The 133506-nt window shown below is 42.2% G+C and overlaps 2 protein-coding genes, 1 long non-coding RNA gene and 1 pseudogene across 4 annotated transcripts; 1 reads left to right on the top strand and 3 right to left on the bottom strand.

Annotated features, from left to right (window-relative positions):
* Window positions 1-5577: 5577 nt before the first annotated feature.
* LOC148123572 (UL16-binding protein 1-like) lies at window positions 5578-19871 on the bottom strand. Of its 2 annotated transcripts, none has more exons than XM_087911898.1 (5): window positions 19574-19871; window positions 11195-11452; window positions 10588-10845; window positions 9910-10019; window positions 5578-8834 (listed from the first exon to the last, which is right to left on the bottom strand). In XM_087911898.1, the coding sequence occupies exons 1-4, from the start codon at window positions 19662-19664 to the stop codon at window positions 9931-9933; spliced, it is 696 nt and encodes a 231-aa protein (XP_087768024.1). In that variant the 5' UTR covers window positions 19665-19871; the 3' UTR covers window positions 5578-8834; window positions 9910-9930. The 2 variants fall into 2 exon arrangements, with proteins under 2 accessions (XP_087768024.1, XP_087768018.1); XM_087911892.1 differs by having other exon boundaries at window positions 9910-10040.
* Window positions 19872-44765: 24894 nt separating this feature from the next.
* LOC148123573 (retinoic acid early-inducible protein 1-epsilon-like) lies at window positions 44766-46177 on the bottom strand (annotated as a pseudogene).
* Window positions 46178-53096: 6919 nt separating this feature from the next.
* Window positions 53097-78447, bottom strand: LOC148123574 (retinoic acid early-inducible protein 1-epsilon-like). The gene is made up of 6 exons (XM_087911906.1): window positions 78297-78447; window positions 77831-77973; window positions 58097-58354; window positions 57555-57830; window positions 56722-56913; window positions 53097-54015 (listed from the first exon to the last, which is right to left on the bottom strand). The coding sequence occupies exons 2-6, from the start codon at window positions 77928-77930 to the stop codon at window positions 53975-53977; spliced, it is 867 nt and encodes a 288-aa protein (XP_087768032.1). The 5' UTR covers window positions 77931-77973; window positions 78297-78447; the 3' UTR covers window positions 53097-53974.
* Window positions 78448-87755: 9308 nt separating this feature from the next.
* LOC148123575 (uncharacterized) lies at window positions 87756-93406 on the top strand. The gene is made up of 2 exons (XR_015739369.1): window positions 87756-88184; window positions 90422-93406. It is a non-coding gene; the product is annotated as an uncharacterized LOC148123575 (long non-coding RNA).
* The last annotated feature ends 40100 nt before the right edge of the window (window positions 93407-133506 follow it).

A 133506-nucleotide genomic window follows, 5' to 3' on the forward strand; every position in this document is an offset into this window, starting at 1 on the left:
TCCCGAAGTTTTGCTGTCAGTTGACATGGGAAGGGAACTTGTCACCTGTGAGCACAGTACTCATGCCATTGTGCCACTTCACACAACGATGTTGGGCATCAAATGCCAGATTCTCCCATGTTAAACTGGTGTGAGAGGTCTTTATGTCTCTGTGTTGCTTTTAATGGTTAATGTATAAAGAATTGCTTTTAGCCTATGGCAAGGGTGATGGGGAAGCTCAACCAAATCACATCTGGTTAGGGTGTGGCCGCCTGGAGCCCAGGTAGAAAAACCGGGAGATACAGGTGTATGCGTGTCTGCTCTTTCTCTCTGTATGGTGCCCACCGGACCTATTGGATTTCGGAACTCCCATTTTTATATTGTAAGTTTTCCCTCTTTAACCATTAATGTATTTCTGTTACTCTTGTGCTAACCTGGTTACTTATTGTAACATCCTAATTCGCCCGCACTTGGCACCTGAACGTGGGTCCACTACAGTTCCTGCTCCCTGCACAATTTGTGCATACCGCGGCTTGGCTTCTGCTCCACGTGCCCCATGTCGTTTTTGCATACAGCTACCGGGGACAGAGAATATCCCCTCGGCTTCCCTCAGTTCTGTGCCACTCGCCCAGCACTCCGCTCCTGGCATCACCGGACCCGGAGCACTTACAGGTGTGGGTGCCCAGTGCCCCTAGCCGAGCTGCAGGCTTTGGGTCCAGCCACACAAGGGCAGAACAGAACTAGGTGGGAAAAGCTAGGCTGTATGCTGGGAGAAAGAGGGCAGAATCGGAGAGAATCCATGGATCCTCCCTCTGATACAGACACTGGGAACATAACTCAGTAAGCCACTGCAATGGGATGATACACAGATTAATTGAGATGAGTTAGTTTAGGATATGAATTAGTCAGAAATACACTTAAGCTATTGGCCATACGGTATTGAAAATAATACAGTTTCTGTGTTTTTTTTTTTCTAGTAGTGCAGTCAGGAAATGAACTGGCAGTCTCTGCCAGCAGTGAGACATTATAAAGCTTGTTTTATTCAGTTCCTGGTGTCTGAGCAGAACATAGTATATGGAATAGTCAACTGGACTGTCAAAACATCAGTACTGGTGCCTGGCAAAATTTCTCAGTGTGTATGGACCTGGCTATGGAAGCATGAAGACTGGAATTCACTTCCCTGATTGCCAGTGGGACACCTGTTCCATGTCCTCAGCAGACTAACCCTACCAAGAACCAGAGTGAGACCCTAGTCTTCTCCTTATCTCCTTGGGGATGATATTTCCTCTTCACACACTTGTAAATGCAAATAATGACAGAGGAGACGATGACAGGGATGGCTTCTGCATTGATGGTAAAGTCTTTGTTACTGAGAAATTGGCTTGTAGATGTAAACTGGGTGGTGTTCATGGGAGATGAAAGCTGGAAGAAAAATCTGAATATAGCTCAAAACACACTCCCCATCAGCACCTTCATTCCCCAGGCAGCCTGGGGTCCGCATGTATAATAACTGTTTATAATTCCTGAGTAGAGGGAGGAGTAGAGCTGTGTTTCATTCACAAAGAAAACAAATGTCTGTGAAACCATCAATCAAAGGGACATATTTACTGTGGTTGGAATAAACAAATTCTTTCAAAGTGATTTGGGGCTGGTAGAAGGGCATCTATAAGTGAGGTAGAAAAGGTTGGAGGTTTGCAGTGATGCATGCAGACTTGGGGCCTAATAACAGGTCTTGTCGTGTCTGGACCTTTGGTTAATAGGAAGTGAGAAACCCTGGGAGGTGATATGGGAAGAGAGATCCTAGTCTTCACCACTTGTTTCCCAGGCAGAAAGACTACCCATAACTCACTCACTCAGTCGGCCAGATCTTCCATTATGAATGTATGCTGACATCTACATAGGGAAACCACCTGATTTTCAAGAGAACTGCCATGTCTTTCCCACCATAAGGATGTTTCTTGTGATAATCCACCTAACTACTTACTTGGCATTGTCATCCAGTGCAGTAAGAATTTCTTGAGGAAACAATAAGAATCACCAATGGTGAGCATTGCTAGATGTTGTGCTAGTTCGGTGTCATTCTCCCATTTGTCTGTGATACCTATGGAGTTATCACGAATCACTGCCCATTTCTTGTTCATTGGATTAAGGCTAAAGAAATATTGTCCATCAATGGTGAAATTCCAGTAGGCATCAATGGGTTGTGCTTCTTTACATTGAGATACCATGTTGATGAGGTGTGAGCACTAGCAAATGACACACAAGTCATCACCTTCTATCCTTTATAGAAGCATCACCTCCTGCAAGGTCAAGGCTTTCTCCATATGTTTTAGGGAACTGTATTCTTTCCTTCCTTGTCAGGGTCTGGTGCTAGCCCAGTCCATAAATTATTTCTCTCAACCAGACCCCAACACAAACTCTCTCTGGACTGGTGTGAAGGCGTAGGAATAAAGACACAACTCACATGGCTTTATTGGGAGGGAGATTCTCACGAGTCCCTCATGAAGTCCTGAGTTCACATCCTGAAGAATTCCTCTCATTTATTCGCCAAACAGCTTTTATACCAAAACAGAAACTGAGCAGGAAAAACATCAGCACTCTGTCTCCTAGGTAATCAGGTGAATGATGTTTTGTCACATCCGCATCTACCTGTCTATTGTGTATGCTAGTTGTCACATAGGCTTGAATTAGCATCTCTATCAGGCATCCTCCAAGTTACAAAGAAAGGAATAACAACATCCTGACCTTTTGTTAGGGAAGTGACAGCCTGTCTGCAGGCCTATGTGACCACCTCAGGTGGACCCTATGGCTTTAGAGCCTGGCTGCCATACCATATAAAAATATGGGCCTACATTGTCTGACTTGTCATTTTTTACCCAAGTACTTCCAGCCTGGCCCAGTATTCAGTTCTTTCATGCACATACAACCACTGCCCCCTTCTCATTTGGGTTCTGCCCTTCCTGGATCTGATTAGTAGCTTCTATCTTTGTCTCCTGTCCAGTACTTACCCCTGGTCAGGACTTCCTCTACTTGCATAGTAAGTAGCTGGTTCCTCAACACTTCTACAGTGTCTTTGAATTTTAGGTACAGATCTACACATTTCTTAGAAACATTTGCCTCCTTTTTTGTTGTTAATATCATACGGATAGAGAGGCTGTTCATCCACTGAGCACTATTCTTTAGACCAGGGCTCTCTAGGTGTGGAACAAGTCTTGACAATGAAGTTACAACTAAGATGTGTGTATCTGTGAGAGAAACATGCAGGAGAGGTACAAAGTGGGAAGAGAAAGCCATAAGAACCATGGTTCTGTGACACCCAGAATCCCTCTGAAAGGCAAAAGAGCAGGAGGAGAAGCCTCTGTTCTAGATATCCACCAGCTTCTGGATCTCATTTCAATGCCATTAGTGACTGTCTGACGATGGTAGGACCCCCAGATGCACACAATGTCATCGGGGGATTTATCTCACAAGTACTTTTAGTGACTTTAATCAAGTGTTTAGGAATAAAATATATCAGATAGCATTTGTGTTCCTGGGACTGAAAATCTACTGAACACACAGAGAGGCATCATAGAACACCTGGCAAATTCAATGTGGATCCTGGGAATTCAGGAAAAGCTTCCTGGAATTTTCCTGTGAATTGGCGTGGGAAGGGAACCTGTCACCTGTGAGCACAGTACTCATGCGTGTACCCACTGTGCCACTTCACACAACAATGTTGGGCATCAGATGCCAGATTCTCCACACCCTCAACTCATTCTCAAGAAGAGATCTCTGTTGTGACCTGCTTGAAACCCCAATCTCTCTGTTCTTCCTCAGACAGTTGTTTCCGAGAACACTTGTGGTCCCTGGTCTCCTAGACATTCACTAATGGCAACAGAAGACACAGTATACTACAACTGTTTTGTTCAGCAGACTACACAATCAAGTAGGCAAGACCTAGTGAGGCATGAGCACATATATTCTCTTGTGTATGTGAACCTGAAATCTAAGATAAGCAATCTTTTATTGCAACTTTTAACAAGTTTTCAATATCATTACACTAAAAAAATACAATGTGATATTAAAAATATACCTTTTCCTTTCTCCCTCTCTAAAACTTCTACTATGAGGTGGACTGCTGCAGGTTTTAGGACATCCTTTCCTGTCCCCTTCAACCAGCTTCCTCTTCCCTTCTTCTTTCTCCCTCTTCTGCCACCTGTTTCTTCTATCTCCATGTTTTTATCCACTCTACTTTCCCCTTCCTCCCACTCTTAAGGCTTGAATTTGTTCTTGAATGTCTAGGATTTTTTCTCACTCAGTACTCCCTTCCTTTAAAGGCCAAATTTTTCTTTACATTGAGAATTAGTATTTTAAAAATCAGAGATTCAATTATTATTTCTCTAGCTTCTGATTTGGTATCGTTTTATTTACTGCTGATGTCAATCTTTGTAAGAAATCTGTGAAGGTTTCTTTTGGACCTTCTATGACTTTAATAAGTGACTCAAACTTATTTCTTACTTCTTCAATTCTTTCCCAAGCATTCAATGCTGCTGCACAGCATAAAGCCAGAGTGTGAGCATCATGTAGAGATTGACTTTCTATAATAATGTAATCTCCTTCTCCAAGAAGTTGATCTTGGTAAATTTCCATACCTCCAGCTCTACTCTGTTGTTCCATGGTATTAGCCTCTTCTTTTCACCAGGTCCTCCATTGTAATTATGGGCCAGACTCCACAAGATGATCATGAATTTAACATCTGCTTCACAAATTGTGAATGCATGCCATATGAGACTATCACTTCCTCGAATCTCCTTAAATCTAACAACAGGAGCCCAATTAGCTCTTACAGAGCCTCAATCATTTGGTAATTCTTGTATGGTTACTGGATATATCACGGTTGTTTGTTTGGAAACCTTAGGCTGTTGCTCTCTAACCTCATAATGCAACCCTGAAACTGGATCTTCATAAACTTCTTCTATCTGCATTTTATTATTTCTATAACCTGTTTTATTAAGTTTTTCTAAGGCCTATATATTGGCAGTCAAACCAAACAACTATTTTTCCCAAACAACTTTTAAGTGATTAACCATGAGATATTAAAGCAAAAACAAGGATTATTAAAATGATAATTTACAGAATGTCAGTCCAGGTTAAGTTGACCATCTTTTCATTTAATTATCCCATTTTAAAATCATGCATTGTGTAATCATACAGAGACCTAATTTCGCTATTGTAATTGTGTTTCCAATCTTTTCATGTTGGAAAAACACTATCTTTTAACTAATTCCTCCTTTTCAGAATTCTCTGCTTTCTCACCAAATCTGCTAATGTTGATGATGAAGAGATAAGGTTCACTGCTGCTGCATAAAACAGTTTGAAAATTGACTGGATTTCATGTCAGCTGTCTAATTTGGCAGCAGCCCAAGAAAGCAGTTGAGGGAAAGTCCATCAGGAAAGAAAAAAAGAAATCCTTGGTGGAAGGGGAATGACTTTGACTCTCAGTAGCTCTGGCATATGAGGGGCCTGCACCTTCGTGAATTCATATCCCAAACATCTGGACACCGGAAGTAATATGAATTCTAATTAGTATTAATAATAAAAACGTAGAGTCAGATACAGGGGTTAATGCTGAAGATCAGAGAAGCAAAGTGACCAGCCACTAGAGAGTTCTTACCTCTACCAATGCTCAGACCAAAGGGGCGATCCTGTCCTTAGGTTGCATCCTCAAAGTGCTAAGACTGTCCCGGATTGCACTGCTCCTCAGACTATACTGAGCTCCTATCTCCTCCCGCCTTCTATTCCTTTCCCTACTCAGCCATGTCACTCTTTTCTCTACTTCCCTAGAGCTGGAATTAAAGGCCTGTGATCCCAAGTTCTGGGGTCAACTTTGTGGGAGCCCTATTTCTCTTTTAGACAGATTCAATCTCGTGTAGCCAAGGGTGGCCTTGAACTAACAGAGATCTGAAGAAGGATGCTTAAAAGAAATCCCACACTTGCTCAGAATTGAGAATAATAGACAGTTATTTATTTAGGAGTACTCTCACAAATCAGAATCGTCAGCTGGAATGGAGAATAGAAACTGAATCCAGAGCTGGAAAAGACAGCACTGCAAGCTTTACATTGGCATACATAGTATGAGTTCACTCCCCAGTGGGCAGGTAACTTGAAGGCTATGGGCTGTAGGATTTTCCTACAGCAGAGATCCCTCTGCCTCTGTCTTTCATCTCCTGGGATTAAAGGTGTGTGCCAATATTCCTTGATCTCTAGTGGCTTAGTTCTGCACTCTGATCTTCAGGCATGCATTATTTGTTAAACAAAATATCAATACACTCAACCACCCTTTAAAACCCCAAAAAGGTATATACTGATTTTGACAAGGCTTTTATAGATTGACAAAGAACAAAGAGAATATTACAATTACTTTACCACAAATGAAATATACATTGTCACAAAGCTTGAGAAATAAAATAAAATATCGACAAGACGATTCTTTGAAAAATTTTAGGTAAAATCATGCAAAAGAAATAGAGGTTAAAATAAAGCCACGTACAGATGAAAAATACACAGAGACTCTGGATACTGTATGTTATTATGTTCTTTCTGAATTGTTTGAATACTGAGGAAGGAGCAACAGCTGCTAAAATATATTTGTTTATAAATGTTGCTGAATTAATCCAAGATAGATATTTTTAAAATATCTTGACTTCAAAATTGAAGTCAAAAGGTATGCTACTTTGGAGAAGAGGATTTGCTTTTGTTTCCACAGGAAATGAAAGGCTGTGGATTCATTGTGAGTTAAGAAAAATCAGGTTTGATCAATGAAGATCACCTGAGAAATCACCCAGATGTCAGAGTTCTACATCCAGAACAGATTCAAGATACTGCCTGAGATGATCAAGCCTCACAGGATACTTCAGGCAGGACTTGATCATAATTCTAAATTTTCTTTAGGTCCCCAGAAGATTATCAGTGCCCCCAGTCAGCAGGAAGTAGCCTAGAAAACTACGCTCACATTCTCAAAAAATAGACTATGGATATTTTCCTTTTTTTAAAAAAAGAAAGAAAGAAGGGAAAGTAGTGTGGGAGAATGGTCTGTATTCTGTCAATTATATTTTAAATAAACACTGATTGGCCAGTAACCAGGCAGGAAGTATAGGGGGGTCAATGAGAACAAGAGAATTCTGGGAAGGAGGAAGCCCATTCCTCTGCAGTCCTGACCTGATCACAGAAGAAGCAAGATGTGAATGCCCCACTGAATAAGGCACTGAGCCACATATCTAACACAGATAAGAATAATGGACTAATAATGGGCTATATAAGTTATAAAAGTTAATAAGAAGCCTGAGCTAATGGGCCAATCAGTTTATAACAAATATAGACCTCAGGGTTATTTCTTTGGGACTTAACAATTGCAGGAATTGGGCAGGACAGAAACCCAGACAACAATGCAGCCATGCACACATTTGTAGAAACATGAACATCTGTAAACCAATCACAAGAAGAAAGTTCATAAACATCTGAGTAGAAAGATGGCATTTTAAAGATGCCAAGTCAGCAATCAGATGGCTTCCAGTAGTGAAAATAAAGAACAGACATTACCAGTGACTTCTAATAAACAACTGGTTCTAAATTTCTCTTTCCTAGAATTAGTTGTTACAGGTTTCTTTTAGTGATGCCTGAGATATCTGAATATGGCCAGTCTACTTAATGCCTCTACAGTTAACAAATTAATTAGGGAGAAATAGTACATCTTACATTAGTAATACTTCAGTAGCATCCCATAAGAGCTCAAAATCCAAGAATCAGTCAGGTGTGGTGCATATACCTTTAAGCACAATGCTGGGGATGTAGGGACAAATGGATCTCTGAGTTCCAGGACAGCCTGGTCTACAGAGTGAGTTTCATTCCATGTTGTGCTATATAGTTAGGTCCTACCTCAAAGAAATATCATTTTCAACAGTGAATTCTCCATACTTTAGGGTTCTTATGTTGTCACTGTGTGTATGTGTCATGTGTGTGTGAATGCTAGTGCATTTGTGCAAAGTACCCCTGTGCAGTCAGAGAAGACTAGTGTGAGTTCACATTACTTCCATTCCAGGTCTGGATGTGCAGAAGAACTTCTCTTAGCACAGTGGAGAGCAGCGCTGACCCAGATCTGCACCAGGAGGATGTGGATCCAGCAGCACCGTCTCTCAGGATCTTCTGCCTTTCACTGTCAGATTGTCACTGCAGGGACAGCCAGCCTGTAGGACTGAGCAGCTTCCAGGTTCTCTATCCCCAGTGTGCAAGGGCCAATTGCTGGACCTAGTGCATGTTACAGAAACTAACATATAAAAGTAATAATATCTTAAAATATTTTCTATTCATTTATGAAGTATTCCTTTGTATCATATATCCTTATATAAAAATAACAGGTACATTTCTTATTTTGTTCTATTAAAGGCTGCATAGTACAGGTTTGGTTATAATAAATATCTATTACAAAATCAATATTGTTAACAGAATTTAACTCCCAACCAAATACCTTAGAGAGGGAGGGGTCTTCCTAGTTTGTCTGACTTAAATACTGATATGATATACAGGATACTCCATTAAGGAGATCTGGTTACCCTGTTTCCTATGCTAGGAATGGGTACATAACCACAGTCTTTTCCGGATCTCTAGTTCAAGTAGTTCCATGTTAACGGTAAATCCCACCAGGGAGCACCATGGAAACAGTACAAGGTGATAAGAAAGGACCTAAGTGACTGCACAGAGTGAAACACCATGAAATGCTGTGTCCACAGCATCCTGATTCATCGGGTGGAGACTGATGGAAAGGGAGAGTGTCTGAACCAGATGAACCCTTATGACCTCTCTGGAGCATCTTCAACCTGTAGAAAGGAAACACGCCTTTTGAAGGGTCTGAGGAGAGCCTGGGTCAGTTCTCCTGGGTGCCCTGTACCAGTCATCACCACCCACAGCCATCCTCACTAATGGTCATTTAGTTCCCTCCTCCATCACCCCTGGGCTCTCCATCCTGGATCCCCTACTGTCTTCCTCCTTCTTTCCCATGTCCCAGAGCCCCAGTCCCTGCTGCAGACCTGGGAGTTCAGAATAAAGTGGTGATGACCAGCTCTGCTTCCTGACTCAGGACCTGATGGGAGGGGCTAGAGGAGTAGGGGGGAACTCTATCCAGCCTTCTTCTCAATAATTTCTCAGCCTTGGCATGACACATGACACATACAGGTATGGATGTGACTCTCCCTGCTCCTTGTTTATCTGCACAGCCTAGATTGAAGAGGTCAACCCCATCAGCAGCTCAGTTTCTCCTGTCTCCATGGGGACACTGCCCCAGGGCTTCTGGAGGCTACTGCTTCTGCTTGATTCAGTTCTATTTAGTATGTTTGAATGTGAGCCTGCATGTCTATATGTGCACTGTGTGAATACCTGGGATCTGTGAAGAAGAAGAAAGGGTAGGTTCTCCTGGACCTAGAGTTGTATAGTCATGAACTACCTTGTGGGTTCTGTAAATAGAACTCCGGTCTGATGTATGATTAGCAAGTGTTTTTTTGCCACTGTGCCATCTCTTTCTTTATATCTTCTTTATCTTTGTCTTTAGAATGGAATGCTCTTCCCTCCACACCCTAACTGGAACTAGCATGTTCTTCAGTGTTCCTGCTGTGTGAACATCTGCATCATGGAACCCTCCTGATTTGGAACCTGCTCTGATCAGACACTTTGCTGTGTTCCCTCCTCATTCACAACTGGTCTGTGACATGATCCCTGTCCTGTGAAGACTGAGCATGCACAAGTTATTACTAGCAGGTGACATGGACACCAGATCTCTTGCTTCCTTTCTCAATAAGATGCTACAGTTGAGGGACATGAGCAGGCCCTCAGGAATGGCTTCTTCCTTACTCCTCACCCACCTGTTTCTTACCCCACTCCCAACATTGCCCTCAGTACCTGTCAATGTAAGTCTTCTCCTTAGAGAAGATTCAGGAGCAAGCACATGAGAATTACCAGCAGGACAGAGATGTTATGCTTGATGGCCATGGACGAAGGCTGAACCACATCTGGAACAACAGTTGTCAAGGCTGAAGTGGAAGCACAGTGGAGTCTTTAACCAGATCTCAAAACTTTAGCTTCTTTTTGCTCAGGCAATTCAGCAGCACACAGAATTTTATCCCTATGGCTATTCAACAATGGTTTAGGTGGGTCCTGATTAGAAAGGGAGGGGATAATGTCCCCTGAGCTCAAAGACTCATGGAACTATGGAAGGGGAAGCAGGATTAGCAGGATTATGATGGGCCTCATCTTTCCTCTGGCAAGAGAGAAGCTCACCTGTGAAGATGGTGCCAGGGAAGAAGAAAGATCAAGTGAGATGAAAAGCAACAGTGAGTCTAGAATGGGGGAAAGGACAGGAAACACAAGGATGCTCAGACTGTAATGGCCAGCTAGAAGCAAAGTAGAGAACATTTAATGAGATAGGAGGAGAGGGTGAGAAATGAAAGGAATGATGGAAAAAAATGGCCATTAACTCAAGAACTCATAGTGATTAAATTATTAAACACACACACACACACACACACACACACACACGTCTCATGTGCAAAGAACTTCTTCCCCTTTTTTGTCAGTTACCTGTAGGCTCCAGCTTTTCTCCCCAGTGCAACTTCAACTCTTTAAGACAGGACCTGCAGTCTCCCTGTGAGGTCATTTTTAAGAAGCTTGGTACATACTTGTTTTCCTCTAACATCTGTTTCATACAGCTGGATCCAGGACCAATTTTTGTCCATTCTCCAGTTTTTGAGTCAGCATGCAACATTTTGAGGTAGAAGTCCCAGGATCCATTGAAATGTCCATCTACTTCATACCAACAACACATCTTGACCTGCAGATCTGTGTCCATTGGAAAGAGATCAGCCTCTGCCCTTGATAAATTCTGTTTGACTACCCAGGATCCTGCCTTCCCATCCCCTGACCTTGCTCTACCCTCCACATGTTAGCCTTGTTGCTGGACCACTTAGGTGGGAGGGACCACCAGTGATTCATTTTTTTTTTTATCCACAAAAACAATGAATGTTCCTAACCTGTCAAAAATCAGGATTTTTTTCCTTCAGGAAGCCATCTAATATGTTCTTTTATTTAGTTTGTAGTAATGGAAATTGAACCTAGGCATCACGCATGCTGGGCAATTACTCTATCACTGAGCTATATCCCCATTCCTATGGGGTTATTTGAAACTTACCTCTGATTGCAGGAGTCTTCAGATTCATGTGAAGTGCTACTTTTTTGAACAAGTCAGCTCCATCTTTCAGAGCATCACCCTGCTTTTCACAGAACTGTGTAGCATTCAACCTGTTCCCCAGAGCACCAACAGGATGGCAGTTGTTGTTAGTGTCGTAGGAAAGAAAAGTCTCTTCATTCAGTTGGCATTGGACATTGTGCCACCATAATCCAGACCCTGACTTGCCAATAGTGAAGCTGTAGCAAAGAGAAACAGCATCTGTGAAGGAAATATACAGTGAGGTTAGGAATGTGGAGCAGGGGCTCAGGGACAGTCTTTGCCTGTGGAACAAGAAAGTCTCTTTGAATAATGTCATTTTAAAAAAAGAAAGAGAGGAAGAACTAAAGGAAAAATTAAGTCTTGAACATCTTTGCTGATTCGCTCAGCTGTTGGTTCAATCCAGCCTAGACTCACCTAAGAAGGGAGTGTGTATTGAGGGACTGTTTATACTGTTAATGATGTAGGAATGGCCAAACACTGTGGGCATTACCATTCCCTGGGCAGGGGGTCTCTGGCTGGATAAGAAATCTAGCTAAGCAGGAGCTAGTGATCCAGACAGCATCCTCCATGGTTCTTGCTGTGCCTCTCTGGCTGTGAAGTGAGATCCTTACTCATAGATAATGCTGTGTGGAATAGCACATGGGACTGTCTCTGAGTATCTGCCCAGACCTCCCTCAGTGACAGACTATGACTTAGAAGTAGTATCTGTAGTGATATTTTATTTGTGTTTTAATAAGTCAAGTTTGCCTAAAGATCAGAAAATAAAGCTAACCACATTTCGTAGTCATACAGTCCAAGAAGCGGTGGCACACACCTTCAATCTCAACAGCTACAATAGTTAGCCACAGTGACTGGGCAGTGGTGGTGGATGTTTTTAATTTCAACACTAGAGAGGAATATAAGACGGGAGGAGACAAGAGCTAAGGGTCTAAGTCTGTTGTGAGTCTACAATTACACTGAGAACAGGATTGCCCAGCCTTCATGCGTGCTCTCTAGTGGCTTGGCTGCTTTGATTTTCTGATCCTCAGCTTGGACCCCAATATTTTTCTCTGGGTTTTTATTATTTGGACAAACAGACCCTGCTGAGATGAGCTGACTATGATGTCTAAAGCTTGCTATGGTTTAAAACCTGTTTGCTTTAGAACTAAGATACAGACTACACATTTGAGTGTTCTCAATTTCTGGGACACAGACATATTTTAAATAAAATATTGAGCCTAAAAATTAAAATGTAAGTTTTCCCCTAAAAAAAGACTCAAAATAAAAAATGACTAAACCCCCACTTCTCTTAAGAAGGGGACAGACTAAGGGCTTAACAGCTGCTCAGAGACTGAAAGTGGTATTTGATAGCAGCAAATGTTATTATACTCTTACTGGTAATGACCTGATATTCACAACTGCATATAAGATGATAAAAAATTGGTATTGACCAATGGTACTAAAAACAGCAGTACTGACCAAAAAATTAAAAAAAAAAAGTTGGTACTGACCAACAATATAAAATTATGATACAAAAAAGACAATTAAAGAGTCAGTATTGACCGATGATACAAAAAATTATGATTTTGACTTGTTGTTATTGGCAATTACTAAAAAGAGGTTGTGACACTGTAAATGTTGGGAGTTGATACATATGCTGAAAATTTTAGATCTAAATGGTGCTCTAAACCGTGGAAGAAACATTTTCAACTCAGGTGATTCTCTTCTCCTTTAAATAGGAGATTATAGCCTTTAAAAGCATAATTATTCATAAAGTATTATGATTTTCTCCTGACAAAAAGGTATGGCTATGATACACAGGACCTAAATGTATATTTCTCTCCACTAATCTCTTTTCTTTACAGAGATCAAGAGTCAATGACAGGTTTAAAGCTTCTTCTCCCCAGATGCCTAAGACAGAATCTTGCATACATCAATGCCTGTTCCAAAGATGGAAAAATTTGGGTAAAGGAAAATGACTTTGCTAAGCCAGGCATGATATATCTGTCCTGTTACAGAAACACAGGGATTATTAAAATTAATAAGAGAAAGTGGAGTGTAGGCCCATATTTCATATAAAATACTTGTAGCCAGGCTCTTTGGCCGTGCTTAATTTCCTAGACAGTTATAATCCTGCCTAACAGGCTGGCTACCTATCAAAGGTCAGGATATGTGGCTCCTCCTCTTTTGTTAATATATAGATTGCCTGGGCAGAGTTGTTGATTCCAAGCTGATGACTTAAGTTACAGGTGTTTTGGTAGTCCTGTGTCTCCCCAAAAGAAAATATTAATGAGTTTCCACCTTGGATTACCTGGGGAATAAAAGGTGTTTAAATAATAAACTCGGACAGATCTTCAAAAATGGATAAAACCTGAGATGCCCTTCCAATAGTACTGTGTAAACTGTGTTTCATTATTTCTCGCAGCTCCATACCGGTCAAGTTAAAAAAAATAGTTTCCATGTTGGGTCCACAGACCCTGGCACTCAATAGAAGATTTTTCCATAGGCAACGTTAAATATCCCCACCCTGTGCCAATATTTTATATGGGAGTCATTGGAAATGATACATAATCAATTTCTAATTGTTTACCAATACATGGATAGCATTTTGCTCTCTGATTTGAATGTAGATACTTTAGAAAGAATGAAAAGGCAAAGAAAATGTTACCTTCTTGGTATTTACAAATGTTCCCTGAAAAATACACACAGGAGAATTCTATTAGGTATCTAGGCTATAAACTAGGTTTACAAGAATTTAGACCCCATAAGGTGCCAGTTTGGAGAGACTGTTTGCAGACTGTTAATGACTTTCAATGATTGCTAGGAGATATTTTCCATCTATGACCCACTATTGGGATAGACCTCATGAACTGACTAATCTGGTCAAAACCTTGATAGTGAAAAAGACTTGAATAGTACCAGGAAATAATCAGCTGAAGCTGAGAGAGAATTGCCTTAGTAGAAGAGAAATTACAAAAGGCAGATGTGGATCATGTGGATTCAAAACTTAACTGAATTCTGTTCGCATTCACCTCTAAACATCCCCCTACATGAATATTAATGAGTTTGAGTTTTTATCAGTTTTCTGTAGTGAACCATGAACTCATCGAACAGCAATCTTTGAAGTTTCCAATACGAAAATAGGGCCTTTCAACAATGATTCCTCCAGGACTATGATAACACCACTAAGCTGAAAGACATCACCTAAGATTGGCTTTGGACTCCAAATGCTCAGAACAATTTAGAGGTGGCTAGCTGGGATGATCCAACCTTACAGACCACTGTAGCCAGGACTTGAGACAAGCCTTGCACTTTCCCATTACACAGAGGCTGGACAAAAAATGGTAAAGCTACCTCTCCCAGGATGTAACAGTTAACATAAATTTTCTTTTCAGTATCCTCTAAAGATACTGTCACCCCCAGACAGCAGTAAGTAAATTTAGGAACATAGTGCCCACATTTCCAAGAGGTAGGTTGGGTGGTTTTTGGTCTTTCATTGGGTTATGGATATTTGTCATTATTTAGGGGGATTGGTAAGAACTTGTTATTGGTAATGGTCAAGAAAAAAGCTTTAAAAAAGGAGGTTAAAGTTAGAGTTCTTGTTTTGAAAAAAAAAAAGTTGAATCTAGGTATGATAGGACAAAAGGGTAGATTATTGAATCTCCTCTGAAAAGGAAAAAGGAAGGATATATGTGTGTGTGTATGTGTGTGTGTGTGTGTATGCATGATTCAACAATCTCCCCCTTTAATTTTTAATGTACTTATTATATATAATAGGATACATATTATGTACTTATGTATTAAATATAAGTCAATGATCTCCCTTTTATCTTATTACATATATATCATAATATGTATGATATAGATAATAAAAATGAGATTATTAAATCTACTTTTAAGGAGCAACTGTTAGTTTTACATTAGAATGGACTTTTGTACATTGATATAAATTTAAGATTAATTTTGTTAGAACATACTATACATACCTTTCTACTTTTGTTCAAGTATTTCATTGATACAACTCATGTAATAATATAATGCAAATTTATAGTCATTGAAAGTTATCATTACCAACTATTTAGGATAGTTAGGAAATGCAGATTAGAAATTAAGTCACCTATTACAAATACACTTGTAATCATATTGTGTATGATTCCAAGGTTAAACTGAGATATACTTTAAATAGACAGGTCATCTTCAAACACTTCAAAGATCTACAGAATATGGTATTCAAGAGATTTTAATAACATAAGTTTTTTTTTTTTAAATGACAGTGAGACAAGTCTGCCACTCGCAGCACCAATCTACTTTAGAGAAGATAGTGGGTATCAAAGAAACTACACATGGAGTTTACTTTTTGTGGCAAAAGTAAGACACTGGGCAAGAAAACTCTACTGCTGCAAGTATTCTGTGCTAACAGGACAAGCAGGACACAGAAAAGAACAACTGCCAAAACTTGTCAAGACAAGGCAGGACAGTCAAAAACCCTACTTCACAGAAAAGTCTTTCAAATATTCTAGGCTGTTAGGCTGAAGATGGATGTCCCAGTGATGCAGAAGAACTTTAAGTGGCAGTCCAGGCATTTAGCTGCTTTTGTCATCTCTCACAATTTTTGGAAGCTGCTTACTTGTACTTCCTCTATACTTAGTTAATATTATCTCCTTCTGGGATCTCTGAGGGAGGTGAAGACTAGATAGTTATGGTTATAGTTATAAATTATAATTTTTCTTGTTTTTTTAAAATTAATTATAACCTTCTTTTATATTTTAGACAAAACGGGGTTTAATAAATAAAGTTTGTTTAAAGATCAGAGTACAAAACTAGCCACACTAGTGAGCCATAGAGGCCAGGTGGTACTGGTGCACACCTTTAATCCCAGCACTAGAGAGGGTTATAAGACAGGAGGAGACTGGAGCTCAGGGATTCCACAGTCAGTCTGCAGTGACACTGAGGACAGGATTATCCAGCAAGGTAGAGGAAAGAACTCTCTAGTGGTTGGTTGCTTTGCTTTTCTGATCTTCAGCTTGAAACCCAATATATGTCTCTAGGATCTTATTATTGTGCTACAGAAGTCAAATAAATCAGTTTCTCCCTTACATTGCTTTTGGTAGAGTGCTTATTACAGAAATAGAATGATATTAGAACAAAACACTGGCAGATCCCTGGGTATAATGTAGTGATTCAGAGATGGCTTCCTGGACCTGGTCAGAGGATCCCCACACTATGGGACAAAGAAAATCTAGGCTGGTTAAATCTGGCAGTAAAAGAGTGGGGATCAAAAATCTCAGAGAAGTTCATGTGCCAGAGTGGATAGAACAGCAAACATTTTTAGGGGAGGTGTGCAGAGTCCATGCTGTCTGTGGATGCTGGAGCATCCCTGCTGAGAAGCACAGTGAGAAGGACCAGGGAGAAGGGCACCAGCATGGCTGGAAGCCCCGAAATGATGATGATAATGGCTCAAGCCTAGGGGTGGTGTTAGGAAACTGTATTTCTAACTTGGAAACCCAGCAGCATGGTACAGAAAAGTTCCATAAGGTAGAATGGTCAGGAGGCAGTAATATCAAGCGCAGTGGTCCATTGATAAGTAGGAGGGACCCACCTTGAAGACTAACTGCTTAAGGGGTCATGACTAACAGAACAGAAAAATCTTAAATATAGGAAATGTTTAGCCAATCTAGATGTGGCTGGATATAAATAAATAAACACACAAAAAAGATGATGAAGAAACTAAAAGCTGCCATATCATAAAACCCCAACTCCTGTGTATATTGTTTAAATTGGGCTAGAGAGATGGTAGAGTGGTTAAGAGTAGTTTTTATTGCAGAAAATTCAGTTTTGAGTCTTAGCAATCACTAAGAATCAAGTGATTCTTAAGTGAAATAAGATCACTTAAGGGAAATAAGTCACTGGGGGAGGGGATTGGCTTCAAAACTCATTCCCATTTCTTCATATCTGGACTTTGCTTGACATTTAAGATAAGCATGGTAATGCATGGCTCTGGTCCCAGTACTCTGGAGACAGAGTAAGGCAGATGGTTATAAGTTTGAGTCCATCCAGTTCTCCACAGTGAGTTCTAAGACAGACAAAAGTATAAAGTGAGGCCTTGTCTCAAAAACCCAAACCAAACTAAAAAAATAAAAAAGTATGCTCTACACTTCCTGTGCCAGCCAGCATGCACCCCAGTTTTCATGCCTCTCTGCTGTGCGGTGATGGACTCTTGACTCTCTGAAATTCTAAGATCCCAAGCCCTTCCTTCTGTGTGTGACCATGGCCTTGGTGTTTACCACAGAACAGGAAAATGATTAATACAGCTACTATATCAATTCTGAAGTCTTCACAGGACAGACGGTCTCTGTCACACCTGCTCTACTCTTGGAGCTTGAAAGCAGCAGAGACGACAAATGCATGGAGAGCAGGGCTGGACCTGCCTCTAGTGTCCTCTGTCCAGGACGGTCTGTCAGTCTGAGGTGTCAGTCCCAGGAAATCTTCCTGGGTGGAGTTCATGGCTGTGTCTAATTGGAGAATTGGTTTGCTTGGGCAGAAGTCAGTCTGCCCCACTGTAGAGGGAAAATACACCCCACTTCCTTGTAATTCCTGGCATGGTTCTGGGCCCTGGGAAAGAGTGGTCTGTGGCCCTGGGCTATCAGAAGACCCATCAGGCCCCAGGCAGACATCATGAGGTGAGCTCTTTCCCACTAGGTTATTAGGTGGACAGATAACAGTCAGATAAAACGTCCAGAAGAGAGACATCGCTGCAGGGATACAACAGACCACTTGTGTGTTCAAAACTGCCTAGCAGGGTGAGACAGATCTCTGGTCTGACAGAACATCTCCAGTTCCCCAGATGACTGTGGAACTCTTACCTCATCCAGAGGAAGAGACTGAGGTTAGCTCTCAAGGAAGCTGCCACCTCTCCCACAGCAAGCACCTGGGGCTTCAAGGAGTGTTCTCTATGGTCATGGAATCTAAGGAGTGCATTGGACAGCAAAGGAGAGATTGAGAGGTCCTAAAGTCAGGACCTCTTCGTGTCATTTCTAGATATCCCAGACATCACAGGGAGCATAGAGCCCTCTGCTGTCTGGGCAGGAGGCAGCTTTGGCAGTGCATTTGATGACGCCCTGTGGGGACCGGCACCAGTACTGGGACACGGATATGCCCTAATCTGGGGTCAGAAAGACAGAGGACAAAGCTGCTGTCTCATTCATCAGCTTGTTTCCTTCTGCTGCTGTCACACTGAATGCAGACCTGAATATTTGATGTGGGACAGATATAGTGAGGGTTGCCAGGTAGAAAATATTTAGTGCCTGCCATTTACAGAGAAAACAAACAAACAAACAAACAAAAACCTGTCCTTCCTAAATGAACATCATTATCTGATGCCATCTCCCCAGGAGGTAGATTATGGGGGCCCAAGAGCAAGGACAGAGGCTTTTCAAACCCACTATTCAGGACCATTGCCAGAGTCCTTAGTGGAAAAGGTATATGAGGCACTGCTTAGCTGAGAGAAGCACCCATCGCCACCTGGTGGAAGAGAAGGAAGAACACTTTCAGGCTGAAGAGAACTTTCCATATCTGAAAGGGTGCCTAGGGATAGCAAAGGAGAGTTGAAACTGAGTTCGGTGGGATAAATCTGCGATTCCAGAATTTGGAAGACAAAAAGAGAGAGAGAGAGAGAGAGAGAGAGAGAGAGAGAGAGAGAGAGAGAGAGAGAGAGAGAGAGAGAGAGAGAGAGAGAGAGAGAGGATTACTGCAGATTCTATAGCCTGTGCTTTCATGTGAAATTCTGTCTTAAAACAAGAGAAAGCGAAGTAAAAGTACGAACGTGTATAGTTGTGGCTGCCTTGTCCTTGGAAACATCTATTACGATCTTCCGAGAATAGCGTGGGAAGGTGGGAAAGAAAGCTCAAACACAAATGGGTCCCGGCAAGGTGGAGGGCTTGAGAGGAATCCCCGGGAAGGCAGTCTTCAGAGCAGAGACTGCCTTAGGTCCAGGGGAGCTGTCTGAGATCGCCTCCCGGAGGGCTCCACACTGGCCACTGGGCTTAAGCTTCAGTGAGTGGTGCTGAGGGCTTCACTAGCAACTCCCCTTTGCTACTCTGTGCTCCTCATTCATGGCAACCCCTTCCGGCCCTGGCTCTGCAGCAGTGACTTTCCCCTAACTTTGTCAATCCAACGAAGAGAAAGCCTGAGGGACACTGTGACGACCAGGGCGCCCAGACTTAATTCCCAGTGATAGCGAAGAGAGAGAAGCCCAGGAGCTTCCCTGAGGAAACTTTGATCTCCCTGCTCCACGCACCTTCCTCCACGCCTCCTTAATGCTCCCCTCCCCCACTCCCATTCATTTAAGTCCCGGTAACTCACCAGGCTGCACAGAAGATCCCAGACGGCTAAGTAGAACGAAAAGGCACAGAATTAGGGAACGATTGCGTCCAGTGACTGCAGCCTTTGCCATGGTTCCTCCTGAGGCCCGGCACGCGACTGGTGTGACTGGAGCTGCGGACAGAATGGGGAGTCCTCAGTACCGCCCCGCAGATGACCTCACGAAGAGATTCGCGAAAGACTGGGCACCTGGACTGAGAATTCAGTCCTTCCTGTGCTCTAGCCATGCCGGTTCCTAGTCCTCATCTTTTCCTAGATCTCTTCTGGGTTTCATCAGGACCCTGTGGCTGGTTCTCCCTCCCAGTAGATCGGGGTACCCATTGCACACAGGCGAACGGAGCGTGCATGTGAATGGAGAGGCGAGGACACTGTGGTCCTGGGCTCCCACTCCTGCTGTCCCTTCACCTCACTCACCCGCAGCTGCACCCTCAGGGACCTTGGGCAACAGAATCAGGAAAAACAGAGACCGAATAAAATCGTGCTTTCAGAAAGTCGTCCCTACAGCTGGTTCTCTGACAAAAGTTATACCTGTATTTACCCGCCCCTGTCCTGCGGTGAGTTTCCACGCCCACAGCGATGGAAGGGCCCTGAATGTTTGTTTTTGGAGTTTCCCCTGCTTCTCTAGATCCACACTCTCACTGTCTCCCTCTAGACCAGCTCTCTGGGTTCCCTGGAACCTCCAGCCTCTTCTTCCTCACTTCCTCTTTCTCAAGTTTCTCCTCCATTCCGGACTTATTCTGGCCCCCACCCCCACCCCAGTCCCTTCCCCATCACCCCCTCAGGGTCTTGGCACCCTCAAGTTCCTGTGCCCCTGCTTGTCACGGTGGCCCCTCCCCCAGCCCCTCTACTCACTCTCCCTTCCCCCTCCATTTCCTTCCTTTCATTCTCTCCCTGTTGGAGACAGCAGCTGTCTTGTGAGGAAGGAAGTCTGAGCTTTCCTCCTTACCTCTGTAACACTGGCACCTAAGACCTTCAGGGCAGTTCTGCAACTAAAATCTCCCAATTAAAAGCAGCTTCTGGGGTCTGGAGAGAGAACTCAGGGGGTGAGAGCACCAGCTGCTCTTTGGGGACCCAGGATGGATCCCCAGCATCCACACAGCAGCTCACAGCCTGGGGAACTGAGATTCCAGGGGATTCCATGTAGGCTCCTGGTCTCCATGGGTGCTGCACACACATGGGCCAGAGAAACACACATGGATAAAGCACTCATACACATGAGATAAAAATGATTTTTCCCATGTTTTAGAAGAGGGTTTTACATAGGAAAAGTCCAACTTTCCTATGGTAGAAAAAATTTGAATTGCCTGTCAATTTTTTTTTTTCTTTTGCAGGTGAACCCTATGCTCCTATGCTGGTAAAGGTGTGTGTGTAGTAGGTGCTATACATACAGGATTGACCTTGGGTGTGGGTTCACAGATTCCATCTATCTTATCCATCTTACTTTAGGACACAATGTCTTTCGCTGGCCTTAGCTCTCTGAGTTGGCTATGGTGTCTGGTCAGTGAATCCCAGAAAGCTCACCTCTCTCCAGACCTGTGTCTAAAATAGCTTTGAATTCGTTCTGCATCCCAGCATCTAAAAGTTAGTTATCTAATGGGGAGTAAGTGCAGGGAGAAACCAAAAAATAAAAGAAAGTGCAGGAGATGGGAGAGAAGGTATAAGGCAGAGATGAAGAAGGACGGCAGAACATGAATATATGAGAAGGGAATGGGAGTTACTGGGAGAGGAGGGCACAGTAGGGCAGGGTGAGGGAGGCTGTAGTGGTGTCTATAGTGCAGTGTGTGTTTCTCATGTCAGTGCTGCCTCCATGCTGTGTTTACTCTATAGAAGGCACTGTCAGTTAAAACACAGAGGAAAAAACTGTAAGAGACAGTGATCAATGTTGTTGGCCTGACTGGCTTAGCAGATGTGGAGAATGGTTGAGTTGCTCTGTGTCTGTGGGAGTGTTTCCAGAGGAGAGTGAATCACAGCAAAACCCTCCATCAGTGGGGTGACCCAGCCCAGGTCACTCACCACAAAGAGGAAGTGTCTCTATTACTGCTACCACCACAGGTGTTCTTTAGTGACAAGGCCATGGCTCTAAGTCAGCAGTTGCCAGCTTTTCCTGTCAGATTGCCAGTGCTGAGGCATCCAGCCTGCTGGACTGAGCAGTACTGAGTTCTCTGCCTCTCCATTGTACCCAGGGCAATCTGTCAGCCCAAGGTGTCACTCTAGGAAACGGCTTCCGAGTGGAGTTCATGGCAGTGTCTAATTGGAAAAGCACCTTGTTTGGGTAGAAGCCAGACTGACCCACCTGCAGCAGGGAAAATACACTCCATTTCATTGTGTCTCCTGACATGGTCCTGGGCCCTGGCATAGAGCAGCCTGTGATCCTGGGCTATCAGAAGGTCCAACAGGCCTCAGGAAGACATGATAAGGTGAGTTCTTTCCCACTAGGTTGTTATGTGAACAGATCACAGTCATATAAAATGTCCAGAAGTGAGACATATCCAGAAGGGACATGGTGGTCATACATGTTGAGAGTTGCCTAGCAGGGAGAGACAAGGAGTCTTGTCTGACAGAACATCTCCAGTTTCCCTGATGGTTGTAGGAATCTTATCCTAGAAGAAGTGAAGGATGTTTCTCCTCTCCCTCAGCCAGCATCTCTGACTCAGGAGCGTCCTCATTCCCAGGTTCTACAGAGCACAATGAGCAAAAACACGAGGAACTCCCATATCCTCTCCTGCTGACCCAGGAGGCACAGCAGCACAGGACCATTCCTGGTTGTTTAGCACACAGCTTTGGCATCACTTGCAGAGAGTGCTCAGAGGAATGGGTACCAATATTGGGACACAGGATGCTACCTGATCTGGGGTCAGATGAGTACAAAGGCCAAATGTGGTCTCCTGTTGTCCCCTAATCTCTTGAGCTGCTTTCACTCTGAAGCTGGGATAGTGTTTGATGTAGATAAGGAGTGGCTTGCCAAACTGTAAATATTATTATGTGCTCTGTAGATAAAAGCTGTGTGATGCCTGCTGAAATGAACCCCATTATCTGCTACTGTCTGCCCAAGAGTTAGCCTGGGGGGTGGGGAGCTGGAAGGCGAAAGCAGAAGCTTGCTTGTGTCCCACATAGCACCACTAGGAGCATCGTATGTGCTTAAACTTTGTCCAGTATCTCCTACTTTAGGTTCTATGGGTGAGAGTGCATGGATTTCTTGGGTGTGTCCTCAGGCAGGGGCATGCAGTGCCAGCTGATTGAGGAGGTGATAATCACATTCCTGGGAGGGGGGGTTGGGGGAAGGGAAGATAAGGATGATGAACTGGGTGCTGGTTCAGTATATGAAGTAGTCAGTGAAGTTGTGTGTGGTGACCTCTGCCCTCAGCTCTGAGAAGGCTGATGGAGGGAAGTGGTGCAAGCTGGCAACCTGGCTTATACAGTGGGAAAAAAAATGAGGAGGAGAAGGAAACTGGGGTGGTGTGACTCCTGTTCCTGGAAACATCTATGGGTTTAGAGATTCAGTGACTTCTGTTTGAGCCGCAGTGAACTTCTGTTTCCTCTACTGCGGTCTCGCCATCCTGTTGTATTTGTTCTGAAACTTCTCAGCTTTTCTGAGCCTCTGAGAGAAAGACTGAAGGGTGAGGTAGAGAGCAAACCCCAGGGTCTGGACTGTACACTCATCCAGAAGGAGCCTGAGGGGATGGGGGATGGGGGTGGAAACCCAGGATCATCAACTCAAATAGGAGCATACTTCCTCCCTGATGCTGTGGCCCTCTGTCCCCTCAAGTCCTGTTGTTGAATCCCTCAAACTCATGGGAGCTTGAGCCAGTGGGAGCAGAACCAGGATGCAATTAATGAGCTTGGTCACTGTGGCCTAGGCCATGGGTTCCTTTCTCTAAACCCAGCCTCAGATGTGAAGGGCACTGTAATAGACGCCAGCTTCCTTTCGATGACATTTATGAAAATTTCAGAATCAGGGCTGTGATCTCAGGCAGTTTGGGGTTTGTCTGTCACACCCCTTCTCTTTTTTCTTAGAGGTTTTGTGGTTACATCAGCTTCCAGAAGAGTCTTCAGGAAGCTCAAGTCCTTTCTCTGACACAGACCATGACCCTCAGGCAGAAGTTGAGCAACCTGGGCTCCAGGGTTCTGGTATCCCCAGACCTCTCACTCCATGGAGTCCCTTCCCACACAAATCCACTGTGGCATTGGAGAACCAAGGCAGCTGAAGCTAACACAGACAAGAATAATGGGCTAATATAAGATGTAAGAAAGAGTTAATAAGAAGGCTGAACTAATAGGCAAATCAGTTTATAATTAATGTTGACCTCTGTGTATTTACTTGGGGCTAAATGGCTATGGGACCATGTGGGACAGATACCCTAATCAACATCCCGATACTCTATTCTCTCCTCCAACACATCCTTACCCTCTCTTGACTTCGGGCAGAGTGTGGTACTTGCTCCTGGCCTATTCTTTATCTTACCTTCATCCCTGTCTTGATCTCCTGCCTAGGGCCTTACCCTGTTAACTCTCTCCTCTTTCTCAAACCTCTGCTCCACCACACCTCCCAGTGCCTTTGGTTCCTTCTGCCCCTCCCTGTTCCCTTGCTACACTCTCTACTCCAACCCCAACAACACCTTTCTCAGCATCTAATGTGATGATGATGATCATGTGGTTTTCCACTTCTGTTTGTTAATACGGTAGATTACATTGATAGAATTTTGAGTGTTGAACTATCTTTGCATCTCTGAGATGAAGCCTACTTAGCCAGGGTGGATTATTATTTTTTATGTGTTCTTGGATTCAGCTTGCCAATATTTTATTGAGTATTTTTGTGTCAATATTCATGAGGGAGATTGGTCTGTAATTTTTCTTTGTTGTATTTTAGTGTGGTTTGGGTATCAGGGTAATTGTGGCCTCATAAAAAAGAATTTGGCAATGTTCCTTCTATTTCTATTGTGTGAAACAATTTAAGGAGTGTTGGCATTAGTTCTTCTTTGAAGTTCTGATAGGATTCTGTGCTGAAACCAACTGTCCCTGGGCTTTTGTTGTTGTTGGGAGGTTTTTAATGACTGCTTCTATTTCCTTAGGGGTTATAAGTCTATTTAAATTGTCTGTCTGTTATTGATTTAATTTTGATATGTGGTACCTCTCAAGAAAATTGTCTGTTTCTTTCACCAGCTGTTTTTGTGAAAGCAGGAACAGTAAATTATGAAGGTAATTTAAAGAAAGCATCCCTGACTTCCAAACATGTACCAATTAAAAATAACAATAATGATAATAATATCATGTGATGATGATGAATGTCTGAGAAAGAATTATGTATATATAGGTGAAGGCTAACGTCACAAAAAATTCCCACGCAAGTTCAGAATTATGAATAATAAAGGGTTGTTTATTTAGGGGAGACCTACAGATCACTGTCCTAGACAACAGTCCTCTGCATGAATAGGAACAGCGTCTAACAGCCTGATGTCAGAGCCAGAAGCAAGAGAGATAGAACAGGCTTTACAGCTGCATTTATAACATAAGAGACCATGCCCAAGTGTGCTGGTATCTTAGATACTATTGGCTGAAGGAGTAGAATGTGCTCCCATAGCACCCCCTTTTGTTTAAATAAGAGAGTTCCAAACCCAATACAAAACTATATACACTAGGAACAGTTATCAAGTATAAGAATAGAATTGAAACCAACATAAACAATATTAGGCAAGCAACGTATATAAAAATGTTTTAGTAAACAGTCTATCCAAAGGAGTCTAAATCTTTTATTGGAAATGACTTGGCTATATAATAAGAACTTGGTAACTATGACTATCTAATCTTCAACCCCTTCCAAGGCTTGAGATGGGAGATAATATTACTTGAGTAATAAGGAAGTGCAATCAATCATGTTCCAAAGTGAGCAATATATGATATAGAAAATTAGCTGTCTGAGCAATCACCCAAAGTCCCATTTGCAATGTTGAAGCAACCACGTTTGGCAATGGCCAAATAGTGTAACTGACAGACCATTTTCAGAGGCGGGAAATTTTTCAGAACTGTCTTACCCTGTCTTGGCAAGATTTGACAGTCTTTTTCCTTATGTCCTGCTTATCTATTTCCAGATACCATGTACTTGGTCAGTGGATGAGGTATGGGCAATTCCTTGCCCAAAGGCCAATTCTGCTAAGAAGAAAACAAACTCTGAGTGGAGTGCTTTCAGCGCTCAACACTCTTGTGGAAATAAATAGGTACTGTCAGGAGCAATCATGTCTCGTGTCAACAGAATCCTAACTTATTTAAATGCCATATTCTACAGATCCTTGATGTGGTTGAAGATTACCTATCTAGACAGAATACTATCTCTACGTATCTAAATATCTAGACAGAATACAATCTCTATGTATCTAAAGAATGTAATTGATCTGACTGTGTGTACACCAAACATAAATAATTATTAACCTATATAACTTAAAGACTAAATCTTCATGTCAAGTATTAAATAATCTGTAAACAAATGTGCAACAAATGAGGACAATGACCTCAAAATGTAAACAATGTATAAGTATCTTGATCAGAGGTAGAATTAATACATAATGCAATATGAAAATATACCCTAAAAGTTGTATCAATATACAAAATGTCCTAAACATAGGTAGAAGCATGCATATATACAATTTGACAGAATATCTTTGCATAGGTGTACAAATATTGAAAACAGAAATAACAAATATAATTTGAACTTGTATCAATATACAAAAAATTATACCAATGTAAATTACCCATGAATAATAGCTCACTGTATTCACTCTATTACCCACTATTATTATCCCTTTTTTTTTTAAAAGACAAACATAGTTTTCACCCCAACCCTCTACCTAATACAAGTAATAATCAACAACCCTTAAATGATGTTCCCAACCCTGAGTACAAACTTTTCTGGGATAGGGGGTGTCATCCTCTAGAATTGCTTCCCACCGTCATAGGATGATGTTTTCTTAATGGGATCCTGCAAAAATAAAGTTACAATTAAGTTTTAAAGTTACTGTCTAATATAGTTAAAAATGATTTCCCAACAGTTGATTCGGTTTTTTTTTTCAAAGTTCTTATTTGGAATTGGTGTGCCATTTCAGCAGCTGGTAGCAAAATAATCCCATCTTATAGTAGCGCTATCAGCATCATGAAGTCATTTCATCCAGGTGGAGTTGTTGCTGTGGGCCCATCTTACTACTGGAAACCTCAAAGATTACTGTAGGAAAAGCATCTGTAGGGAAATCTATCGTTCATCATGAAAAATTTTAACATTATTCATAGAGACATACATTCAATAAAGATACGATATAGACAGAATTGACATGGAGAAACTTAAGTTTTTCCTAAAGTCTTCCTTAAGTCCCAATCCAGATGGCTCCTGAAATGAGACAGAAACTCTGAATGTATCTTTTAATAACAAGCTTGGATTTAGAGTCGTACAAATCTGTTGTCCACCTCCAAAACCACAGAATACAGTTATATGTATGTTTAAATGTATGTGTATCCATCTTAATATATGGAACCTCATAATCCATATTCATTTTTCTAGATGATCCTTTAGTGGATAGTTATTCTTACTTCTATCAGCATTCAAACACCCAGGGTCCCTTGAATCTTTGAAGATGTGTATATTCCTGTAAAGATAAGAACAGTACCCTGTCCTTACACTATACGCTTTCCTTAGCACCTGGTTGTCACCATTGTGGATGAGCTGTCATTTCGCTTTTTCAAGAGGTTTCTCATTTTCTTTTTTTTTCCAAGTTTATTAAATTATAATAGTTTCCATTTCCGCCCCTCCTCCCAAAACCCTCCCACTTCCCCCACTCACTCTCCTCCTCCCTCTCCATCCCTAAGAGTAGTCAGGGTTTCCTGCCCTGTGGGAAGTTCAAGTTCCTCCCCTCTCCCTCCAGGTCCAGGAAAGTGAGTATCCAAACAGACTGGATCCCAAAAATCCAGTATATGCAGAGGAAACAAGTCCCAGTGTCATTGTCAATGGCTTTTCAGAAAGACTTCTGGCCAGCCACATCCAGAGAATCCGGCCACATTCAGAGAATCTGGTTAGATCATGTGCTCGTTCAGTTCCAGTCCAGCTGGCCTTGGTGAACTCTCATTAGATCAGTCCCCTTGTATCAGTGGGTGATGGCACCCATCGCAGTCCTGATTTCTTTTTTCATTTTCTTCATCCTTCTGCTCCTCATTTGGACCGTGGAGGGCTCAGTCCAGTGCTCCAATATGGGTCTCCGTCTGTATCGCCATCCAACGTCGGATGAAGGTTTCCTCTGCTCTTGCCTTCTTTGTTCACGTTCTCCTTCCTTCTGCCTCTCTTTGGACCTAGGGAGCTAGGTCCAGTGTTCCGACGTGGGTCTCCGCCTCCATCGCCAGATGAGGGTTCTATGGTGATATGCAAAATGTTCATCAGTATGGTTGTGGGCCAAGGCCGGTTCAGGCACCCTCTCCTCTGTCCAGAGAACAATCTGGGGATCTCTCCTTGGACCTGGGATCCCCTTTATACTCAAGTCTCTTGTAAACCCTAAAATGACTCCCTTAGTTGAGGTATATACTTCCCTGATCCCATATCTATCCATTCTCCCTCCCCCCCATCCCAGTCCCACGATCTTTCCCCATTCCTCCCCTACTCCCTTCTCTCTAACCCTCTCCCGTTCCCACATCCCCCCACCCCCCCATGCACCCGAGGTTACCTGGCACTCTTGTCTATTTCCAATCTCCAGGAGGATAGCTACATGATTTTCATCAGGTTCACCTTCTTATTTAGCTTCTCTAGGATCACGAATAACAGGCTCAAAGACCTTTAATTATGGTTAGAATCCACTTATGAGTGAATACATACCATATTCCTCTTTTTGGGTCTGGCTTACCTCACTCAGTAAAGCGTTTTCTATGTCCATCCATTTGCATGCAAAATTCAAGATGTCATTGTTTTTTACCGCTGAGTAAAACTCTAATGTATATAGGTTTCACACCTTTTTTAACCATTCTTCTATTGAGGGGCACCTAGGTTGTTTCCAGGTTCTGGCTATTACAAATAGTGCTGCTATGAACATAGTTGAACAAATGCTTTTGTAGTATGTTAGGACATCTCTTGGGTATATTCCCAAGAGTGGAATTGCTGGGTTCTGAGGGAGGTTGACTCCCAGTTTCTTGACAAACCGCCACACTGATTTCCACAGTGGCTGCACAAGTTTGCATTCCCACCAACAATGGATGAGTGTTCCCCTCATTCCACATCCTCTCCAGCATAGGCTATCATTGGTGTTTTTGAGTTTGGCTATTCTGACAGGTGTAAGATGATATCTCAAAGTTGTTTTGATTTGCATTTCCCTGATCGCTAAGGAGGTTGAGCATGACCTTAAGTGCTTTTTAGCCATTCGAAGTTCATCTGTTGTGAATTCTCTGTTCAGTTCAGTACCCTATTTTTTAATTGCGTTAATTAGAGTTTTAGTGTCTAGTTTCTTGAGCTGTTTGTATATTTTGGAGATCAGACCTTTGTCTGTTGAGGGGTTTGTGAAGATCTTCTCCCAGTCAGAAGGTAGCCTTTTTGTCTTACTGACAGTGTCCTTTGTTTTACAGAAGCTTCTCAGTTTCAGTAGGTCCCATTTATTTATTATTTCTCTTATTGTCTGCACTCCTGGGGTTCTGCTTAGGAAGTGGTCTCCTGTGCCTATGTCTTGTAGACTACTTCCTACTTTCTCTTCTATCAGGTTCAAAGTGGTTGGATTAATGTTGATGTCTTTAATCCATTTGGACCTGAGTTTTGTGCATGGTGATAGATATGGATCTATTTTCATTCTTCTAAGGTTGACATCCAGTTATGCCAGCACCATTTGTTAAAGATGCTATCCTTCTTCCATTGTATAGCTTTAGCTCCCTTGTCAAAAATCAGGTGTTCATACATTTGTGGGTTAATACCCGGGTATTCTATTCGATTCCATAGGTCTACTTCTCTGTTGTTATGCCAATACCAAGCTGTTTTCAATACTATTGCTCTGTAATAGAGTTTGAAGTCAGGGATGGTAATGCCTCTAGAAGTTCCTTTATTGTATAAGATTGTTTTGGCTCTCCTGGGTTTTTTGTTTTTCCATAAAAACTTGATTATTGTTCTCTCCAGGTCTGTGAAGAATTTCGCTGGGATTTTGATGGGAATAGAATTGAATCTATAGATTGCTTTTGGTAGAATTGCCATTTTTACTATGTTGATTCTCCCAATCCAAGAGCAGGGGAGGTCTTTCCATTTTCTGGTATCCTCCTCAATTTCTTTCTTCAAGGACTTAAAGTTCTTATCAGATAGGTCTTTCACTTCCTTGGTTAGAGTTACCCCAAGATACTTTATGCTATTTGTGGCTATCATGAAAGGTGATGTTTCTCTGATTTCCCTCTCTGCTTCTTTATCCTTTGTGTATAGGAGGGCTACTGATTTTTTGGAGTTGATCTTGTATCCTGCCACATTACTAAAGGTATTTATCAACTGTAGGAGTTCTTTGGTAGAGTTTTTGGGGTCGCTTATGTACACTATCATATCGTCACAAATAACGAAAGTTTAACTTCATCCTTTCCAATTCATATCCCCTTGATCTTTTTATGTTGTCTTATTGCTATTGCTAGAACTTCAAGCACTATATTGAAGAGGTATGGTGAAAGTGGGCAGCCTTGTCGTGTTTCTGATTTTAGTGGAAAGACTTTGAGTTTCTCTCCATTCAATTTGATGTTAGCTGATGGCTTGCTGTATATTGCTTTTATTATATTTAGGTATGGTCCTTGTATCCCCAGTCTCTCCAACACCTTTATCATAAATGGGTGTTGAATTTTGTCAGATGCTTTTTCAGCATCCAGTGAAATGATCATATGGTTTTTTTTCTTTCAGTTTATTTATATGATGGATTACATTGATAGATTTGCATATGTTGAATCAGCCCTGCATCTCTGGGATGAAGCCCACTTGATCATAATGGAAAATTTTTCTAATGTATTCTTGGATTCGGTTTGCCAGTATTTTATTGAGTATTTTTGTGTCAATGTTCATGAGTGAGATTGGTCTGTAATTCTCTTTCTTGGTTGTGTCTTTGTGTGGTTTTGGTATCAGGGTAACTGTAGCCTCATAAAAAGAGTTTGGCAATGATTCTTCTGTTTCTATATTGTGAAATACATTAAGGAGTATAGGTATTAGCTCTTCCTGGAAGTTCTGGTAGAATTCTGCATTGAAATCATCTGGTCCTGGGCTTTTTTTGGTAGGGAGATTTTTAATAACAGCTTCTAATTCTTCACGACTGACAGGTCTGTTTAGATTGTTCACCTTGTCTTGGTTCAACTTTGGTATATGGTACTTATCTAAAAAAATGTCCATTTCTTGTATATTTTCCAACTTTGTGGCATATAAATTTTCGTAGTAAGATCTAATGATTCTCTGAATTTCCTCTGTGTCAGTGGGTATGTCCCCCTTTTCATTTCTGATCTTATTAATTTGCATGTTCTCTTCCTGCTGTTTGATTAATTTGGATAGGGGCTTGTCGATCTTGTTGATTTTCTCCAAGAACCAGCTTTTTGATTCATTGATTCTTTGGATTGTTTTCTGTGTTTCTATTTTGTTGATTTCAGCCCTCAGTTTGATTATTTCCAGTCTTCTACTCCTCCTGGGTGAATCAGCTTCTTTTTTTTCTAGAGCTTTCAAGTGTGCTGTTAAGTCTCCAATGTGTGCTTTCTCCGTTTTCTTTAATTGGGCACTTAGTGCTATGAACTTTCCTCTTAGCACTGCTTTCATAGTGTTCCATAGGTTTGAGTATGTTGTGTCTTTATTTTCATTAAATTCAAGGAAGACTTTAATTTCTTTCTTAATTTCTTCCTTGACCCAGGGGTGATTCAGTAGTTGATTGTTCAACTTCCATGAATTTGTTGGCTTCCTGGGGGTAGCACTGTTGTTGAATTCTAACTTTAATCCATGGTGGTCTGACAAGACACAGGCGGTTACTAATACTTTTTTGTATCTGTGGAAGTTTGCTTTGTTACCGAGTATGTGGTCAATCTTCGAGAAGGTTCCATGAGCTGCAGAGAAGAAGGTATATTCTTTCCTATTTGGGTGGAACGTTCTATAGATGTCTGTTAAGTCCATTTGATTCAATACCTCCAATAATTCTCTTATTTCGCTGTTAGGTTTCTGTCTGATTGACCTGTCCATTGGTGAGAGAGGAGTGTTGAAGTCACCTACTATTAGTGTCTGTGGTTTGATGACTGCCTTGAGTTCTAGAAGTGTTTCTTTTACATAAGTAGGAGGCTTTATATTAGGGGCATAGATATTCAGGATTGAGACTTCCTCCTGATGAATTGTTCCTGTTATGAGTATAAAATGTCCATCTCCATCTCTTCTGATTGATTTTAGTTTGAAGTCAATTTTGTTGGCAATTAGAATGGCCACACCTGCTTATTTCTTAGGTTCGTTTGCTTGTAAAACCTTTTCCTAGCCCTTTACTCTGAGTAGATGTCTGTCTTTGTGGTTGAGGTGTGTTTCTTGTAAACAGCAGAATGTTGGATCCTGTTTTCATATCCAATCTCTTAGTCTGTGCCTTTTTATAGGTGAATTGAGTCCATTAATATTAAGTGATATTAATGACCAGTGGTTGTTGACTCCGGTTATTATTATTTTTTGTTTATTTGTTTAATAGAGTTTGTATGTGTCCCTTTTTTGAGTTAAGCTTGTGAAGGGTCGCTAGATGTCTGAGTTATTGTAGGCAGTGTTGGCAATGTTGGATTCCTTGGGTTGTGATTTTCCTTCTATTACTTTCAGTAAAGCTGGGTTTGTGGCTACGAATTGCTTAAATTTGTTCTTATCCTGGAATATTTTGTTTTCTCCATTGATAGTGAACGATAGCTTGGCTGGGTATAGTAGTCTGGGTTTGCATCCATGCTCTCTTAGTTTCTGCAGTACCTCTATCCAGGACCTTCTGGCTTTCATGGTTTCCATAGAGAAGTCCTGTGTAAGTCTGAGAGGTTTACCTTTATAAGTTACTTGCCCTTTTTCCTTTGTAGCTGTTAATATTCTTTCTTTAATCTGTATGTTTTGTGTTTTGATTATTATATTGCGAGAGGATTTTTTTTTTGATCAAGTCTATTCTGTGTTCTGTATGCTTCTTGAACATTCATAGGAATATCATTCTTTAGGTTGGGAAAGTTTTCTTCTATAATTTTGTTGAATATATTTTCTGGTCCTTTGATCTGCAGTTCTTCTCCTTCTTCAATCCCTATTATTCTTAGATTTGGTTTTTTTATTGTATCCCAGATTTCTTGAATGTTTTGTGATGAGAATTTATTGGATTTGCTGTTTTCTTTGATCAGAGCATTTATTTTCTCTATAGTATTTTCAGACTCTGAGATTCGTTCTTCCATCTCTTGTATCCTATTGGTTATGCTTGATTCTGTAGTCTCTGTTCGTTTACCTAGTTTTTCCATATCCAGCGGCCCTCGTTTTGTGTTTTCTTCATTGACTCCATTTCAGTTTTCAATTCTTGAACTGTTTCCATTACCTGTTTGATTGTTTTTCCTTGGTTTCCCAGTGTATCATTCATGGATTTACTCATTTCTTCGAACTTTTTGTTATATTTCTCATCCATTTCATTACTCATTTCTTCAATCTTTTTGTTGTACTTCTCATCCAGTTCTTTAAGGGAGTTATTCATATCCTGTTTAAGGGACTCTATTGCTTTCCTAATGGCATTTTTTTCTGCTTCTTCTGAATTAAGAGGTTCAAAACCTTCTATTGTAGGGTCATTGGGATCTGGTGTTTTCATGTTGGTTTTTAGATTGTTGGAGGAGTTCTTGCCTTGGCGTCTTCCCATCTCTTCCTTCAAATGCTCTCTATTGGATCTTTTGGTACCAGGTCAGGTTCCCTTGTTGGGCAGGGACTTCACTGACAGAAGGCCTACCTTTCCTCAGGCAGTCTATTGAAACACAGGCACTCCCTCCTGCTGGGTTGCACTCACAGCCCAGGCCCAGCATGCAAGGGAGTTGCTCTAGGGAGATCTTGTGACCCCAGAGGGGAGGGGGGAAGAAAGGAAGGTGTACCTGGATAAAGGCTAGGACAGGATTTGGGAGAGCTCTGCAGGGAGGAGCCGCCTCTGCCTGGTGACCAGAAAGTCGAGGGGGGCGGGGAAAGTCTGAATTCCTCCTATCCAAATCCCTCGGGCCAGTAGCAAACTCACCCCTCCTCCAATGGATGTCTGCTAGAAGATCACTCTCTCTTGCTGGCCAGGAGTGTGACTGAGCTGAGACAGCGCTTGCCTGTCCTCAGGCAGGCTCTCAAAGCAAAGGAACTGCCCCTGCCGGCCTGAGCCCACAGCCCAGGCCCAGCGTGCAAGGGAGCAGCTCTGGGGAGATCTTGTGGCCCCAGAGGGGAGGGGAGAAGAGAGGTTTCTCATTTTCAAAGTGAATCTTTATTAATTTTGATGGCATCCATAGTTATTTTTTTCTCATGTGGAAATAAGAATGAAACCCCTTTCCCAAAGAAGCACATCTCCTGGTTACCATTGTGAAGTCAACACATATTTGAAATATACTGGCTGATTCAACTCAGAAGATTTTTCCATTATCCAATGCTTATCTGCTGCTGCTGTTCCTTCTCATTAGCGTTAAAAAAATTCAAGGTTAATAAAGCATCATGCAATCTATTTATGGGGGTATTTTCCATTCCTTTCTGTTTGTTTATAAAATTCTTTATAGTATGATTTGATCTTTCTTTAACTGATGTACTGTAGGATTATTTGGTATACCTGTAATGTGCTTTGTATTATAATAGGCAAAAAACTGCTTCATTTTCTTAGATACATTTGCCGGACCACTGTCTGTCTTTATTTGTGCAGGAATTCTTATGATGGACATAACGTCTAATAAATGGAAGATAACTGAATGAGCCTTTTCCAAGCTCGAGGCCATTGATCATTGAAAACCTGAGTATGTGTCTATGGTGTGGTACACTTATTTTAATTTACCAAATTCTGCAGAGTGGAACACATCCATCTGTCATATCTTTTTCCTTTGAGTATCCTTTGGGTTACTGCCTGTAGATAATGGTGTTTGATTATAGAAAGAGCAAGTAGGGCATCTCTTTATAATCTATTTAACTTGTTGCCATGTAATAGAAAACTCCTTAAACCTTTACTATTGACATGATATATTGTATGAAATTCTGAGGTCTGCAACATGCTTCCAATCAATAATTGATCAACTTCTGCATTACCTTGTGCTGGAGGACCTGGCAGACTCATATGGGATTAAATGTGTGTTATGTATAAGGACCAAGCCTATTTCTGATTATGTCTTGCAACTGGATGAATAATGAAGTCAATTCCATATCATCTGCTATAAAATCAGCAGTTTCAATATGCAAGCCAACTATTTCTGCATATTGTGAATCAGTAACTATATTGAAAAGTTCTTTAAAATCCCTTAGTATAATAAAAATACCATATAATTCCACCTTCTGAACAGAATTATAAGGGCTTTGTTTCACCTTAACTTAACTCTTCTGATTTGTAACCTTTCTTCCCAGATTTATTTGCACTAGGATAAAATGTATGGGCTCCGGTTATTGGTGCTTCACATACAATTTGGGGAAGAATCCAAGAAGTTCTCTTTATAAGGTTAAGTCTATTGCATTTGGGATAGCTGTTATTAATTTCTCCCAAAAATTAGCACAAGCTCTTTGCCACATTTCATTGTCTTCCCATAACTATTTTATTTCATCAGTAGTAAAAAGCACTGTAATCTCTGCTGATTGACAAAGTCTCAATTTACCTTTTATAATTAATTCAGTGACTTTTTCCACATAAGTTTTTAATTTTATACTTGGTTTATATGGTAAAAAGATTCATTCTAAGATGGTATCATCCCTCTGCATTACAATTCGTGTAGGAGAAACTCTGGAAGGCAATATGCTTAGAATACAATTAAGATTTAGATTCACCCTATCCACATATGCCTCTGGTAATTTTTCTTCAACAATCATCAATTCCTTTTCCACTTCAACTGTTAATTCTCTGGACTATTTAAGTCCTTATCACCATATAAAGTTTTATTCAAGTGAACTGTAGGTCGGTGTTATCCCAACAACTGGTTGTAGCCTGGAAACATCTCCCAATAATCTTTGAAAGCCATTAAGAGTCCATAACCAGTATCCCATAATTTTTGCCTTTTGTGTTCTAATTTTCTGTAAACCTATTCTGTAACCTAGGCAATTAACAGAATCTCTTCTCTGAATCTTTTCAGGAGCAATTTGTAATCCCAATTTAAGCAAAACTCTCTTTACTTCTTCAAAATCCTTTCAAAAGTATCTGTATTTGAATCAAATAAGAAAATGTCATCCATGTAATGGTACACTATAGACTTAGGAAATTGCTTACTATTATTTCCAATGGCTGGCTGACAAAGTATTGGCATAGGGTGGGGCTATTGTGCATTCCCTGTGGGAGGATGGTCCATTGATATCTACTAGTAGGCTGCGAATTGTTATAAATAGGCACTGTGAAGGCAAACTTATCTTTATCCTTTTCTTATACAGGTATAGTGAAGAAACGATTCCTTAAATCGATAACTGTAAGAGGCCATTCCTTTGGCAACAGAAAAGGTAGAGGAACTCCAGATTGTACAGGGCCCATATGTTGAATAACCTTGCTGATAGCTCTAAGATCTGTCACCATTCTCCATTTTCCAGATTTCTTTTTAACAACAAATACAGGAGAATTCCAAGGGCTGGTAGATTCTTCAATATGTTGAACATCTAGTTGCTTTTGTACCAGCTGTTTTAAAGCCTGCAGCTTTTCTTCAGCTAGAAGCCACTGTTTAACCCATATTGGTTTCTCAGTTTACCATTTAAAGGCAGGCCCACTAACACATCTAAAGATTTATTAATTGCTTTGTGTTCTTGTACAGCCTGAATGGCTAGTGACTGTCATCTATAATATTTTCTAATATTTCCCCCAGAAACATAAATTTTGGGGGGGCACTTCAGGAATGTTAATCTGGGTATTCCATCACTGAGGCAGGTCACAACCCCACAAATTCACTGCAATATTAGCTACATATGGCCTGAGTCTTCCTCTCTGTCCTTCTGGCCCTAGGCATTCAACCCATCTTGTGCTTTATTTTTCCTGAGATAGGATTCCAGTTCCTAGGAACTGAATATCTACCCTTTGAAGAGACCAACTCGGATGCCAAGATTCTGGAGTAATAATACTTATATCTGCACTTATGTCTAGTAAGCCTTAAATAAAAATCCCATTTATACAAAATCTTAGTTTTTATCTTTGATCATTTATATAAGTCTGCTAGAATATATGTTTCCTATGTCCTACTGGAGTTTTTGTCTCATCCTTCACATTTATTCCATCATTCAGACCAGTATTGTTTTTTAACAGTAGGCATTTTTAATTTTCCTGGATTTTTAATTTTCCTGGTGAGACACATTTTCCACAGTAACTGGGAATGACTGGTCTATATTCATCATGGCTGCCTGCAACCTTAATGGTATCAGTTTGCCTTGTTTATCCTTCATTGATCTACATTCATTGGTCCAATGTCAGCCTTTGTCATACTTCCTACATATACCTGAAGGCTGAGTTCTACTATTCCTGTCATTCCCAGAAGAGACATTATTCCTAGGAATACCTTATCTACAATACCTTTTCAGATATCACATTCTACCACAATTAAAACATTTGGTATTTTGATGTATTCTCTTACCATTGGAAATTGCTTCTCCTACCCACGCTTCAGTAACATAGTCAAGTGTCTTGACATTCGTTGTATACAAGACCCATTCCTCCATGAGTGCTGATCTGATCTTTAAAGGCCCAAGGAGCTTTTTGCGTTCAAGGTTGGCATTCTCATAAGCCAAAGATTCAATTATTATATATCTAGCTTCTAGGTCAGTTACCCCTCTTTGAACAGCCCTAGTTAGTTTTTGTAAAAAGTCACTCAAAGGTTCTCTCTGAACCTGTTTAATCATAAGATATGATTCAACTCTGTTTCCTAGTTCCTGAATTCTGTCCCAAGAATTTAAATCTGCTGTGCTACATAGGGACAAGGTGTGTTCATCATAAAGAGCTCTTTAGTGTACTGAAAGTACATCTGGACTGAGTAAAGTGTGAATCTGTGTCCTTCTGGTCACCCTGCTGTGAGGCAGCAGCACATCACAACTTCTAGGCATTTCTCCTGCTTCTTCTGTGACATTAACAGGCTCAAACTATGAAACCTATACCAGAGAAACAGACTTTAGAGGCTGAATTGTGGGAACGGGGATGATGTGGCACTCTTGAACTTCACTGAGGCTGAGAGTGACAAATGGGCTCTGGGAGAGGGGTGTGATCAACCAAGGAGGTCCTAATCTGAACTTGGAGTGGCCCTTTACATTTCTGTCTCTAAATAGATATACCTTACTTCATCCTTACTGTGAAAGAGTCTAGGGCATGCTAATTCATGTTCCACTTCATCTCATTCTTAAATATGGAAACTTAGAGGGAATCCCACACTAACTTAGAATTAAAAATAATAGATGGTTATTTATTTAGGGGTAGAATCCAAAACAAGAAACCTCTCCTGGAATGGAGAACAGAAACCACATCCCACAGCCAGAAAAGAGGCTGGTTTTATATCGGCTTTACATGCCTTACATCGGCATAAATAGTATAAGAGGCCACATCCCAGTTAGTGGGTAACTACTGGCTGTAGAATTTCCTACAGCACATTCTTGTGGTATTTGGGGAGTTAGCAGAGTTGACTGTGGTTTCTGCCCATTAGTGACAAACACAGAAAAAGTAGTGTGGTCACATAGATAATTAAATCCCACTCAACTGTCAATAATACATCCTCTTAAATAAAAATCACCACCACTACAATTACATCTAGCATGAAGGGATCTATGGGAGGCTGCACGTAGTGGGCAGCCCTAACTGACTGTGAGCAAATATTTCTCACAAACTATTCAAAATTGCTTAGTAAATACAAGGCAAGTGTCTCTCTCCAAGGAGCATGACAGGAGGTCACACATGTAAGGCTTTAGGAAGCTTGTTTAATTCAGTTGTTGGCTACTTTTGGTGTCTGAGCTGAAGTTATGCATTGGGCTACAGACAGACTATCAACAGACTTCAATTTGGGTACTGGAAATATGGCTCAGTTGGTAAGAGAACCTGCTATGCAGGCATGGGAACCTGATTTCAATTCCCAAAGTCCAGGCAAAAGCTGGTTGTGGATTGGAGTGCCTGTAATTTCAGGGATACAGGAGGTACAATCAGGAGGATCAATAGGCCCAGCTCCAGGTCAGTAAGAAACCTTGTCGCATGGGCAGTAGGGTAGATTTCTTTTGTCATCTCTATTGTGTATGTGGGGGCATACAAAATACACACATGCATATAACACACAAATACAATAAACCTAAAGTAGTCAGACTGCAATCAAAGATTGCTCTTACAATTTCTGTTTCTCCTGGTGTAGGGCATACACAGCAGGTAATAGATACCTTCTATGACATTAAGAAACATAATGTCATTCTCAGAAAGCAAAGAGATATTAAGCAGCATCTTGAGGGAACCTTTTCTTAGATTATGAGGAGGCAACACCCCATTCCAGTTTTCCTTGGGTCTTATTTGTATCCTTGTTTGCTGAATTCTGTGTCATTTCAGGGAAATGTTACCATTTTAAACCTCCTGTGATTACATACTTATGCTCACACTCCTGACCTCCTGTACTTCAACAATAGTCATCACCTACATTACTGTGGAGTGTGGGTTCAAGGACAAGAAGAGTCAATCATTATTCAAGTGGAGAAAGAGGTTTTGTGGTGTACAGTGGCTTGGGTGTGTCCATTTGATCCACTCTCCTACATCCTTACCAGACTAATACTACCAAGGACAGGAGTGATAGCCCAGGCTGTTCCTTACTTTCTTAGGTACCAACTTGGGTACCAAAGATCTCTATAATTATGCCAAAATAAACACTAGAAAATTGAATCCCACAATGATATGCAAGGCAATACATGGAGACTGGGTGGTAGAAGAAGAATGTGGGGTGGCAGATGGAAGTTGGGTAGTATTTAGGGTCTTTGATGTTGAGCCTATAAAAACATTAGGAAATGTGGGAATTACAGCTCTGAGTTACATTTCCCTGCCCCCATTTGAGATGATTATCTGCAAAGAAAACATAATAACTTCCCTCTGTTCCTGGAGTTGGAAAAGTAAGTTTGAGTGCATGTGATCATTCCTTGATCCCTGCTGGGGTCAGGTGACAGCCCCCTGCTCTTTTGGTGCCATGGTATAAAAGCTAGCCCCAGCAGAACAATAAAGAAGCTGTTCCTCCTCAACCTCGTGCTCTGTGAATTCATTCAACCTGGACAGCCTCCGCCGAGACTCTTGGTTCCCGCCCGCACTGGCGCGGTATTTGGAGGTCCCACCGAGATCAGAAAGAGAGGTTAGTGGACCAGGTCGTCCTATAGCTGGCCAGGATGCATTGGGGATTAAGAGATAATTAAGAGATAAGAGATAATTAAGATAATTAAGAGATAATTATAAAAGATAATTAAAAAGCAATGGGGTATATCCCAGGTAAATCAGAGTTAAAGTTTCAGTTATTGAGATTTTTGAAAGAGCAGGGAAAGTAAAAATTAAGACTTTAGAGGATTTTCTTAAAACTATAGAAATGTGGAGTCCCTGGTTCGTCACCAGTGGAGCCCTCAATATTTCTGAATGGGAACAGGTTCGCGGGGATCTTCAAAAAACTTTGAGAAAGGAGGGGCCTGAAGTCCTGCCAGTTGCCACATTCTCCCTTTGGAAACTGATCAGGGATGCTTTGCTTACAGAGAAAGTCCGGGGTTAAGCAGGCTTTGAAAGCAACAAAAGAGGTGTTACCTGAGATTCAAGATAGTGAGACTAAGGCTTCCCTTTGTTCTAATATTGCCTCCGACATGGAAGCCGAACTGCTTGTTCAGCCTAAGGGGGGCCCAGTAAGGTAGAGGAGAGGAAGCCTAAAAAGAAAAAACCTCCAGACATGGAGGAGAAAAATGAGTCACAGGACAGAGTTTCCTCTCAGAATTTAGGGGCTCATCCCAAGCTCACAATTTTCACCTACTAGTGTTTTTTGGCAAGGGGAACACATTTATTGGCTACATTTACCTGCTTCCCCTAAGAAGGTAGTGACCCCATATTATGAAATGGTGCTACAGCTCCTATGGAAGGCATATGATTTTAGTTTACAAGATTTTGATAGGATCCCAAATAAGTTTCTAATTCTTTATTATAAAGAGGAAATAAGGCTACAGAGGGTTCAAGATGGATGGACCTTGTTCATCGCAACCACTGGAGCAATTTTTGATAACCATTATCCTGATTCCCGTTTAATTTCATTTTTTAAGAATCATCCTGTTATCTTTCCAAGAATTATTAAAACTTCCCCCCTTAAGGGAGTGCACTCAGTGTTTACTGATGGTTCTTCCAAGGGCTATGCAGTGGTGGTGGTCTCTGATTCAATTAAAGAGAAGCAGCCCTTAGGTTCAATTTCTGCCCAAGCTGCAGAACTCACAGCCTGCCTTATGGCCTTTTCTCTTTTCAAGGATCTACCCTTCAATTTGTATACTGATAGTATATATGTGGCAAAGATTGTTGGGTCATTGGAAACCTCGCCATACATATTATCTACCTCTCAGGTTTTCCACCTTTTGGTTCAGCTGCAAAGTTTTATATGCCAAAGAGTGTTTCCTGACATTGTTGGCCACATTCGGGCCCATACTGATCTGCCAGGGCCCTTGGCAGAGGGAAATAAGCTTGCAGATTCCCTCACCCACCCAATGGCATTGTTCCTTTCTGAGGAACAATGAGCCCGTCATCTTCATGAAAAGTATCATTTAAATGCCTCTCCTCTAAAGTTTCACTCTGGCTGTTCTCTAGCCACAGCTACTCAAATCACGTCCCAATGTCCAGCTTGTGCTCCATTTCATAATGCCCCCAATGAAGGTGTTAATCCTCGAGCCCTCCATCCTAACCACCTTTGGCAGATGGATGTTACCCATTTGTCTCAAGCTGGCAGACTTAAATTTTTACATGTCTCTGTAGACACTTATTCCAAGGTAATTTATGCCTCCCTACATTTAGGAGAAAAGATTAAGGATGTTATTGCCCATTATCTACAAGCTTTTGCCTATATGGGCATCCCAGATTTTCTCAAAACAGACAACAGACCAGCTTATACCAGCCAAAGGTTTGCAAAATTTTGCCAAGAACATCAAATTACACATACCTTTGGAATTCCACATAATCCCACAGGACAGGCCATAGTGGAGTGCACGCATGCTACCCTTAAACAGTTTTTTTTAAATAAAGAAGGGGGAGTATATCACCTCCCCAAATACCCAGTTATCTACAATTTTATACATTTTAAGTTTTTTTAACAGTAGATGAACAAGGTCTATCAGCAATGGAAAGACATTGGCAGAAACCTTCCCAATCTCTGGGTTGGGTTAAATGGAAGGATAGTATCACGGGACAATGGCAATTACCCACACCCATGTTGGCTAGGGTGAGGGGAGCCATTTGTGTCTTCCCTCCAGGAACCAAAAAACCCATCTGGGTGCCGGAGCGAAATGTTCAGTCAGTGGAGCCCGGTCCTACTGGTCCTGATAATATGGATTCAAGTGAAGAACATCGAGGGAGGCCTGAGATGGGCACTGGTGAGGAATCCACCCATACTGATGCCAGTAAGTAAAATAAGCTCTGTTTTTCCATCCTTTTATTCCACCAATTATACCTTGGGAGTTCCTGCAGTAAATACAGCATTAGAAAGATCTTCATTGGGTAATTTAACATTTGATATATCCCATGCCCTCTGCTTCCGGAGGACTAGCAATATTTCAGAGATGCCTAGTATCTCTCTTTCTGGACCATGCGTGGTACTTAGTAATTATTCCCTGGGAGACTTTTCTTCTAATTCTTCTGGGCATCCCTGTTTTGGATTGAGAGATCTCTTTTACCCAATAAATTTTAAAAGAAATGTTTCTGGACTTCCAACCCCTCCGAGACCAGCTCCCTTATGTTGGAAGATGCCACAATCCTTCAGATTGTACTTACCATTACCTTGGGGAAATTGTGCTCCTAAGGAACCATGGAAATTGGAGGGAGATAAATATTTATGGTGGTTTGGTCACCAAATTACCTTTCAAATCTCCTTGAGAGGAGCCTTTGATTATGTCTATAGAAATCCAAATATGGCAGGATTATCACCTACGTTCGTGGGCATGTTTCTCTGTGGCATGTACAGATATTAGGCCTTTAGTCCTTCAAAGGGGCTTGGCCTTCAATGCTACAGCCAGATGGAACACATCAGACATGTTTGAAATATCCCTCCAGATTAATTATGCAACAGAAATGAATTACTCTATTGTCAGCCTAGCTTGTGTTCTGCCTCCCTTTATGTTTGTCTCCTTTAATGGGACGGTCGGGGAGGATGGTGTCCTTAATTGTTCTTCCAGCTCCTGCTTTTTGAGCAACTGCTGGTCCCCGACGGATGAGTCCATGCTGATGGTGAGAATTCCTGCTCTGGTTGCCCTGGTGGTAGAAGACCCACATGATGGATGGGAGCATATCTTGCATAGAGAAAGAAGAGGCTTTGGGATCACCACCGCAGACATAGCAGCTTTTGCCATATCAGCCACAGCCGCCACCGTTGCAGGAATCAACATGTCATAGAATGCAGCTACTGCAGAAACTGTTAACACTCTTGCTGCCCATGTTACTCAGGCCTTAGAGACTCAAAATACCATTGACTCACATATTCAATTGGGGATGTTAAATTTAAATGAGCAAACAGCCTTATTGCAGGAACAGATTAATGTTTGTGGATGGTGCAACAAGCCTCTTGTTCTCATTTTTATCATTCTGCCTGTGTGACCCTTATGGAAGTGAAAAATATGTTCTTTGAGGTGCAATGCCTTAATGCTTACCTTAGGGGGCCTTAGAATGATTCCTTTGTAAACTTTACCCACTCTTTGGTACATCAAATTATTGCAATTAATGACGCTTGTGTTAAACCTGTATCTGCTGAGGGATGGTGGAAAGGCCCAGATTGGGGGTTGGGCAGAGCGATGGGGAGGTGCCTTATCCCTGGGGATCATGGGACTAGTAGGGGTGGCAGTAGGCCTGCTCCTCTTAAAATGACTCCTAAACACCTTCACCACGACTGAGCTTGTCCATCGTCAGGTGTTATTCAGTCTGGCCCATGACTCTCCTGGAAGTCATGAGGTATGGCTGCAGATGCTGAAAAAATGAGGGTCTCCAAGGACGGGAAGCCTGTAAGGAGACCCCCCACCTAAGACAGGGCATCAGGGGCCCTATGACAGGTAAGGGAATGTACTTCCCTCGCAGGACCTAAGACAGGACCCCTCATTATAAAATAAAGTAGGGGGAATTGTGGGAATTGCAGCCCCGAATTACATTTCCCTGCCCCCATTTGAGGTGCTTATCTGCAAAGAAACATAATAACTTCCCTCTCCTCCTGGAATTGGAAAAGGAAGTTTGAGTGCACGTGATCATTCCGTAATCCCTGCTGGGGTCAGGTGACAGTCCCTTCGCAGCCCCCTCCTCTTTTGGTGCCATGGTATAAAAGCTAGCCCCAGCAGAATAATAAAGAAGCTGTTTCACCTCAATCTCGTGCTCTGTGAATTCACTCAACCTGAACACTCTCCCCTGAGACTCTTGGTTCCAGTCCGTACTTGCACGGTAAGGAAAAGTATGGATAAAGCTGAAAATGCACCGCTTTGAGTAACTTCTCTCTCTAGGCATCCCTAGAGACTCCTGTGTGATATCTATTTTACCAGAACTTACATAGAAAGAGGACTAGGATGTGTGTATAAGATGTCCTTTCAGAGTTTATTTCATTACCAAAGAAAACAAGTATCTATCAAACAATGTAACATATTTATTGTGGGTAGAACTTTCTGGATGTAAGGTCAGTTGGTGGTGTTTAGTTGTGCCAGGGAAAGATAGTGAAGCCTTGCAATTGATGTGGAGCTGGTGGAAGGACAGTTATAAGTGAGGAAGAAAGGGTTAACATTTATAGGGATGCCTACAGACTTAAGGATCATGAGCAGGCCATGTAGTGCCTGGCCATTGGTTAATAGAAATGACAAACATTGGCAGTTGAGATGGGGGAGAGACATCCCTGTGGTCATTACTGGCTCCCCAGGCAGGAAGACTATCAAGAAATCACTTAGTCTATCAAATCTTCCATTTTGCACACATGCTGATGTCTACTTAGGGAAGTCAATAAAATTATCAAGAGAATTGCAATGCCTTTCCCACTCTGTGGAGGTTTCCTTGTGATAATCCACCTAAGTTCTTACTTGGCATTTCCTTCCAGTGCTTTCAGAATTCCTTGAGGTAGTGTGGGGAATCTTGCATTGAGAGAGTTGGTAGATGTGCTAGTTTCTGTTACTATTCCATTTCTCCATGAAACCTCTGGCTTCATCATGCATCACTCCCCAAGTCTTGTTCTTTGGATTAAAGTAGAAGAAATACTGTTCATCCATGGTGAACTTCCAGAAGGAATCAGTGAGTTGTCCTTTTTTTATATTGGGATTCCATGGTGACCTGCAAGATGTGACAGCCTGGAAATGACACACAAAACCTTCATCTTCTACCCTTATAGACCCACCAAGGTCAAGTCTTTCTCCACACACTTAGGAACCTGGATTCTTTCCTCCCTGGCTTCCTATTTCTTACCCATAGGGTACTTGGTACTTCCACATTGTGTCAATATTCAGTTCTTTTATACAAATCCTCCATAGTCCAATTCCCACAAGTGCTCTGCCCTGTTTCATCTTTCCTTTCCTTTCTTTCATTTTTTATTTCTGTTTCTTCCTCTTCTTTCTTTCTCTTCCTTCTTTTCTTATTTTCTTCCTTTTTTTCTTTTTTTGGTTTTTTTGTTTTAATTTTTTAAGACAGAGTCTATGAGTGTAACCCTGCCTGTCCTACAACCTTCTGTGTAGACCAAGCTGGTCTGAATTTAAAGATTCTGCTTGTCTATGGCTCTGGAGTATTGGAATTAAGGGCATGTGCCGCCACCATCACCCAATATGTCCTTCTTGTTTCTTATTGATAACTTCTATCTTTACTTCCTGCCCCATTCTTACCCATGATCTTGTCTGTCTCTTGTTCTGTGTTAAGTATCTGCTTTCTCATCTCTTCTCCAATGTATTTCTGATGTTGGCTGAAATCTGTACCTGCTTTGGTGTTATATATCACCTTTCCATGGTCACCCAAAGGCGTGAATGTATTGTCATTATACTAAATGATAGGTTCTCCATTCACTGAGCACTGCCCTTCAAACCAAGGGGTGGAACAAGCCTTGATAGTGAGGTTGAAACAAATATAGTACGTATCTGTGAGAAAAAAACACAAGGTGGTAAGGTCCAAAGAGAGAGAGAGCACAGGATCACAAAACTCATCTTCTGTAAACCTAGACTCTTGCATGGGTACACTGGTTGGGAAAGATATCTCCTGAGTTATGGATAACCTTCACCTGCTTTAGCCTCACAAGATTATCTGGTGCTACCATGGATCCCTAGGATGCTCACGGTGTCACCAGGAAGATCTGCCTGACAAACCCTTGAAGTGTCTTTTTTCTAATAAATACCTAGGTAGAAAATAAATCTAGTATAGTATCTGTGCTGCTGGAGATTCAAATCTGGTGGATGAGAGAATGCCTTTTACAGAAAAAAAAGAGGTATCAAGGATGCATGATAAATTCATCTCAGGTCCTAAGTGTTCAGGAGAGGCTTCCTGGGGAAAGGATGCAAATAGCCTAGATGGAGAGAGCTTGCCATACTCACATTACCTAGTACCTATCTTATCTTAGTGCCCTTGATATGAATTTTTTGGGTCCTCTCTAGTTCAATCACAGCTTTAAGAGTTATTCATGTGGCTATAGTCTGTAGGAAGTCACAATTTCCTTGTCTTATCTAGCCAAATCTAAGAATAATAGGAATAGAGGAAGGAGAATCCCAACTCAAAGAATCAGAACATATTTCCAACAAAATTATAGAAGAAACCTTTCCTAACTTAAAGAAGGAGATGCCTATATAGGTACAAGAAGCATACAGAACACTAAATAGAGTGTGGTGGAGGAGGTTCTTCTGTTCATGTCTTGCTTTCATTGGTTAATGAATAAAGAAACTGCTTTGGGTCTGATAGGGCAGAACTTAGGTAGGTGGAGAAAACAGAAATGAATTCTGGGAGAAGAGCAGCGTGAGAGATGCCATGGATCTTCTGCCTGAGATGGATGTTCAGCCAAAGTGATTATATAAACATAGATATATAAACATAGATATAATTTTATGGAGCACCATATTTTTTATTTCCATTGCTCTGCTCAGCTCCACTCTTGTAATAGACATTATCCTGGAGCTGAATTTAAATCATCCATCTGGTTTTCCAGCCACTCCCTTTAGAATAGTCCAGCACTGACTCTGCTGTAGGCTCTGATGTCTCCAGTGTGGTAATTGAGGTCTTTGGTGGTTTTGATTTTACTCTTTCTGAGCGTTAGAATCTTGCCAGTAAGCCACAGTTATGTGGCGATACACAGATTAATTAAAATGGGTTAAATTAAGATATAAGAATTAGCCAATATGAAACTAGAACTAACGGGCCAAGCAGTGTTTTAATGAATACAGTTTCTGTGTGGTTATTTCGGGTGTTAAGTTAGTCGGGTGGCCAAGACAAACAAAGCCCCCCCGCCACCGGTCCACTCAAACACAAAGGAATAAAGCTTCTTCACTGCACCTCTTAAAATTTTTACCAAAATGGACCACGTACTCAGATACAAATCAAATCTCAACAGATGTAAAAAAATTGAAATAACTCCCTGCATCCTATCAGAACACCACAGATTAAAGCTAGTTATCATCAAAAACAGAAACAAGAAAAAACTTGGAAAGCCAGTTACAAAACCAAACTGCTCTCTACTAAATGAAAAATGGGCCAAGACAGAAATAAGAAAGAATTTAAGACTTCCTAGAATAGAATGAAAATGAATACACACCCAAATGTACAGGGCAAAATAAAAGCGGTGAGAAGAGAAAAGTTCATAGCACTAAAGGCCTACATAAAGAAACTGAGGAGATCCCAAAACAGCAACTTAATGGTACACTGGAAATCTCTAGAACAAAAAGAAGCAAACTCACCCAAGAAGAGTAGACTGCAAGAAACAGTCAAACTGGGGCTGAAACCAATAAAATAAAAACAAAGAGAACAATATAAAGAATCAATGAAAGAAAGAGTTGACTCATTGAGAAAATCAACAAGATAGACAAACCTTATACAACTAACAAAAAGTCAGAGAAGGAATTTCCAAATTAATAGAATTAGAAATTAAAAGGAGGACATAACAACAAACACCAAAGTAATTCAGAAAATCATAAGGCATACTTTAAAAATCTGTGCTCCACCAAGTTGGAAAATCTAAAAGAAGTGGGTAACCTTCTCCATAGGTACCACTTACCAAAGTTAAATCAAGATCACAAAAAGAATTTAAATAGATATACAACACCTCATGAAATAGAAATAGTCACTAAAAGTCTCCCAAACAAACAAAAAAAAATGTCCATGGCCATATTATTTTAGTTCAAAATTCTCCCAGACTTTTCAAGAAGGGTTAGAGCAATAATCTTCAAATTATTCCACAAAGTAGAAACAAAAGGAACATTGCCCAATTCATTTTATCCTGATACTCAAACCACATAAAGACCCAACAAAGAAAATCACAGACCAATGCCCCTTATGAACATAGATGCAAAAAACCCAATAAAATATTTGCAAAGTGAATTCAAGAACACAATAAAAATCATCCACCACAATCAAGTAGGCTTCATCCTAGAGATGCAGGAATGATTCAATATACAAAAAGAAACAAATGTAATCCACTGTATAAACAAAGTGAAAGAAAAATGTCACATGATTGATCATCTCATTAGATGTAGAAAAAGCCTTTGACAAAATCCAGCACCCCTTCATGATAAAAGTCCTGGACAGTTTAGAAATACAAGAGACTTAGCTAAACATAATAATAGCAATATATGGCATACCTATTGACAACATCAAATTAAATGAAGACAAACTCAAAACAATTTTCCTAAAATCAGGAACAAGATAAGGCTGTTCGCTCACTACATATCTATTTAATATAGTACTCGAAGTCTTATCTAGGACAACAAATTTCCGACATAAGTTAGATCCCAGCCAGATAAAGGTGAATCTTCGTGCCTCAGGAACCGAATTAAAGGAATGTATCTTCCTGTTTCAAAGGTCCTGACCAATGGTAGACTCACCCACCTGAAACCAAGCAAAACATCTCGTAGAGGTGTGGCCTCGATTTCTGAATATTTCATTCCAGATAGAGTCAAGTGGACAGCAAATAGACACCACACCACTCTGGACTTTTCTTTCTGTATATCCTTTAAAACACGTAACAGGTTTGTTCCCCCTCTGAAATCAGGGTTGTTGGCTCTCCTAACTGCATGCTGTGCTTTCCTAGTCAATTCTGTGACCCCCGTGGTCTTGCGTAGGAAAGCCTGAAGTCACTACTGGGTTTCCACAGGTCTTGAGGTACACCTAGCTTTTTGAGGCGGGGTCTCCCTCTGAAGTTGAGAAGTTACGGATTTGGCTGCACTGGCCAGCCTCCAAGACCAAGATCATCCTATGTCCAGGATTACAGGCACAAACCATCTCTTCTGGAGGTTCTGTGTTTGTTCTAGAGAGTGAAATTCAGGTCCTGCTGCTTACGTTGCTGGGATTTTGAATTTGAAAGCAAGTTCTTAGCTGCTCTTGGTGGCACACGCCTTTCATCCCAGCCTTGGGAAGCAGAGGCGGGCAGCAGATCTCTGTTGATTTAAAGACCAGGCAGAGTCACATGGTGAGAAACTTTCTTTAAAAATAAACAACAATAGAAAAGAACAATTTCATAGAAAACATTACCATTAGCAGGCAGAAATTGTGAAACTGCGGACACTTGGTACTTCTGCTTATTTTCCTGTGTGGGTGGTGAAGGCAGGGCTGGGTGCTCAGGGACAGAGGTAGTACCCACAAACTCTGTGCTTGTGTCTGTGCATGGGATGCCATAGAACTATCAAGACTCTAGTTCTCTAGCTGGTTTCCATCTTTTGTTTGCGGAGTTCACTGACTCAGGGATTGCCAAACAGGAAGGCTAGGCTGGCTCACCTGTGAGTCCCAAGAATCCACTTGTCTGTACCTCAGCACTTCTGAGATGGCCAGCATGCTCTACCACCCCTCCCTCTACAACTGGGTCCTAAGGCTCAAACTCTGGTTTTGATGCCTGCAGGACAAGCACTGTATGACTCAGCTATCTCTCCGCACTGCTGCATTCTTTTATTTTGCATTTGCTTTACTCTGTGAAATTCTGCTACTTTGCCCATCTAAAAATCCTGATTGGCCTCTAATAAAGAGCTTGCAGAATCCTGTCTTCCACCACCATAGACTACCTGAATTCCCAGTGTCCCTCTGCCTTACGTTCAGTATATCTCCCTTCTCAAAGGACTCCACAAGCTTTAGGGTAGGACTTTACAGACATGGCAGAGGGGTGGTTGTCAACATCCTACAAAAGAAGCTTCTGGTAGGTATAGCTGATGTCATTCTTGCCCACAACCTGCAGTGGAGTTCAAGAACACAGGATGTGAATCAGGAAGGGTGGGCTAACATCTCAGCTGTCCTTTGTGAGTGACTTCCCTATTTGTGTCTCAGGTTGCTCAGCTGGAACTTTCCTAACCCTTTCCTTTCCCTGCAGACTCCTATTTCTGCAGTTCCTTAGACTTTGCTCTTACTCAGGTCATTAGGAGTCTGGCTTCACCTGAAGGTCTTGACTGAAAGCAGGTCCAGTGGAGTCAGCAGTGAAAACTGGGAGTGCAAACCTGGACTCGGGGTCCAAGGCTGAACTGCACATGGCACATCCCAGTGCTCAGGAGTGTCATGTCCTTAGGGACCTCGCAGGTCCCTCCTAACACAGGCTGCTGCTACATCTAGCACAGCAGGACAGGGTGAGGATCCAGGCAGCCAACTAGAGACACTCAAATTGTTGTCTTCCAAGCTCGGTGCCTGCCCCTCAATCTGAGACAGTGAGTTTGGGGGCTCATGCCACCTCTAGAATGACAGCAAACACCTTTTCTGTATGTTGCTATTGCTGTTCTTATTGTTTGGTTCTTTGGGGTTTCTGCCATGCTGTGCCCAAATAAATCATAAGGAGACTTACTTTTACTTGTGAATTCCAACCTTAGCTTGGCCTATTTCTAGCATATTTATTTAACTTAAATGATCCCTCTACCTTTTGCCTCTGGGCTTTTACCTTTCTCAATTTCTGTGTACCCCTTTTCACTTTTTATTCCATGGCTTGCCGTGTAGCTGTGTGGCTAGAACCTTGAGTCCTTTTCTCCTCCTTTTCTTATTGTGTGATCTTTCTTCCCAGATTTCTCCTCACATTTTTTCCTCTCTGCCTGCCAACCCTTTCTATTTCTCTCTTTGCCAAATACAGCATGAATAATAAATATCCAGGGACAGATGCATGGTTCAGCCTGAAGATCAAAAAAAGCAAAACAGCCAGCCACTGGCTCTTACCTCTACCTTAGACTGAAATGTGTAAGATCCTGTCTCCATGAATCCTGAAGACTCTACCCACTCCACTCCACTGAGTCCCTGTCTCTTTCCCTTTATATTCCTCTCTCTGCCTATCTGTATTGCTCCTGCCTCCACCTTCCTAGTATGGGATTAAAGGCATATGATTTGAAGCTCTGGGATAACCTTTGTATGAGCTGTGTTCCTCTTTTAGACAGATTCAATCTTGTGCAGCCCAGGGCGGCCTTGAATATACAGAGATACCTCAACCTCTCTTTCCAGAATCCTGGGTTTAAAGATGTGTGCCATCATTCACTGACCTATATGTGTATGTATGGCTCACTAGTATGCCTGCTTTGCTCTCTGATCTTCAGGCAACCTTTATTTATTAAAACACAAATAACATGTCACTATGCACATATGTGTATATCTATATACATATTATATATAAGTATATATACATATATAGATATACACATGTGTGTTGTGTGTGTGAATGACATACATGTGTATGTATGTGTGTGCATATGCACACACTTGCATGTATGTGATGTATAGCTTATAGAATGACTGAAGAAGTTATATATATCATGTATGTGCATGCATGTGCTGTGTGTGTGTGTGTCCAAGTATGTGATATATGTGTGTAGGTCATGGAATAGCTGTAGAAGAATTAAGGAATCCACACACAGAGGCTTCACTCAGCACAGAGGTAGAGATTGGTTCAGATGCAGTTGTCCAGAGAAGATATTAAGGAGCCAGATAGAGAGCTGCAGACTAACAGGGCTTAGCCAGGTTAAAGGTTGAATGGAGCTGCAGAGGGTGATCAGGACCATGGGATGGGGAGGGCTGGGGAGGGACAGAGTCAGGATGACTGGACTACATGGGTAAGAACAGAAGCATGTGATAGCACTGAGCTGAAGCACAGGGGACAATCAGTTCTCTCCTTGTTTGTCTCTTAATACACGCATGGGAGTCTGTGGTGAGGTTGGTGGTAAGCATCAGCATTGTAGTGATGTTGTGGATATTATTTTAACTATATAAAGATGTGTTACATTTGTTTATGCTTCATTTGTTTAATTCTGTAAATATGTGTTGATGTTTTTCCTTGCCTGCCTAAGGTAAGGTCTAATAAATAGGTGAATGACAAAAGAGGAATAGGTGAGATGGAGGACGGAGAGAATATCTAGGAAGAGAAATTTAGGCTCAGAAAAGAGGAGAGAAGAGAAGCAGGGAGAATGAGAGGTACTCACCAGGGGTCAGAAGCCAGGAAGCTGCTAGCTAGTCAGTCATGGAGACAACCAGAAAGTAAGATGTACAGGAAGAAAGAAAGGCAAAAAGTTCCCAAGACAAGACATAGATGAAGAGAAACAAGCTAATTTAATTTATAAGAGCTAGCAAGAAACAACCAGAAGATATGATCAAGTATTCATAACTAACAATAAGGTCTCCATGTCATAATTTGGGAGGTCGTTGGTATCTACCCCTCCCCCCCACACACAAAAAGTCTGTTACAGGTGTGCTCTGCTTGTGAGGCAAGACAAAGCTGTTGTTCCTCCTTTAGTTTAAGATATTTAAAAATATGTCAGGTCTGATTTTTTTAGATGTCTTTTTTTAAGATTTATTTATTTATTTATTATGTATACAGTGTCCGGCCTGCATGTATGCCTGCAGACCAGAAGAGGGCACGAGATCTCATTATAGATGGTTGTGAGCCACCATGTGGTTGCTGTGAATTGAATTCAGGACCCCTGAAAGAGCAGCCAGTGCCCTTAACCTCTGAGCCATCTCTCCAGCCATTATATTTATCTTATTTAGATTTTCCGTCTCTGGGATAAAACACCATGTCAAAAAGCATGTTGGGGAGGAAAGAATTTATTTGGTTTGCACTTTTACATTGTAATTCATCAGAGAAAGAAACTAAAACAGAAACTCAAAGAGGGCAGGAACCTGGATGCAGGGCTGACATAGAGGCCATTGAAGAACACAGCTTTCTGACTTGCTCCCCATGACTTGCTCTGTTGCTTTCTTATAGAGCCCAGGACCACCAGCCCAGGGATGGCTCCACCCACAATGGGATGGGATGGACCCTCTGCTATCAACCACTGATTAAGAAAATGCCCTACAGCCAGATCAGATAGAAACATTATCTCAACTAAGCTTCTCTCTTTTTATATAACTCTAGTGTGTGTCAAGTTGACATAGAAGTATCCAGCACAGATATGGTTTTGATATGTTCTCATTTTAATGTGTCTAATTGATGTTGACAAAACTTTAAGTGATGTTGTTTCACTTTAGGAATAAGGCATTTTTCTGGCGTTGCCTTTGGGTGGTGCTGGACAGAAGGCATGTCTATGTTATAGGAGATGCCCAGGAATCAACTTGTTGCTTATAAAATGGAGACACCTTGGGCAAGACCCAGTCTGAAAACCATCATTTTACACATAAGGAGTAACCAAAAGCAGGATACAGCCTGGTCTCCCCAAGGTCATAGTCTAAGAATGGGAAAGGGAACAGGAACCAAGCAAGATGGGGTCGCTGCTGACAATGCCTGTTCCCTGATGAAGTGATAGAGAAGCCATGGAGGCAGTCAACTTTAGTATTTCACATAATGTTTAGTCAGAAGTGAAATGGCAGATTAACAACACTGTCAGAAGGTTTTATTTTCTGTCTGTGATGTAGAGATGGGGATTGCTCCAGAGAAGTACCAGAGGCAGCTGTTGACAAGGACTGCAGATCAGATTACAGAGGATCCTGAGGAACAGCATCGAGAATCACCTAGTGATGAAAAGAGGGTGTCAGTTACAGTGGGCTCCTGCACATCTGCATCCTACTCTACTTCATCTCACAAGGACACTTCTCACTTCACAGACTGGGCAGCTCAGCTTCCCAGGGACCTTTTCCCCCTCTTTTGATGCATTTATTTCAAACTTACCATTTTCTCCTTCAAATGAAAATGAGTGTTTGAAATATATTTAAAGAGACCGAATAAAACCAATGCAGGTGAAAAGCCAACCAAATAGCTATGTTTCTGGTTCTGTTGGCCTTTTACTTTACTTTTAATGTGTTTTTATGGTTCTTTTGAGAAAGGTTTTACTTTGTGACCCGAGCTTGCTTGGAACTTCCTGTGTACCCCAGGCTTTAACCTCAGCTTTTCAAGTCCTGTGATTACAAGTGTGTGCACTAGAGTCCATAGCGTTATAAAAGTATTATCTTGAAATAATTACACCTACTCAAAAGTAAAACAGCTAAATGAAGCACAGAGCTTTGTATTAACTGATATTAAATGTAAATCTTTTTACTAAGCTTATAGGAAATTTTTTGAAATAATAAATGAAAATCGGAGTCTTGCCCATCTTCACCACATTTCTCTGTGCTCGCTCAAGACTGCATATGGCAAAAGGTAATCATGACAGTGTTGAGAATGAGCTTCGTTTTCCTTTGGTAAACAGGTCATTTCAGTTCCAAAGAACAAAAATATTAGCATCGTAGTTCTGTGTGCAATGAAGTCTAACAAAGTACATTGATTAAATGAGACTAGGTTCTTTTTGTTTGGATTGATTGACTGTTTACTTTGTCAGGATCTCACCATGCAGTCCAGGCTGGCCTTGAACTTGATGATTCTTTTGCCTCAGTCTCTTAGTGCTTTAATTCTAGGTATGTACTGCTGTGCCACCTCTTAAATAATATTTGTCTATTCTGTTCATCTTAAGGACTATCATAAACCTATAGCTACTAATGCACAGAGTATGACACACACACAATATTTGTTGCTTTTCTCTAATAAGCATTTTATCTGGACATAAGTCCATGCAATAACAATGATGATGATAATAGTGATGCTAATAATAATTCCCAATCTTCCTCTTCCTTACTCTGAGATCAGTTCTCTTCTAGTAGATTGAACTGGCTTCAAACTCACTACACAATCAAAGATGGTCTTTTATTCCTGATCCTTCTGCCTCCACCTCCCAAGTGCTGGGATTCTAGCTATATGCCCCTATGTCCATCAGACACTATACCAGAAATTTAATATAAATTGCACTAATAGTGTTTTGGATAAACCATATGGTGTTACAATGGAAACACTAGAGCAAGGAACAGAGTCTTGTAGGTCCTTTAATGGCTATCATCAGATGTAAATTCTAAATTCCAAATAGTTTACATTCTGGAAAGCTTTTATATATTTCCTCCTCTACTTTCTTCCTCACTCCTGCTACTTATACAACCATGTTCTTAGGTAAAGAAAACTGAACTTTAAATGCTTAAGGACAGAACAGGTAAATTGAGTTGAGAAATAGCTTTATTAAGTATCTCTTGGGCATCTTAATACTGAACAGAACTGTCGAGCAGTGTCCCTGTGGTCACTGTGCTGTGCCATAGCTCACCACAACTTGTGGCTACTCCTTGTCCTGGGGTCAGTGAGATGGCTTCGTGGCTAAAGAGCTGATGGTACAAACATGGTAGCCTGAGCTGACTCTCTGGAACAACAAGTAAAGATGAAAGAACTGACTCCCCAAGTTCTTGTTCTTATGCTGTGAAATGAATAGATTCAAAACACGAGAACTTTACTAGAGCAAATGCAATGCCCAGGACGCATACTGGGAGAGGATTTCATGCATCTATGTGGGCCACTTATTGGCTCTAAGTTCAATGGACCTTACCAGGTGCCAATGGCCTGCCTGTTCCTCATCCCCTGTAGTGTTTAACTTCTTCTCAGTCATGGAGACACCATAATGACTGGGTCAGTGACACTTCAGATGATAAATCTTTCCTTATATGGAAACTGAGTGGTATCTGGAAACTGTATAACCTCTTGGGGTTGTGATTCTGACCTTGGGGCAGTACTTTCCATTTCTGTTTACAGTTATATTTCATTGCATCCTTTCTGGTGGGCAGGTCCCTGGCATATACTACTCTCCATGTTAATCCACATGTTTCTTCCAGATATTCTTGTATCGTGGTATTTAGTGAGTCACCACAGTCAGCTTATGGTTCCTGCCTCTCAGGATCAATGAAAAGGTTTGATCACAGAGTCAAATCCCACTAAACCACTATAAAAATGTTCCTAACTCACTTTCTCTTTAAATAAAAATGTCAGCAGCCATGCATGGGGGGGAAAATAAGACAGAAAGAATAACATTGAGAGTCCTAATTAATTGTGTGAAAATAACCTTGTAAATGTTTCTGGAATGAGTACATGGAAAGTGTCATGGTGGTGGCACATGCAAGTGAGGCATTTGGGAGCTTGTTTCATTTAGTATACTTAGTGTCTGAGCAGAACACTAAGTATATGGAACTGTCAGCTACACTAGTCAAAATGTCACTGTTGGGGGAAGGTAAGATTGCTCAATGGGTAAGACCCTGTTATGGAAGCATGAAGACTGGAATTCACATCCCCGATACCCATTGGAACACCTGTTCCAAGTCTTCAGCAGACTAACCCTACCAAGAACCAGAGTGAGACCCCAACCTGTTTCTTACCTTCTTGGGTACAATATTTCTTCACAAGTATTGCAACAAGTATTGGAACAACAAAAAATAATAATAAGATGGCAGCGTCTGCCCTGAAGATAAATATTGAATTCTCATATTCAATATTGTTGGAATCCATGGTAGGTGTAAAGTGGATGTCAGATGGAAGCTGGGTGATATCTGGGGCCCTTGATGTTGATCCTTTAAAAAAAAATAGGAAAATTCTGTATTAAGATAAAAACACACCTACATCAGCATGTTCTCTCCCCAGGCAGCCCAAGGGCCTCATGTGTAATAATTTTATAACTCTTGAGTAGAGAGAGTGGTAGAGCTGTGTGGATGATGTCCTTGCAGGGTTTATTTTATTACAAAAGAATGAAAATGTCCATTAATTCATCAAACAATATGGCATATTTACTGTATGTAGAACTTTCTAGATGTTAGGGCAATTGATGGAGTTTATTGTGCCGGAGAAAGATAGTGAAGCCTTCCAAAGTGATGTGGAGCAGCTATAAGTGAGGCAGAAAAGACTGGGAGTTTATGCAGTCATACAGTGATACATAAGGACTTGGGGCCCATTAGCAGGCCATGTAGTGCCTGGATCATTGGTTAAGAGTGAATGAGAAACATTGGGAGGTCAGATGGAAAGAGAGATCCTTCTGCTAATCAATGGCTTTCTAGGAAGGAAGACCACCAAGAAATCACTCACTCAGTCTATCAAATCTTCTATTATGCACATATGCTGGCATCCACATAGTGAAGTCATTAGACTTTTCAAGAGAACTGCCGTGCCTTTCCTGCCCTGTAGAGGTTTCCTTGTGACAATTCACCTAACTACTTACTTGGCATTTCCGCCCAGTGCTCCAAGAATTCCTTGAGGCAGTGAGGGAAATCTCCCATGGCGAGTGTTTTTAGACCTTGTGCAAGTTCTGTGTTTTTCGCCCAATTCTCTATGATGCCTGTGGAATTAACGTGAATCATTTCCCATATCTTGATCTTTGAACTAAAGTGATTATGGCGGAAGTAGGTCTGTCCATCAATGGTAAGCTTCCAGGAGGTATCAATGTGTTGTCCTTGTTTATATTGAGATTCCATGGTGACCCGCAAGGTGTGACAGCCTGGAAATGACACACACAACCATCATCTCCCTATTTATAGAGCCACCATCCCTTCCAAGGTCAAGTCTTTCTCTACATGATTCAGATAACTGTATTCTTTCCTGCCTGGCTTGTCATTTCTTACCCATTGGGTGCCAAGTATTTCAAGCCTGGAACAGTATTCAGTTCTTTCATGCAAATACAACTGTAACCCCCTCCCTGCATGGGCTCTAGCCTTCCTGTTTCTTAATGATACCCCCGGTCTTTGCAAACTGTCTTATACTTACCCCTGGTCAGGATTGCCTCATGTTCCATAGTAAGTAGTTGTTTCCTCAACTCTTCTCCGGTGTCTTTTAGTTTTTGGGACAAATCTGCACATTTCTTAGGAGCATTTACCTCCTTTTCTAGATAACTCAAATCCATGACTTTGTTGTCATTATACTGATAAAAAGGCACTCCATCCACTGAGCACTGTACTTGACACCAGTGTTCTCCATCTTTGGTCTGAGACTTGATAGTGAAGTTACAATTAAGAATGTGTGCATCTGTGAAAGAAACACGCAAGTGAAGTACAAAGTGGGGGCAGAAAGTCATAGGAACCATTGTTCTATGACACCCAGGATCCCTCTAACAGGCAAAAGGGCTGGAAAGAAGTATCTAGTAAAGATGTCCACCAGCTTCTGAATCCTTATTTCTGGGCCATCTTTGACTGTCTGAGCGTGGTAGGGTCCCTCAGATATATACCCTATCACCAGAGGAATTTATCTCACAAATACTTTTAGTGACTTTAAACAAATGTTGAGGAATAAAATCTGTCAGATAGTATCTGTTCCTGGACTGAAAATCTACTGAACACACAGGGAAAGGAGGCATCATAGAACACGTGGTAAATTCAGTATGGAGCCTGAGAATTCAGGAAAAGCCTCCTGGAGCTTTGCTGTGAATTGGCATGGGAAGGGGAGCTGTCACCTGTGAGTACAGTACTCGTGCGTGTACCTACTAGGCTGTAGTGAGGAGCTGCGGGCAGGCCTGCTTTTCATCCCGCCCGGCTCCTGCATGGCTAGCTTAGTCCCAGAAATAACAACACACAAATTGTATTCATTTAAGCACTGCCTGGCCCATTATCTCTAGAGAGTTAGTTACTGACTAACTCTCATATCTTGATATTAACCCATTTCTAATAATCTGTAGCACCACGAGGTGGTGGCTTACCGGAAAACTGTGGTTATGGGCATAGGCACACTTCCACAGTTATTACTGAGGGTGACGAGCAGTTTTTCAGTGCTGTAGTTCATGATGTCTGTTTATCCCCTTCCACATTCCTTTCTCATGGAGAATCAGACTCTATATTTCCACCTGCGCCATTTCTTGGTTTTACCAAACATTTAATTTTGGAACGACAAGGAATGAGAAAAATAGATGCCAGAGCCAGAATTAAAAAAAAAAAAAAAAGAGGGATAATTGGATTATGGGATAATAGCTTTGTACTTGTGAGTTATTGTTTTTAGACAAATATATTGGTATTGATTCTTATATATTGATACAAACTTAAATTATGTTAACTATTTTATGCATGCATGCTTCTACCTCTGTTTAAAACATTTTTATGTATTGACATATATATATATTGTATTGATATATGTATATTTTACCATATTGCATTGTACACTTCTACCTCTGATTAAGATACTTATATATTGCTTATGTATTGATATATATATTTACCATATTGCAATGTATACTTGCACATTGTTTATATTTGGAGGTCATATTGTCCCCATTTATTGCACAGCTGTTTACTATTTCAGTCTTTAAGTTAGATAGATATTGAGAATAATATAGATCAATAGTCATCTAAGTTTGTCATTTATAATTAGACTAATCAGGTTCTTTAGATACATAGAGATTATATTCAGTATAGATAGATAATCTTCAACCTCTTCAAAGAGCTGTAGAAAATGGCCTTTAATCTAACTCAGAGTTCTGTGGTAGGGAGACACAATCGCTCCTGGCAACACTGATCTATTCCTGAGAGAATGTTGAGCACCAAAGACACTCCACCTGGAGCCTTTCTTCTTGGCAGAACTGGCCTTTGGGTAAAGAAATGCCCATACCTCAACTACTGACAGAGTTACAGAGTATCCGTAAATGGATAAAACAGGACTGTCATATCCTGCCAAGACAGGATAAGATAGTTTTGAAAAGTTCCTTGCCTTTGAAAATGGTATGTCAGTTACGTTAGGCCTTAGCCAAAGTTGGTTGCTTCAACGCTGCAAACGTGATTTTGGGTGTTTGCCCAGGTAGCCAGTTGTCTATGTGATTTGTTACATGTTCTGGAAGTTTGATTGCACTTCCTAATTACTCAGGTAACATTATTTCCTTTCTCAGATCTTTGATGGGATTGAAGATTATATAAACGTAGTTACTTTCTTTTCATGACGTGGCCAAGTTATTTCTTATACAAGACTTAAGCTAGTTAGAATAGGATATTTGTATTTATTGTATATAATTGTGTAGGTTTGTACTTACTGTATATAATTTCGTAGTAGGCTTAGAACTCTCTTACTTAAACAAAAGGGGGAGGTGTTGTGGGAGTAACTTCCGCTGCCTCAACCAATAGTCGCTGAAATACGAGCCCACAGTGCAGCGGGGAGCGACTTCCGCTCCGTCAGCCAATAGCTGCTGAAATACCAGCCCACTGGGGTGTGGTATATTTCTCTTTTCAAAAGAGAAGCAGATCCGGATCAGGCCCTCTTGGTTCCGGCTCTTGGTTCCGGTGCTTGCTCCTGGCCCCTGCTCCCGGCTCCTGCGACTAGGCTCCCTTCCTGACGGTTTATGGTGTATGTAAGTTTTACCCCCCAAAATAAATAACCCCTTAAAACATAACTGGTGTGGGATTGATTCGCCGATACTAGGCCCCTTCACACAATGATGTTGGGCATCAGATGCCAGAATCTCCCATGTAAAACTACATTCTTAACTCATTTTCAAGAAGAGATCTCTTTTTGTGACCTGCTCGAAGCCCCAATCTCTTTCCCCTTCCTCAGGCAGTAGTTTCCTGCCTAACCTTATCCTGTCCAGCTATTGGCCAGTTAGCTCATTTATTAAACAAATCACAGTGTAATTTACACAGTGTAAAGTTTCCCAGCACACTTATGGCCCACTTATGGTCTCCTTGACTTCCACTAACAGCAACAGAAGACACAGTGTCCTATAGCTGTTCTGTTCAGAAGACTGGTGTGAGAAGTCCTTCTGTATATGTGCTGTTTTTATTGGTTAATGAATAAAGAAACTGGCTTGGCTTGATAGGGCAGAGGAGATCTAGGTGGGGTAAACTAAATTGAATGCTGAGAGAAAGAAGGTGCAGTCAAGGAGACACCATGCAGTTGCTGCTGGGGACAGATGCAGCAGAATCTTGCTGGTAGGCCACAGGCCTCTTGGTAAAATATAAAATAATGGAAATGAGTTAATTCTAGATATAAGAGTTAGCTAGATATACACTTAAGTGATTGGCCAAGCAGTGATTTAATTAACACAGTTTCTGAGTGATAATTTCAGGTCTGGGAAGCTGGAAACAAGCAAGCAGCCTCTTACAACAAAAGACTATGTAAACAAATAGGCAAGACCGAGTGAGGATATACATATATACTCTCTCTCTTGTGTGTGTGTGTGTGTGTGTGTGTGTGTGTGTGTGTGTGCACTGAAGTCTAAATTTAAAAATTATTAAGGGAATTTATAGAAATATGTAATATAATTACACTAAGAAATGAAAAGGATGATGTTAAAAAAAATCTCTCATAGGGTAGTGGTAGTCAAATGCCTCTAATCCTAGTCCCCAGGAGGCAGATGACAGCAGATCTTTGTGAGAATATTTCAGTCTGTGGAATATTCCTTTATACTGTGTAAATTATGCTGTGGTTGGTTTAAAAAAGGAACTCACTGGCCAATAGTGGGACAGGCTAAGGTTAGGTGGGAATACAAGACTAAGGACACTGGGAAAAAGGGCAGTGTCAGAGAGTCACCAACTAGATACAGAGAAAGAAGATAAATATGCCAGGCTAATAAATGTACTTCCATGTAGTAGAGCATAGATAGGAAATATAGGTTAATTTCAAATGTATTATCAAGTTAATAAGCCTGAGCTATTGGCCTAGCATTTATAATTAATAATAAGACTCTCTGTGGTTATTTAGGAACTGACTGCTAGACAGAGGAGCTCTACCTACAAATGGCATTCCAATGTGGTACACTTACATCCACATAAGAACTGAGAAAGCTTAAAAAAGTTCTAAATACACAAAAATGGACAAACTCGGCTTCCTAATCTCATGTCCCTCATGATGGCTACAGTATAGAGACCCATCTTCTGGCAGCTGCCATCATGGCATGAACTAAGTCACATGGTAGGGTCCCACTGTCTCTTACACTGGCCATGGTTCAGAGAGTTATCTCCCAGCTGCTGCCTGCAGGCTTGAACAACCAATGTGAGACCTGCCAGAGACTTAGTGCTGTGGTGAGTTTGGGGGTTTTCTCATGAACCCCCCCAAAAAGGGCTTTAGATACTCTGTAAAGACCAATGCAGATGGAAAAAACCCTCTAAATGTGTTACAGTGTGTTTAAAAATATACAAAGACTTAGCAGAAAAAAGAAAAGGGGCATAGAAGTCATATATATACATATATATGATTGCATATATGTGCCTGTATATATATGTATGTGTATACATATTTTTTAAAAAATAAAGTCCTTTAAAGAGGAATAAAGTAATATATAAAAGAAACACATAAAGAGTAAAATAATATTTTAAAAATGCACATGAAGATGGAAAATACACAGAAAGTCTGGATCCTGTATGCTATTGTGTTGTCTTTAACCTTTTTGACTGCTAATAAATGAGCAATAACTGCTAAGAGACATTGGATTAAGGAAACTGCTAGATTAAATCAGCTTATATATTTTAAAAATATCTTGACTTCTAAATTTAAATCAAAAAGTATGCTGCTTTGAGGAAGAGGTTATGCTTTTATTTTCACAGAAAATGAGAAGCTGTAGATTAATTCTGGGGTGAAGACACTCAGCTTTGATTGGAAAAGTTCCCCCCTTTAAATTCTGGCTAAAGACATAAAAAAAATAAACTTAGAAGTGGAGGGCTGCAACCACATTCTCCATTGCTTCAAGGGACAAAGGTAGAGATTGACCTCTGTGACCTCAAGGTGTGGTGGTACACGCCTTTAGTCCCAATGCCTGGGAGGCAGAGGCAGATTGACCTCTGTGACCTCAAGGTGTGGTAGTACACGCCTTTCGTCCCAATGCCTGGGAGGCAGAGACAGGCTGATCTCTGTGAGTTCAAGGTGTTGTAGCCTTTAATTCCAGCGCACGTGCTTGGTAACTCTCTACTGCTGTGTCCCTGCCTACTCCCGAGGCGTCATCTGGGTTGATGGGCAGCGGACCAATCCAAGAGTGACACGTCAGAAGCGAGGACTGTTTCCTTTATAAGGGCTGGGTTCCCCTCATTCTGGGTCTCCCCCATATAAGCTTATGCTCTCCTTCTCAAGACGCATTAAAGCTTTGCTGCAGAAGGATCCTAAGTGTGCCGCATCGTTCTTGCTGGCGAGACGGTAGCGCGGGACATAGAAGAATTACTAGGCACATAATATATTTTACCTGCTCAAACATAAAAAAAAATCTTTGACTAACTAGTGTATAACACACAGTCTATATTTGTATTAATACAATATGTACATGATCTTTAGAAATTTATGTCTTTTCACAACAAGGAGACCAGACACAAATGACAATGAATGGCCCAGATGATCCAAAATCTCAGAACACCTCTGTTACAGTCTTCTCAGAATTTTGCATCTAAAGCATCTTCAAGGCTTCTGGTTGAGATAATCCATCACCACAGACTACTCAAGCCAAGACTTAACCAAGATTATCCTAATTTTCTCATGGTTACCCCCAAAATACCAGCACCCACAAAGCACAGGAAATAGCCTAGGCAATGATGCCCCCATTCCAAAAATACTGGCTATGGATGTTTGTTATCATTTAAGAGGCCCTTGATGCAAATTGTTATTGGCCATAGTCAAAAACAAAAAAGATAAGAAATGGAGTTAAATTCAAAGATCTTTTCTGAAAGAAAAAAGGATATAATATAGAAATGATGGGATAATAGGGTAGATTATTGAGTCTACTTTAATCTAAGAAACAACTATTAATCTCAAATATTTTATATTGGTATAGATTTCAGTGTTTAGATACAAAAGTAAAGTTATTTCTAATATAGTGTATGTATTTTTCTACTTTTGTTTGGGGAATTGTACTTATGCAGCTCATTTGAAAATATAATGTATAGTTAAGAAATAAAGGTTATAAGTCATCTATAATAAACAAACTTATAGTCATATTAGGTATGCTTATGAGGTTAAACAAATATATTTAGATAGATGGATGGTCTTCAAACACGTCAAAGACCTACAGAATATGGTATTTAAAATATTTTAGTAACATAAGGCTTTTCTTAACAGTGAGACTTGTCTGCTCCTGACAGCACCCATTTACTTCAAAAGAAAATGATGTGCATTGAAAAACTCCATATGGAGTTTGTTTTCTTTATGGCAAAAGCTAAACATTTGGGAAAAAAACTGCCCTTGCCTCAATTATTGACAGTATACTGTCCAAACTGAACCAGAAAAACATAACTAATGCAACTGCCATTCTTTGCAAAAAAAAAAGTTTGTCAGGTAAGTATGCTAGACCTGTAGGCTAAAGATGAATGCCCCAATGTTATAAAAGAACTTAGGGGACTGTACAGATAGCCAGATGTCCCTGTTATTAGATAACTTTTCATTCTTCTGGGGTCTTTGAGAGAGTTAATTAGACTTAAATTTTCCTTAGTTATGATAAAAAATAAATTAAGTATAAAACTTTAGACTCACAAAGGTAAGATAGATAATAGAATATTTTCTCTAATTTTGTCAAATACAAATGGACTAGATATTATAACTTTAATTCTTACTTAAAAACTGTCTTGTTCAATATAATTTTACTATGATAAAATTAAAACTTTCCCTTTTAATTAAACAAGAAGAAGGAGATGAGGAATATTCTTTTACACTGTGGAAACTATTCTATGACTGGCCAATAGCTGGACAAGGTAAGGTTAGATGGGAAAACCAGACTAAGGATACTGGGAAAAAGAAGGGTAGAGTCAGAGAGTCACAAGTCAGATACAGAGGGGGCAGGAGATGAATACGCCATGCTAATAAAGGGACTGCCACATGACAGAGCACAGATAAGAAATATGGGTTAACTTAAAATGTAAGAGTTAGTCAGTAATAAGGCTGAGCTATTGGGCTAGCATGTACAATTAATAATAAGACTTTCTGTGGTTATTTGGGGACTGACTTATGGGACAGCAAAGCTCTTTCTATACTAGTCTGGTCTACAGAGTGTGTTCCAGGACAGTCAAGGCCACATAAAAAAATCCATTCTAGAAAAAATAAACAAAACAAGCATATAAAAAAACTCTATCATTAAGTCTCCCCAAACATTTTACTATGAGGTTGACTTCTGAAGGGTGGGGAACCTGCTTTGGATTCTGTGGGTGAGAGGGCACAGGCTTTCTATAACATGGCCTCTGGGTCCAGGAAGGAAGAGTTGAAGCCCTTTTAGGGGAGAAATGTTGTAGAAGTTTTTAAAGAGCATAGTCTGGAAGTGAGCTGTAATTTTTTCCATAAATCAAGTTAGAAATGAAACTTGATTTGATGAGAAGCCTGCCCTTAAGGAGGTTGAATAAGGGGACTGCTGAAAATTGAAGCCAGTTTGAGGTACAGAATGTGATCCTGCTACATAATAGATATACGATAGACATAGATAGATAGATAGATAGATAGATAGATAGATAGATAGATAGATAGAAGATAGATAGATAATAGATAGATAGATAGATAGATAGATAGATAGATGATAGATAGATAGATAGATAGATAGATAGATAGATAGATAGATAGATAGACAGACAGACAGATATTGTGTGATAGATCCTTTTGTCTATGTGTTGCTTTTATTGGTTAATGAATAAAGAAACTGACTTGGCCTGTTGATAGGGCAGAACTTAGGTAGGTGGGGAAAACTAAACTGAATGTTGGAAGAGAGAAGGCAGATTCAGGGAGAAGTCATGGAGTGCCGCTGGAGACAGACACACTGAAACTTTGCTGGTAGGCCATAACCTCGTGGTGATACATAGATTAATGGAGATAGGTTAAATTAAGATATAAGAGTTAGCCAAAAGAAGCTAGAGTTGATGAGCCAATCAGTAATTTAATTAATACAGTTTCTATGTGGTTATTTCAGGAGTCTAGATGGCTGACAAATGAACAAGCAGTCTCCCTCCAACAAATTGGTACCCAATGTGGGGTCAACTAAAATACACATAAAACATGAGCTAAACACAGAAAAACAAAGTTTAGCTGCATTTTGTTTTCAGCTGGCAGGATGCAGCAGCTCCTTTAAGAGAGGTTTTCCTGATTCAGAGGTAGCAGGGAAAAAGCCAGCTTTTTAAAATGCCAGCTTTCTGGGGGTGCTGCCAGCATGACCTCTGGTTCTTTCAGAAGGCTGAGCATTTAAATGGGGCCTGTGAGCAAGAATGCTACAACTGCTTAATGGCTTGACATAGACCCACTACATAGTTTGAACTGAGACAATGTGCACGGCTTACAGAGGTGGTAAACGGACTTCCACCATCTTGGACTGTGCAGAGCAAGCAGGCAGGGCCATATGTACCCTAGTAATGCCGCAGCTTAAGTTTTTAAAAAAATGTTTAACATTTTAAGTACGCTCCTGGACAATAAAGAATTACAGATACACAATAGGACAGATTCAGACATAAAAGATCTCTAAATGGGTCACGGTGTGTTTAAAAAATGTACATAGACATGGGAGAGAGAAGATAAAGAGTGTAGAGCATTATAAAAGGAAGTAAAGGGTTTATAAAAATATAAAACAAAGTGTTTAAAGAAATAGGATACAGTCATGGATTAAAAGGAGTAAATAAAAATAAACCACATAAAGATAAAATATATACAGAGAGTCTGGATTATGTAAATTATTGTGATTTCTTTGAATTTTTTTGACTGTGAAGGAGCTAAGTAATCAATGTATATACTTTAAAGGTATCTTAAATTCAAAATATGGGTCTAAGGATATTCTGCTTTGGAAAAGAGGTTCTTCTTTTGTTTCCACAAAAGATGAGAACCCGTGGATTAATTCCAGACTAATGTTGATTGATGAACCAAGACATCCTCAAAGGACACCTTAAAGACCCCCCCAAAATTACTTCACCCAACTACTGACTGAGATAAACCTAGCACACAGGATACACCATAAAAAACCTGATTAACAGCATCCCCAGTCAGTGGAAAGTAGTCTAGAAAAACTATGCCCATATTTCCTAATATTGTTTATAAATGTTTCTTTACATTTAAAGGGGGTATGCTATAGAGATTTGCATAGGTATGGACTTTGGTTTATTGATACAAATTTAAGGTAAATTTTGTTATGCTGTATATATGTATATTTCTGCTCTTGATTAAGGTATTGTGTTTGTGCAGCTCATTTGAAAATGTAATGTATAATTAAGAAATATAGGTTAATAGATAATCACCTATAATAGTCAAACTTCTAGTCATAATATTTAGGTTTTCTAGATGTACGGAGATAAATTTCAGATGGATAGGGATTCTTTAAATATTTTCAAGACCTTCAGAATATGGCATTTAAAATGTTATAAGAATTTAGGACTTTTTATGACAATGAGACATATGTGCTTCTAGCAACACCAATCTACTTCAAGAGGAAGATGAGCATAAAAGAGTTTGCTAGCCATTTGGGCAAGAGACTGCTCTTGCCTGGACTGCTTGATGAACTGGACATGCAGGACCTGCAGAGAAATGACTGCTGAACCTGCCTAAAAATGAGATCATCCTTTGGGGTTCCTGCTTCAGCAAAAAGTTGCCAGACATTCTAAAGGACACAAAAAAATGTGACAGACAAACTGCCTATATAGGTGGAACTCTCTTTGAAATTTCCTGCTTCATAGAAAAGTCTTCTGGACACTATGGGCCTGTAGACTAAAGACTGAAGGCCCCAACGGTACAGAAGAACTTTGGGTGATTGTCCAGGCAGCAAGAAGTCTTTGTCAATTCTAGAGTTTTGGAAGTTACTTACAATGTACTTCCTTCTTACTTAGGTAATAGTATATCCTTCTGGAGTCTTTAATGGAATTTAAGAATGGATAAAAATTAGATATAAATATTGCAACTATAATCCTTGCTTGATACCTGTTTTATTATATGTAACTTTACTATGTTAAAGGTAAAACCTTCCTTTTCATTTAAAAAGAAAAGGGGAGGTCCTTCTGCCTATGTGTTGCTTTTATTGGTTAATGAATAAAGAAACTGGCTTGGCCTCATAGGGTAGAACTTAGGTAGGTGGGGAAAAAGAAACCAAATGTTGGAAGAGAGAAGGCAAAGTCAGGGAGAAGCCATGGAGTGCCACTGAAGACAGATGTACTGAAACTTTGCTGGTAGGCCACGACCTTGTGGTGATACACAAATTAATGGAGCTGGGTTAAATTAAGATGTAAGAGTTATGGCCAAGATCAAAAACACTGTTGACAACTTATGCTGGAGAGGTTGTGGGGAAAGGGGAACACTTCTGCATAGCTAGTGAGAATACAAGCTGGTACAACCCCTTTGGATGTCAGTGTGGTGATTTCTCAAAAAATTAGGAAGCAACCTTCCTCAAGATCCAGTAATACCACTTTTGGGTATATATCCAAAGGATGTTCAATTGTGCTACAAGGACATATGCTCAACTATGTTCATAGCAGCTTTGTTTGTCATAGCTAGAACCTGGAAACAACCTAAATGCCCCTCAACGAAAGAATGGATAAGGAAAATGTGGTACATTTACACAATGGAGTACTACACAGCAGAAAAGTAACGACATCTTGAATTTTGCAGGAAAATGGATGGAGCTAAAAAATCATTATTTTGAGTGAAGTAACCCAGACACAGAAAGACAATTATCAAATGTACTCACTCACAGGTGGTTTTTACACATAAAGCAAAGAAAATCAGCCTACAAACCACAATCCCAGAGAACTTAGACAACAATGAAGACACTAAGAAAGACTTACATAAATCTAATCCACATGGGAAGTAGAAAAAGACAAGATATCCTGAGTAAACTGGGAGCATGGGGACCTTGGGGGAGGGTTTAAGAGGAAAGGGGAGAGGCAGGAAGGGGAGCAGAGAAAAAATGTAGAGCAGAATAAAAATCAATTTAAAAAAAAGATGTAGGAGTTGACCAATAAGAAGCTAGAGCTAATGGGCAAGTCAGTGATTTAATTAATACGGTTTCTGTGTAATTATTTCAGGAGTCTGAGTGGCTGAGAAATGAACAAGTGGCCACTCTCCAACACAGATAGACAGATAGATAGATAGATAGATAGATAGATAGATAGATAGATAGATAGATAGATGATATAAAAAAACGTTTTTTAAAAGCCAGCATGAGTACTAGTGTGTGTGTTGTGATCTGCTGAAAGATGGGAAGAGAACTTAAAGGCTGAATGAATATGTCTGGTTAGAAGTGAGATGGCACAGATTACCAACATCATCAGAAATTTTTTTCTTTTTTTTTCCTGACTTTGGTGTAGAAGAGATGGGTCTTGTCAGAGCATGGGCTGTACATGAAGGTGAGTGAGTTCTAAGAGCTTGTGAGAAAACTCAAAGAGAAAAAAGACAAGAGTCTTGTAACCTCAATTTATCCTAAAGGTAGGTTTGTTCTTGGAATGTGCTTTTGTGCCCTTCCCTGGTGTAGTAAATAGGTTCGCTTCAGATTACATATTGCTGCTGATTTTTGTTAGCAAGAAATGTTTCCAAGTACGGGTGTCCTAGTGACTGTGTACAGCCTAAACTCTTGTGAAGACACTTTGCCCTTCTGTATGCAGCCTAAACTCATGTGGAATTTGCTCATATGACCTTGCTTAATCCTCAGAGTATGAATGTTTGCTGCCCTGAATAGTAAAGTTAGCTATTGTATGAGACTTAGCCTCATTTTAAGGTTCTGCTCTCCCAGGTTAATGCCACCATCTAGAGAGGTAACAAGTTGCTCCCCAATGGGGACCTAAAATCTGATTAAAGAAAAAGGAGTGGGGACCCTCAGAGATGGAGGTGAGAATAATAGAATAGAAACCAGGGAAGACTTCAGCTTGTGCATCATTTCTTAAAGAAAGAAGGAACACAATTATCAAATTTGTAACTATTAGATGCCTGCAAGTTGTTTGTGACTATACTCCCTGGTTTCAGAAAGAAGGAATCTTAGATGAAAAAGCATGGGGGAGAGTTAGAAAGAATATTGAAAAGACACAATAAACAAGGTAAAAGGTTCCTGTCCAGTTTTGATTACTTGGAAATACCCAAGAAAGGAGATTATTAATCATGTAGCCGAGATGGCTAATTGCCTAAAAAATTATACAAGATCCTTCTGAGTCTTATGCCAGTGCCATGGGGAACTTGCAGATGCCACTGAAAAACAAATAAAAGTGGAACAAATTCAAAATATAATATTAAAACAGTTGTCTTTTGATAATGGCAATGAAAATTGCCAAAGATTACTCAATCAGCCTTCGGACATAAAAAAAGTTATGCACTTTCTAAAGTTATGACGAATTGTGGGAACCTATAAACACAGAGCAAAATTAGCTGATTTAGATATCTATGGTGTTCAAAGACAGATGTGAATGAAGTAATTCAATTGCGGCAGACAGGACCCCTTCAAAAAACTATGTAAACTGCCTTTACAACAAATGAATGCACAAAATTAGGGGATTTAAATCTCAAAACAATAACATTTGGACCAGGTTCAGATTGTAATTAATCAATTCTTTTGCTACAAATTGCTACTCAAGGAAATGCTGTTATTGATACTCTTTGCCTCAAAGACATTGCCATTTCATTTCTTCATTCTTTTTCTTTCCTTCTTTCTTTCCTTCTTTCTTTCTTTCTCTTTTCTTGCTTTTTTCTTTATTTTTTTTGGTTTTTTGAGACAGGGTTTTTCTGTGGCTTTGGAACCTGTCCTGGAACTAGCTCTGTAGACCAGACTGGCCTTGAACTCACAGAGATCTGCCTGCCTCTGCCTCCCAAGTGCTGGGATTAAAGGCGAGAGCCACCACTGACTAGCTTTCTTCATTATTCTTTTAAGTTATACACAGATTGGGGATCTATATTTCCTGGAAAGTTTGGACTTCTTTGGATCTCAATAGTTTATCCATGATAGCCATCATAGTTCAAACAGGAGTCATAGATGATTATACAGGGGAAATTGCAGTCATGATCAGAGTGTTTAGTGATTGGTAATTTAAAACAGGATAAAAAACATGTTCACAGTGATTATTATTGCCTTATGTAGTCTCTTTGTGGAAAAATGAGCTTCATGTGGGAGGAATGGTAGCATAAATAAAACTGTAGCTTTAAGCACCTTATTTATTTATTTATTTATTTATCTTATGTACATTTGAGGTTTTTTCTGAACACATGTCTATATTAGGCCATCAAATTCCCTGAAATTTGGATTACAGACAACCTTGAGCTGCCATGTGGGTGCTGGAAATTGAACCCAGGTCCTCTGGAAGAGCAATAAGTGCTCTTACACACTTAGCCAACTCTCCAGCCCCTTAAGCACCTTCTTGAAGGAAAAATTTTGTATTTAAAATATTGGATTTAAAAATAAGTGGGAAAATGTACAGGATTGATTAGTTCTGGAAATGATGACTCTATTACAACTATTAATGACTTGTTAAGGAGGTAAATCCAAACCTGATAGGACTGGGAACTATGAACTTTAATGAGATTAAATGAAGTGCTACAAAATACAATGCTTAGGTCTAGAGGGCATAATGGCAGACCCACAGCTTCATGTTACTCGTGCTCCAATTCATCTTTGGGGAAGAGATGTTTATTTATTTATTATGTATACAATATTCTGTCTGTGTGTATGCCTGCAGGCCAGAAGAGGGCACCAGACCTCATTACAGATGGTTGTGAGCCATGATGTGCTTGCTGGGAATTGAACCCAGGACCTTTGGAAGAGCAGGAAATGCTCTTAACCACTGAGTCATCTCTCCAGCCCCGGGAAGAGACTTTCTATAACAAAATAATGCTGAGATCTATATTTCTGCCTCTAATGCTACCTATTCTTCACACGCACAGTGGCTTTTGAAAAAGATTTCTGGAATCCTGTACAGATATATGACACCCTTGCCCCATCCTCAAAATCAGGAATCTGTTTATAAACTACAGGAAACTCAGCCTCTCTTTCTCTTCAGTTATATCTTGCATCCCAGCACAGGTAGAAACATGGACTTCCAGGTTTTTACTACCAACAAAAGAAAATATGTAGTGTTATACACAGGAGCACTATGTAGATTTTGCAAAAAAAGGGGATAGCAGTGGTGACACACACGCATTTATATATATATATATGTGTGTGTGTGTGTGTGTGTGTGTGTGTGTGTGTGTGTGTATTCCCAAGAGTGGAATTGCTGGGTCCTGAGGTAGGTTGACTCCCAGTTTCCTGAGAAACCACCATACTGATTTCCAAAGTGGCTGCACAAGTTTGCATTCCCACCAACAATGGATGAGTGTTCCCCTTACTCCACATCCTCTCCAGCATAGGCTATCATTGGTGTTTTTGAGTTTAGCTATTCTGACAGGTGTAAGATGGTATCTCAAAGTTGTTTTGATTTGCATTTCCCTGATCACTAAGGAGGTTGAGCATGACCCCAAAAGAGGAATATGAACCTTCATCTGGCGATGGATGGAGATAGAGACAGAGACCCACATTGGAGTACTGCACTTAACTCCCAAGGTCCAAATGAGGAGCAGAAGGAGGGAGAACATGAGCAAGGAAGTCAGGACCACGAGGGGTGCATCTACCCACTGAGATGGTGGAACTGATATAATGCGAGCTCACCAAGGTCAGCTGGACTGGGACTGATGGAGCATGTGATCAAACTGAACTCTCTGATTGTGGCTGGCAATGAAGGCTGACTGAGAAGCCAAGGACAATGGCACTGGGTTTTGATTCTACTGCATGGACTGACTTTGTGGTTTGTTTGGATGCTCACCTTTATAGACCTGAATGGAGTAGGGAGGACCTTGGACTTTCCACGGGGCAGGAAACCCTGAGTGCTCTTAGGACTAGAAAGGGAGGGGGTGGTGGGGAGGGGGAGGTGGGGAAAGGGAGGGGGGAGGGGGAGGGGAGGGAAAAGGGAGGAGAGGAGGATGTGGAAATTTTTAATAAAAAAAACAAAAACAAAAACAGGTTCGCTCTGCCTCTTCAGGTACCTCTATGGTGTGAACAGGATTTCTGGGAAATCTGCTCCTTTTTTGACCAGCTTCCTCAATCTTTTTCCTACCTGCCTCTTCAACAGTCTACCACTTTAATTTCGTTCATTCCCCCCCCACATCTACTTTTCATTGTTCTATATCCTCAATATTTTTCTACTCATTCATCTCAAAAATGACATAGATTCTTTTTCACTTCAATAAAAGATTTGATAGGCAAGAGCACAAACCTTCTACAGCCCCAGAACTGTTGTTCTGGTTATGACCAAAAGTTCAACAAAGCCTAAATATTAAAGTAGATAATTACAAAAAGGGCAACAGTTATCTCCAAGAAAAATCCATTAGGAACTGAGTTAATGATGGATTGTACATTGATGAAGCAGGCTCAAGGAATTCTGAAGGAGGACCAATGAAATTAACACTGGAAGTTTTGGAGTACCTGTACTTAGGGGAAATTGGGACCAGAGCACCACGAATGGGTGAAACTCTCCAGTACACCTGGCAAGAGGTCTGTCCCTGGAAGTGACAGCAGGTTCCACCAAAAAGAGAAACTCAGGACTGTGGATGACCATGAAGGAGATAAAGAAACATAGCTCCAAAGAGGACATCTACAGGAGACACTGCAACCCAGAAGGCATAGAACTGATATCAGCATAGGAAAAACTCAAATACATCAACATCAAGATCATAGACTAAAGAATTATTAAAGAAGGAACAAAACCTGCTAAAAGATCAACTTTTCAGAAACTCTTAAAACAAAATGAAAGCAAATTGAGGAAACAGTGGTTGTATTCTCAAAGTGGTAGCCAGTTTTATAGGTTAAGCATATACAGAATTTCTCCCAGATAATCATCTGGGAAGCTATTCAAGATCTCTGACCTGGAGGAATCTCTCTCTCTCTCTCTCTCTCTCTCTCTCTCTCTCTCTCTCTCTCTTTCTCTCTCTCTCTCTCTCTTCCCCCCTTAACATCAGTTCAGTTCTGTTAATACTACCTGGCTATCCCTTTAAAATTCAGTGAGAAATTTCTCTACTGTGTTTGACAAATGCTGTTCACATTGTCTTTGTCAAGAATATTGTCCAAAATACTCTCTTATCTTTCTAAAATTAGAAGAAAAATACATTTATTCACAGTCATTATTAGACTTCTACCTGTATCAGACAGCTCAGAATGGCTCCTTGGACTTCTGGGGATGTCTCTAAGTTCAGTTTTGCAGTGGCTGGGCTTTTTCATGGATGTGACAGCTGTGAGGAGTGAACCCTTGTTGGTGTTTTCTTGGTGGTATCCACACGCTAATAAGAGTAAGTGAACGAGAACATCGTCTTGCTTAGCTTTAAAAGCTGGGACTCTGCTTGAGTGTGAGTATGTACAAAATGTTTGGGTAGGATGGAGTTTGTGGTCAGACAGGGAAGCCTTCTCCCTAGACAGTCAGGTATAGGTCAGAAAGAAAAAGAGTGACAAGCTCTATCTGTCTTGCTCTCTGAGGCAGGACACCAACAAGGGTGTTTCCCTTAGCATTTGGAGGCATAGAGTCCCTGAAGGAGCCCAAGAAGACACACTTGTAACACGTGCCCCAGGTGGCTCTCTATCTATTAAAGAACCTTAGTTTGGAAGCATGTTCACCCCTTGACCTGAAGGAAGGGTCTTAGGCTACTACCATGAGAACATGTGAGGAGGACAGGAGCAGGTCTGAGTGACATTCAGCCAATGACTAATTCTCACCCATAAAGTCATAAATCCTTCAAGAGGATTTATCCAACAGTCATGACCCAATTTTTGGGTCCCACGTTGAACATTGTTCCCTTGGGGAATAAGCTTTTAGGATTAGACGATCCAGGTGATATTTTTACATTTAAACCATCATGATGTGCCAACCAAAGTGCAAAGCACTGGGGCCAGCTGATCATGGACAGAAGCATCTAAGACAACAAATAAGCCATTTCTTTTAGGAATGTAAGTTTCTCAGGTTTATGTCATAGAGATGAAATGCTATTAGCCCGTTTGGTGGGGCTTTAGTGGATGACAGAATCTTTAAGAGGTACGAAGTCTTTACATGGCTTCACATATCTTTAAAAAGGATTCGGGTACCATTTTTCCTTCTTGTATTCTCTTTCCATTCCAGCCACTGTGAGAGTGTCGTTTTCCCTGCCACATTTCCACCACAATGTCTCATCATAAACCCTAAGCAATGGTGCCAAATGATGATGGGTCAGGACCTCCAACTCCACAAATGAAGCTAATTTCTCCATAAGATATTTAGTTTTGGTATTTGTTTAGAGACAGGTACCTGACTAATGGGATTTCTAACTCTTTCTGCATCCATTTCCTTTGACACTATATTCAAGTGTAAATTAATTACACTATGTATGCATAGTCTTTTCAAAAGATTTATTTTTACTTCTAATTATCAGTGTATATGTGTGAGTATAGGTTTGTGTAGAGTCCAGATGAGTGATGGATTCCCTAAAGTCACAGGCAGTTGTGAGTTGTCCAAAATGGGTGTGGGAAATGAATGTGGGTTTTTGGAAGATTGGCAAGTGCTCTTAACTGCTAAGCTACCTCTTCAGTCTCAATATGTATATTCTTCAATTTATATTTTATTATTTTAGGCTCTTGATAAATATCAACAATTAACCTTTAGAAAAGCAGTAGTTTCTTTTCTACTACTGGTAAAACTTTTGTCCTCTTACGCCAAAGCTAAGTCTTTATGAAAAGCATGTAGCTAATTCTGTAATTAGGTAAAATGATATTATAACATGTATTGTTTTTCACAGCAGATCTGTATATAGGGGGCTATCTTTACAAAAAGTTTATGGAAAAGTACACTGATATTTTTTTAAATATGGTCATTACAACATTGTGACTTTTTGTAGACAAGGTACATATGAGAGAGAACCTACACAATGCTATCTTGTTTTTTTTTAAATTAGGTGTTCATATAATAACATCTAAATCTTATTGAAAAACATAATTTTCATAATCTACTTTAATTTTTAATCCCCTTATAAGAAAAATTAGCACTGGTATTAATTAGTCACAAAACATCCCTAATATTAGTCTATGTTGCAAGTGACTAGACTGAGTGTCAATAGTAATAATGTCAGTGAAAAGAATTTAAGATATAATCAAATTATAACTATTTACCTGTTGTGACTATTATATTAAGATACAATCAAATTATAACTATTACCAAATTATGAAAATTGGCCTTATACCTATTTTCAGACTGTGTGGTTATATGGAAAATTGATATGTAAAGAGGTTTGTGGGTTTGATTTCTCTTCTAGGATCACTTTGGTAAAACTAAATCTTGTTTCATAGTTACAGAGTTTACTCTCAATGTAAATGTATAAAGGGTATTTTCATATCCTAACTCACTACCTTTCTAGACAATAAAGAGTACTAAGAGATTTCATGGAGAACTTTCTCAAGGAGTCAGCATCCTCCATTGCACATCTTCCTGACTTACTTTTGCTAGGTCTGTTCTCGGTCTCTTTGTCTCTGTCTCTGTCTCTTTCTCTCCTCTCCCTCTCCAGGCTGATACTCCCCTCAGGAGTCCATGGCCCACTCTCCTTTGTATGCTTGCTCCCTTCACAACAGTATGTGGTATAGAGTGAGTTCTGCTTTTCTCCTCTTTTCTCTTTCTAAATTATCTTCACTCAGTCTAGCAATATTTCTTCAGACCAAGGTCTGTTCATCTTTTGCCAATCTCTCCATAATTGTATAGACTTCCTCTCTACTGTGTCCTGAAAGGTCTGGCTGTAGAAGAATACCTCTCCAAAAACATCCAAGTTTGGTCTGTCTGGTTTTTCCTTGAAAGAGAAATCTTAAGACCTAGCCTAGACTCTGGCTGCCTCCTCCAGAAGACCAGGATTCTAATCTCAGCACCTACATGGTAGTTCACAATTAGTCTCTACCAGCACCAGATATGCCCGTGGTGCAAAGACAGATACACATGCAGTCAAACCACCCACACACATAAAATTAAAAATAACTTAGCCTTGGAAGTAGTACTTCAGCATCTCTGTTGTATCTAAAGTCTACTACACATGCCATCCTAGTTCAGTATAGTTAAAGACCATACAAGGACATGAGCCCAAGGAAGAAAGAGTCACTGTCATCCTTGCTTAGGGTTAGAAAGTGGAATCAGCCTCTGAACAAACAGACAAACAAAGGGGCAGAGTGTGGATATGGACAGTGAGACCTTAGGTGTTCTGATCTGTTGTTAATGCTCAAGGGCAAAGAGCCCAGGGAATGCCTGAGGGATTGTAAGGAATAGAGAAGATAGTTCGTAGAGTACCCAATGCCTGGGTGCAGGAGACTGTCCTTGCTAACTTCCTAGAGGGATCACGAGGTGTGCCCATCACAGCCAGTCACAGAACTCTGTTTAGTCATTTCTATCTGCCTTCTTGACCTCCCATTTCCTCTAGCCCCCGTGTCCCACTCTGCAGTAACTGATTTCTGTAACTCGTGGGCTCCTCCACATATCTTAGACTGACCGAAGAGGACCAGGAGCAGTACCACAGGGAAGACTAGCATTCCTTGCCGACACCCTAACACCCAGTTAGGACAGTGTCCTGTCCCCCAGTCAAATCCCAGGAACTCACTTGAGGGAAGAGGTTTGCCTTGACAGTCCAGCAGGAGGAAGAGGAGCAGACACAAAGTCAGAGCACAATGACTGTGATTGTTTACTGCAATCCAGGCCATGGATCCTTATTCCATTCCAGGCTGACAGCAGTCATGGTTTGAGCTTTGGAGAGAGAGGCGAGGAAGCATAAGTAATTTGTACAGGTGTCGGCAGATTACTCCGGAAACCTGGGCTGTAAATTCAAGCCTTACCTCTTTGTCATGCCTGCTGTATCAGTGCCTAGCCCCACCCTTTCCTAGAACTCTTGTGTGTGGCGGGGGCGCTCCAGGGTCCCTGGTGTTCTGCCTGCTTCATTGTGGAACTCGGTGATTCTAATCTATCTAATACCATCAGTAAACAGAGGTTGCAACGATGAACTGACTGGTAGAGGTCTCCTGTGTCCCCAGGTCTTCCCAGGCCCCGAGAGATCCCTTCCCAGAACTTACCAGGACCTGCTCCGGGATCGTTACCAGCAGGAGCAGGAGTGGAAGACTAAAGCTGGTGCTGTGGCTGGAGTTATTTATAGCCTGAGAATCAGGCTCCCGCCCAGTCTGAGGAATGCAGAACTTTTGTTTCCTCCTTGGTTACCTAGACAGCTTTTCCAAGCTCCTCCCCCAACCTGCCTGTTTCACCAGCCTCAGGCTCAGACTGCCAAGTCCTCTCTGGGTGGAAACACTGCTTCTTACTGATGTCACCGTCGTCAAGAGTTCCTCAGAGCTCTGCTGAGGTGAAGCCAGAGTCTTGACTTCACCACAGAAAAGAATTGCAGGATGAACGAGTCTGATTTGATTAAATCAGAGTCAGAGTTGATTAAAAGAGATTCAGAACCCGAGAGTGAGCAGAAAGAGGCTCCTGGGAGGGAAGCCAAGATCTGAAAATACGGGTGTGGTCTTCTGAAGACAAAGTCAGTAGTAGGTGCCAGGGTTGCCAAGTTTACACTTCACAGGTGACTAAGGGATTATTTTTTTCAAACGTGTTCAAGATGTCATGGGTTCATTGATGGAAACCAAGCTGGTGAGTAAAATCTAGGTCAAAGGAAGGGCAGGACAAGAGCTTTTCTAAAAATGTAAGTAGAGTTTTAGTCTTGCTTGTGAGAGTCCCAGAAACACCAGGAAAGGAATCAGGCCATATTGAAAGGTCACATGAGCTTGGGCTCTCAGCTTGGTTCACTGCCAGCCTAACATTTTAATTTGAAAGTATCTCTGTATGAAAGAAATATTGTCTCTATGTCAGCAGCCTTCACAGGAAGTTGGGATTGTGCTGGGTTCCGAACTTAACTGGAGAGAAGCTCCCCAGGCATTTTTCCTCCTTCCAGAAACTTTTTAGGGTTTTTTTTTTCCTCTTTCTCTCTATACTGTGTCCTCCGGAGCTGTCCCTACTCAGGGATGAACCCAAGGCCATGTCCACAGTCTTATGGATAGGGACGTTTTCCCCACAGAAAGATCACCAGGCAGCCTTTAGCCCTGATCACCTCACATTTGAGGCTTGGGGGCCATGAGTTTTCTCCTGTTCTCCATCCCAGCCTCCAGATGACCCTCCTGGATCAAGATCCATGCAGAACTGTCTGGGCTTGGATCTAAGGAGTTCAGGGTGCAGCTGTTCTGGGTCCCTGAGTAGAGCAGGGCCCAGGGCTCACAGTTCAGGCCTCCTCACTTTTCCAGAGCCTGAGGACTGGGAACTTGAGATTGGTGGCTGCTGATCCTCCCTTTGTCTGTGAGGAGAGGATGTGGGCGCTTTGAGAGGCTGGGCAGGGTGGGGAGTCTAGTCTGTTTTTTTCAACTAAAGGGGAAATAGGGTTCAAAGAATGGGCACACAGTAGGTCTGGGGCCCTTCCTAGTCCTTATCTCAGGCTAAGATCTCCCTGGAATCCAGAGACCTGAGCCCTCTACTCCTGATATTTCTCCCGCTTGTTGTGTGGTAGCTGACACAGGACATACTTGTCATCCTTTGGAGAATGACAGCAGTGACCACAGTTGGGAACTGAATGGTTCTGTATCTTAGCTATCGTGAATATTGCAGCAGTAAACATGGTGTGCAAACATCTGTGCAGGACTTAGAGAATATGTATATATATGCTCAGGAGTGGTACATCTGGGCTATAGTTTCAGTTGCTTGAGAATCTTACATCCTGATTTCCATAGTGGCCGAGTCCATTATCATCCAACAGCACCTAACAGGGCTCCTCTTTCCTCACAGCCTGCTAGGGCTGGTTATTGTTCATTTTCTCAATGACAACTGATTTGACCAGAATGAGTGATACTGTCTTTTTTCTTTTAAAAATATTGATGATATGATGGTACGGGCGGCCTGCAAGCCAGGCAGAAGCTGCCGCGGGAGCAGTACAGGGTCCCTGGGCGAGCGGCAGAGTCAGGCGGCTGGATATGGTGAACGGCAAAGTAAATGGACATAAGGCTATATATAAAGCTAGACATTTATTACTTAAAAAAGGGAGATATAGACAAACATAAAACAAAGACATACACACACACACACACACCAGAGAGAGAGAGGAAGATGGCGGCGAGGGGAGGGGTCAAAAGTGGCTGGGATGGGCGTGGTTAGTTCTTAAAGTGATAGCAAAGAATAACATTCCCGGATCCTTTTTATAATAAAAGTAGAAGGTTAGACATTACAGGTTGAAGGAATTGGGGCAGCGAATTCTCAAGACTGCTTCCAGCTGATTTGTGGGCGTCATCTTTGGGGGGGTGTGGGGGTGAGGGAGATCCGAGAGAAGCTGGGTGTTGGTCACATTTTGGCATAGCTGGTCTCTGCTCCCGACAGGACAGGTGTCTGTGGCATTGAAATGTCTGGTGTCTCTTGTACCTGGTTAGGGTGTTGGCAGAACAGAGAACAAAGTTAAATTGAGGAAAAATTTTTTAGGACCAGGGAATTGAGGGGTTTGTATCTGACCTGTTTACGGTGGGTTTTTTAATTTGGCTCCCTGGAACTTATAAGAAAAACAGAAGCTTTAGACATATATTTTGTATTAAGAACTCCTTGGGTTTGTAAAAACAGAAATTATAATGAAAAGTATTTTTTATTTGGTGAGACAACCTGGCAAAACCTCTCAGCTATCAGACTGTCAGAGATCTTTGAGAAGGATAAGATTTTACTTGAGTTACTGATTAAAAAATGACAGAGAACTTACTTGGTTGGCACCGAGAGCTACTCTTTGGTCCTCCCTGGTCGCTGAAGGTTGCATTTGACCTTTGTTGTTTAATGTAGAGCTGCCAGGCTTTTGAAGACTCTGTGGATCAAGAAATCTTTAGGAAGACAGGTCTACCTTACCTGCGCAGTTAGACTGTCGATTCCAGTGATCCTGTCCACGTTTGGAGGTCTCCAGTTTAGGTGATAGGCAGTTTTTACCCAATGGTCAGCACTTGGCAGTTGAAGCAAAGTGCAGATGGACGGTGGTCAGTGACATGACCGTCTGTCTTTTGTCTTCTTGGAGGAAACAGAGTGCTTGCTAGGAGCCAACCTGTCTCTTTTGGTTATGAAAAGTTTTTTAAATAATTAAACATTTAAATATTGCATTTCCCAGATCTTTGAGCAGTTGAGGGCTGATTATTAGGTGTAGCTGCAGTATAGAATCTATCTGGAAGATTGGGTTTGAGTTTGACTGTAATAGGTAAAATCCACATTTGTAAAAAGACAGACAGAAAAAAAAACTGTTTGTAACATTAAGATTAAAAGTACATACCAGTTATGATTTTGTAGTCTGAAACGAGATGAAATGAATAATCATTATACACAGAGAACAGGAATTAGGCAAAGTGTATGTTTCTGATGGGTCCTATCAGAAAGCATGTCACTATGCAAAACACCTGTAATTACAGCTAAGGAGAGATTTTAGTGAACACTGAGGAGGGGGAGGGGAAAGCGGGACATACATAACAGTGGGAGGGCCTGGTTGCGTGATCTGGCTCTCAGTGAATCTAGTGATAAAGTCACCTGACCCCAATGAACATGGCGGCGGCCACGTGTTGCAAGGGAAAAGTTACAGTTTGTTGTTGAGCTGCCATGCCAAACCATAAGCCACAGAGGGGAGCAAAAGTCTGGAACCGAAAAAAAAAACTGCACCAGGTCACGGCTGGGATGGAAAAGCCCGCGACTGTCTGCCATGGACGATTGTTATCCAGAGTCTGAATCGTGAAAACCCGCACAACGAACGCGCCCAAGACCACGTGAACAAGCGTCCTTGATTCACGGGTGGGGAGCTATGGGCCTAGCTGGATAAACCAGAGGCCGGGGCTGCTCCTGGAGCGCCGGTACGACGAGAGGAGAGAAAAAGTAAAGAAAAGAAGTGAAAATGAAAAAGGATAAAGAAACTGAGGACCCGGTCCCCAGATGAATGTCGAATGCACAGCACGGGAATGCAGTGCTAACGCAGGTGGACCAACCCCCGGGGTTGTCCAAACACGATTTCAGCAAAGGAAAGTAACCTTCTGTAGCAGAACGAGGAGCGACTCACCAAGTGAAGACAGTGTTGGTTGTAACAGGTGGGTCGGTGTTGAGACCTCGGTTCCGATTCAGTCTCGGAAGTTGGTGCTCAAAGTCCCGGAGGATATGTGAAGCCGGGACTGGCCCTTGGTGGGTGAATCTCTCGAGTCCACAGCACCAATTTTGTTCTTTTAAAAATATTGATGATATGATGGTACGGGCGGCCTGCAAGCCAGGCAGAAGCTGCCGCCGGAGCAGTACAGGGTCCCTGGGCGAGCGGCAGAGTCAGGTGGCTGGATATGGTGAACGGCAAAGTAAATGGACATAAGGCTATATATAAAGCTAGACACTTATTACTTAAAAAGGGGAGATATAGACAAACATAAAACAAAGACATACACGCATACACACACACACACACACATATACACACACACACACACACACACGCACACCAGAGAGAGAGAGAGGAAGATGGCGGCGAGGGGAGGGGTCAAAAGTGGCTGGGATGGGCGTGGTTAGTTCTTAAAGTGATAGCAAAGAATAACATTGTCAAGTAATTAATTTGCATTTCCGTGAAGGCTGAGGATGCTGAATGCCTTTTCAGATGTTTATTGCTCTATTGTGGTTTTTCTTTTTGGATCTGTCTGTTAAGACCATTGTTCATTTATTGAGTAGAAGGTGTGTGTGTGTGTGTGTGTTTGTGTGTGTGTGTGCGTGTGTGTGGTTTCCATAGTCTGTACACATTCAGACTTCAGCCCCTTGTCTGTGGTGTAGCTGGCAAGAAGCCCTGTTCTGTGACTTTCTCTACATCTGCTGGTTGTTTCCTTTGGTGGGGGAAGCTGTACATGGTACACCCTAGGGGACAGTCCTTATTTCCTGTGGTATATGGGGAATACACCTTAGGGAACAGTCCTTATTTCCTGTGGTATATGAGACCTTTCTCATTAGCTCCTTGTCTATACCTGTATCTTGTTGGACCTAAGTTTTTCCTCTGGCAATTTCTAAGTTTCAGGAGATATCATAAGGTCTTTGGTCCATTTCTAATTGATTTCTATGCAGTGTGAGAGATTCTGTCCTTTGTCTTAATGTATAGAGTCCCTTTGTCAACCCATGTGTGGCATACAACAGGGTTAAGCACATCTTCTCTTCAAGAGGAAGCCCTGCTGGCGCCATATACCCAAGGAATCTGGGATGATTTGGTGGAAGCTGCTCCTCTCTCTGCCGAGACCCTGCCCCCTCAGGAAGCCCTCCAAGGAGCTGCCCCTCCCCTCAGAAAGCCCGCCAAATGTCAGTCTCTCCCAGCGGCTGCTCAAGACCATGCTATACAGGCTACTTAAGAGGTGGCAAGGTACCTGCAGCATGCTCTCAAGTCCTCTCCCCTGCCTTCTGGAGAGACACCCTGGAGATGCTTTGCTCCGCTCAGATTAAACCTGGATTCATTCATTTGACTTGATTGGCTTATTACATTGGTGGCGGAGGATTCCCCATAACCAGGAATCTAAAACTTATCACCTTCTTAAAAATAAGTTTTAAAAACTGTTAATATATAAAGGCATTTTTCTATTTTATTTATTTGTAAGCAGCAAATGTAAGCCTTTATTAAAGTTTTTCCCAAAGTTTTGTGTGTATGTGGGGAGGCAACCCTATGTAAAAACATATTACAAATTTCTCATTGTATGTGGGTTCCATCCGAATCTGTGCTTCCCTCCTCCCGGCACGGATTGTGCGCCTTCCGTACCTCGCCATGAGCTTGGGTCAAGTGTCTAGGGGTTAAACAGAGACACACACAAACAGAGAGATCTGGGTCATTTGTCAAAAGGTAAATGCCAAATTTATTTAGTTTCTGCCAGGTTAAGTACTCTTTTCCCCAGAAGAGCAAACTCCCTCCCAGCCAGGTGTGAGAAAACAGCATGACCAGCCTGGCGCCCCTGAGGAATTCCTCTGCAGGCAGGGGGTGCTAGCAGGAGCCCGGTGACAAACAGCTAGGATAGGTTTAGGTGCCCTGGGAACCCTTCTTTGCAGGTGGGAAATTACCATATCAAAGATAAAACAAGGCTCAGGGTTAAATCAACCGGGCTAGTAGAACAGGCACAGGAACTAGCAGGAAGCTTGGCTGGTAAGCGAAAACAGACAGTCCTTGCATGCGTTTTGTGCCTCAGGGATCAGGGGAAAAGCCTGGGATCCAACAATAGTAACCGTTTATAAGCATACAGTAACCATTATTTGGAATTTATATCTGCAGTAAAACAGCTTGCCCTGGTTGATATATCGCACACTAGTTACCCTTCTAGTTGCTGTAACAAACTACCAGTCAAAAGCAACTTATGGAGGTGGGGTTGATTTTGCCTCCCACATCCAGGGTACATTCATCAGCCTGGGTAGTCATGGGGGCAAGAACCAGAGGTGGCTGCTGACATCACACACACACACACATACACACACACACACACACACACACACACACACAGCCAGGAAGTGAAGAGAGAGATAAACACCAGTGCTTACCTCTCTTTCTAGTTTTTATCCAGTTTGGGGGCCCCAGCCCAGGAGATGGTGCTTCAGACATTTAGGGTGGATCTTCTCATCTAATCTGCTCCAGAGATGACTTGCCTAGAAAGTCCTTTAGAGGATTCTTCAACTTGCCTGCAAAGATGAGCATACTAAGTATCTCCTTAAGTATGAACCTATTTGCTTTCATGTTAAGAGTGGCTTAAAAACTATGTTTTGTCAGATTAGTGTTTTAAAGGTTCACCCTAGGAGTTTAAATTATTTAACTGATGAATTTCATAATTTACATCTATGGTAATCACTAAAATACTCATCCCCAACTCCATAATGTCTCCTTATTGCGCATTTGGGGTTTTATCTCCATATCTCTGGGCTCTGCTTTTATGCTGAATTTTCTTCTTCTTGAAATGTTATATTCTGTTTTCCTTCTCATGTTGGTTGTGGCTGACCTATGACCCATACCAATGTTGGTTCACGTTTATTATTATTTTTGTTTTACATTTAATAAAAAAGTATAAAGCATATTTTCATATTTTTTGTGTGCTGTCTCCAGACCCAGTTTTCTGAAGGGTTTTGAATTCTATAACTTAGTTAACTGTGGTCTTCTTTTCTGTTGTTTAGTGTCATCCTCCTCTCATTTTGCTGCACAATTAAAACTCTGAATATTTGCTCGGCTCTTGCCACATCTTTTGTTTTGTATTAGAGTACTTTCTACAGAACAGTATTTTCAACTGCAATCTATTCGGGGCAAATATTTTAAGCATTCAAGGTTATATATTTGTTTATATATCATAAAAGATATATTTTTTATATTTGCATTGTCCTTTTGAGACAAAACACAAACACCTGCCTTGGCCTTACAAGTTCTGGGATTACAAAAGTGTGCCTCTGCATTAGTTAGGGTTCCTATCGCTGTGAAGAGACACCATGGCCATAGCAACTCTTATGAAGGAAAACATTTAATTGGGTGGCTTACACGTTTAGAGGTTTTAGTCCGTTATGGTGCAGGCAGACATGGTGCTGAAGACGTAGCTGCAAGTCCTACATCTTGATCCGCAGGCAATAAAAAGTGGTCTGAACACTAGGCATGACTTGAGCATTTATGAGACCTCAAAGCCCACCTCCACTGTGACCCACTTCCTCCAACAAGGCCACACCTACTTCAACAAAGTAGCACCTCTTCGTAGTGCCACACTCTTTGGGGGGTGGCTTCTCTTTCAAACCACCACAGCCACCATACCCAACATCAAAATATTTTAAATTCATTTTAGCAGGTAAATTCTAAAGCTGTTCTCTCAAGTGCCTGTCCGTTGGTTATTTAATTAAACTAAGGTACTTTTCAAGAGGCACTTCATGGTTATCATCATAGAATAAGGCAGTTAATCACAAAATAGAAAGGTTTTCCAGGTTATCTGAGCAGGCCCAATAATGCTCTATTAAAAATCAGAGAAGTTTCTCTGGTTGGGAGTAAGATGACTGAGCAGAAGTTAGAATGGCTGTAGACGTGAGAAGGATTTCTTGTTCTGTGACTGCTCCTGCGGTGTAGGGACAGGAGAGAGACCTGGAGAAGTTAAAGGTACCCAGCTGCCAGCCAGCAGGGCATTAGGGACCTCAGTTCTGAAAGTCCCAGGACCAGGATCTTCTTGATAATCCAGATGCGTAGGAGACATACACACATACTTTCTTATGTGTCCAAGTAACAGCCCAGCTGCTATTGATTTTTGGCCTTGTGAGACCTACATTGGCATCATCATCTGAGCCAACAGATTTCTGACTTACTGTGATGTGATTGTTAAACTGTCAATAGAATCATCTGGGAAGAGTCTCAGTGAGGGAGTGTCTAGATGCAATTGACTTTTGCTCTTGTCTATGGGAGATTTTCTTGCTTGGGTTAATTGACGTGGGAAGATCAGCTTGCTGTGGGTCACACCCTGCCCTGGGCTTGGGTTCTGGACTCTGTAAGTATAGAGTGTGGACTGAGTACAAGTGGACACACACGCATGCATGCATTCTCTCTCTACTTTTGCCTGTGCATGTGACCATCTGCATCAAGTTCCTGCCTTGACATCCCTGAAATAATAGAATCATGGACCATAATCTGGTTTGGGAGCTAAAATAAACCCTTCCTTCCTATAGTTGATTTTGTGTGTCAACTTGACACGAGCTGGAGTCAGCAGAGGAAGAAGCCTCAGTTGAGGGAATGCCTCCGTGAGATCAGCTGGGAGGCATTTTCTCATTTAGTCATCAAGAGGGAAAAACCCAGCCCATCCCCGGACTGATGGTCCTGAGTTCTATAAGTGAAGGACCCCAACTCATTTTAGTCACAGTTATGTCATTTTGCAAAGAAGCTCAGTTCAGAGAAGGGCCCCCGAATGCTGAGCAAAGCAGGATACCTGAGGTCAGAACGAGGACAGCCTTATTAGGCTGCAGTACAGAGGATTTATGGTCAGACATCTGGTGAGATACCCAGGACAGCCTTATCAGGCTGCAGGACAGGGAATTTATGGTCAAGACATCTGGCCTAGGGGGAAACAAAGACTTCAAAGGACTGACCATATATGCTTGAGATAGGGACAGGTCAGTTATCTGGTTTCTTTGATCCTGGCCAAGGACCACGAGGCCTGCCCTCAAATTCACCCCTCGCCTCATTCAAACTGGCCAATGGGACCCCTGTAACCGCGCTTTTGCTTCTGTAACATTGCTTCTGCCTATATAAAGATACCCCAAGACATAGCTCGGGGTGCGCAGTTCTCCATGTGACTGCAGCACCCACAGGCCTGTGAACATTAAAGTTTGCCTCTTGTTCTTGCATCCAGTGGCTCTCGGACCTGGTTCTTGGGCACGGGTCTCCACGCGTGTGAGACACCCTCCGGGTGCTCTTTCATTTGGTGTCAGAAGTGGGATTGTGGAAGATCTCTGCCCAACCCATCCGACAACCCACTGGGAGGTAAGCTGGCTAGCCACTATTTGTCCTTGTCTGTTTGCTGTCTTGATGTATTAATTTGATGTAATGCGCAAGCGTTTGTATTCCGTAGACCTGGATCCACGGTCATCTGTATTCTGGGCGGCTTTGAGGAGGAGCTGACGGGCTCTGAACTTCTCACCAGCTACCCTGGGGGACGCCCCAGGGATCTGGAGAGCCCGAGGGGCTCAGCACGAATCCTAGAAATTCGTGCTTCTGTAGGGTGAAGTTTTCACTTCCCCATCTGAATTTGTACTTTCGGTTTGCTGCAGCCATCTGAATTTGTACTTTCGGTTTGTCACCGAAGTTGCGCTTTGCGTCGCCGGCTGTCTGTTCTGTCTTTGTCATGTCTTTGTTTTTGTATTTTGTTTCGTTTCTGTTTGTACTCGAGTCTAAACCTGGTACCATGGGACAGTAAACAGTAAGTATCCACCGCTGACCTTTGCTCTAACTTTAGAGAGAAGTTGCAGACCAAGCCGTGGAAATCCGAGAGACGGCAAGCAGTCTGCTTCCTGGAATGGCCACCAGGAGAATTTATCCAGGGAACTCCCCTACTCTGGGTAAAACCATTTTTATTACAGAGCATGGTGCAGATGATAGCGGCAGTCTGCCCCTCCCCTGTCTCTTTTCCCATGCAGGAGCGGGAAAAAAAAAAAAAACCCAGAAAACTCTGCTTTCCTGATACCCAGCCCGACCTCCCGCTTGCTGTTGTTGCTGTTGCGATTGCCAAGCCCTACCCCGAATGTGCGCTGCGTTGCGCTTGGCTAGTTCTGGTTAGTTCTCGGTGGCGAAGGGCACCGCGCTGATGAGAGCAATGGCTGGACTTGCCAACCGGCACCTTGGGGGCGGCCGCCGCTGGTGGGCCGCAGATGAGGAAGAGCGCAGGCAGCCACGGGACCCTGCCAAATGGGCCAGGGCCGTGACAGACCGGCCGAGAAGGGGGGGGGGGGGGGAGAAAAACAGCAGTGCGGCCAGAACACATAGGCCCGGATACAAACTCGTCGGGGAGCTGCGGGCCGTGCTGCCCAGACGTGGGGAGGGAGCAGCGTCGGCTCCTGCCGGAAACACAGGGGGCGGGGCCGCTTGTGTTGGCTCCCACGTCCTACGGAGCGGAGCGGAGGCGGAGGCGGAGGCGGCTGCAAGCGGCAGTCCGCCTGCGCTCGCCGATAGGATTTGCTAAAGGATACAAAAGAGCCATAGAGAGAGAGAGAGAGTTACAAACGGGACCAGGCGAACTGCCAGGTGGCACAAAAAGGAACGCTAGGTGCGTGCCCCGAAAGGAGGGCGGAGGGCGGAGAGACGTGGGCGCACAGCCCACAAGGAGCCTATGTCCCGCCCGCAGCTTAAAGTTAGGGACTATAATAGATTCAAAGGTTCCTACAGACCCAATAGAGACATAACCAAGTCTTGGGATGATTTGTTGACTAATTTTCTGAGATTTCAATATATTAGGATCCAAAGTGGCTGTGTCAGTTTACATTTCCACCAATGGTAAAGGAGTTTCTCTTTTACATAGGTTATGAGCAGTATTTGATCTTGATCATGTTATAGGGATAAGATAGAGTCTCAAGAGTTATTTTGATTCACATTTCTCCAATGATTAAAGATGTTATATTTGAGAATCTTTTAAATATCTTTCAGTCATTTTAAGTTCATCTGTTGAGAGTTTACAGATTAGGTCTGTAACATAATTTTTTTTTGGATTATTTGTTCTTATGAGGACTAAGTTCCTAATTTTCTTATAAAAATATCTTCCCATTCTACAGGCTGATGTTATGTTCTGTTGATTATATCCTTTGCTATACAGAAAGCTTCTCAGTTCTGGAGATCTCATTTATTGATTGATTGTTTCTCTCAATGTCTATGCCACTGAGGCTATGTTTAAAAATGTATTTAAAACCCTTTTTCTTCTATGCGGTTCAATATTGTTGGTTTTATGTTAAGCTCTTTGATTTGTTTGGATTTTAGTTTTGTGCATAGAGAAATATGGATCCACTTTCATTCTTTTACATGATGGAGTCCAATTAATTCTTAAAGGGAAAAACTGACAGTCAAAATGCTGGGCTCATGGCAATTCTCAGGGGGGCTACAAGGCAGGCACCCCACTAATTCGGCCAAGGAAAGAGAGGTTCTCCAGGGGCCAGTTAGAATCTATGTTCCTTAAATGTTTAATGAAGATTTACAGGCATCTTACCCAACCTCTAAAGTCAACAGGCAGCGATAGCCATGGCTTTCATAGGGCAGTCAACATCAGATATAAGGAAGAAGTTACAGCAGATAGATAGACTGCAAGATTATACCTTGCAGAATTTGGGGAGACAGAGAAAATGTTAAACGAGAGACAGAAAAAATGAAGCAAAAGAGAGAAAAGCGGAAGGCAGAGAAAAGAGAAAACCGGAGGGATCATAGACAGGAAATTTGGACTCAGACAGATAGGGAGCCTGGGCAACAGAAGAGGACCAAAGACAAATAAATATAAACAGAGGCACCCCTTGGACAAAGGCTATTGTGCTTATTGCAAGAAAAAGGACATTAGATACCTCTATAGATTTTTTAAGGACACATAAATGACTCATTCCTCCCTGGTCATCCCTGAATGTATGACCAAAGGCTTTTGCTGACCAAACGAGGGACTTTTACTTTTCCTGCTGTTTTCAGTTCTGCAGAAGATGCAGGCTGCTTGCCTGCCTCTGCCTTCACCACACCCTCCTCACCAGGATGACCACCGCCCCATGCCATCACCACCTGAGAAATCCTTGCCTCCTAGCAACTGTCCTGGTGCCACACTTGTCTTAAAGCCTGCAGGAGCCCTGGCTGCTCACCCTGCAGTCTGCTCCCGTCACCCGTGTCAGACTGCAATAGAGCACTCACAATGCTACCACAGGTGCCCTCCTGCACCAGGCTGCTGCTCCTGTGCCCTGCTCACGTCGATGGACTATGGATCATATCAGCATCTGCAGAAAGGACAGGCAGCTGGCAGAATGGCAGGCTGAGCAGTGTCAGGCAGAGCCGGAAATAATGGCGAAGCTTGCCTGGGGCACAAGGCTGGGAGTCGGAGCCAAGCAGGTATACAAGACTGAAGGTAAGCGAAAGGTGGGGGCAGGAATGATGAACAGGAAGCGAATGATTTGGATGAATAGCTTCCCTTCAGGGATATTGGCCCACCCAGAAGGCTGAACTTGTGACATTGACACAAATTCTATGGATGGCAGAGGAAACATCTACACTGACAACAGGTATGCTTTTGCCACCACCCATATACACGGAGCAATATACAGACAAAGAGGACTGCTGACACTTGCGGAAATCTTGAGCCTCCTCACGGCCACACGTTTGCCAAAGAAGATAGCCAACATACATTGGTCAGGACTGAGACAGCCAATGTAATGGCTAAGAAGATCATAAAAAATCTTCCCGAGGTTTGGGATGCCCAAGGTAATCATGTCCGATAATAGACCTGCCTTTGTTGCCCAGGTAAGTTAGGGCATGACCAAAGACACTGGGGATCAATTATGCTTACCAACCCCAAAGCTCAGGTCAGATAGATAGGATATAAACTGACAAAATTGGCCCTAGAGACCAGCAAAATGACTGGCCAGAGCTCCCTCTGTCCTGTTCTGGGTTTAAAACGCTACAGCAGTCGCTGCCACTAGTTCTGTTACCTGGCTAGTTAGCTGCTACTCATGCATCTGCTGACTAAGGCTGACCCTGGTGATGGATATCCTGAGCTCAGGGCCTGCACAGGACAGGCACATCTGCTGTAAGATGGGTTTACATCGCCTTTAAGGCTCTTCTTTCCTGAAGTCAGAAGCCCACAGGGCTCTGCTCATTTTTTTAAGAGTTAATGTCTTTTAAACACGGTAACAGATAACAGAAGCGAAGAGTAATTCTGTTCTGTTCCTCCCCTATGTGTCTGGGACCTATTGACAGAAATTATTTTATACGATCTGAGATTTTTCCAGATTAGACCGTTTTGGCAGAGAAAAGCAAGCACACCTGAATCTTTCTCACCTCTTGACTGGTTTTGCTTTTCTACAGGAAAATTTTGCTTTAGATTATGAAATGGCCTAATTTTCAAAAGATAAACAAATATGGTTTTATTTACGATCACCATTCCAGTCCCTCTTAGTGCTGAGGCTGGAGAACCACTGTCTGGGTTCTCAAGATGCTGCTGAGCCTTTTCTTCTATTTCTGTTTTAGTTCTGAACATAAATCCTAATACACCATCTCCCTTTTACACCCCCATGGATTTTATTTCTGAATGTTGTCCCTAGGTCCAAGCTGGCCTAATGTTTTTATGACATGTTGCGCTTTTAGGACTTACTGGGTTAATTATATTTATTTTTCTGTACCTCTTACGAACTAAACCTAATTCTTGATTTCTGCTTCCACATTGACTGTCCTCTGGCTTTGGGGCTCATTGTTTTGTCTTAAACATTTGTCATTCTGTATTGCATTTTCTTTCATTGCTTGTTGAAGTTCTCACAATAGGCACAACCCTTGTACATTTGGATGAAGATGAAGCTGATGCTATAGAACATAATGGAAGCCGGTGAATGTCATATGGTGCCAGCTGGGCTGAAGCTAACCTCTCAGGCGCATTCTCTGGAATTGAGGATCAACACACCCAGTGTCTACAGCAAAGGAGATTTGTCTTCATAATACTGAACTTGCCTTTTAAGGGAAACATTGTTTTACAATGATAAGGCATCCATATGTTTCTTAGGACTGAGAAAGTCAATAGACTATTGCCACAATGATGGGTGCTAATCCCAGGTCTGCAATGGTTCACAATGTCTACCATGTAGTTACTTTCAAGCTTCATTCATCAGATAATTTTGCTAAGAGCCATTCTGAAGTAATGCTAGTTCTCATGTGGTTATTGTCTGAGCAAGCCTTTTGATTTTGTTTTCAATATATAGCTGGGCCCCTACTTATTCTGCTTCTTATCATTACAGTCGGCCCCTGCATTTTAAATCACCTGGTGCAACCTATGAAAGACAGGCTTTTAGTTATCCAGACTCTGGTCCTGACCCACCAATATCAGCAACTGAGACAATAGGAGACAGAAATATCACGATCAGTTTGAGTTAAAGAATTAACTCAAGTTATAAGAGAAAAATGGGGGAATGAAGGACCCCAACTCATTTTAGTCACAGTTATGTCATTTTGCAAAGAAGCTCAGTTCAGAGAAGGGCCCCCGAATGCTGAGCAAAGCAGGATACCTGAGGTCAGAACGAGGACAGCCTTATTAGGCTGCAGTACAGAGGATTTATGGTCAGACATCTGGTGAGATACCCAGGACAGCCATATCAGGCTGCAGGACAGGGAATTTATGGTCAAGACATCTGGCCTAGGGGGAAACAAAGACTTCAAAGGACTGACCATATATGCTTGAGATAGGGACAGGTCAGTTATCTGGTTTCTTTGATCCTGGCCAAGGACCACGAGGCCTGCCCTCAAATTCACCCCTCGCCTCATTCAAACTGGCCAATGGGACCCCTGTAACCGCGCTTTTGCTTCTGTAACATTGCTTCTGCCTATATAAAGATACCCCAAGACATAGCTCGGGGTGCGCAGTTCTCCATGTGACTGCAGCACCCACAGGCCTGTGAACATTAAAGTTTGCCTCTTGTTCTTGCATCCAGTGGCTCTCGGACCTGGTTCTTGGGCACGGGTCTCCACGCGTGTGAGACACCCTCCGGGTGCTCTTTCATAAGAAGGTGGGTTGAGTAAGTCATGGGAAGCAAGCCAGTAAGCAGTTCCCTTCCATGGCCTCCGCATCAGCTCCTGCTCCCAGGATCCTGCTCTGTTTGAGTTCCAATCCTGACTTCCTTCAGTGATGAACAGCAATGCTGAAGTGTAAGCCTAATAAACCCTCTCCTTCTCAACTTGCTTTTAGGTCTTGGTGTTTCATCACAGCAACAGAAACCCTAACTAAGACCCTCCCTAAGTTTTTGTTTGTTTTTCTTTCTTTCTTTTTTCCAAAGTGTTTTATTACAGTGACAGAAAGGAAGGCAGGACATGCAAGACAATAAACACACATTGATTTAGGCAGCATGCCAGTCAGATTCCCATTGCTGTGATAAAACACCGTGACAGCTTGGGGAGGAAAGGGTTTATTTTGTCTTGTAGATCACAGCCCATCATGAAGGGAAGTCAGGACAGAAACTCAAGGCAGAACCTGGAAGCAAGAACTGAAGCAGAAGCCATGGAAGAATCCCGCTCCCTAGCATGCTCCCTGTGACTTGCTCGGTCTGCTTTCTTATACCACTCAGGACTACCTGCCAAGGGTTGGCACTACCACAGCGGGATGCTTCCCCGCTTACCAGTTGCTAATCAAGAAAATGCCCTATAGATTGTCTGCAGGTCAATCTGATGGATGCAATTTTTTCAGCTGAAGTTCCTCTTCTCAGACAACTCAATCTGCGTCAAGTTGACAAACACCTAACCAGGACAGGCTTACTGTAATCACAGGTCTACTGTAATTTGCCATGACCATTTATAAGAACTAATACAGCTTCTTATTCAAGGAAGGACTTGATCAACTAATAAATTATTTTCATTGTAGTAAGACTACTCCGTTGTACTCTTGCTGTTGGAGAATCTGGCTTTAGGCTTTAAAAATAGTTGGACTGAGGCTATAATTCAATGGGAGAGCCTTGTTTAGCATCCACAAGTCCTTGAGTTCAATCCTTGGTTCCATAAACACAAACCAACAACTTGGGGCTGCAATCCAGAAAGTTGTGGTGTGGTGGTTTGAATAAGAATGCCCACTGCTAGGTCACAGATTTGAATGCTTGGTCACCAGGGAGTGACACTATTCAAAAGGATTTGGAAGAAGTGTGTCACCAAAGGAGGGGTTTGAGGTTTAAGAAGCCCAAGTCATGCCCAGTAGAATTCTCTTCTTGCCTGCAGATTCAGATGTAGAACCTACAGCTTCTTCTCTAGGACCTTGTCTGCCTGTGTGCCACCATGCTTCCCACTATGAGGACAAGAGACTAAATCTCTGAACTGTAAGCCAGTCCAAGTCAAATGCTTTCCTTTATAAAAGTTTCTGTGGTCATGGTCTCTTCACAGCAATAGAACAATGACTAAGATGTGTGGTTACATCTCTGTTCATTGATTTTTACTCTTCTTAACTGTCAGTCATGGTCTCAGAGAGGTAGAGAAAGGTTTAACCACATTCCCCCATTTTTCATAGCTGGCACTTGTAGGTGTGGCTGATTTTTTTCTTTAATTCAGCTGCTACTCACCTCTTGTTGCCCTATGTTTTATAAAACTTGAACTTACTGAGATTACAATGTGCAGACGACACTTTAAAGGTATTTTATTTGAGGGAACATCATTAGAAACATGGAGCTAGGTGTGGTGGCATACTTCTTTAATCCGAGCCCTGGATGGGGTAGCTAAGACGGAAAGATTCTGAGTTCAAAACCAGCCTGGGCTACATGGTGAGATCCTGTCATATTCTAATAAAATAATAAATAAAATAATGTTTAAAATGATAAATGGCAGCAGGGCATGGTGGTGCATGCTTTTAATCCTAGCACTGGAGAGGCAGAGGCAAGTGGATCTCAGTGAGTTCAAGGCCAGCCTGGTCTACATCATGAGTTTCAGGAAATTCAGGGCTATATAGAGAGATCCTGTCTCAAAAAACAAAATCAATAAATGAACAATATGGAAGTCAAAGCAGATGAATGGCATTCTGCCATAAGTTACCTACCAACCCATGAATTCTGTAGAGAATCCTATTTCCAAATTGTACTATCTTGCGGTATGTAACAGGAAAACTATTTTTGGTGGACACGCTTTAGCTCTTAGACAAAATGAATGCTATAACTGCACCAAGGTCCTGTGCACTCTTTATCCTTTCTGTAGTTTACAGATTTCATGAAGTCAGCTCCTGTAATCCTGCATTGTAATTATGGGAGATAAACAAACCATCCAGTCCCTTTCATACATTGGACAGACATATTAGTTTTAGGCTTTTAAACAATCGAGCTGAGGCTGTGGTTCAGTGGTGGAGAGCACTTCTGGAGCACACGCAGGTCCCTGGGTTCAATCGCTTGCCCCATAAACACAAGCAAACAAACAAAGACAATCATCATTTTTGCAGAACAGCCCCCTTTCAAAACTGCTCTCAGCTGAACTGATCAGAAGTTATGAGACTTTTTTATGATTCTAGCAGAAGCTTAATGAATAATTTTAAATAGATTTGAATACCTAATATGCCCAATCCGTGTGAATTATAGTAACACTTTGCCTTTCAGGGGAAGTCACTGATTTTTGACGCTAATATGCAGAACAACACATTAGGAACACATGCAAAAAGTCAGGAGAATTGTGCCTTTAAAAGCACAAATGAGCAGAGAAAACCTTTCTAACCAGAGACACCTCACGGAATGGCTGGCTGTTTACTTGTCATGGGAGAATTTTTCTGCTTAGAAACGGCATAATGGACTGTTCAGCTCTTGCTGGCAGATGCCACATGACATAGCAACAGTGGAGAAAGAAAGCCAGGGGAGATTTCTGCTAGAAATAAACTTACTTCAAATCTTTTTTTCCTAGAACATTTCAATGAAGACGTCCCTTCCTCCTGGCAAACTAACACTTGAATAACAATGACAAACAGCATCTACTTCTCTTTCCATATCAACCAGTGTGGACTGGATGATAATTTTACATAGAGTGGATTCCTGTTCACCCGAGAGGGTATGAACATAAGACTAAGAGCTAACAATGTACTTTTGAATGCAGTTACTCTGCCTGAGTAGCAGGCATGAGGTAATTGTTTAATTTGACCTGTATTTAACTAAGTAGTTGATGATTTTTATTGTTCTCTTTTAAATATTTTTGTGTACTATGAAGTATTTTTTTAAATTTTTTTCTCTCTCACAATGGTGAATGCTTTAAAATGGCTTTTCTAGAAAGTGCTACCCATTCTCATCATTGTCAAGCTATTTCATATTTCTTTGTGTTGGTAATCCTTTTCTCAAAGGAGTACTCTTGCCTTCTGTTCAATTTTGGCTTGCAGAACATTCTTATCTCACACTACTTGAATTCTCTCTCTCATTTCCACCCCAGTCCCTGCCGCCACGACCAGAGAATGCTGTCTGCAGTGACAGTCACTATTAGGGGGTTTGTCTGCTATGAAAACACTGAGCAACAGAAAAGGCCTCTTCTTGTTCTGGCTTCATCCCGGTTATTGTGATAAAATATCCTGACAAAAAGCAACTTAAGGGAGAAGGGAGTTTAATTCAGCTCTAATTGCAGGTTATGATCCATCACAGGGAAATCAAAGTGTCAGAAACTTAGAACAGCTAGTGACATCACGCCTACAGACTCTGGCTAGGGAATGTTGCTGCCCGTGTGGTGGTGGGCTTTCCAACACCAATTAACAATCAGAATAACCCTTCACAAACATGCCCACATGTAGATGGAGTTTTCTCTCCCTCCCTCCAATTCCCAAATAACTGCTTGGAGGTCAAACTTGTTAGTAGCTAACTCTTACACTTAAATTAATGGTACAGGAGAATTGTCTGTATTTTGTCAATCATGTATTTTAATAAAACACTGATTGACCAGGCAGGAAGTATAGGCGGGTCAACCACAAAGAAAGTAGAGGCGGGGCAATGAGAATAGAAGAAGGCTAGGGAGGAGGAAGCTCCCTCTGCCATTCCTGCGCAGACCACTGAAACAGCAACATGTGAGTTGACAACTGAAAAAGGTACCAAGCCATATAGCTAACATAAACAAGAATTATGGGTTACTGTAATATGTAAGAATTAATTAATAAGAAGACTGAGCTAATGGGCCAATCAGTTTATAACCTAATGTAGACTCTGTGATTTCTTTGGGACTTGCTGGCTGTGGGGTACCTGGTGGGACAGATACCCCATCAAGCCAGCCCCTCATGTTACAAATTAACACATAAATATTTCTTATTTACTCTCTGTCACATGGCTCATGGCTTGTTTCCTCATTTCTACATATCCTGTTTCTAAATTATTACTTTCTTCTTAGGTATGGCAGTCAACACGTTTAATCCCAGCACATGGGAGGCAGAGACAAGCCTCTGTGAGTTTGAGGCCAGTCTGATCTCCATAGCAAGTTTTGGGAACAACTGAATGATAGAAAGCAAAAGAAGACTTGCTTCCTCAGCATTCAGTCCTGTATGTAAAAGTACATTAATCACTGTTTATGAGTGACAAGGAAAATTATAGTGATCACTATCGGGTGAAGGGAGACAGGAGGGAATTTTGGCTAAAGATAGACCAAGATGAAAAAGATAAAGATAAACAATCAGTTACCTACAGTGTCCCATCTCTGAAGAGTCTAATACAGAGAGCTGGAAAACCAGGCCAGTGTCTCTCTTCTTCTTCTTCCTCCTCCTCCTCCTTTTTTGAAAGAGGGAAATGAAAAAGCAAAGGGCATGAAAGGAGAGCAAAAAGTGATAAAGGGGGAAGGGGGCTGGAAAGATGGCTCAGTGGTTAAGAGCACGGACTGTTCTTTCAGAGGATCCTATTCCCAGTACTCACATGACAGCTCAGAATGGTCTGTAATTCTAGTTCTAGGAAACCCAACACCTTGGTTAACACCAATGCACATAATTCTAAAAATGTGGTGTAGGATGAGAACAAAACAGGGCCTACCAAACTGACATTGGGTATTAAATAGGGAAAAAAACAGATTTGAAGGGGGAGGAGGACTGGTGGACCTGTTTATTGGACCCAATCTCGGGTCTCTTGATGTTCCTTGCCTGGCTTCTAGAAGTTTCTCTAGTGCCTGAGAATTCCTCAACAATGGACAACTATTTTCTCCCCTAGGTTTATTTTGGGAGTCTGGTCAAGCGCATGGGTGGTGCCACACCAGTGGAGTCTTAGAGGCTGATCATATCTCTGGTTATCTCTGGAAATGCTCATCCTGCCCATGGGAAGGTCCTTCCCACTGTCTAGAGGAGAGCTGGGCACCAGCATGGGGGGAAGAAAAGTCCCTCTGTAGAAACTGGTTTCAACCAGATGTTCAAGTTCCTGAGAGCGTCATGGTCCTGATTCTGAGGACCATAATTTCTTCTTTCCCATAATTCAGCAATATTCAGGTGACCAATTCCAGTGTGTGTGTGGTCTGTCCTGTGATTCCTGCTTTCAGTTTCCCAAGAGAGGTGGTCACAGAGGGTCTTGGGCTGCTGAGCCAATGATGCAGTGGAACCTTTTAGTAATGGCATCTGGCTTCCACGGAGTGAAGTACTAAATACACAGCACCAAGGAGAGAGGATTTCCCTAGCATCTGTCTTCCTCTTTGCGTGCTACTACTGTCTAGGGTCCAGCACTTTCCCCCAGGCCTTTAAAATGTCTGCTATTGAAAGCAAAGTGCAGGCTTTCTAAGCCTCTGCCTTTTGCAGTTTGTGGTAAGAGTTCCATCTTAGTGGGAACAGGGGGCTACCTCAAATGAACCAGTCTCTTGGAGCCCAGCTCTGAATTTTTTTCCTGTTTTTGTCCATTCTTCTCTCTCTCTCTCTCTCTCTCTCTCTCTCTCTCTCTCTCTCTCTCTCTCTCTCTCCTTCCCTTTCTTCCTTCCTTTCTTTGTTTGGTTTATTTGTTTTTTTGTTTATTTGTTATGTTTTTGAGACATTGTTTCTCTGTTTAGCCTTGGCTGTCCTGGAACTTGCTCTGTAGACCAGGCTGACCTCTACCTCACAGACATCCCCCTGTCTCTGCCCCCGAAGCACTGGTATTAAAGGCATACACCACCACCACCCAGTCCCACTTTTCTAATTAAAGTAGAGAGGGCACCATTCTATTTTCTGGTAACTGTTTTTCCATGGATAATTTCCCAGCAACTCTACAAATTGTACCAGGATGTCTTCTGCATTTTATCGTCTGCCCTCCCTAACACTTCTGCATAGTTATAGGAAACCAGCCAGAAGATTAGGAAACCACTATGATTAAGGAGTCACCACAGTCAGAAGCCACAGCTGCTGCTGCTGGTCTGGACTCGTTGTACCTATGAAAGAATATTAAAGGACTCTGCCCTTAAAGGATACTGGTGCCCTCAAAGCTGTGGTCACAGCCCGGCATGACTGTGTTTCCTGTGGGAAAAGCACATGTCTCTATAACCAGGCATGCCAGCCCGGGCAGCAGATGCCTGGTCTTGCTCCAATTCTGCCACATTTGATTGATTGATGGAATCTGAATCTTACCCAGGAGTTTGATGGCAAAGGAGTCAGGAAAATACAGTTTTAGTTTCACTGTTTTTATAATACAGGGAGAGACAGCAGAAATGAGATAACATGGATGCTACACACCTATTTGCCTCACCTTCCCTCAGTGTATGCAATTAGAACACCATTGGTTATAACCTCAAAAGTGTGTAACTAATACTGTATCTCATTTATTGACTTATCATATGTACATGCATGGCCACATATCTGCAGCTGCCTACCTGTATACATGATCTCTGCAAAGGCAGCAAGATTAATAGTGATTTCCAGCACGGCCTCTAGAGTCTGGTTGTGGTCAAAATCTCTGTTCATGTGAAATGGGCAGGCATTTCCTCAACATCTGTCTCAAAAACTAGTCCTCCCCCCCTAAAGTGGATGTCACAACAACACCTACCCCAGGACACTCTTGTGAAGCCCACGTAAGATGGTGCATGAAACAGAATCACCATGGTGCTTGGCTCATCATAGCTACTTAGTGGATCGTAGATCTTTTTGTTTTGTGGCCTCCAAAGATCTAGGAGGTAGCTCTGGTGTATTATACTATCTTTTAAGTCACACTGTTTTACTGGTCTTGGTGTAGTATGATGAATAAAAACTCAGAGACAGATATTGGGGTCCAACCTGAAGACCAGAAAAGCAAAGCAGTCAGCTCCTGGCTCTTATCTTGATCTCAGTCCAAAATATAGTGGTCCTGCCTCCAGAAAACCTCAGAATAAGACTGAGGCTGAGAGCTGTCTCCTCCCGTTTTATAATCCTCTCTAGTTCTGGGATTAGCACCACTACCATCTGGTTTCTATTGCAAACTAGTGTGACTACTAGAATTAAAAGTGTGTGTCTCTGCTGCCTGGTCTGTAAGACTGGCCAGTGTGGCTGCTTTACTTTTCTGATCCTCGGGCAAGCTTTATTTATTAAAATACAAATGAAATGACACCACAGTCTTGGTTTCTTTTGTTTTCTTTCTCCAGATAAGTTTCTAATCTGTAAAATGGATTCCTAAGCTTATAAAATCCAAGTACTTCCCTGAAGAAAACAAAGCACTAGAGTTGTTTACTTAGATGTATATGTGTGTGTATGTGTGTGTATGTGTGTGTGTATGTGTGTGTATGTGTGTGTGTGCATATATATATGTCTCTCTCTATATATGTGTGTGTGTGCATATGTGCATATATATATATATATATATATATATATATATATGCAAGTTTGCATGCATGTATGTGTTCATGGAGGACAAAGGTTAATTTGGGGTGTTATTCCTAAAATGCTATTCAATTTTTCAATTTATTTTAATTTGTGTGTATGTGTATACATGTCACAGATGTGTGGAGGCCAGAAGAAGGCATCCATCTATCCTCCAGCGTTAGCTGGAAAAAAAGGCAGTACTAAGCTACCCCATATGGGTGTTGGGAACTGAACCGAAACAAGAATAAGTGCTCTTAACTTCTGAGCCATTTCTTCAGTCCCTTAACCACCAGTTTTGTGACAGGGTCTCCCACTGGCCTGGGGCTCACCAGTTAGGTTAGACTGGCTGGCCACTGAGCTCCAGGAATCTGCCTGTCTCTGAGTCCCTGGCACTGACATTCCAAGTACTACTACCATACTGAAACTTGGGTTTAGGGATTAAACTCGGGTTCTCATAATTACAAGGCAAATACTTTGTAGATTTAACTATCTCATAGCTCATTAGTTAACATTTTGTGATAAGCATAAATAATGGTCTCCAGGCATTTAGAAGGGAAATGAAGCAACCCTTATATAAAATTACAAAGCCTAAATCTTCTAAGATCAATGTAAGTACTGACATTATGTCACAGGTGGAAAACTCTATAGGGTTTAGCCAATATTAAGACATACCAAAATTAATACATTAGTTGATTAAAACATTCAAATGTATTAATTTAATTCGTGTGTGCGTGCCTGAATACACACACATGTACACTTGCTTGTGCCACTGTACAATGTGCGGCAGTCAGAAGACAAATTGGGAGAATCATTTTTCTCCTTCTACCATGTGAGTCCTGGGGAGTAATGATCTCCTGAGTTATGTTACCAGCACCAGGAGTCAGTTCTACCAGTGGCAGAAGGGATAAAATGGGTACCTGAGGAGTCTATCAGCATAACAAAGCACAGGCTGGTCTCCAGGCTCCCTTAGCATCACAAGTAGCTGTTAGACATTTAGAAGTCCATCTTAGCATCCTAAGTCTCTCATTTCCTCCCCTACCTAAGCCTCTCTATGTCATGAACTTTCCTACCCCAGCTACTCATTTCTCCTTATAACCCTGTTATTTTCAACAGGCTGGCTCTCTCTTCCTCCCTCCTCTCCCTTTCTCTCTCTCTCTCTCTCTCTCTCTCTCTCTCTCTCTCTCTCTCTCTCTCTCTCCATCGCTCTACTCCACCCCAGATCTCCCATCTCCACTCTGCTCCTGCTTCTCTCATGGCCAGATACAGCCTGTTGTCTATGTTCTTTCCCCCTCTGTTCTAGACTCCTCCAGATCCCCCTGGCTGTTCTCTCTCCCATATCTACCATAAAAAACTTCCCCTTAACCATAACCTGGACCATCATATCATCTGTTTATATAGTGATATAATTCCCTACCAGACGCAATTTAGAGAACAAAAGATTTATTGTGACCCAGAGTTTGAGGCAGACAAGGTATGGTGACAGGGATTCCTGTGTGGGCAGATGTGCGCAGGTGGGGTTTCCCGTCACGCCTAGGAAGAGAAAGCCAAAAATAAAGCTGGGCTATGAACCTCAAGACCTGCCTGCTCCCACCAGCAAGGCTCCAGTTCCCAAGGGCTCTACTACCTCTCCAAACAGCAGTGACAGTTGGGGATCACATGAGCAGGTGGCTTGCATACCAAAGCAAACTGTACCCCTGAAACATTATATATCCAAGTTTGTCAGACAAGAGCTAGGAAACCTATATTAATAGTAGATTTTCTTAAGCCTTACACTCTGCCTATGGATAGGATAAAGCTAGTTCTGTGATTCATATCAAGCAGGACACAGAGGGCACCAGAGGACACTTGAGGTAAAGACTGAAGAGGAGGGGAAGTTACTGTGGTCTGTCTTCTCAGGGTAAAAACAAGGCTGAGCCCACGGCACAAAATAGTAGGATATTAGTCTTCCATGAAAGCAAGTGTAAAGGTTGTTGAATTCAGTCTTCAAGCACCCACATGTGCATGCCTTGGGAGAGTGATTATGTGTGGTTTTATTACCATCCTCTGGATTTCCATCATAAAGGGGTCACATTAATGAAGCAAAAACACATAACAAAGATTAACGACATTTATGGATTCTTATGCAGTAGAAAGTGGTATTACTTTCAATTGTGTGAGGTCAAGAAGAAAAAATATCCATGTTTGTTTGCTATCAGGATTATAAACTTTCACAGCGCTTAGGGGAAGGTGCACTCGGTAAATAAATGAACCATGAAATTACAGCCATAGCCATAGCCACAGACACATGTAACTTCAGCTTCAAGGAAAAACTGCTCAAATGCTCAAAGGCAGGTATCAGGACAATAACAAACGTTAGTGATAGATAAAAGATAAATGAGTGATTGTTGAGAGATGGCTTAAGTTACAATTACTATACTCAATTGAACCATTTTATCTTTCCAATCTATTTTATTGAATATGGATTTTTTCATACAATATATTCTGATCACAGTTTCTCTTTCCCAACTCCTCCCAGTTCTTCCGTATCACCGAACTCATCCCAACTGACACCCTTCCCTCTCCCTCTAATTAGAAAATAAGCAGGCAGCTAAGAATAATAAGGAGCATAGATAAAAACGAACAAATTTGAACAGGACAAAACAAACAGAAAAAAGAAAGCAAAAAAAAAGCCCAAGAAACATATACAGATGCACGTGCATGTGCACACACACACACACACACACAGAGAGAGAGAGAGAGAGAGAGAGAGAGAGAGAGAGAGAGAGAGGAGGGCGGGGGGGAGGGAGAGAGAGAAAAAAAAACCCACAGGAATAAAATCAGAAACCATAATGAATAAGCAAAAAATCTGTAATTTTTTTAAAGACAAACTCAGAAAACCTTCAAAAACACCACTGAGTTCATTTTGTCTTGGACATCTGCTGGGCATGGGGCCTGCCCTTAAGTGTGGTTTGTGTACCCTGAGAGACTCCATTAGAGAGTCTTTTCCCTTTTGGTGGTTCTCAATTGGAGTTAGCTTCTGGGTTAGGGGTGGGGCCTTGTGTCTGCTTCCCCTCTCAGCACCAGGAACCTGTATGGTTTAGCCATGTGCAGGCCCTGTGCATGCTGCCTCCGTCTCTGTGAGTGCATGTGTGTGTGTCAGTCTGTCATGTGTAGAAGCCTTGTTTCCTTGTGTTCTCAATTCCCACTGGTTCTTACAATCTTTCTGTTCCCTCTTCTGCTGAGTTCTTTGAGCCGAGGGGAGGGGTTTGATGGAGACATCCTATTCAGGACTGAGTGTTCCAGGGTCTTTCACTCTCTGCACATTGTCCATTTGTGGGTCTCTGTATTTGTTCCTCTCTGCTGCCCGAGGAAGCTTCTCTGATGCTGGCTGAGCAAGGCACTGATCTCCCAGTACAGTCGAGTGCTTTCAGAGTCATTATGCTGATAATTTCTCTTAGGAGACAGTAGTATATGGTTTCCACCTAGGTCTATTACCTACCTAGCCTCTGGTGCTGGACCAGTGAGCAGTGTTGGGCATGGGTTCCCCGTCACAGAGTGGGAGGTGTGGGCCTTAATTCCAGTCAGATTGTTGTTGGTCAACCCCACAGCTCTGGTGCCACTGCTGCCCAGCTGTACCTGGCATTCACATCCCCACTATACGTCGAAGGGTAATTGAACCATTTTTAACTGTTAGCGATGATACTGTTTGCAAAGCAAAACGATAAGCAGCTTTCATAGAAGAAAGGACCTCATGAACCTGAAATGAGGTCTGTGACTCTTAGCCTATCTCTTGGTGTCTGTTTATAGGATAATGACTTTTATGTTGGTAGATGCTCTGTTTTTCAGTTGAAATTACAAAGAGGGAACAAATAAAGAGTTTTGTGGTGATGACCTTTTATAAGAGGATAAATTGCTTAATGTTTCAAAAGTAAAGAAAATAAATGCAAATGAAGCCTTTCATGGACAACAGACATTTCCATCAACCACCCTCCCAGTCATTTAAAAATTACTTGTTTTGTGTGTGTGTGTGTGTGTGTGTGTGTGTGTGTGTGTGTGTGTGTGTGCATGCGTGCATGTGCACACACACATGCAGGGCACATGTGTGTGCAGGCGAGAGGACAATGCTCAGGAGTCTGTTCTCTTCTTCTCCCATATGGGTCCCAGGGATTGAACTCAGGTCATGAGTCCTGGTGGCACCTTTACCTGCTGAGCCATCTGTTGGGCACAATTGCCCCTAGGTTGAAATTCATCCTGAGCGTTTAGAAAATTAGAGAGTCTTATTAGCTACAGCCAGCTAACATAAGGATAAAGAGAAACTGGGATTAACTCAGACACGGGGGGAAAAAAAATCCCAAACCTGAGTAGATGCAACAGTTAAAAGCAGCAAGGATGCTTTTTACAAATCAGGAATGGACTTGTGCCGTGGTCGCTACATGATGAGATGTGTTTCCGGCATAAAGTGAGTTCCTGGTCCTTTCGTGCTGTTTGGGAAACCCACGCACTACGCCTTTGGAAAGCACAGAGAAGATGCATTCCTTCTTGTTGGCTAACACGGCTTTGTTTGGCACCTGTCTGATCTTCTTTCGGGAAACTGCTGGGTCTGACGCTAGCTATCAAGGGTGGAAGGCCTGTCCCTGAGGAAACTTGCACAACGTAACAATCATTATATTGTTGCTGGGTGTGGTAACTTGCGTGGTAACCAACCCTCTGGGAGGTGGAAGCAGGAGGATCAGGAATTCCAGGACAGTTTCAGTTTATTAATGAATTCAAGGTGAGCCTGGGGTATGTGAAGCCCTTTCTCAAAAACAAACAAACAAACACACACACACACACAAAAAAAAACCAAAAAACAAAAACCAGAACAACACAGCAAAAGTTAATGCTTTCAATCTCTCTGTCCTTGGTAGGCATTACCAAAGCTCAGTGTGGCTTCAGGTCTTTCTCTCTGATACCCATGTGTCAGTCCATGTGTGGACAGAGATGTAAGTGAGGCGTAAGTGTGAATTTCATGCTGCCTGTCTTTTCATTTTTTGCTGAGTGGCAAGCATGTAGGGCTAGTGCGTTGGCACAGGGAGCAAATTTTAGTAAAAAAAAAAGTATGGATAAATTAACTAATTCATGTTTATATGGAAACTAATCTAGCTGTGCTGTGGAGTAAAATGACTATTCAGACAAGAACTAAAGACATCAAAGGAATTTCTTGCAGAGGGCTCCTTTGAGGTGAGCTTCTTGATTTATTTATTATTTTTTAGAGCAGAAACTATGCTCAGTCATGCATTCCATCGGTCTTCACACACCAGAGAAAGAGAGACTGTGTCCCTGTTTACCAGACTCCTTTGAAATCCAAAGGGGGAAAAAAAAAGCACAGACAGAAAACTTGATTTCTATCTGGTGTTGGTTCATGTGCCTTCTTCAGTTTAATTTTAGATGCTTCTTAACCAATTAGAAAATTCAGAGAAGTTGGCCTCGGTGGCACAACGAAGACCCTAGGATGACCTATGACCCTAGACTCTTCTGTATAACCAATTAACCCACGACCCAGGCAAGACAGTTTCTGTCCCTCAGCGGCACAGAGATGTATTTTCAGTATTAGTTATTTATTATTATATGTGTGTATGTTGTGTTGTGGTGTGGGGCGTGTATGTGTGTAGGTATGTGCATGTGTGTGTGTGTATGTGTGTGTGCATATGCATGCCATATGCAAGTGTACAGAGTTCAAGAACAACCCCATAGAGTCAGTTCTTTCTACCTTTATGTAGGTCCCAGGGATCGAACTTACTTGTCAGACTTTGTACAGCAGATGTTTTACCTACTGAGCAATCTTGTCAGCCCAGACAAATGTATTAAAAAGAAGTAACTATGAATAGCCATCATATTTGCCTCACGAGTTATTAGGGAGACCAAAGAAGATAAGAATTGTGAAGCGAGTCTCGATGGGGATGGTTAGGAGGGTAGAGACAGAGACTGGGATCTAACAGCTGAAAGCCCTTGAATGACTGCGAGGCTGGCATATGATGAACAAATTTACTTTCAAGCATGTGGGTTTTTCACTTTAGCAACCTGGCCTGTGGTTAGAGCTTTATCCGAAGGCTTCAACGGCTGAGCTTTGCTTTCCTCCCTGGCTGCTGGCTCCCTCCTAATTCTGGCTGTTGGATGCTAGAGAAACACATTCTCCTGCTTACCAGGGGGATGGGCAAGAACAGGAAGGAATCTTCTGGAATGTATCTGACACCGTCTGGAAACTTGGGCCTGCCATTGTGAGCGACCCGAGTGAGACACAAGTGTTAGTGCTGTCCAGCCATTTTCCCCCTAAGGCTCTCAGGAACCTAAGTCATTGAGATGACATGGGGAATGGTGGGCCAGGTTTTTGATGACCGAACCGAAGCTTAGAGAAGCTAACACTTTCTCCTGTGTGGTCTGTCTGAGCAGTGTTTTTCCTCCAACCCCCACATATGAATTAATTTTTGGTCATTGTGCTGGCTAGTTTCTGTTGACTTGAAATAATCATAGACTTATATGTGAAGAGGGAATATCAATTAAGGAATTGCTTCTATCAGATTGTGGGCATGTCTGTGAGGTGTTATCTTGATTATTGATTGATATGAGAGGGCCCAGCTTATTGTGGGTAATGCTACCCGGGGTCAGATGATCCAAGGTTGTATAAGAAAGCAAACTGAGCAGGGGATGGGGAGCAAATCAGTAAGCAGACTCCTCCATGGTGCCTGCCTCTGTTTCTGCTTCAGTTGCTGACCTGATGTCCCTTGTGGACTCTGATCAGGATGTGTCAAATAATCCTTTTCTGGCCACACTTTGGTCATGGGCACACAGCAAAAGAAAGCAAACTGTGACAGTCACCTCTCTCAAGAGGTCTCCAGTGCAGGGACCCTCCCTTCTGAGTGGTTCTGAGGACTACACGAGGATCTTCACCTCCAGAGCCGGCGCTACTGATGACGGCATCCTTTGATAGACTGAAAAGACCGTGCGGGAAGGGGCTATTAGTTTTACCCTTGTGTGGTCAGACATTTGGAATGTCATGGAATTTTTTGAATAGCAGAATGAGTAAATATTTGAGCGAAATGGGCAATAACACTTAAAAATAGCAAGTCCTCAGATGCCAGTGAGTCACCTTGCTATTAAGTCACTAAGCTCTCAAGAGTCTCTTTCTCCTCCCAGCTAGGTAGGCAAGCGTCAAATATCACTGAGACAAGGGGCATTTAAAAGGGAATTTCTCCAGATCCTGCGGTTCTTGCCCGGTCAACCCCATTGAAGTCATAATTGACCCTCAGTCTAGGAAACTCTGGACCAGTGTCTTGTGAAGACAGCACAATCTGGGTAGGAACCAATGAGTTAAAGCCAGCTCATCTCTTGGTAATTGTTTCAGTTCTTGCACAGCCAATTTCATACTAATGAATCCTGCGTATCCTTTACAAAGTCAGTGAAGGCTCTGCAAGCTGTGTGACCTTTGAGAAGATTTTAATAAACCCTGCCATTGTCTCCTCTGGGGTGGTCTCCCCTTGGAAGGCTCATAAGTGCTCTCCTGCTGAGATTTGGTTTTCCAGGTCAATTGGGGTGGTTTGTTTCTCACTCACTATCACAGACCAGGCGAGAACAGCATTTAACTGGCTCTGTGTCCTTAGCTGATGACAGAAAAGCCTGTTCTAGGGCGGTGGTTCTCAGCCTCTCCAATGCTGTGACCCTGTAATACAGTTCCTCATGTTGTGGGGTCCCCCAACCGTAAAATTATTTTTGTTTCTGTCTCATAGCTGTAATTCTGCTACTGTTATAAATTGTAATATATATAATTTTGGAGACAGAGGTTTGCCTAAGGGCTCCCGAGTCACAAGCTGAGAACCGCTGTGCTAGGGTGAGTCACTATAAAGTTTTTAAGTTGTGGGCTTCTTTTCAGTGCAAACTTGGGATATACCAGAGGTCATATACACACATCCATCGTCCCACAATATCTAAGTAAATAAATAAATCTGGTTGTCGTGGTGCATACCTTTAATTCCAGGTAGGGAGGCAAAGGCAGGCAGATCTCTGTGAGCTCCAGGCCAGTTGGGGCTACATAGTGAGATACTGTCTCAAAGGAAAACCAGCTTAACTCATTTCCAACTATTCCCTTATGGAGGCACAAAATGAAGTTAAGTTACCAGCATGGGAGGCCACCATCCCTTTGGCGAGCACCTCTTGTTTCACCTTCCTCCTTTCTACTTGGAATGACTCTATTGGCCACAGTGTTGACCACTTGTAGGCTAAGTCAGGACTCTCAGCTCATGATCTACCCCTAACCTGAGCCACACCTTCTGGTAGCAGCCTACATAAAGGACATGGAAGAAGGAAGCTTTGGCCCTTTGCTTGCTTGCCCGCACTCTCTAGCAAGTCCAACCCATCAATGGAATTAAAACCTACTTCTTTGGAATTCTGGTGTCTACTGAAAACCAGCTGAGATATCCAGCCTCATGGACGGAACAACTACTAGGCTCATTGCCATTGTTAGACAGTCATTGTTGGACTAGCTGGGCCATAGCTTGTAAGCTGCTCTAATCAAATCTCCTCTCTTTAACTCTCTCATTATATACTCAGTCTATCAGTCTGTTCTTCTAGAGAACGCTGAGCATCTGCAACACTGAAGATACAGCATGGGAGATGCTTCCGAAAGAACAGGCTGTGTAAGGTGGAGGCCTTCTTCCAGAAGCTTATTTACAGTAAATAAGAACATTAGTAACAGAAACCACTTGAGTGCTGGGGAACACTTGTACCTGCATAAATCACCTCCTGCCTCAGAGGAAGAAAACCTGCAGTAGGAGGGAGTCAGTGGGAAGGCTGGTGTGGAGATACGGCAGGGATGCTCTGGCGTTGGGGCACTCCTGGGAGCACAGCCTGTTCGGTGGAGGGTCAGTATTCACATAGTGTAGGAAGGTGAAGCGGGAAGGGGAGGTTGGCACTGAGCCATGCACAAATTAAACACCAGATTTAAGTGTCTCCATGATGACAGGGGAGAAGGTAGCAAAGTGGGATTTAACCTTATGCTTCATCTGACCCCGAAGACCCGATTTATCTCCTTGGAGGTCCATGTAAACGGTTCAATGAAATACTCCATAATTGGGGGGCACGTGGCAGACTTTTAGGAAACCTTTATTGTCAGTTCAGTTTGTAATTCACAACTTCCTTGAATTTCTAATGCAAAAGGCCCACAGCCAATTGGTTTGTGCAAGAGATGCCTGCGGGGGAGGCTTTGCTCACCAGGCAGCAGGAGATTTCCATGGGTAGAAAAGTTGGCACGCAATCCTTGCAAAATAACTCTTCATTAATCAGTGAGCTTAAGCTTCAGGGTTGGTTTCTGTTCTTTTTTTTTTTTAAGGGTATGCATGCATGTGCATGTGTATGTAAGTTTGATGTGTGTGTGCATGTGTGCATGTTTGTGTGTGTATATGTGTGTGTGTGTGTGTGTGTGTGTGTGTGTGTAAACTGAGGAATGAGAAAGCCCAAAACCCTACTGTTCCCCATAGGAATCAGGATGAAACAGCAAGAGGGGAGCCTCAGATTCCAGGGTCCTAAGTGTGTGGCACTCAGGGTACATGACTTTGGGGGACTCTTGGATTATTATATACTCCCAGGAAGAACTAGCCAGAACCCCACTCCCCATTTTTAGGATCCTTTCCGATGGCAGGTAGCTTCTAGCTTCTGAAAATGTTTTGTCAATGAACTTTAGAACGAAACCTGTTGGTGGCTGCAATAATAATGATGGTGATAACAATGATTTCAAGTTCAAAATAAAGAAAAATGTTGAGTTTTTGGTACTTAAAAATTAAGAAGTGGACAATGCAGAATCCTCAGCCTGATTGGATGAGCAAATATTTTTGTGTCTTGCTTTCGAGAAATTAAACTTTTATTAGATGATGCCACTCCTTCCAGTGTCGTGCTTTTCACATGTTCCATCCTCCTCACAGCAAATTTGGGGATCAGTGAATCTTTTTTTTTTTTTTTTTTTTTTTAAACAGAGTCTCACTAAACAGCTCTGGCTGTCCTGAAACTCACTATGTGGATCAAGCAGGCCTCGAACTCACAGTGATCCTCATGCCTCTGCCTCCCAAGGAGTCTGTCATAAATCAAGAACCCTCCCAGTTGATACAGAACTGTGCCATGTTTGCCCAGGGTTGGGTTAGTCATATTCTCTTTTGGCTCCTGACACTTGGGTAGGTGAGCAAGCCACACAAGGCCTGAAGTTGTAAGCATTCAAACCAGACTCCAGCGATGTCTTTCCCAGACACTGGCAGCAAGAAAGGTTTTGAAGAGCCATCTGGCCAGTTAGAGAATGATAGCTTTGAAGGATGCAACTGGATCCATTCAATCAACAAACTAACAAATCCATATGTGGTGGGGCATGCCTGTAATCCCAGCCCTAGGGAAACAGAGGCAGGAAGATTAAGAGTTCAAAGTTATTTTGGGTTGCATAGCAACAGGAAGCTAGCCTGAGGCCCTATATCAACAAACTAAAAAGTAAAATAAAGTATAAACCAAAGAGTAATTCATTAGTGAATCCTTCGTAATCATCTCTATTACATTGGGTAGCACGTGTGAAAAGTTTTTGTCTCCTAGACCTATATGGGTACTGGTAAAATGTTAGTTTCCTTCCTTATACAATCTCTTCCCATGGCTTTTACACCGTTTTCATCTGAACTGGCTTTAAAAACTTCCTCAGTGATCCTGAGATGTGTTACATGTGATTGACTTTACAAAGAGACTCGGGACAGAGCTGGGAATCTGGAATTTGCACAGAGGGTTCCTAGGCTGTGCTGTCCGGAAAAGGAGGGGCAGGGGCATCAGACCCAAGTCTCACCCCAGTCTTGCATCTACCCCTTCCCTCCTCATTCATGACTCACCTTCCCCACACTCCAAGCTGGATTGGCCCCTGGGTCCCATGTTCTTGTCACACATGGTTCCTTGTCTAGCAGGGCTCCTCTTTGCCATCAGGTCTGAGACAGCATCATTTGTTTTTTTCCTGGTTCTAACTAATGATCTATTCATATCTCAAGTCCAGAGGATGAATAGCAATATTCAGGTTTCTAATTTATTTTGGAGGTGGCCCAATTCTGGGTTTCCATTTCAGCCAACTCACACATTTTGTGGTGAACCTAATGAAATAATGTGGAAAGTAAAGCCATATCTCACAGCCCACTTGGAGGTCATTTCGGATGTCTGGAGCCCCTGACGTCACTCTGTCTAGGGAACAAGGAGCCCCATGAACAACATCATTGCTGGGACACGGCACCTCCTTTTAAAGTTTAGTTAGGGTTCAAAAAACAAAGCAAAGTTTACTTATTGTTTAGGTTGCCAAGAGACATAGTTTCTTTATCTGAACATCTCAGGGCAGGGAGTGTTTTTACCCCTTTACAGTCTGGTGTATGGCAGGTGTTTCCATGCAGCACCTGGTTGGGAATGTGGCTATATCACTATGGGGCACCTGGTTGGGAATGTGACTATATTATTGTATATATTTTAAGCGTGAGGATACCATGTCGCGAGGAATGGCCTAGAGAGTTATTGTGATCTGAATGTGTGATGTCCCCTACTGGCTCATGTGTTTGAACTCGGTTCCCTATTGGTGGTGCTGTTTGGGGAAGTTTGGGGACCTTTAGGAGGGAGAACCTTGCTGGAGGAAGTGGGTGACTCAGGCAGGCCTTGAAGTTTCCTAGCTCAGCTTCACTCTCTGCCTTCACTCTGCTTCCTGACTATGGGTGCTATGTGAGCACCCCATTGCAGTTCAGATACTAGGACTCCTCCATGGGAGACTCTACCTCCTAGTACCGTAAGTGGAAATAAACCCGTCTCCTCTTGAATTGCTTCCTGTCATGTGTTTGGTCACAGTCATAAGAAAAGTAACTAACACAATCCCTGACCACAACTTGCTCTTGTCACCTAGCAACATAATTAGTCCCAAGCAGTCTAACTGTAGAACACACGGCCTAAGACGTCTGTGAGCTGCATATGACCAAACATGACTTCTTCCTTCCTTTCTTTCTTAAATTAAGTTTTTTATTCTTTGAAAGTTTTATATATTTATACAATGTATATTCATTTTACCTACCTTCCTCCAACTTCCTCCTCCCTTGTGTCCCTAAACTCACCCCCTTCAAGCCTAGTCTAATCAGTGGACATGTGGCCGCTCACTGGGGCATGAACAACCTACTAGTGCCCACATCACCGAAAGGGAATGAGTATCCGTCCTTCACCAGCCATCAACATCTGCCAGTGGCTCCTCAGTCGGGGGTGGGACCTTGTGGGACCCTCCCCATCCATGCTGGAATTTGAACTGGCTTAATTGCATGCTGGCTTGTGCAGGTAACAGGGCTGCTGAGAGTTGATGCATGCAACAGCCACGTCATGTCCAGAAGTCAATGTTCTCCAGCTGTCTCCCCACCCCCCAGCTCTTACTTGCTTTCCACCCTGCCCTCTGTGAAGATCCCTGAGCCTTGGGTGGTGGAGGTTGATAAGATGATTCATTCATAGCTCAGCATCCAGGGTAATTTACACTCAAGCACTTGGACCAGTTTTAGTCTCTGTTTTATCTATTACTCACTGCAAAAAGAAACTTCTCCGTAAAGTAGAGGGCGGCACAAACCTACAGGGTATAAACAGACATATTCAGAATTCATGGCCATTTAGCCAAAATAGCAACAGTAGGTTCCCCCTTAAGGCTTAACATCTCCCCAGTCATGAGTGTGTGAGCAGAGTTTATAGTACAAGGCTCAAAAACTCTCCTGTGGAGCAGGCCTCCTATCCAATCAGAAAGCATTTGGTTACCCCATAACTGTTGGGTCACTAATGCACCACCTCTCAGAGCACATATTGCAAGCAGGTCAGTGTTGTAGTATGCAAGGACCTCTGCTGGGTAAGATCATGGATGCTTTATCCCTCCAGTCAGCCTGCACAGCGCCTTCTGGTACTACATCAGCTGAAAGCATGTCCTCTTTAAGATTTCTTAGTTAATGAACACTTATGTATTTAATCTAGGGACAAATATAAATCCTGCCCTCCTCTCCCTACCCAAGAGGTAGGACTTCCTCAGAGCATCACACAGATGCCAGGATGCTTGGAACGAGCCTGCTGCTGCTGTGGACTGCAGTTGTGTACTGCTGTCTTGCAAACCGCCAAACTCTTAGCTGAATTTCTGTCATAACAGAATGGTGGATGCAGCTTTGTTCTTTTGTTTTTTAAGTTAAAAATTTCTTACTTTTCAAATTCCTAGCACAAGTAACACAATTTAAATGGCAAAATATTTGATGTAATGGGAAGGGAAAAAAAGGACAAAGCTGCAACAGAGAAAAAGACTTCAGGAATCCACATCTAACTGACACTACCGTGCATGAATCAGAAGCTGTAAACCATGTGTATTACAGTCCCAAGATAAGAAGGCTGTTTACACTGCAGACAAGAGGGCTGTTTACACTGCAGACAAGAGGGCTGTTTACACTGCAGACAAGAAGGCTGTTTACACTGCAGACAAGAGGGCTGTTTACACTGCAGACAAAAAGGGTGTTTACACTGCAGTGATCACTTCCTCTGCGGCAGATTTTTCCAGTTTTTCCAATGCACTTGGTAGCACTGTTTCAGAACAACCTGCAGCTTTCCTGTAGCCCTAAAGCACTATTTTAAAAACTTTTGCTACTGTATCTACCACTTCCACCACCAGAGCCATGGCCACCAGACAGGGACTGCTCCAGCTTCTTCAGCCCAAACTACACCCCCTTCATGGGTCCATAATTTGGCTGTTTGTTGTCCTCTATAATTTTCAAAATCATTACAGTCCCCACCACCACCATCATCATTACCTTGACCAAAATTTCTTCCTTTGTTATAACCACCACATGTGCTTCCTTTACCACTAAATTCACCACCTTCATTTCCTTATCCTAGTCCACCACCACTGTGATGGTCTGAATAAAAATGGCCCCCATAGGACCATAGGAAGTGGTGCTATTAGGAAGTGTGGCCTTATTAGTAGGTATGGCCTTGTTAGAGGAAGTGTGTCACTGTGGGGTTGGGCTTTGAGGTCTCAGAGGCTCCAGTTAGGCCTTGTGTGGCATTCACTTCTGCTGTCTGCATTCTGTATCTTCTTTAATACCACAAACAAACATTTTCTTAAATGGGCAGCGGGCTTCCCAGTCTCCTTTCGAGCAATGTCTCTTTTTGGTTCCACCACACTCTCATTAGCCTTCTGTGGCCCAGCATATTGCTACATCTATCTTTCAACACAAGAATAAGTCACAAACCAAAGACTCTGGAACATTTCGTTTGGGGGTCACTCATTACTATATAGCCTGTAAGTGTGCCCCGTTTCTCAGAATGTTCTTTTAAACTATCAAAGCTCAGACCACCAACAAACAGCTTCCCCAAGTGTTCTGGTTCCTTTGGATCATGAACCTCCATTCTGAGATCAGACTTACCTCTTCAAACTCAAGTTTGATATGGATCTATAGTTTCATTGTTAATTATGACCACATTCATATATACAGAGGTTAAAAACTTGAACAAGGAAGTTTATAGTGCACAATCAACAAGACTGTTGGATCCCAAGGTCTGCTTGGTCTTGATTACAATAAAGAAGCCACCTTTTTTCCTTTGTTGTTTGCTTTGAGGCAGGGTCTCTCTATGTAGTCCAGGTTATCCTTAACCTCAAGGCTATCCTCTTGCCTCAAGCTCTCTGGTGCTAGGGTTATAGGCATGTGCAATCACCTCCAGCACATTCTCCCCTCTGGAAAATAATTCATTTTTTTATGTAGTAGTATCTAATTATCTTAAGTGACATGCAAGTGTTTGTTCATGAGGGAACAAACAGGCTGTCTGGGAACAAGTCTCCTCTCCCCTTTCAACCAGGCCGAGATGAATTTTGAATCTACATTTCAGTGGTGGTGAAGTTTCTATCATTCTTGGAAACCTTCCATGGACAGTAGTTTCCTTGGTAGCACACAGCTGGTGTGTGGGGGCGGGTGATTCTACTGCAGGCTGCTCTGCCTGCAGACTCATGGATTTGTGTCACAATTCCTCAAAGATGTTCCTATTTGATATAGCTTGTGACATATTAGTGGTGAAGAAAACACTTTCTTGTGTTAGAAGTAATGAATAGTCAAACAAGCAGCAAGCAAGAACACAGAGGCAGTGTCTGTGAGGCATGTGTAGATTCTGGCCCATTTATTTCCCTGGCTTTGAGCACACATGCCTAATTATCCCAGACAGATGAAATTCTACTCATTTAAAGAGCTTCCTAGACAAGGGACTGTTAACTGTTCTCTGTCACCACTGTGGAAAAGTTAGGTAACCATTTCTATAATCTTGAGCTCAGATGTCATTGACTCACCTTAGGTAGAAACAAAACAAGGGTTAGCCACTTAACTGAGAGTCAAATTGTCTGCCAGAGCAGGGAGATGACAGTGTACAAAGGGACTCATCACCTCCCCAGAAGAGCTGAGGTTGAGAGACAGTTGCACAGAGTTCAGGGTAAGTGGAAGGCCAAGTCTACAAAGTCTTTCCTAAACTCTCACTGTTAGATTTTCTGGGGTCTCTCTCTATGAATGTGGTGTGTTTGTTTAGCTTGTATCTGTTTATTTTGTGAAATACTTATAAAGAAAAAGTTCAAGGTCTGGGGATGTACAGCTCAAAAAAGGATGGGGTTGTTTGGATTATGTGGAGTCTCAGAAAGGATGCTGACATGGAGCCCCCAAATAGCAGGAAGAAGTTTGGACAAAACTGTACCCATATTCCCAAATATTGTTTGTAAATATTTCTTTACATTTAAAGGGAGATATGTTATAGAGATGGATACTTTGCATTGGTATGGATCTTGGTTTATTGATACAAATTTAAGGTCAATTTTGTTATATGTATATATATTTATGATCTTGATTAAGGTATTGTGTTTGTGTAGCTCATTTAAAAATGTAATGTATAATTAAGAAATGTAAGTTAATAGATATTCATCTATAATAGTCAAACTTATAGTCATGTTAGTTAGATTTTCTACATGTATATAGATATATTTCAGTTAACTAGAGATTCTTTAAATCTTTCAGAGACCTCCAGAATATGGAATTTAAAATGTTTTAATAACTTAGGATTTCTCATGACAGTGAGATACATCTGCACTTGGCATCACCAATATACTTCAAGAGGGAGATAGGAATTGAAGAGGCTCCTTATGGAGTTTTCTAGCCAGTTGGGCAGGAAACTGCTTTTGCCTGGACTACTTAACTGAACATGCAAGACCCACAGAGAAATGACTTCTGAACTCGCCTAAAGGTGAGATGGTTCTTTGAGGTTCTTGCTACACAAAAGAATCTGCTAGATATTCTGCAAGACATAGAATAAAGTTACTGACAAACTGCCAGTATTGGTGGAAATGTCTTTGAAGTTTCCTCCTTCGTAGACAAGTCTGCTGGATACTATGGTCCTTTAGGCTCAAGATGGATGCCCCAACTGTACAAAAAACCTTTGGGTGACTGTACAGGCAGCGAGATGTCTCTGTCAATTCTAGAGTTTTAAAAGTTGGTTACAATGAACTTCCTGTTTACGTAGGTAATATTATATCCTTCTGGAGTCTTTGATAGAGTTGAAGAATTTATAGTTATAGTTACAGTTTTTCTTAGTTATGATAAAAGATAAAGTATATATATATATATACATATATATAGTAACTGCAATTCTTGTTTGATAACTTTTGTTATATGTAATCTTACTGTGTTAAAGTTAAAGACTTCCCTTTTTGTTTAAACAGAAAAGGGGAAATGGTGTGGGAAGTCCTTTTGCCTATGTGTTGCTTTCATTGGTTAATGAATATAAAAAACTGGCTTGACCTGATAGGGTAGAACAGAACTTAGGTAGGTGAGGAAAACTAAAAAGCATGCTGGGAGAAAGGAGGCAGAGTCAGAGAGATACCATGGAGCTGCCAGAGTCAAACATGCCAAATCTTCGCTGGTAAACCATTGCCTTGTGACACTATGCAAATTAATAGAAATGGGTTAACTTAATATAAGAGTTAGCCAATACAAAGTTAGAGCTAATGGGTCAAGCAATGTTTTAATTAATACAATTTCTGTGTGATTATTTCAGTTCTGGGCAGCCAGGATGAACAAGCAGCCTCCTGCAACAACATTCCTTTTATTTTTTTTTATTCTTGTGTGTGTGTGTGTGTGTGTGTGTGTGTGTGTGCACCTGCACATGCATGCACTAAAGCCCATGCATGCATGCATATGCTGATATATGTGGATATGCATGATGAGGCTGGAGGTCATCTTCAGGTGCCTCCCTCAGCCATTATTTCTTAGGCTAGCCTAAGACAGAGGCACCAAAATGGATAACCACTGTGGGACCTGCCCCTTCAAGGAAATGGAAACCGAATGTTCTGCTCTTCTCAGAAGTTAGCTGATCCTCATCTCAGGGGAACAGCTTGACCACAACATCCTGCTGTTCTTAACAACAGGAAGTGTTGCAGCTTGCTACAGTTGCTTTTGTTTGCACCACTTCCTCTTCCTGCCCCTCCCTTCCTCTTTCCTGCTCCTCCCTTCCTCTTTCCTGCTCCTCCCTTCCTCTTTCCTGCCCCTCCCTTCCTCTTTCCTGCTCCTCCCTTCCTCTTTCCTGCTCCTCCCTTCCTCTTTCCTGCTCCTCCCTTCCTCTTTCCTGCTCCTCCCTTCCTCTTTCCTGATCCTCCCTTCTTCTTTCCTGCTCCTCCCTTCCTCTTCTTTTCCCTCCCCACCACTCTCCGGCCCAAATAAAATCACCCTAAGAAATTTCCAGCTTCCCTTTTGTCATAGATACTGTCCCTTTATTTGAAGACAACCTGGCAATTCATGGCTAAACTAAGGCTTCACGTTTGGCTTTGGCATGACTCTGGTGGGTTTCTTTTCTTAAGCCTTAGATCTGGTGCCATGAATCGGATAGAGAGTGAGCATGGTTGTTTCTTTGGTCGCTGTTCCTCCCCGAAGTTCTCTCAGCTTTGACTACCGAACCACCGCTGGGGCCTGTACACACTTCAGACCTTCTGTGATGGCTGCCTTTAGCCCTCACCACTGATTCAGACGTCTCCTGCCGGCTTCCTTGTGTCTCTGCTCTGATCTCCTTCTTGGTTAGAGTCCTTTCTGGGATAGCCACTTCTTGGTTTGTTACCTTTCAGGCTGGCCTCTATTGTGGGATAATTGATCATACTATGAAGCCCAAGCTAGTATTGATTAAATAAAATCAACCTTGGGTCAGGAAGCCAAATTACCAACTAGTTGACAGAGAGTAATTGTAGAGAGTTAGAGGATGTCTGGAAGAGATGGAGAGATGCACAGGAAGTAATAGGGAGCGAGTTTCTGTGGCATTTTTTTTTTTGACAGAGTGTAAGGATGCTCTCTTTCAGAGATGCTGGCAAAAGGGGAAGGTCAACTAATTGCTACTCAACCTCTCTGAACTAGCAGGTTTTCACCCCAGCCTCTGATTCCCGAGTCTTATTGGTAGAGAGAATGATAGAGATTTAATTAAAAGTTTATATTTGGTGGCATCGGCAGAGCCAGGGCCTGTGGCAACAGAATTCTCACCAGGCCATAGCCTGAGTGGCTGGACGACTGCCAGAGAAGCAAACCAGTAACTGTGGAGCCACAATTGCTGGCTGAAAAGGCAGTAGATTAAATGCTTCTGTGTGATAGAAAAATAACAAGCCTGTTCTTGGTGTGTGTATCTTTCTAGCTAACCTGGGTTTAGGGCGTTGCCTTCAGCCGTAAGTCATGACTGAATCCCAGGTGAAGCTTCTCACCTTTAGGGCCACTTGTTTCAGTTAGGAATGTCTGCCCAATCAGTGCCCTTCATCTCAACCACTGCAAAATCTTTGCCTACAGTGTGAAGGACACTGGAAGATCAACTCTCCATCCTTACCACTACAAGGTAAGCCAGCCCCTTTCAAAAACCTATCACAGGATGCTTTGGGAGATCTTCTGGGCCTGGTGACTGAGGACTGATGGTGTCCTATGACTTGGCCACCAACAATGTTCTTCCCATCACAAAGGAGGAGCCCAGGTGGCAGGCTAACAGTCCAGGTGGCAGGTAAGCCTGTTTCATTTGTCTTAGATACTGAGCCACATGGTCAGTACTGACTTATTACTCTGATAAAACCCATCCTTCATAGGTCTCTGAAGTGGGGATTAATGGCCAACCCACATCCCCAGGACCATAGCTCCCTTACCTTGTATGATCAACAACACTTCCCTTACCTACTCCTTTCTAGTCGTGTCTCCCAGTCTTCCTCCCCTATTTGGCCAAGATCTAAGGCCAAAACTTTCACCTTGCCCATAGTCAGACACCCTTTGTCTTTTCTGGTTTCCCCCAGCTCCACAACCCACACCCCATTCCCCCTTCACTAGAGAACCTCTCATTGTGGGACATCTCTCATTCCCTCTTTCTTACCTCAAGGGCCACACAGCATTTCCTTGCTACTCACAATACCATCTCTCCTAAACATCAACTAAGATTAAGGTTCATCCCCACCCACTCATTCAAGGCAGGTTACCTTATCCCGAGTCATTTTTTCTATCATACCCCAGTCCCTTGAGCAGCCAAACTGGATGGCTCCTATAGCCTGGTCCAGGGTTTTTGCCTCACTAATACAGCAGTTCTCCCTATTCACCCTGTGGTCCCCAACCCATACATGATTCTCTCTCACACTCCCTCACCCTCTACCCACTTCTCAGTCCTAGACCTAAAGGATGCTTCCTTTTTCATCCTGTTCTTCCCTCCGTGATCTCTTTGTCTTCACCTGGGAGGACCCCACCACTCAAACTACCCCACATTTCCCCTGGAGTGTCCTCCCACGGAGGTTCGAGGCAGTCCCCATCTCTTTGGCCAAGCTCTGGTGACTGAACTCCTAACCTTAAACCTCCTACCTACCACGCCCCTACAGTGTGTACACAACCTCCTTCTCTGTCCCCTGCCTCTTTCTTATACCTCCTCAGGTCTAGAAGCTATAAGGTCTCCTCCACAAGGCTCAGTGTTCCCTGAATCATGTCGCCTTCCTTGGCTTTTGTCTTAGACCCACTGCTTGTCAGCCCATCTTTGATTTCAAAAAACAAACCATACCCCCAGAAAAACCACCTTCTTTGCTTTCTTCCTCCCACCCTCCCCACTATTATCTTTCTTTGGTTTTGTGGGTTTTCTCCAGATAGTGGAGGCTCGTCACCTTCTGGGTCATAGATTATCGTTGGCAGTATCTGACCTTGGCTTCTGCCTCTTCTGGGACCCCTAACCAGGATCTCCCTTCTCCTTCTAACCTCCTGCATTTTCGAATGTGTTCAAAACCAGGAAAACCAAATCACCCAGAACAGCTTTAGTATGCTCCTCCTTGTCTCTCTCCCTCCCCATATCAGCCTTCATGCTCTCCTGAAGCAGAGATGGCTCTATAACTTGGGCTGGCTACACCCAGTGTTTCAGTCTTTTCATTCTGTGTCCTGGTCCAGCAGGAAATAGTTAGAGGTAACTACTGATGCCCCATACAATCAGTGAAAGTCTGAGATATTAGCCTGGTGCAAGATGGAGTCACCTAAGACATCAAGATAGATGACCTATGTGGGAACCAGTCCCTTGAGAAAATGGAAGCTGAACTTTCTACACTTTGCAGAAATCACCTGACCCTCGTCTCAGTGGAGCAGGTTGACAGCACAACATCCTGCCGTGTTAGTGATGAAAACATTTTGCCTACAACTATTATTCTTACAGAAGATATGTTTTTGATTATAGCAGTTCCTTTTCCCTCAAATGCTCTCCCACCACTCTCTTGCCTGGCTAAATCACCCTGTAAAGCCCCAAACTCCCCCTTTAGTGGGGCCACTCTCCCTTTACTTGGAGTCAGCCTGGCAGTCTGAGCCTCAAATAAAGCTTTCTCTCTCAACCTCAGCACAGCTCTGGAGGTTTATTTCTCTCATCTAGCCTCACCCTCATCACCTTGAGTTTTGAGTCAACATTGCGCACTGAACATAGAGCTCACCAATTAGGCTGGGCTGGCTGGCTAATAAATGCCAGGGATCCTCCTGCCTCTACAGAGCAGAATTTACAAATGTTCACCATCACCATATCTGCCTTTTTAAAGTGGCTCCTGGGGATTGAATTCTGGTCTTCATGCTTTCCCATCTCCCAAGCCCTTGGCTTTCCTCTGTATAAACTGGCTCACCTCTGGCGTTTGCCAATGTAAGGTCAAGCTGATGGAATAGGCTCCATTGATTCACTTCAGGCCACAGTGCCATTGTTATTGATCAAAAGGGAATGGGGGAAGAAGAACTTACCAAGGTTGTGGACACTGCCAGGACACTCCTTAGTGTTAAAATGATGGAAGGGTTTCCCTCATCGCAGGGACTGCTTCCCAGTAGTGATTCACTCTGTACGTGCTAGCTCAGCTCATTCTTAGTGTCACTATTATTAGAAGCTGAACAGTCCCTTTCATTCAGACCTTGCGATCATGCCCTTATGAAATTCCCCAGCAATAGGAAGGCTTCCAACATCCACAGACAGTCACTGTTCTTGGGGGTGGCAGCATTGAGTCAGTAAGCATGCTGACTTTCTATCTTACGCAATGCTATGGAGCTAGGTGAGGTGACTTTGAGTGAATGCACGGAGAAGTACAGTCTTGGATAGCTGTACCCAAATCACTTGAAATCTATGCTATTGTCTTTTGAAATGAACAATTCTATCGTCACTAATATTTCCCAGAAATCAAATCACCTTGGTGTCAGTTTAGAGTATCATTCTCCTGCATTTACTTGAGGAAGGGAGGGGGGCACCTCCGTTTAGAACTGTGGTCAAAAATAGCTTGGGTTTCCTCCTGGAGGATGGTGTCGTCTGAGATACCATCAGCAGGAAGCTGCAAGTGCTAGCTAAATCATAAGCTTTCTCAAGAATTGCTATGTTACCATCAAAGCAATTCATCAGCGTGGCAGCCTGTGAGCATCACAGACCCAAAGCCACAGTGCTTTTCTCTTTGAAAACACTTCAGCTGTTTAGAATGCTCTCTGTGTGTCCCTCCTGCATTATCTCGAATCCTGTTCTTTCCTGCTTATTCCTCTCCTGTGTATGATTTTCTCCTGTGTGAGAACACAAGCCCCCCTGCAGGCAAGAATCCTGTCTGTCTGCTTCCCTCTGGAACAGTGCCTGGAACAGTGAAGTGCCTAACATTCCTATGTTGGGTCAGGCTTTCTGTCTGTTTCTCCTCATCCTCCTCCTCCTCAGCTCACTTCTCCCTTATCTTAAGTTAATTTTTTAATGACAGAGAAGCTACGAATACGACCTGCTTAAGGAGATGCTCATGGAATTTCATGACTGGGGACTGATGAGATGGCTCAGCAATTAAAAGCACATACTGCTCTTGCAAGAGGGCCTGTTTCACTCCCTGCACCTATAGTGGGCAGCACCCAACCACCTATAGCGCCAGTTCCAGGGGATCCAATGCTCTCTTCTGGCTTCCAAAGGGACTGCACTCGTGTGCAAAAATAAATAAATACATAAATAAATAAACCCATAGGCATATAAATACGCTCATAATTGAAGATAAAAATTAAAATCTTTAAAAAATGAAATACTTGTAATCTTGGACAAAAGCTCTTGCTTTTTCGCTGACATTTTGACCTATTTTCTTTGGCGTTACATAGAATTCTCAGTTGTTAAATAAACAGGAATTATACTCATGCATTTCATATCATTTTCTAAATTCAATATATAACTCAGTGACACAGTAACAGAATGGCAGGTGGCGGAGGACCTTACTCTTTGGCAAAGACCTTCCAGAACACTCTAGTAATTGAAAGACTAATAAAAACAAAACTAAACTTTAAAAAAAAATTCCTCCTTATAGTGAGGGGGAGACCCACCCTGGGGGGACCTTGGCGTGTGTTAGTTAGGGAGTTTAAGAAGAGAATTGCAGACCTTTGGCTTGGACCCCCTGGAAGATTTCTGGTGGGGTGAGAGTTGCTAAAGGCAGGCTTTGTTCTGCATTGGACGCTGCCAGTCAGTAGAGGGAGTCTGTGACTGAATAGTTTGGTAGTTCCTACCCAGCGGCAGGTGGGTGGGAGAAGACCCAGACTGAGAAAGGAGCAGCGGCTCTCATCCTCTCTATGAATGAGGGGGAGGGGCGCTGGTCGTTTCAGCTTACACACGCTATTGTCTGTAGTTGTGTTTAGGAATGATTACGAAGCAACCTGGTTCCATCCGAGCAGAGAGGGGTCACAGAGTGGCTCTGCCTGCTTTTGAGCATGCGTACCACGCCAGCTTCTGGCTGTCAGGAACTTTCTTTTTCTCACCAGTATACTGTGGAGAGCTGGTGGGACCTCAGCCTGGAACTGAGTCCTCCACGGGAGGTGAGAAAGTGCAATTTAGCTGTCAATTGAAATTTTCCGTTTCAAAACACTTGGCCCTGAAGTGTAGATGCAATTTCTAGCACACACCGACTTGTTATGAAGGCGAAGTTGGCACATTAGTTTGGACTGTTTATGTGGAAGTCTGGCATTTTCCCCTCTTATAACTCTGTAAATAAATAGGTCTGAGCTGTTTGAGCGTTGACGGGAGTCTCAACTCTTTAAACCCTGTCCCTCCTGACTCCAGCAGCATCTGTGTGGTAGAGGAAGATCCCGAGGGATTTCCTTTCCTGGGAATCTAAAGATTGGCTATGACAGGTAACAGTTACAGGACTGACCAATCAGGTCGGGGTGGGGGCGGGGCATAGCCGTGCTCGCTTGTGGAGACTGCTTTTAGTGAAGTCTGGAAAAGGAGACAGACACATATCTCTGAAGGACACAGATGTCAGGCAGTCTGGGATTGAGTCACCCCATTGATTTGCCATGGGACCCTGGGGAGGTGATCAAATCGTCCCCGAGCCGCAGTTATTGCGCCTGTAAAGGGAGCTAGATAATCTCCTCCCGAGTTTATAGGGGAACAAACCGCTGTGATGATGGAGGAGAAACTCAGTGCTTGTGATGTGGGCACAGCATGCGGCAGCGGCGAGTGCCAGCAGGTCACAAGTCCTCTAAGGAGGGCTGAGCCAAAGGGATATCCTAATGAGACTCATCAGGGAGGGAGGTGGTGATGGTTTGCTAAGGTAGAGCTTTTGACTTGAATTTAGAAGATCTGAGTGCCAATCCAGACGCGTTCCTGAATCCATTGTGAACTCTGAACCTGTCTCTTGTATATTTATAGCCTTCATTTTTTTATGTTTAAAGTAAGTTAGGATGTCGGAATAAGGGTGTCCGAGCCCTTGCACTACCAGAAGTATTGTGAGAACGAAATGAACAAGGGCAGTCAGCAACGATTCACGTGAGAGGACCTCCTGCAGGGGTTCTTATAAAAGTTCAGCGCATGGTGGACAGGAGACTCTGTCAGGGGAACTCAATAGTTGGCTGGCTAGACACACAGTCCCAAAAGCTACTCCTAAATAGATACCAACAGGGCATTTTCTTTTTCGCTTCTTGAGATATAATATAAAAGTACAGTCCTCTGTGTTTAGCTCTATGTAAGTGGCACACAGCTTATCAAAACAGGAGAGAAGCTATTTGCAGATGACATGTCATATGTATGTAGGTATGCACATGGTATATATTTACACACAGATGGGTGGATGGATCTGTCTGCCTGCCTGCCTGTCTGTCTGTCCATCCTCTGAGGATTCCAACAAAAGCTGTTGGAACTCATGCACAAATTCAGTAAAGTTACAGATTTAAAAAACCACTGGCATTTTTATATTGCACACTGACAATAAATGCTCCAACAAAGAAACTGAGAAAACAGAACTGCCAACTCATAACTGATTATAAATACTGAGAATAAGTGACTATTGAATGTTCAGTCCAAGGGGCATCTATAACACTCCCTTGAAGGTTTCAAATCCCAGGGAATATCAAGGAAGGGGTGGGGTTGTAAGACTCAGAGGACCAGGAAGTCTGCTGTAAAACAGTCTCTCCTAGAAATGGCTGCATAAATAAAACTAGAACAGTGACAATATCAACAGACATGCTAACAGAGAAGGGGATCGCACACCTAGACAAAGAATTATAGGCAACTAATGACTTCTGGGAGAAGAAGAATCAGCTTCTCCCAAGGATGAGCCCCATTATTAGTTGGCCAATGCAGAGCAGTCAGCCTTGAAACCATCCACACAAAGAATAAAACTGGGCTCAGCAGTTTGTATTTACAAACACACATATGTGTAGGGTGCAATAACAATGAAAGTGAAAAGGTTATCAACTTAAGAGATAGGAGATGGGAGGGGCTGGGGGAAAGTAGCTGGGAACAGCTGGAGGAAGGAGAGGGAAGAGGATGAGTGATGTAATTCTGTTTCAATTAAAAGTACACTTTAAAAAGAAAATAAAACATTGATAGAGGAAGTGCGAGTAAGTGAAGATCTACCCTTGTGTTCACAGATCGGAAGGCTTCATATTGAGAAAGTGCTCATAGACCTAAAGCAAACTACAGCTTAGATGAGATCCCTGTCAAAATCCATTATTTTTCACATAAATAGAAAAAAATACCTCTAAAATTGGCATTGATCTCAAAAGATCGTGGATATCCAAAGTTATCTTGAGAAAAACGAGTAAGACTAGAGATGCACCACTATCTGATGGCAAAGTCTACTACAAAACTGGAGCAATCAAAATCACACTGCGCTAGGAAGCTCACCTGGCAAGCAGATGTACAGGCCATGAGATGAATTAAGCAGAGAGCCTGGAGGAAGTCTACACACTGCAGTCAAAGGCATCTGAGATAATCAGAAAGCCTGGAGGAAGTCTACACACTACAGTCAACAGCGTCTGAGATAGAGCAGAGCGCCTGGAGGAAGTGCACACACTGCAGTCAACCGCATCTGAGATAAGCAGAGATCCTGGAGGTAAAGTCTACACACTGCAGTCAATGGCATCAGCATGCCACCAGGCAAGGGCAGTTTTATGAACTAGAATGTTTGGACATGATGGGTCATCTCACTCGCCCAAAAGGCTCATGCTCTGAAGACTTGGTGCTTCTGTTGAGAGGCAGCTGGATCATGAGGGCTCTAACTTCATTTTATGGATTAGCCCGAGATGAGTTTATAGCTGAATGGGCTCCTAGGGGCTGAGGTTTACTAAAGGAAACATGATACTGGGAAGGTGTGCCTTTGGAGGTTGTATTTGTCCCCAGAACCCTCCTTTTCTTCTCTTCTTCCCTCCGTCCCTCCCTCCTTCACTCCCTCCTTCCCTCCCTCCCTCCTTCCCTCCCTTCCTCCTTTCCTTCCTCCCTTCCCCATCTCTCATCTCTCTCTCTCTCTCTCTCTCTCTCTCTCTCTCTCTCTCTCTCTCTCCTCTCTTCTCTCTCTTTCTACCTCCTGCTCAGTGTCCTCTATGCACCATGACATTCCAGCCTCACCTTAGACCCAAAGAAAGGAAGCCATCTGACCTTGGACTAAAACCTATGAAGTAGTGAGCTGAGCTAAACCTCCCCTAGTTTGAATTGCTTCCTCGGGTGCTTTTGTCACAGTGCGAAACCTAACATAATGTGTAGCAGGCTTTCTCAACGGACTTTCTTTAGATTGTCAGCCCCCAAACAATGACAATGAGAGTTATTATTAATTATGAAAGCATAGCCTTTAGCTTAGGCTTCTTTCTCTAGCTCTTATAACTTAAATTAACCCATTTCTATATTCTGCCACATGAATCTTTACCTCTCCTCCGTTCTGTATGTCTGACTCACTCTTGCTGGCAAAATCTGTCTCCTTCTTCCTAGATTTCCTCTCTCTACTTGGAAATCCTGCCTATTCTCTCCTGTCTAGCTATTGGCCATTCAGCGCTTTATTAAACCAACCAGGTGCCTTAGGCAGGTGAGCCAAAACATAGACACATCTTCACAGTGTACAAAAAGATTATCCCCCCTATACAATAATGGCATTGGGAAACCTGGATAACTGTGAAGTTGGGGCTTTATCTCACATCCTACACAATTCAGAGGGGGTTAGAGTGAAATACAAGGCCTGAGACTCCAAGACTACTGAGAGAAGACACAGGAAGACCCTTTTACTATTGGGTTTGGAAAAAGATTATTATTTTTTACACATGACCACAAAAGAACAGGAAATAAAAGCAAAAATAGTCCAAAGAGATTGCATCACACCAAAGGGCAATACAGCAAAGGAGACAATGCAATGAAGAGACACTGTGGGTTGGGAGAAAATATTTGCCAAGCATAAGCTTAATAAAGACTTACTGTCCAGGGAATAATTATAAGAAATTTAATTTGTCAGTAAGAAATCTGTTAATGGGTCAAGCATATACATAGACATTTTTAAAGAAAGATGAGCAAGTGGCCAGCAGGGATAAATAAAACTACTCCACGTCATTGATCACTGGAGAAATGCAAAATCAAAACCATAATGAGACGTCACCTTACACCTGTTAGAACAAATATTACCAAAAAATAATATGTGGTATGTGTTGGCAAGGGTGTGGAGAACAGGAGACGCTTAGACACTGTTAGTGGGGTGGAAATTAGCACAGCCCTTACAGAAAGCAGACTGGAAGTTCCTCGAAGAATAAAAATAGAATTCCCTCTGATCTAGCAGTTCTGTTTCTGGGTAGATCGCCTAAGGAGAGGCAGTCACCTGCTCAAAAGTGGTACTTGAACTCTCACTACTCATAAGAGTGAATGCATCTCCCCCAGCAAGTGAACAAACAAGATGGTATGTGTGTGTGTGTGTTGGATTCCTATACAGCTTAAAAACCCAAAATCTCATTTAAACAATAACATAGATAAGTCTGAAGAATAATATTCTATTTTTTGTTTTGTTTTTGTTTTCCGAGACAGGGTTTTTTGTGTGTAACCTTGGCTGTTCTGGAACTTACTCTGTAGACCAGGCTGGTCTTGAACTCACAGAGATCTGTCTGCCTCTGCCTCCCGAGTGCTTGGATTAAAGGTGTGAGCCACCACTGCCTGTCCTGAGAATAATATTCTAAGTGAAAGAAGCTACATGCTCAAGAAAAATATGGTCTTGTCTCATTTGTATGTGGAATCCAAAAGAGCAAAGATGTGAATGATGGTTCTCAGAGGCTGTGGGTGATGGAATGCTGGTCTGAGCGACTGGAAAGAATACAGAGTTCTGGGGTCTACTATGCAGCATGGTTACTGCAGTACATAGTGCGCATATTAATAGCTGGGTATTGTTTACTTCAAAATTGTTGGAAAGAAGAGCTTAATTGCTCTCACCACCCATAAAGATGTTAAACAAGTCAGATTTTGGCTATCAACTTGATATGATCACCCCACAATAACTGAGTTCCGAACAAAGACGAATGCTTCCACATCCAGAAGGTATCATCATGCCCTTACAACACCCAGAGGAAACCTTTATCCCTCTTTCCTTTTTTAAAAATAATATTTTTTAAAAAATAAAGTTTTATTTTACATGTATGGGTATTTTGCCTATGCACCGTATACATGCAGTGTCCAGAGAGGCCAGAAGAAGGCGCTCTGTCCTCTGGGACTGGAATTGGAAGCCACCAGGTGTGTTCTGGGAATTGAAGCCTACTCTTACCTGCTAAGTCATCGCCCCATCCCTGGCAACCACCGTTCTTAATCCTCTCACCATTGGTTTGTTTTCGTCTGGTCTTTGGATTCATGTAAATAGACTCATGCGGCCTAACTTTGTTCATGTATAGCTTCCTTTGTTCTCGGCATGACTGTGGGCGTCCTTCTGGTTTGTGTATCCAAAGTCCTCTCTTTTAAGATCCCAAGTAGCATTCTTTTGTATGACTTTCTCATAATTCTCTCTGTACCAATTACTCTCCTGCTGACAGACATTTGTGTTGCTTCTGGTTTCCAGGTATTATACACAAAGCCACCATGAACTTTCTTGTCTTTAAATATTGGCTTCTGTTATAAGATCTCAAATGGGGTTCACTGAAACATTTGACAGACAAATGATATGACATCAGCCATGCACTTTGAAGCCTCCAAACTCAAAGAATAACAAGTTCAGTGGCATTATTGGGGTAAGTAGATGACACATTTGAATCACACTTTTGAAAACAACCCTTAACGCTGCTTTTATTTCAACAGTGCACACGTGGAGGTCAGATGACAACCTTCAGAAGTCCGTTCTTTCTCTTCACTGTGGGATCCAGGGGCCAAACTCAGATTGTCAGGCTTGTGCGGCAAGAGCTTCTTCCTACCAGACCATGTCATTAACCCCAATACAGCACAGAAATGAGAGGAAAAAATCTAACTCTTTGGAGTAGACATGTATTTCTTGTGACTTCTATTTCAATGATACAAACATTTGTGGGAAACTTGTCCCCCATCTCCACTGAAATAGAAGTGTATTAGGGTTCATAGCCTCTTTCTGGAATGAAAGCCCTCTTCCCGAGGAAACATTTAAGCAATTTTCTGATATACCTTACAGGATTAAGACTTGGTCAAGGAAGCCAGCTACCTACCCACTAGTTGACTATTAGCTGAGTTAATACTTTAGTGACCTTTAACCAAGTATTTCACGAAGTTAAATAGTAACCATCTTGGGGATGTAAATTAGTGCAGACACTATGGAAATAAGTATGGAGATTGCTGAGAAGGAAAAGTGGGACTACCATACGATCCAGCTACGTCACTCCTGGGGATATAAAATGGAGGAATACATGTCACACACCGTGGAGAGACCTGCACCCCCATGTCTGCTGGAGCATTGTGCATAGTAACCAAGAGATCCATATAGGCATCCAATAAGAGAATGGATAAGGATAATGTGTGTGGTACACATAAACAGTGTGGTTTTATCCAGATTAAAGAACACAGTCATATCATTTGCAGGAAGATGAGTAGGACTGGGCACTGTCTTGGTAAGTGGCACAAGCCATACTCAGAGTAACCAATATTGTACATTTTCTCTCATGTGAATACATGGAATTAGACTTAGCCCAGAGAACAGCAGCTGGTTCTAAGGATGAAGTAACAGTAGAAGGCCCTTTTTCACCTGGGAGCTGAACCACACATAGGTGGACTGAGTGGTCTTAGGCACCACTGATGGGGATGTGGCTAACACCTGTAAAGCAGGGGTCAAACACAGAGCTGGAAGCTTGTATCTCCATCAGCAATTGGTCTATTAGGTCACCTATGGGCCTATGTCCTCTTGGAGCTCCTGGACATGTGAAGCAGTATCTTCTGATCTCACTGCTTGGAAAGATCCATGGAGACTGGAAAGCGCCTTCTTGTTAAGGGCTGCGTGTCGCAATGCATCGTGGGTATGCTACCGTGATGAGTGAGGAAATGTTTCATTCTGGGCAGAAAGAGATCCCAAGGTGTCTCCCTCTGCAAAGTCCTCTATACTTCTGCAGACAGGTGAGAACCCAACCCGTAGCTGACGGGTGGTTCATCTCCCTACTTCCTATTAATCTTTATTACATAACTTCATTTCCCCAAAGGACCAGAGGCAATGGTTTCTGTTGAGCTGTCATTTGTGTGTGTGGGGAGATATATTTTAACTGGGTTCCTATAAACTTGAGACTTATGTAGGTCCTATTTTCAGGAACATTGTGGAAGGTGTTGGCTTTTAGTGCAGTTGGCCAAAGGAAGGAAAAAGCTAATGGAGAAATAAACAGAACAGAGCTGAAGGAAAGGAGGAGTGTGTCTGTCTGTGAGCAAGAAATGAAGTCTTAGGTGGTATTCTAAGAGAGTAGCTGATTGTACTTTAAAATTCTGCAAACAGAGCCATTAAAGTAGTATATATTGAACTGTTTGCACGATATATGTATTTTTGAATCCTGGATTTTAGAATATAAATGCTAAAAATAACCATATTGTTTAGCTCCTTGCTGCCTCTTCTGGAAGTAATGTTACAGGGGCTATCCAAGCGATTTGAGTTGGTGTACACATCCCCAGAGGGATACCATCTTCCATTCTTTTCCTACACACTCGAACAATTAAAAGCAAGCTGATGGCTTTGTTTCTCCACTTGCTCATTTCCACTGTGTCCTGGCCTAGATTTTGCAGAAAGCAGAGCTAAGCAAAATTTATATATATATGATATGAAGGTCTTACTGTGGAGTGTGACCTCAGGGAAAGAGGGAAGGCTCTGATGCCAAGTTGCCTGCAGCAGTTGTTAACTATAGGTCACCTGAGCAACCACGTGAAAAGGAGGCAGGAGTTGAGAAAGAGAGAGAAAGAGAGAAAGAGAGAGGGAGAGAGAGAGGGAGAGAGAGAGCGCTGTCTGTCCTCCAAGGCCTGTAAGCAAAGACCCTAGCTATGCTTCGTGAAGTGTTGACTTGGCAGCTTTCCAAGCTGGGCATGTGTGAGCACATCGCAGGTTCCCAGGGCACTTCATTCTGTTCTGTTCTTTGACAGGCACTGGCTTGGGTAGTAAAAGTGACAGTCGACTTCCCAGAACTAATATTCCTGGAGACTGAAATGTGAGACGAGATGGCAGAGGTTGAGCAGCCCCAAAGTAGACCATTCGAGATGCCCAGGCCAGAGGATAAAACAGGACCAGCAGAGCTATTCCTTGGGACAGTATCCCCGCTAGACAATGGGTTTAGCTTTTCTGAGTGGCGGTCCTTGAATGCATGCTCTCGGCGCTAGGAAAGAGAAGACAGGATTCAGTTGTGTGATGAAGTACTAACAGAGCTGGCTTCTGGATGCTGCCCCAAAATAGAGCTTGGCAAGGCATGCATGGCCTGGCTTCGGCACTGTCTGTATGATTTCTGGCTCCACGCTTTTAGCTCAGCTTCATTTCCTTTGCTAAACGGAGCTTCTAATATGACCTAACTTGGAAATCAATCCCCAAATCCCCCCTCTTCCCTTCTCAGGGATGCAGACAACTGGGCTGGAGTCTTTACTTATTCCTCCTCCTCTCTTCACACTCCTCCCCATATCCAACCATCTCCATCACATGTTATTTGCGATGACCTTTCTGTTGACTGCAGTGACTTAACCCAGGGACTCATCTCCTCTTACTGGGTTTGTTGCTACAAATAGCTTTCTAATCTGCCTTCACTCTTGCCTTCTGCCAGGCCTCTGGCCGGGATCCCCTGACTACCCAGAAACCAGGGACAATGTGAGAGGTCACAGGGTCCCTTGGTTCCTCAACTGAGGAGTTAAAGTTGCTATGTAGGTGAGACCTGAGGTTTTCAGACTGGTTTCCCAAGCTGCCTCCTGTCTCCATGTTCACCTAGTAAATGTGATGTGATTCTATCCTTGCTTCCTATATGTAGCCTATATAACTATACCCTTCTAGAAGGTGGCCTTTTGGCTCTCCATACTGTTTTAATCTCATCATTAGGCAAGAGTTTATGACATGCTGAAGCTGGGAATTACTCATGTCTTGGTGGTTGTTGGGGATACTGGGAAT

Source organism: Myodes glareolus, chromosome 1 (assembly GCF_982192425.1).
Source record: "Myodes glareolus chromosome 1, mMyoGla1.1, whole genome shotgun sequence".
Classification (NCBI taxonomy): Eukaryota; Metazoa; Chordata; class Mammalia; order Rodentia; family Cricetidae; genus Myodes; species Myodes glareolus.

Bases quoted from the DNA above. Each gene is read 5' to 3' on its own strand.
- LOC148123574 (XM_087911906.1), bottom strand. From the start codon at position 77,930: ATGGCCTGGATTGCAGTAAACAATCACAGTCATTGTGCTCTGACTTTG. The intron at 58,355-77,830 runs GTGAGTTCCTGG...TTTCTTTCACAG, and splicing joins AGGCAAACCTCTTCCCTCAA to ATGCACACATTCTTAATTGT. The intron at 57,831-58,096 runs GTAAGTATAAGA...TGTCATTTCCAG, and splicing joins TGAGGCAATCCTGACCAGGG to GCTGTCACACCTTGCGGGTC.
- LOC148123572 (XM_087911892.1), bottom strand. From the start codon at position 19,664: ATGGCAAAGGCTGCAGTCACTGGACGCAATCGTTCCCTAATTCTGTGC. The intron at 10,846-11,194 runs GTAAGTTTCAAA...CAATGGACACAG, and splicing joins GAAGACTCCTGCAATCAGAG to ATCTGCAGGTCAAGATGTGT. The intron at 10,041-10,587 runs GTAACTGACAAA...CTTCCACTTCAG, and splicing joins AGAAAAGCTGGAGCCTACAG to CCTTGACAACTGTTGTTCCA.